The sequence below is a fragment of the Acomys minous genome, assembly GCF_964271855.1.
Source record: "Acomys minous genome assembly, contig: scaffold_26, whole genome shotgun sequence".
NCBI lineage: Eukaryota > Metazoa > Chordata > Mammalia > Rodentia > Muridae > Acomys > Acomys minous.
In genome coordinates, this window is record NW_028182179.1 from 244,036 (window position 1) to 388,214 (window position 144,179).

Here is a 144,179-nt window from a genome sequence, read left to right on the forward strand (position 1 = left end):
GCGCAAATAGGCATGTCTCTGTAGGAAAAAACTCATTTCTGACAAAGTTGCCCAAATGCATCTCAGAAGTGTGCAACTTGTTCCCTGAGTTAGAAAACGTCGAGAAACGTTCGTTTCTGCTAGCGCTGTGCTTCTACACATGTATTTGCTGAACGGTGAAAGCGCACAGTAATGCACTTTTCTCCCAGCAAATACACTGTGTCTAAGGAAATGGGAACACACTGAGGAGACACTTGTGGGAGCTACTGTGACTAAAACTGAGCTTCCCTACGCACAGGGAAGCAAGAGAAATGCTGATTTCATCAAGCCCAGTTACATACTCAGAATCTGTACTACTGCGCAAATAGGCATGTCTCCGTAGGCAAGAAACTCATTTCTGACAAAGTTGCCCAAATGCATCTCGGAAGTGTGCAACTTGTTCCCTGAGTTAGAAAACGTCGAGAAACGTTCGTTTCTGCTAGCGCTGTGCTTCTACACATGTATTTGCTGAACGGTGAAAGCGCACAGTAATGCACTTTTCTCCCAGCAAATACACTGTTTCTAAGGAAATGGGAACACACTGAGGAGACACTTGTGGGAGCTACTGGGACTAAAGCTGAGCTTCCCTACGCACAGGGAAGCAAGAGAAATGCTGATTTCATCAAGCCCAGTTACATACTCAGAATCTGTACTACTGCGCAAATAGGCATGTCTCTGTAGGCAAAAAACTCATTTCTGACAAAGTTGCCCAAATGCATCTCAGAAGTGTGCAACTTGTTCCCTGAGTTAGGAAACGTCGAGAAACGTTCGTTTCTGCTAGCGCTGTGCTTCTACACATGTATTTGCTGAACGGTGAAAGCGCACAGTAATGCACTTTTCTCCCAGCAAATACACTGTTTCTAAGGAAATGGGAACACACTAAGGAGACACTTGTGGGAGCTACTGTGACTAAAACTGAGCTACCCTACGCACAGGGAAGCAAGAGAAATGCTGATTTCATCCAGCCCAGTTACATACTCAGAATCTGTACTACTGCGCAAATAGGCATGAATCTGTAGGCAAAAAACTCATTTCTGACAAAGTTGCCCAAATGCATCTCAGAAGTGTGCAACTTGTTCCCTGAGTTAGAAAACGTCGAGAAACGTTCGTTCCTGCTAGCGCTGTGCTTCTACAAATGTATTTGCTGCACGGTGAAAGCGCACAGTAATGCACTTTTCTCCCAGCAAATACAGTTTCTAAGGAAATGGGAACACACTGAGGAGACACTTGTGGGAGCTACTGTGACTAAAACTGAGCTTCCCTACGCACAGGGAAGCAAGAGAAATGCTGATTTCATCAAGCCCAGTTACATACTCAGAATCTGTACTACTGCGCAAATAGGCATGTCTCTGTAGGAAAAAACTCATTTCTGACAAAGTTGCCCAAATGCATCTCAGAAGTGTGCAACTTGTTCCCTGAGTCGAAAACGTCGAGAAACGATCATATCTGCTAACACTGTGCTTCTACACATGTATTTGCTGAACGGTGAAAGCACACAGTAATGCACTTTTCTCCCAGCAAATACAGTTTCTAAGGAAATGGGAACACACTGAGGAGACACTTGTGGGAGCTCCTGTGACTAAAACTGAGCTTCCCTACGCACAGGGAAGCAAGAGAAATGCTGATTTCATCAAGCCCAGTTACATACTCAGAATCTGTACTACTGCGCAAATAGTCATGTCTCTGTAGGCAAAAAACCCATTTCTGACAAAGCTGCCCAAATGCATCTCAGAAGTGTGCAACTTGTTCCCTGAGTTAGAAAACGTCGAGAAACGGTCGTTTCTGCTAGCGCTGTGCTTCTACACATGTATTTGCTGAACGGTGAAAGCGCACAGTAATGCACTTTTCTCCCAGCAAATACACTGTTTCTTAGGAAATGGGAACACACTGAGGAGACACTTGTGGGAGCTACTGTGACTAAAACTGAGCTTCCCTACGCACAGGGAAGCAAGAGAAATGCTGATTTCATCCAGCCCAGTTACATACTCAGAATCTGTACTACTGCGCAAATAGGCATGTCTCTGTAGGCAAAAAACTCATTTCTGACAAAGTTTTCAAATGCATCTCAGAAGTGTGCAACTTGTTCCCTGAGTTAGAAAACGTCGAGAAACGTTCGTTTCTGCTAGCGCTGTTCTTCTACACATGTATTTGCTGAACGGTGAAAGCACACAGTAATGCACTTTTCTCCCAGCAAATACACTGTTTCTAAGGAAATGGGAACACACTGAGGAGACATTTGTGGGAGCTACTGTGACTAAAACTGAGCTTCCCTACGCACAGGGAAGCAACAGAAATGCTGATTTCATCAAGCCCAGTTACATACTCAGAATCTGTACTACTGCGCAAATAGGCATGTCTCTGTAGGCAAAAAACTCATTTCTGACAAAGTTGCCCAAATGCATCTCAGAAGTGTGCAACTTGTTCCCTGGGTTAGAAAACGTTGAGAAACGTTCGTTTCTGCTAGCGCTGTGCTTCTACACATGTATTTGCTGAACGATGAAAGCACACAGTCATGCACTTTTCTCCCAGCAAATACAGTTTCTAAGGAAATGGGAACACACTGAGGAGACACTTGTGGGAGCTACTGTGACTAAAACTGAGCTTCCCTACGCACAGGGAAGGAAGAGAAATGCTGATTTCATCCAGCCCAGTTACATACTCAGAATCTGTACTACTGCGCAAATAGGCATGTCTCTGTAGGAAAAAACTCATTTCTGACAAAATTGCCCAAATGCATCTCAGAAGTGTGCAACTTGTTCCCTGAGTTAGAAAACGTCGAGAAACGATCATATCTGCTAACACTGTGCTTCTACACATGTATTTGCTGAACGGTGAAAGCGCACAGTAATGCACTTTTCTCCCAGCAAATACAGTTTCTAAGGAAATGGGAACACACTGAGGAGACACTTGTGGGAGCTACTGTGACTAAAACTGAGCTTCCCTACGCACAGGGAAGCAAGAGAAATGCTGATTTCATCCAGCCCAGTTACATACTCAGAATCTGTACTACTGCGCAAATAGGCATGTCTCTGTAGGAAAAAACTCATTTCTGACAAAGTTGCCCAAATGCATCTCAGAAGTGTTCAACTTGTTCCCTGAGTTCGAAAACGTCGAGAAACGGTCATATCTGCTAACACTGTGCTTCTACACATGTATTTGCTGAACGGTGAAAGCGCACAGTAATGCACTTTTCTCCCAGCAAATACACTGTTTCTAAGGAACTGGGAACACACTGAGGAGACACTTGTGGGAGCTACTGTGACTAAAACTGAGCTTCCCTACGCACAGGGAAGCAAGAGAAATGCTGATTTCATCCAGCCCAGTTACATACTCAGAATCTGTACTAATGCGCAAATAGGCATGTCTCCGTAGGCAAAAAACTCATTTCTGACAAAGTTGCCCAAATGCATCTCGGAAGTGTGCAACTTGTTCCCTGAGTTAGAAAACGTCGAGAAACGTTCGTTTCTGCTAGCGCTGTGCTTCTACACATGTATTTGCTGAACGGTGAAAGCGCACAGTAATGCACTTTTCTCCCAGCAAATACACTGTTTCTAAGGAAATGGGAACACACTGAGGAGACACTTGTGGGAGCTACTGTGACTAAAACTGAGCTTCCCTACGCACAGGGAAGCAAGAGAAATGCTGATTTCATCCAGCCCAGTTACATACTCAGAATCTGTACTACTGCGCAAATAGGCATGTCTCTGTAGGCAAAAAACCCATTTCTGACAAAGCTGCCAAAATGCATCTCAGAAGTGTGCAACTTGTTCCCTGAGTTAGAAAACGTCGAGAAACGGTCGTTTCTGCTAGCGCTTTGCTTCTACACATGTATTTGCTGAACGGTGAAAGCGCACAGTAATGCACTTTTCTCCCAGCAAATACACTGTTTCTAAGGAAATGGGAACACACTGAGGAGACACTTGTGGGAGCTACTGTGACTAAAACTGAGCTTCCCTACGCACAGGGAAGCAAGAGAAATGCTGATTTCATCAAGCCCAGTTACATACTCAGAATCTGTACTACTGCGCAAATGGGCATGTCTCTGTAGGCAAAAAACTCATTTCTGACAAAGTTGCCAAATGCATCTCAGAAGTGTGCAACTTGTTCCCTGAGTTAGGAAACGTCGAGAAACGTTCGTTTCTGCTAGCGCTGTGCTTCTACACATGTATTTGCTGAACGGTGAAAGCGCACAGTAATGCACTCTTCTCCCAGCAAATACACTGTTTCTAAGGAAATGGGAACACACTGAGGAGACACTTGTGGGAGCTACCGTGACTAAAACTGAGCTTCCCTACGCACAAGGAAGCAAGAGAAATGCTGATTTCATCAAGTCCAGTTACATACTCAGAATCTGTACTACTGCGCAAATAGGCATGTCTCTGTAGGCAAAAAACTCATTTCTGACAAAGTTGCCCAAATGCATCTCAGAAGTGTGCAACTTGTTCCCTGAGTTAGAAAACGTCGAGAAACGGTCATTTCTGCTAGCGCTATGCTTCTACACATGTATTTGCTGAACGGGGAGAGCGCACAGTAATGCACTTTTCTCCCAGCAAATACACTGTTTCTAAGGAAATGGGAACACACTGAGGAGACACTTGTGGGAGCTACTGTGACTAAAACTGAGCTTCCCTACGCACAGGGAAGCAAGAGAAATGCTGATTTCATCAAGCCCAGTTACATACTCAGAATCTGTACTACTGCGCAAATGGGCATGTCTCCTGTAGGCAAAAAACTCATTTCTGACAAAGTTGCCAAATGCATCTCAGAAGTGTGCAACTTGTTCCCTGAGTTAGGAAACGTCGAGAAACGTTCGTTTCTGCTAGCGCTGTGCTTCTACACATGTATTTGCTGAACGGTGAAAGCGCACAGTAATGCACTCTTCTCCCAGCAAATACACTGTTTCTAAGGAAATGGGAACACACTGAGGAGACACTTGTGGGAGCTACCGTGACTAAAACTGAGCTTCCCTACGCACAAGGAAGCAAGAGAAATGCTGATTTCATCAAGTCCAGTTACATACTCAGAATCTGTACTACTGCGCAAATAGGCATGTCTCTGTAGGCAAAAAACTCATTTCTGACAAAGTTGCCCAAATGCATCTCAGAAGTGTGCAACTTGTTCCCTGAGTTAGAAAACGTCGAGAAACGGTCGTTTCAGCTAGCGCTGTGCTTCTACACATGTATTTGCTGAACGGTGAAAGCTCACAGTAATGCACTTTTCTCCCAGCAAATACACTGTTTCTAAGGAAATGGGAACACACTGAGGAGACACTTGTGGGAGCTACTGTGACTAAAACTGAGCTTCCCTACGCACAGGGAAGCAAGAGAAATGCTGATTTCATCAAGCCCAGTTACATACTCAGAATCTGTACTACTGCGCAAATAGGCATGAATCTGTAGGCAAAAAACTCATTTCTGACAAAGATGCCCAAATGCATCTCAGAAGTGTGCAACTTGTTCCCTGAGTTAGAAAACGTCGAGAAACGTTCGTTTCTGCTAGCACTGTGCTTCTACACATGTATTTGCTGAACGGTGAAAGCGCACAGTAATGCACTTTTCTCCCAGCAAATACACTGTTTCTAAGGAACTGGGAACACACTGAGGAGACACTTGTTGGAGCTACTGTGACTAAAACTGAGCTTCCCTACGCACAGGGAAGCAAGAGAAATGCTGATTTCATCAACCCCAGTTACATACTCAGAATCTGTACTACTGCGCAAATAGGCATGTCTCTGTAGGCAAAAAACTCATTTCTGACAAAGTTGCCCAAATGCATCTCAGAAGTGTGCAACTTGTTCCCTGAGTTAGAAAACGTCGAGAAACGGTCATATCTGCTAACGCTGTGCTTCTACACATGTATTTGCTGAACTGTGAAAGCGCACAGTAATGCACTTTTCTCCCAGCAAATACACTGTTTCTAAGGAAATGGGAACACACTGAGGAGACACTTGTGGGAGCTACTGTGACTAAAACTGAGCTTCCCTACGCACAGGGAAGCAAGAGAAATGCTGATTTCATCCAGCCCAGTTACATACTCAGAATCTGTACTACTGCGCAAATAGGCATGTCTCTGTAGGCAAAAAACTCATTTCTGACAAAGTTGCCCAAATGCACCTCAGAAGTGTGCAACTTGTTCCCTGAGTTAGAAAACGTCGAGAAACGTTCGTTTCTGCTAGCGCTGTGCTTCTACACATGTATTTGCTGAACGGTGAAAGCGCACAGTAATGCACTTTTCTCCCAGCAAATACACTGTTTCTAAAAAACTGGGAACACACTGAGGAGACACTTGTTGGAGCTACTGTGACTAAAACTGAGCTTCCCTACGCACAGGGAAGCAAGAGAAATGCTGATTTCATCAACCCCAGTTACATACTCAGAATCTGTACTACTGCGCAAATAGGCATGTCTCTGTAGGCAAAAAACTCATTTCTGACAAAGTTGCCCAAATGCATCTCAGAAGTGTGCAACTTGTTCCCTGAGTTAGAAAACGTCGAGAAACGGTCATATCTGCTAACGCTGTGCTTCTACACATGTATTTGCTGAACGGTGAAAGCGCACAGTAATGCACTTTTCTCCCAGCAAATACACTGTTTCTAAGGAAATGGGAACACACTGAGGAGACACTTGTGGGAGCTACTGTGACTAAAACTGAGCTTCCCTACGCACAGGGAAGCAAGAGAAATGCTGATTTCATCCAGCCCAGTTACATACTCAGAATCTGTACTACTGCGCAAATAGGCATGTCTCTTTAGGCAAAAAACTCATTTCTGACAAAGTTGCCCAAATGCATCTCAGAAGTGTGCAACTTGTTCCCTGAGTTAGAAAACGTCGAGAAACGGTCGTTTCTGCTAGCGCTGTGCTTCTACACATGTATTTGCTGAACGGTGAAAGCGCACAGTAATGCAGTTTTCTCCCAGCAAATACACTGTTTCTAAGGAAATGGGAACACACTGAGGAGACACTTGTGGGAGCTACTGTGACTAAAACTGAGCTTCCCTACGCACAGGGAAGCAAGAGAAATGCTGATTTCATCCAGCCCAGTTACATACTCAGAATCTCTACTACTGCGCAAATAGGCATGTCTCTGTAGGCCCAAAACCCATTTCTGAGAAAGTTACCCAAATGCATCTCATAAGTGTGCAACTTGTTCCCTGAGTTAGAAAACGTCGAGAAACGGTCATTTCTGCTAGCGCTGTGCTTCTACACATGTATTTGCTGAACGGTGAAAGCGCACAGTAATGCACTTTTCTCCCAGCAAATACACTGTTTCTAAGGAAATGGGAACACACTGAGGAGACACTTGTGGGAGCTACTGTGACTAAAACTGAGCTTCCCTACGCACAGGGAAACAAGAGAAATGCTGATTTCATCAAGCCCAGTTACATACTCAGAATCTGTACTACTGCGCAAATAGGCATGTCTCTGTAGGCAAAAAACTCATTTCTGACAAAGTTGCCCAAATGCATCTCAGAAGTGTGCAACCTGTTCCCTGAGTTAGAAAACGGCGAGAAACGGTCGTTTCTGCTAGCGCTGTGCTTCTACACATGTATTTGCTGAACGGTGAAAGCGCACAGTAATGCACTTTTCTCCCAGCAAATACACTGTTTCTAAGGAAATGGGAACACACTGAGGAGACACTTGTGGGAGCTACTGTGACTAAAACTGGGCTTCCCTACGCACAGGGAAGCAAGAGAAATGCTGATTTCATCCAGCCCAGTTACATACTCAGAATCTGTACTACTGCGCAAATAGGCATGTCTCTGTAGGCAAAAAACTCATTTCTGACAAAGTTGAAAAAATGCATCTCAGAAGTGTGCAACCTGTTCCCTGAGTTAGAAAACGTCGAGAAACGGTCGTTTCTGCTAGCGCTGTGCTTCTACACATGTATTTGCTGAACGGTGAAAGCGCACAGTAATGCACTTTTCTCCCAGCAAATACACTGTTTCTAAGGAAAAGGGAACACACTGAGCAGACACTTGTGGGAGCTACTGGGACTAAAACTGAGCTTCCCTACGCACAGGGAAGCAAGAGAAATGCTGATTTCATCCAGCCCAGTTACATACTCAGAATCTGTACTACTGCGCAAATAGGCATGTCTCTGTAGGCCCAAACCCATTTTTGAGAAAGTTACCCAAATGCATCTCATAAGTGTGCAACTTGTTCCCTGAGTTAGAAAACGTCGAGAAACGTTCGTTTCTGCAAGCGCTGTGCTTCTACAGACGTATTTGCTGAACGGTGAAAGCGCACAGTAATGCACTTTTCTTCCAGCAAATACACTGTTTCTAAGGAAATGGGAACACACTGAGGAGACACTTGTGGGAGCTACTGTGACTAAAACTGAGCTTCCCTACGCACAGGGAAACAAGAGAAATGCTGATTTCATCAAGCCCAGTTACATACTCAGAATCTGTACTACTGCGCAAATAGGCATGTCTCTGTAGGCAAAAAACTCATTTCTGACAAAGTTGCCCAAATGCATCTCAGAAGTGTGCAACCTGTTCCCTGAGTTAGAAAACGGCGAGAAACGGTCGTTTCTGCTAGCGCTGTGCTTCTACACATGTATTTGCCGAACGGTGAAAGCGCACAGTAATGCACTTTTCTCCCAGCAAATACACTGTTTCTAAGGAAATGGGAACACACTGAGGAGACACTTGTGGGAGCTACTGTGACTAAAACTGGGCTTCCCTACGCACAGGGAAGCAAGAGAAATGCTGATTTCATCCAGCCCAGTTACATACTCAGAATCTGTACTACTGCGCAAATAGGCATGTCTCTGTAGGCAAAAAACTCATTTCTGACAAAGTTGAAAAAATGCATCTCAGAAGTGTGCAACCTGTTCCCTGAGTTAGAAAACGTCGAGAAACGGTCGTTTCTGCTAGCGCTGTGCTTCTACACATGTATTTGCTGAACGGTGAAAGCGCACAGTAATGCACTTTTCTCCCAGCAAATACACTGTTTCTAAGGAAAAGGGAACACACTGAGCAGACACTTGTGGGAGCTACTGGGACTAAAACTGAGCTTCCCTACGCACAGGGAAGCAAGAGAAATGCTGATTTCATCCAGCCCAGTTACATACTCAGAATCTGTACTACTGCGCAAATAGGCATGTCTCTGTAGGCCCAAACCCATTTTTGAGAAAGTTACCCAAATGCATCTCATAAGTGTGCAACTTGTTCCCTGAGTTAGAAAACGTCGAGAAACGTTCGTTTCTGCAAGCGCTGTGCTTCTACAGACGTATTTGCTGAACGGTGAAAGCGCACAGTAATGCACTTTTCTTCCAGCAAATACACTGTTTCTAAGGAAATGGGAACACACTGAGGAGACACTTGTGGGAGCTACTGTGACTAAAACTGAGCTTCCCTACGCGCAGGGAAACAAGAGAAATGCTGATTTCATCAAGCCCAGTTACATACTCAGAATCTGTACTACTGCGCAAATAGGCATGTCTCTGTAGGCAAAAAACTCATTTCTGACAAAGTTGCCCAAATGCATCTCAGAAGTGTGCAACTTGTTCCCTGAGTTAGAAAACGTCGAGAAACGGTCGTTTCTGCTAGCGCTGTGCTTCTACACATGTATTTGCTGAACGGTGAAAGCGCACAGTAATGCACTTTTCTCCCAGCAAATACACTGTTTCTAAGGAAATGGGAACACACTGAGGAGACACTTGTGGGAGCTACTGTGACTAAAACTGGGCTTCCCTACGCACAGGGAAGCAAGAGAAATGCTGATTTCATCCAGCCCAGTTACATACTCAGAATCTGTACTACTGCGCAAATAGGCATGTCTCTGTAGGCAAAAAACTCATTTCTGACAAAGTTGAAAAAATGCATCTCAGAAGTGTGCAACCTGTTCCCTGAGTTAGAAAACGTCGAGAAACGGTCGTTTCTGCTAGCGCTGTGCTTCTACACATGTATTTGCTGAACGGTGAAAGAGCACAGTAATGCACTTTTCTCCCAGCAAATACACTGTTTCAAAGGAACTGGGAACACACTGAGGAGACACTTGTAAGAGCTACTGTGACTAAAACTGAGCTTCCCTACGCACAGGGAAGCAAGAGAAATGCTGATTTCCTCAAGCCCAGTTACATACTCAGAATCTGTACTACTGCGCAAATAGACATGTCCCTGTAGGCAAAAAACTCATTTCTGACAAAGTTGCCCAAATGCATCTCAGAAGTGTGCAACCTGTTCCCTGAGATAGAAAACGTCGAGAAACGGTCGTTTCTGCGAGCGCTGTGCTTCTACACATGTATTTGCTGAACGGTGAAAGCGCACAGTAATGCACTTTTCTCCCAGCAAATACACTGTTTCTAAGGAAATGGGAACACACTGAGGAGACACTTCTGGGAGCTACTGTGACTAAACCTGAGCTTCCCTACGCACAGGGAAGCAAGAGAAATGCTGATTTCATCAAGCCCAGTTACATACTCAGAATCTGTACTACTGCGCAAAAAGGCATGTCTCTGTAGGCAAAAAACTCATTTCTGACAAAGTTGCCCAAATGCATCTCAGAAGTGTGCAACTTGTTCCCTGAGTTAGAAAACGTCGAGAAACGTTCGTTTCTGCTAGCGCTGTGCTTCTACACATGTATTTGCTGAACGGTGAAAGCGCACAGTAATGCACTTTTCTCCCAGCAAATACACTGTTTCTAAGGAAATGGGAACACACTGAGGAGACACTTGTGGGATCTACTGTGACTAAAACTGGGCTTCCCTACGCACAGGGAAGCAAGAGATATGCTGATTTCATCCAGCCCAGTTACATACTCAGAATCTGTACTACTGCGCAAATAGGCATGCCTCTGTAGGCAAAAAACTCATTTCTGACTAAGTTGCCCAAATGCATCTCAGAAGTGTGCAACTTGTTCCCTGAGTTAGAAAACGTCGAGAAACGGTCGTTTCTGCTAGCGCTGTGCTTCTACACATGTATTTGCTGAACGGTGAAAGCGCACAGTAATGCACTTTTCTCCCAGCAAATACACTGTTTCTAAGGAAATGGGAACACACTGAGGAGACACTTGTAAGAGCTACTGTGACTAAAACTGAGCTTCCCTACGCACAGGGAAGCAAGAGAAATGCTGATTTCATCAAGCCCAGTTACATACTCAGAATCTGTACTACTGCGCAAATAGGCATGTCTCTGTAGGCAAAAAACTCATTTCTGACAAAGTTGCCCAAATGCATCTCAGAAATGTGGAACTTGTTCTCTGAGTTAGAAAACGTCGAGAAACGGTCGTTTCTACTAGCACTGTGCTTCTACACATGTATTTGCTGAACGGTGAAAGCTCACAGTAATGCACTTTTCTCCCAGCAAATACACTGTTTCTAAGGAAATGGGAACACACTGAGGAGACACTTGTGGGAGCTACTGTGACTAAAACTGAGCTTCCCTACGCACAGGGAAGCAAGAGAAATGCTGATTTCATCAAGCCCAGTTACATACTCAGAATCTGTACTACTGCGCAAATAGGCATGTCTCTGTAGGCAAAAAACTCATTTCTGACCTAGTTGAACAAATGCATCTCAGAAGTGTGCAACCTGTTCCCTGAGTTAGAAAACGTCGAGAAACGGTCGTTTCTGCTAGCGCTGTGCTTCTACACATGTATTTGCTGAATGGTGAAAGCGCACAGTAATGCACTTTTCTCCCAGCAAATACACTGTTTCTAAGGAACTGGGAACACACTGAGGAGACACTTGTGGGAGCTACTGTGACTAAAACTGAGCTTCCCTACGCACAGGGAAGCAAGAGAAATGCTGATTTCATCAAGCCCAGTTACATACTCAGAATCTGTACTACTGCGCAAATAGACATGTCTCTGTAGGCAAAAAACTCATTTCTGACAAGGTTGCACAAATGCATCTCAGAAGTGTGCAACCTGTTCCCTGAGTTAGAAAACGTCGAGAAACGTTCGTTTCTGCTAGCGCTGTGCTTCTACACATGTATTTGCTGAACGGTGAAAGCGCACAGTAATGCCCTTTTCTCCCAGCAAATACACTGTTTCTAAGGAAATGGGAACACACTGAGGAGACACTTGTGGGAGCTACTGTGACTAAAACTGAGCTTCCCTACGCACAGGGAAGCAAGAGAAATGCTGATTTCATCAAGCCCAGTTACATACTCAGAATCTGTACTACTGCGCAAATAGGCATGTCTCTGTAGGCAAAAAACTCATTTCTGACAAAGTTGCCCAAATGCATCTCAGAAGTGTGCAACTTGTTCCCTGAGTTAGAAAAGGTCGAGAAACGTTCGTTTCTGCTAGCGCTGTGCTTCTACACATGTATTTGGTGAACTGTGAAAGGGCACAGTAATGCACTTTTCTCCCAGCAAATACACTGTTTCTAAGGAAATGGGAACACACTGAGGAGACACTTGTGGGAGCTACTGTGACTAAAACTGAGCTTCCCTACGCACAGGGAAGCAAGAGAAATGCTGATTTCATCAAGCCCAGTTACATACTCAGAATCTGTACTACTGCGCAAATAGGCATGTCTCTGTAGGCAAAAAACTCATTTCTGACCTAGTTGAACAAATGCATCTCAGAAGTGTGCAACCTGTTCCCTGAGTTAGAAAACGTCGAGAAACGGTCGTTTCTGCTAGCGCTGTGCTTCTACACATGTATTTGCTGAACGGTGAAAGCGCACAGTAATGCACTTTTCTCCCAGCAAATACACTGTTTCTAAGGAACTGGGAACACACTGAGGAGACACTTGTAAGAGCTACTGTGACTAAAACTGAGCTTCCCTACGCACAGGGAAGCAAGAGAAATGCTGATTTCATCAAGCCCAGTTACATACTCAGAATCTGTACTACTGCGCAAATAGGCATGTCTCTGTAGGCAAAAAACTCATTTCTGACAAAGTTGCCCAAATGCATCTCAGAAGTGTGCAACTTGTTCCCTGAGTTAGAAAACGTCGAGAAACGGTCGTTTCTGCTAGCGCTGTGCTTCTACACATGTATTTGCTGAACGGTGAAAGCGCACAGTATAGCACTTTTCTCCCAGCAAATACACTGTTTCTAAGGAAATGGGAACACACTGAGGAGACACTTGTGGGAGCTACTGTGACTAAAATTGAGCTTCCCTACGCACAGATAAGCAAGAGAAATGCTTATTTCATCAAGCCCAGTTACATACTCAGAATCTGTACTACTGCGCAAATAGACATGTCTCTGTAGGCAAAAAACTCATTTCTGACCTAGTTGAACAAATGCATCTGAGAAGTGTGCAACCTGTTCCCTGAGTTAGAAAACGTCGAGAAACGGTCGTTTCTGCTAGCGCTGTGCTTCTACACATGTATTTGCTGAACGGTGAAAGCGCACATTAATGCACTTTTCTCCCAGCAAATACACTGTTTCTAAGGAAATGGGAACACACTGAGGAGACACTTGTGGGAGCTACTGTGACTAAAATTGAGCTTCCCTTCGCACAGGGAAGCAAGAGAAATGCTGATTTCATCAAGCCCAGTTACATACTCAGAATCTGTACTACTGCGCAAATAGACATGTCTCTGTAGGCAAAAAACTCATTTCTGACAAAGTTGCCCAAATGCATCTCAGAAGTGTGCAACTTGTTCCCTGAGTTAGAAAACGTCGAGAAACGGTCGTTTCTGCTAGCGCTGTGCTTCTACACATGTATTTGCTGAACGGTGAAAGCTCACAGTAATGCACTTTTCTTCCAGCAAATACACTGTTTCTAAGGAAATGGGAACACACTGAGGAGACACTTGTGGGAGCTACTGGGACTAAAACTGAGCTTCCCTACACACAGGGAAGCAAGAGAAATGCTGATTTCATTAAGCCCAGTTACATACTCAGAATCTGTACTACTGCGCAAATAGGCATGTCTCTGTAGGCAAAAAACTCATTTCTGACAAAGTTGCCCAAATGCATCTCAGAAGTGTGCAACTTGTTCCCTGAGTTAGAAAACGTCGAGAAACGGTCGTTTCTGCTAGCGCTGTGCTTCTACACATGTATTTGCTGAACGGTGAAAGCGCACAGTAATGCACTTTTCTCCCAGCAAATACACTGTTTCTAAGGAACTGGGAACACACTGAGGAGACACTTGTGGGAGCTACTGTGACTAAAACTGAGCTTCCCTACGCCCAGGGAAGCAAGAGAAATGCTGATTTCATCAAGCCCAGTTACATACTCAGAATCTGTACTACTGCGCAAATAGGCATGTCTCTGTAGGCAAAAAACTCATTTCTGACAAAGTTGCCCAAATGCACCTCAGAAGTGTGCAACTTGTTCCCTGAGTTATAAAACGTCGAGAAACGGTCGTTTCTGCTAGCGCTGTGCTTCTACACATGTATTTGCTGAACGGTGAAAGCCCACAGTAACGCACTTTTCTCCCAGCAAATACACTGTTTCTAAGGAAATGGGAACACACTGAGGAGACACTTGTGGGAGCTACTGTGACTAAAATTGAGCTTCCCTACGCACAGGGAAGCAAGAGAAATGCTGATTTCATCCAAGCCCAGTTACATACTCAGAATCTGTACTACTGCGCAAATAGACATGTCTCTGTAGGCAAAAAACTCATTTCTGACCTAGTTGAACAAATGCATCTCAGAAGTGTGCAACCTGTTCCCTGAGTTAGAAAAAGTCGAGAAACGGTCGTTTCTGCTAGCGCTGTGCTTCTACACATGTATTTGCTGAACGGTGAAAGCGCACAGTAATGCACTTTTCTCCCAGCAAATACACTGTTTCTAAGTAACTGGGAACATACTGAGGAGACACTTGTAAGAGCTACTGTGACGAAAACTGAGCTTCCCTACGCACAGGGAGGCAAGAGAAATGCTGATTTCATCAAGCCCAGTTACATACTCAGAATCTGTACTACTGCGCAAATAGGCATGTCTCTGTAGGCAAAAAACTCATTTCTGACAAAGTTGCCCAAATGCATCTCAGAAGTGTGCCACTTGTTCCCTGAGTTAGAAAACGTCGAGGAACGGTCGTTTCTGCTAGCGCTGTGCTTCTACACATGTATTTGCTGAACGGTGAAAGCGCACAGTAATGCACTTTTCTCCCAGCAAATACCTGTTTCTAAGGAAATGGGAACACACTGAGGAGACACTTGTGGGAGCTACTGGGACTAAAACTGAACTTCCCTACGCACAGGGAAGCAAGAGAAATGCTGATTTCATCAAGCCCAGTTACATACTCAGAATCTGTACTACTGAGCAAATAGACATGTCTCTGTAGGCAAAAAACTCATTCCTGACAAGGTTGCACAAATGCATCTCAGAAGTGTGCAACCTGTTCCCTGAGTTAGGAAACGTCGAGAAACGTTCGTTTCTGCTAGCGCTGTGCTTCTACACATGTATTTGCTGAACGGTGAAAGCGCACAGTAATGCACTTTTCTCCCAGCAAATACACTGTTTCTAAGGAAATGGGAACACACTGAGGAGACACTTCTGGGAGCTACTGTGACTAAAACTGAGCTTCCCTACGCACAGGGAAGCAAGAGAAATGCTGATTTCATCAAGCCCAGTTACATACTCAGAATCTGTACTACTGCGCAAATAGGCATGTCTCTGTAGGCAAAAAACTCATTTCTGACAAAGTTGCCCAAATGCATCTCAGAAGTGTGCAACTTGTTCCCTGAGTTAGAAAACGTCGAGAAACGTTCGTTTCTGCTAGCGCTGTGCTTCTACACATGTATTTGCTGAACGGTGAAAGCGCACAGTAATGCACTTTTCTCCCAGCAAATACACTGTTTCTAAGGAAATGGGAACACACTGAGGAGACACTTGTGGGAGCTACTGTGACTAAAACTGAGCTTCCCTACACACAGGGAAGCAAGAGAAATGCTGATTTCATCAAGCCCAGTTACATACTCAGAATCTGTACTACTGCACAAATAGGCATGTCTCTTTAGGCAAAAAACTCATTTCTGACAAAGTTGCCCAAATGCATCTCAGAAGTGTGCAACTTGTTCCCTGCGTTAGAAAACGTCGAGAAACGTTCGTTTCTGCTAGCGCTGTGCTTCTACACATGTATTTGCTGAACGGTGAAAGCCTACAGTAATGCACTTTTCACCCAGCAAATACACTGTTTCTAAGGAAATGGGAACACACTGAGGAGACACTTGTGGGAGCTACTGTGACTAAAACTGAGCTTCCCTACGCACAGGGAAGCAAGAGAAATGCTGATTTCATCAAGCCCAGTTACATACTCAGAATCTGTACTACTGCGCAAATAGGCATGTCTCTTTAGGCAAAAAACTCATTTCTGACAAAGTTGCCCAAATGCATCTCAGAAGTGTGCCACTTGTTCCCTGAGTTAGAAAACGTCGAGAAACGGTCGTTTCAGCTAGCGCTGTGCTTCTACACATGTATTTGCTGAACGGTGAAAGCGCACAGTAATGCACTTTTCTCCCAGCAAATACACTGTTTCTAAGGAACTGGGAACACACTGAGGAGACACTTGTGGGAGCTACTGTGACTAAAACTGAGCTTCCCTACGCACAGGGAAGCAAGAGAATACTGATTTCATCAAGCCCAGTTACCTACTCAGAATCTGTACTACTGCGCAAATAGGCATGTCTCTGTAGGCAAAAAACTCATTTCTGACAAAGTTGCCCAAATGCATCTCAGAAGTGTGCAACTTGTTCCCTGAGTTAGAAAACGTCGAGAAACGGTCGTTTCTGCTAGCGCTGTGCTTCTACACATGTATTTGCTGAACGGTGAAAGCGCACAGTAATGCACTTTTCTCCCAGCAAATACACTGTTTCTAAGGAAATGGTAACACACTGAGGAGACATTTGTGGGTGCTACTGTGACTAAAACTGAGCTTCCCTACGCACAGGGAAGCAAGAGATATGCTGATTTCATCAAGCCCAGTTACATACTCAGAATCTGTACTACTGCGCAAATAGGCATGTCTCTGTAGGCAAAAAACTCATTTCTGACAAAGTTGCCCAAATGCATCTCAGAAGTGTGCAACTTGTTCCCTGAGTTAGAAAACGTCGAGAAACGGTCGTTTCTGCTAGCGCTGTGCTTCTACACATGTATTTGCTGAACGGTGAAATCGCACAGTAATGCACTTTTCTCCCAGCAAATACACTGTTTCTAAGGAAATGGGAACACACTGAGGAGACACTTGTGGGAGCTACTGTGACTAAAACTGAGCTTCCCTACGCACAGGGAAGCAAGAGAAATGCTGATTTCATCAAGCCCAGTTACATACTCAGAATCTGTACTACTGCGCAAATAGGCATGTCTCTGTAGGCAAAAAACTCATTTCTGACAAAGTTGCCCAAATGCATCTCAGAAGTGTCCCAATTGTTCCCTCAGTTAGAAAACGTCGAGAAACGGTCGTTTCTGCTAGCGCTGTGCTTCTACACATGTATTTGCTGAACGGTGAAAGCGCACAGTAATGCACTTTTCTCCCAGCAAATACACTGTTTCTAAGGAACTGGGAACACACTGAGGAGACACTTGTAAGAGCTACTGTGACGAAAACTGAGCTTCCCCACGCACAGGGAAGCAAGAGAAATGCTGATTTCATCAAGCCCAGTTACATACTCAGAATCTGTACTACTGCGCAAATAGGCATGTCTCTGTAGGCAAAAAACTCATTTCTGACAAAGTTGCCCAAATGCATCTCAGAAGTGTGCCACTTGTTCCCTGAGTTAGAAAACGTCGAGGAACGGTCATTTCTGCTAGCGCTGTGCTTCTACACATGTATTTGCTGAACGGTGAAAGAGCACAGTAATGCACTTTTCTCCCAGCAAATACACTGTTTCTAAGGAAATGGGAACACACTGAGGAGACACTTGTGGGAACTACTGGGACTAAAACTAAACTTCCCTACGCACAGGAAAGCAAGAGAAATGCTGATTTCATCAAGCCCAGTTACATACTCAGAATCTGTACTACTGCGCAAATAGGCATGTCTCTGTAGGCAAAAAACTCATTTCTGACAAAGTTGCCCAAATGCATCTCAGAAGTGTGCAACTTGTTCCCTGAGTTAGAAAACGTCGAGAAACGGTCGTATCTGCTAGCGCTGTGCTTCCACACATGTATTTGCCGAACAGTGAAAGCGCACAGTAATGCACTTTTCTCCCAGCAAATACACTGTTTCTAAGGAAATGGGAACACACTGAGGAGACACCTGTGGGAGCTACTGTGACTAAAACTGAGCTTCCCTACGCACAGGGAAGCAAGAGAAATGCTGATTTCATCAAGCCCAGTTACATCCTCAGAATCTGTACTACTGCGCAAATAGGCATGTCTCTTTAGGCAAAAAACTCATTTCTGACAAAGTTGCCCAAATGCATCTCAGAAGTGTGCCACTTGTTCCCTGAGTTAGAAAACGTCGAGAAACGGTCGTTTCAGCTAGCGCTGTGCTTCTACACATGTATTTGCTGAACGGTGAAGGCGCACAGTAATGCACTTTTCTCCCAGCAAATACACTGTTTCTAAGGAAATGGTAACACACTGAGGAGACACTTGTGGGTGCTACTGTGACTAAAACTGAGCTTCCCTACGCACAGGGAAGCAAGAGAAATGCTGATTTCATCAAGCCCAGTTACATACTCAGAATCTGTACTACTGCGCAAATAGGCATGTCTCTGTAGGCAAAAAACTCATTTCTGACAAAGTTGCCCAAATGCATCTCAGAAGTGTGCAACTTGTTCCCTGAGTTAGAAAACGTCGAGAAACGGTCGTTTCTGCTAGCGCTGTGCTTCTACACATGTATTTGCTGAACGGTGAATGCGCACAGTAATGCACTTTTCTCCCAGCAAATACACTGTTTCTAAGGAACTGGGAACACACTGAGGAGACACTTGTGAGAGCTACTGTGACTAAAACTGAGCTTCCCTACGCACAGGGAAGCAAGAGAATACTGATTTCATCAAGCCCAGTTACCTACTCAGAATCTGTACTACTGCGCAAATAGGCATGTCTCTGTAGGCAAAAAATTCATTTCTGACAAAGTTGCCCAAATGCATCTCAGAAGTGTGCAACTTGTTCCCTGAGTTAGAAAACGTCGAGAAACGGTCGTTTCTGCTAGCGCTGTGCTTCTACACATGTATTTGCTGAACGGTGAAAGCGCACAGTAATGCACTTTTCTCCCAGCAAATACACTGTTTCTAAGGAAATGGTAACACACTGAGGAGACATTTGTGGGTGCTACTGTGACTAAACCTGAGCTTCCCTACGCACAGGGAAGCAAGAGAAATGCTGATTTCATCAAGCCCAGTTACATACTCAGAATCTGTACTACTGCGCAAATAGGCATGTCTCTGTAGGCAAAAAACTCATTTCTGACAAAGTTGCCCAAATGCATCTCAGAAGTGTGCAACTTGTTCCCTGAGTTAGAAAACGTCGAGAAACGGTCGTTTCTGCTAGCGCTGTGCTTCTACACATGTATTTGCTGAACGGTGAAAGCGCACAGTAATGCACTTTTCTCCCAGCAAATACACTGTTTCTAAGGAAATGGGAACACACTGAGGAGACACTTGTGGGAGCTACTGTGACTAAAACTGAGCTTCCCTACGCACAGGGAAGCAAGAGAAATGCTGATTTCATCAAGCCCAGTTACATACTCAGAATCTGTACTACTGCGCAAATAGGCATGTCTCTGTAGGCAAAAAACTCATTTCTGACAAAGTTGCCCAAATGCATCTCAGAAGTGTCCCAATTGTTCCCTCAGTTAGAAAACGTCGAGAAACGTTCGTTTCAGCTAGCGCTGTGCTTCTACACATGTATTTGCTGAACGGTGAAAGCGCACAGTAATGCACTTTTCTCCCAGCAAATACACTGTTTTAAGGAACTGGGAACACACTGAGGAGACACTTGTGGGAGCTACTGTGACTAAAACTGAGCTTCCCTACGCACAGGGAAGCAAGAGAAATGCTGATTTCATCAAGCCCAGTTACATACTCAGAATCTGTACTACTGTGCAAATAGGCATGTCTCTGTAGGCAAAAAACTCATTTCCGACAAGGTTGCCCAAATGCATCTCAGAAGTGTGCACCTTGTTCCGTGAGTTAGAAAACGTCGAGAAACGGTCGTGTCAGCTAGCGCTGTGCTTCTACACATGTATTTGCTGAACGGTGAAAGCGCACAGTGATGCACTTTTCTCCCAGCAAATACACTGTTTCTAAGGAACTGGGAACACACTGAGGAGACACTTGTGGGAGCTACTGTGACTAAAACTGAGCTTCCCTACGCACAGGGAAGCAAGAGAAATGCTGATTTCATCAAGCCCAGTTACATACTCAGAATCTGTACTACTGCGCAAATAGGCATGTCTCTGTAGGCAAAAAACTCATTTCTGACAAAGTTGCCCAAATGCATCTCAGAAGTGTGCAACTTGTTCCCTGAGTTAGAAAACGTCGAGAAACGTTCCTTTCTGCTAGCGCTGTGCTTCTACACATGTATTTGCTGAACGGTGAAAGCGCACAGTAATGCACTTTTCTCCCAGCAAATACACTGTTTCTAAGGAACTGGGAACACACTGAGGAGACACTTGTGGGAGCTACTGTGACTAAAACTGAGCTTCCCTATGCACAGGGAAGCAAGAGAATGCTGATTTCATCAAGCCCAGTTACCTACTCAGAATCTGTACTACTGCGCAAATAGGCATGTCTCTGTAGGCAAAAAACTCATTTCTGACAAAGTTGCCCAAATGCATCTCAGAAGTGTGCAACTTGTTCCCTGAGTTAGAAAACGTCGAGAAACGTTCGTTACTGCTAGCGCTGTGCTTCTACACATGTATTTGCTGAACGGTGAAAGCGCACAGTAATGCACTTTTCTCCCAGCAAATACACTGCTTCTAAGGAAATGGGAACACACTGAGGAGACACTTGTGGGAGCTACTGGGACTAAAACTGAGCTTCCCTACGCACAGGGAAGCAAGAGAAATGCTGATTTCATCAAGCCCAGTTACATACTCAGAATCTGTACTACTGCGCAAATAGGCATGTCTCTGTAGTCAAAAAACTCATTTCGGACAAAGTTGCCCAAATGCATCTCATAAGTGTGCAACTTGTTCCCTGAGTTAGAAAACGTCGAGACACGGTCGTTTCTGCTAGCGCTTTGCTTCTACAGATGTATTTGCTGAACGGTGAAAGCGCACAGTAATGCACTTTTCTCCCAGCAAATACACTGTTTCTAAGGAAATGGGAACACACTGAGGAGACACTTGTGGGAGCTACTGTGACTAAAATTGAGCTTCCCTACGCACAGGGAAGCAAGAGAAATGCTGATTTCATCAAGCCCAGTTACATACTCAGAATCTGTACTACTGCGCAAATAGGCATGTCTCTGTAGGCAAAAAACTCATTTCTGACAAAGTTGCCCAAATGCATCTCAGAAGTGTGCAACTTGTTCCCTGAGTTAGAAAACGTCGAGAAACAGTCGTTTCTGCTAGCGCTGTGCTTCTACACATGTATTTGCTGAACGGTGAAAGCGCACAGTAATGCACTTTTCTCCCAGCAAATACACTGTTTCCAAGGAAATGGGAACACACTGAGGAGACACTTGTGGGAGCTACTGTGACTAAAACTGAGCTTCCCTACGCACAGGGAAGCAAGAGAAATGCTGATTTCATCAAGCCCAGTTACATACTCAGAATCTGTACTACTGCGCAAATAGGCATGTCTCTGTAGGCAAAAAACTCATTTCTGACAAAGTTGCCCAAATGCATCTCAGAAGTGTGCAACTTGTTCCCTGAGTTAGAAAACGTCGAGAAACGGTCGTTTCTGCTAGCGCTGTGCTTCTACACATGTATTTGCTGAACGGTGAAAGCGCACAGTAATGCACTTTTCTCCCAGCAAATACACTGTTTCTAAGGAACTGGGAACACACTGAGGAGACACTTGTGGGAGCTACTGTGACTAAAACTGAGCTTCCCTACGCACAGGGAAGCAAGAGAAATGCTGATTTCATCAAGCCCAGTTACATACTCAGAATCTGTACTACTGCGCAAATAGGCATGTCTCTGTAGGCAAAAAACTCATTTCCGACAAAGTTGCCCAAATGCATCTCAGATGTGTGCAACGTGTTCCCTGAGTTAGAAAACGTCGAGAAACGTTCGTTTCTGCCAGCGCTGTGCTTCTACACATGTATTTGCTGAACGGTGAAAGCGCACAGTAATGGACTTTTCTCCCAGCAAATACACTGTTTCTAAGGAAATGGGAACACACTGAGGAGACACTTGTGGGAGCTACTGTGACTAAAACTGAGCTTCCCTACGCACAGGGAAGGAAGAGAAATGCTGATTTCATCAAACCGAGTTACATACTCAGAATCTGTACTACTGCGCAAATAGGTATGTCTCTGTAGGCAAAAAACTCATTTCTGACAAAGTTGCCCAAATGCATCTCAGAAGTGTGCAACTTGTTCCCTGAGTTAGAAAACGTCGAGAAACGGTCGTTTCTGCTAGCACTGTGCTTCTACACATGTATTTGCTGAACGGTGAAAGCGCACAGTGATGCACTTTTCTCCCAGCAAATACACTGTTTCTAAGGAACTGGGAACACACTGAGGAGACACTTGTGGGAGCTACTGTGACTAAAACTGAGCTTCCCTACGCACAGGGAAGCAAGAGAAATGCTGATTTCATCAAGCCCAGTTACATACTCAGAATCTGTACTACTGCGCAAATAGACATGTCTCTGTAGGCAAAAAACTCATTTTTGAGAAAGTTGCCCAAATGCATCTCAGAAGTGTGCAACTTGTTCCCTGAGTTAGAAAACGTCGAGAAACGTTCCTTTCTGCTAGCGCTGTGCTTCTACACATGTATTTGCTGAACGGTGAAAGCGCACAGTAATGCACTTTTCTCCCTGCAAATACACTGTTTCTAAGGAAATGGGAACACACTGAGGAGACACTTGTGGGAGCTACTGTGACTAAAACTGAGCTTCCCTACGCACAGGGAAGCAAGAGAAATGCTGATTTCATCAAGCCCAGTTACATACTCAGAATCTGTACTACTGCGCAAATAGGCATGTCTCTGTAGGCAAAAAACTCATTTCTGACAAAGTTGCCCAAATGCATCTCAGAAGTGTGCCACTTGTTCCCTGAGTTAGAAAACGTCGAGGAACGGTCGTTTCTGCTAGCGCTGTGCTTCTACACATGTATTTGTTGAATGATGAAAGCGCACAGTAATGCACTTTTCTCCCAGCAAATACACTGTTTCTAAGGAACTGGGAACACACTGAGGAGACACTTGTGAAAGCCTCTGTGACTAAAACTGAGCTTCCCTACGCACAGGGAAGCAAGAGAATGCTGATTTCATCAAGCCCAGTTACCTACTCAGAATCTGTACTACTGCGCAAATAGGCATGTCTCTGTAGGCCAAAAACTCATTTCTGACAAAGTTGCCCAAATGCATCTCAGAAGTGTGCAACGTGTTCCCTGAGTTAGAAAACGTTGAGAAACGTTCGTTTCTGCTAGCGCTGTGCTTCTACACATGTATTTGCTGAACGGTGAAAGCGCACAGTAATGCACTTTTCTCCCAGCAAATACACTGTTTCCAAGGAAATGGGAACACACTGAGGAGACACTTGTGGGAGCTACTGTGACTAAAACTGAGCTTCCCTACGCACAGGGAAGCAAGAGAAATGCTGATTTCATCAAGCCCAGTTACATACTCAGAATCTGTACTACTGCGCAAATAGGCATGTCTCTGTAGGCAAAAAACTCATTTCTGACAAAGTTGCCCAAATGCATCTCAGAAGTGTGCAACTTGTTCCCTGAGTTAGAAAACGTCGAGAAACGGTCGTTTCTGCTAGCGCTGTGCTTCTACACATGTATTTGCTGAACGGTGGAAGCGCACAGTAATGCACTTTTCTCCCAGCAAATACACTGTTTCTAAGGAAATGGGAACACACTGAGGAGACACTTGTGAGAGCTACTCTGACTAAAACTGAGCTTCCCTACGCACAGGGAAGCAAGAGAAATGCTGATTTCATCAAGCCCAGTTACATACTCAGAATCTGTACTACTGCGCAAATAGGCATGTCTCTGTAGGCAAAAAACTCATTTCTGACAAAGTTGCCCAAATGCATCTCAGAAGTGTGCAACTTGTTCCCTGAGTTAGAAAACGTCGAGAAACGGTCGTTTCAGCTAGCGCTGTGCTTCTACACATGTATTTGCTGAACGGTGAAAGCTCACAGTGATGCACTTTTCTCCCAGCAAATACACTGTTTCTAAGGAAATGGGAACACACTGAGGAGACACTTGTGGGAGCTACTGTGACTAAAACTGAGCTTCCCTACGCACAGGGAAGCAAGAGAAATGCTGATTTCATCAAGCCCAGTTACATACTCAGAATCTGTACTACTGCGCAAATAGGCATGTCTCTGTAGGCCAAAAACTCATTTTTGAGAAAGTTGCCCAAATGCATCTCAGAAGTGTGCAACTTGTTCCCTGAGTTAGAAAACGTCGAGAAACGTTCCTTTCTGCTAGCGCTGTGCTTCTACACATGTATTTGCTGAACGGTGAAAGCGCATAGTAATGCACATTTCTTTCAGCAAATACACTGTTTCTAAGGAACTGGGAACACACTGAGGAGACACTTGTGGGAGCTACTGTGACTAAAACTGAGCTTCCCTACGCACAGGGAAGCAAGAGAAATGCTGATTTCATCAAGCCCAGTTACATACTCAGAATCTGTACTACTGCGCAAATAGGCATGTCTCTGTAGGCAAAAAACTCATTTCTGACAAAGTTGCCCAAATGCATCTCAGAAGTGTGCAACTTGTTCCCTGAGTTAGAAAACGTCGAGAAACGGTCGTTTCTGCTAGCGCTGTGCTTCTACACATGTATTTGCTGAACGGTGAAAGCGCACAGTAATGCACTTTTCTCCCAGCAAATACACTGTTTCTAAGGAAATGGGAACACACTGAGGAGACACTTGTGGGAGCTACTGTGACTAAAACTGAGCTTCCCTACGCACAGGGAAGCAAGAGAAATGCTGTTTTCATCAAGCCCAGTTACATACTCAGAATCTGTACTACTGCGCAAATAGGCATGTCTCTGTAGGCAAAAAACTCATTTCTGACAAAGTTGCCCAAATGCATCTCAGAAGTGTGCAACTTGTTCCCTGAGTTAGAAAACGTCGAGAAACGGTCGTTTCTGCTAGCGTTGTGCTTCTACACATGTATTTGCTGAACGGTGAAAGCGCACAGTAATGCACTTTTCTCCCAGCAAATACCCTGTTTCTAAGGAAATGGGAACACACTGAGGAGACACTTGTGGGAGCTACTGTGACTAAAACTGAGCTTCCCTACGCACAGGGAAGCAAGAGAAATGCTGATTTCATCAAGCCCAGTTACATACTCAGAATCTGTACTACTGCGCAAATAGGCATGTCTCTGTAGGCAAAAAACTCATTTCTGACAAAGTTGCCCAAATGCATCTCAGAAGTGTGCAACTTGTTCCCTGAGTTAGAAAACGTCGAGAAACGGTCGTTTCTGCTAGCGCTGTGCTTCTACACATGTATTTGCTGAACGGTGAAAGCGCACAGTAATGCACTTTTCTCCCAGCAAATACACTGTTTCTAAGGAAATGGGAACACACTGAGGAGACACTTGTGGGAGCTACTGTGACTAAAACTGAGCTTCCCTACGCACAGGGAAGCAAGAGAAATGCTGATTTCATCAAGCCCAGTTACATACTCAGAATCTGTACTACTGCGCAAATAGGTATGTCTCTGTAGGCAAAAAACTCATTTCTGACAAAGTTGCCCAAATGCATCTCAGAAGTGTGCAACTTGTTCCCTGAGTTAGAAAACGTCGAGAAATGGTCGTTTCTTCTAGCGCTGTGCTTCTACACATGTATTAGCTGAACGGTGAAAGCTCACAGTAATGCACTTTTCTCCCAGCAAATACACTGTTTCTAAGGAAATGGGAACACACTGAGGAGACACTTGTGGGAGCTACTGGGACTAAAACTGAGCTTCCCTACGCACAGGGAAGCAAGAGAAATGCTGATTTCATCAAGCCCAGTTACATACTCAGAATCTGTACTACTGCGCAAATAGGCATGTCTCTGTAGGCAAAAAACTCATTTCTGACAAAGTTGCCCAAATGCATCTCAGAAGTGTGCAACTTGTTCCCTGAGTTAGAAAACGTCGAGAAACGGTCGTTTCTCCTAGCGCTGTGCTTCTACACATGTATTTGCTGAACGGTGAAAGCGCACAGTAATGCACTTTTCTCCCAGCAAATACACTGTTTCCAAGGAAATGGGAACACACTGAGGAGACACTTGTGGGAGCTACTGTGACTAAAACTGAGCTTCCCTACGCACAGGGAAGCAAGAGAAATGCTGATTTCATCAAGCCCAGTTACATACTCAGAATCTGTACTACTGCGCAAATAGGCATGTCTCTGTAGGCAAAAAACTCATTTCTGACAAAGTTGCCCAAATGCATCTCAGAAGTGTGCAACTTGTTCCCTGAGTTAGAAAACGTCGAGAAACGGTCGTTTCTGCTAGCGCTGTGCTTCTACACATGTATTTGCTGAACGGTGAAAGCGCACAGTAATGCACTTTTCTCCCAGCAAATACACTGTTTCTAAGGAAATGGGAACACACTGAGGAGACACTTGTGGGAGCTACTGTGACTAAAACTGAGCTTCCCTACGCACAGGGAAGCAAGAGAAATGCTGATTTCATCAAGCCCAGTTACATACTCAGAATCTGTACTACTGCGCAAATAGGCATGTCTCTGTAGGCAAAAAACTCATTTCTGACAAAGTTGCCCAAATGCATCTCAGAAGTGTGCAACTTGTTTCTTGAGTTAGAAAATGTCGAGAAACGGTCGTTTCTGCTAGCGCTGTGCTTCTACACGTGTATTTGCTGAACGGTGAAAGCGCACAGTAATGCACTTTTCTCCCAGCAAATACACTGTTTCTAAGGAAATGGGAACACACTGAGGAGACACTTGTGGGAGCTACTGTGACTAAAACTGAGCTTCCCTACGCACAGGGAAGCAAGAGAAATGCTGATTTCATCAAGCCCAGTTACATACTCAGAATCTGTACTACTGCGCAAATAGGCATGTCTCTGTAGGCCAAAAACTCATTTTTGAGAAAGTTGCCCAAATGCATCTCAGAAGTGTGCAACTTGTTCCCTGAGTTAGAAAACGTCGAGAAACGTTCCTTTCTGCTAGCGCTGTGCTTCTACACATGTATTTGCTGAACGGTGAAAGCGCATAGTAATGCACATTTCTTTCAGCAAATACACTGTTTCTAAGGAACTGGGAACACACTGAGGAGACACTTGTGGGAGCTACTGTGACTAAAACTGAGCTTCCCTACGCACAGGGAAGCAAGAGAAATGCTGATTTCATCAAGCCCAGTTACATACTCAGAATCTGTACTACTGCGCAAATAGGCATGTCTCTGTAGGCAAAAAACTCATTTCTGACAAAGTTGCCCAAATGCATCTCAGAAGTGTGCAACTTGTTCCCTGAGTTAGAAAACGTCGAGAAACGGTCGTTTCTGCTAGCGCTGTGCTTCTACACATGTATTTGCTGAACGGTGAAAGCGCACAGTAATGCACTTTTCTCCCAGCAAATACACTGTTTCTAAGGAAATGGGAACACACTGAGGAGACACTTGTGGGAGCTACTGTGACTAAAACTGAGCTTCCCTACGCACAGGGAAGCAAGAGAAATGCTGTTTTCATCAAGCCCAGTTACATACTCAGAATCTGTACTACTGCGCAAATAGGCATGTCTCTGTAGGCAAAAAACTCATTTCTGACAAAGTTGCCCAAATGCATCTCAGAAGTGTGCAACTTGTTCCCTGAGTTAGAAAACGTCGAGAAACGGTCGTTTCTGCTAGCGTTGTGCTTCTACACATGTATTTGCTGAACGGTGAAAGCGCACAGTAATGCACTTTTCTCCCAGCAAATACCCTGTTTCTAAGGAAATGGGAACACACTGAGGAGACACTTGTGGGAGCTACTGTGACTAAAACTGAGCTTCCCTACGCACAGGGAAGCAAGAGAAATGCTGATTTCATCAAGCCCAGTTACATACTCAGAATCTGTACTACTGCGCAAATAGGCATGTCTCTGTAGGCAAAAAACTCATTTCTGACAAAGTTGCCCAAATGCATCTCAGAAGTGTGCAACTTGTTCCCTGAGTTAGAAAACGTCGAGAAACGGTCGTTTCTGCTAGCGCTGTGCTTCTACACATGTATTTGCTGAACGGTGAAAGCGCACAGTAATGCACTTTTCTCCCAGCAAATACACTGTTTCTAAGGAAATGGGAACACACTGAGGAGACACTTGTGGGAGCTACTGTGACTAAAACTGAGCTTCCCTACGCACAGGGAAGCAAGAGAAATGCTGATTTCATCAAGCCCAGTTACATACTCAGAATCTGTACTACTGCGCAAATAGGTATGTCTCTGTAGGCAAAAAACTCATTTCTGACAAAGTTGCCCAAATGCATCTCAGAAGTGTGCAACTTGTTCCCTGAGTTAGAAAACGTCGAGAAATGGTCGTTTCTTCTAGCGCTGTGCTTCTACACATGTATTAGCTGAACGGTGAAAGCTCACAGTAATGCACTTTTCTCCCAGCAAATACACTGTTTCTAAGGAAATGGGAACACACTGAGGAGACACTTGTGGGAGCTACTGGGACTAAAACTGAGCTTCCCTACGCACAGGGAAGCAAGAGAAATGCTGATTTCATCAAGCCCAGTTACATACTCAGAATCTGTACTACTGCGCAAATAGGCATGTCTCTGTAGGCAAAAAACTCATTTCTGACAAAGTTGCCCAAATGCATCTCAGAAGTGTGCAACTTGTTCCCTGAGTTAGAAAACGTCGAGAAACGGTCGTTTCTGCTAGCGCTGTGCTTCTACACATGTATTTGCTGAACGGTGAAAGCGCACAGTAATGCACTTTTCTCCCAGCAAATACACTGTTTCTAAGGAAATGGGAACACACTGAGGAGACACTTGTGGGAGCTACTGTGACTAAAACTGAGCTTCCCTACGCACAGGGAAGCAAGAGAAATGCTGATTTCATCAAGCCCAGTTACATACTCAGAATCTGTACTACTGCGCAAATAGGCATGTCTCTGTAGGCAAAAAACTCATTTCCGACAAAGTTGCCCAAATGCATCTCAGATGTGTGCAACGTGTTCCCTGAGTTAGAAAACGTCGAGAAACGTTCGTTTCTGCCAGCGCTGTGCTTCTACACATGTATTTGCTGAACGGTGAATGCGCACAGTAATGCACTTTTCTCCCAGCAAATACACTGTTTCTAAGGAAATGGGAACACACTGAGGAGACACTTGTGGGAGCTACTGTGACTAAAACTGAGCTTCCCTACGCACAGGGAAGCAAGAGAAATGCTGATTTCATCAAACCGAGTTACATACTCAGAATCTGTACTACTGCGCAAATAGGTATGTCTCTGTAGGCAAAAAACTCATTTCTGACAAAGTTGCCCAAATGCATCTCATAAGTGTGCAACTTGTTCCCTGAGTTAGAAAACGTCGAGAAACGTTCCTTTCTGCTAGCGCTGTGCTTCTACACATGTATTTGCTGAACGGTGAAAGCGCACAGTGATGCACTTTTCTCCCAGCAAATACACTGTTTCTAAGGAAATGGGAACACACTGAGGAGACACTTGTGGGAGCTACTGTGACTAAAACTGAGCTTCCCTACGCACAGGGAAGCAAGAGAAATGCTGATTTCATCAAGCCCAGTTACATACTCAGAATCTGTACTACTGCGCAAATAGGCATGTCTCTGTAGGCAAAAAACTCATTTCTGACAAAGTTGCCCAAATGCATCTCAGAAGTGTGCCACTTGTTCCCTGAGTTAGAAAACGTCGAGAAACGGTCGTTTCTGCTAGCGCTGTGCTTCTACACATGTATTTGCTGAACGGTGAAAGCGCACAGTGATGCACTTTTCTCCCAGCAAATACACTGTTTCTAAGGAACTGGGAACACACTGAGGAGACACTTGTGGGAGCTACTGTGACTAAAACTGAGCTTCCCTACGCACAGGGAAGCAAGAGAAATGCTGATTTCATCAAGCCCAGTTACATACTCAGAATCTGTACTACTGCGCAAATAGGCATGTCTCTGTAGGCAAAAAACTCATTTTTGAGAAAGTTGCCCAAATGCATCTCAGAAGTGTGCAACTTGTTCCCTGAGTTAGAAAACGTCGAGAAACGTTCCTTTCTGCTAGCGCTGTGCTTCTACACATGTATTTGCTGAACGGTGAAAGCGCACAGTAATGCACTTTTCTCCCAGCAGATACACTGTTTCTAAGGAAATGGGAACACACTGAGGAGACACTTGTGGGAGCTACTGTGACTAAAACTGAGCTTCCCTACGCACAGGGAAGCAAGAGAAATGCTGATTTCATCAAGCCCAGTTACCTACTCAGAATCTGTACTACTGCGCAAATAGGCATGTCTCTGTAGGCAAAAAACTCATTTCTGACAAAGTTGCCCAAATGCATCTCAGAAGTGTGCCACTTGTTCCCTGAGTTAGAAAACGTCGAGGAACGGTCTTTTCTGCTAGCGCTGTGCTTTTACACATGTATTTGTTGAATGATGAAAGCGCACAGTAATGCACTTTTCTCCCAGCAAATACACTGTTTCTAAGGAACTGGGAACACACTGAGGAGACACTTGTGAAAGCCTCTGTGACTAAAACTGAGCTTCCCTACGCACAGGGAAGCAAGAGAATGCTGATTTCATCAAGCCCAGTTACCTACTCAGAATCTGTACTACTGCGCAAATAGGCATGTCTCTGTAGGCAAAAAACTCATTTCTGACGAAGTTGCCCAAATGCATCTCAGATGTGTGCAACGTGTTCCCTGAGTTAGAAAACGTTGAGAAAATTTCGTTTCTGCCAGCGCTGTGCTTCTACACATGTATTTGCTGAACGGTGAAAGCGCACAGTAATGCACTTTTCTCCCAGCAAATACACTGTTTCCAAGGAAATGGGAACACACTGAGGAGACACTTGTGGGAGCTACTGTGACTAAAACTGAGCTTCCCTACGCACAGGGAAGCAAGAGAAATGCTGATTTCATCAAGCCCAGTTACATACTCAGAATCTGTACTACTGCGCAAATAGGCATGTCTCTGTAGGCAAAAAACTCATTTTTGAGAAAGTTGCGCAAATGCATCTCAGAAGTGTGCAACTTGTTCCCTGAGTTAGAAAACATCGAGAAACGTTCCTTTCTGCTAGCGCTGTGCTTCTACAAATGTATTTGCTGAACGGTGAAAGCGCACAGTAATGCACTTTTCTCCCAGCAAATACACTGTTTCTAAGGAACTGGGAACACACTGAGGAGACACTTGTGGGAGCTACTGTGACTAAAACTGAGCTTCCCTACGCACAGGGAAGCAAGAGAAATGCTGATTTCATCAAGGCCAGTTACATACTCAGAATCTGTACTACTGCGCAAATAGGCATGTCTCTGTAGGCAAAAAACTCATTTCTGACAAAGTTGCCCAAATGCATCTCAGAAGTGTGCCACTTGTTCCCTGAGTTAGAAAACGTCGAGGAACGGTCGTTTCTGCTAGCGCTGTGCTTCTACACATGTATTTGTTGAATGATGAATGCGCACAGTAATGCACTTTTCTCCCAGCAAATACACTGTTTCTAAGGAACTGGGAACACACTGAGGAGACACTTGTGAAAGCCTCTGTGACTAAAACTGAGCTTCCCTACGCACAGGGAAGCAAGAGAATGCTGATTTCATCAAGCCCAGTTACCTACTCAGAATCTGTACTACTGCGCAAATAGGCATGTCTCTGTAGGCAAAAAACTCATTTCTGACGAAGTTGCCCAAATGCATCTCAGATGTGTGCAACGTGTTCCCTGAGTTAGAAAACGTTGAGAAACTTTCGTTTCTGCCAGCGCTGTGCTTCTACACATGTATTTGCTGAACGGTGAAAGCGCACAGTAATGGACTTTTCTCCCAGCAAATACACTGTTTCTAAGGAAATAAGAACACACTGAGGAGACACTTGTGGGAGCTACTGTGACTAAAACTGAGCTTCCCTACGCACAGGGAAGCAAGAGAAATGCTGATTTCATCAAGCCCAGTTACATACTCAGAATCTGTACTACTGCGCAAATAGGCATGTCTCTGTAGGCAAAAAACTCATTTCTGACAAAGTTGCCCAAATGCATCTCAGAAGTGTGCAACTTGTTCCCTGAGTTAGAAAACGTCGAGAAACGTTCGTTTCTGCCAGCGCTGTGCTTCTACACATGTATTTGCTGAACGGTGAAAGCGCACAGTAATGGACTTTTCTCCCAGCAAATTCACTGTTTCTAAGGAAATGGGAACACACTGAGGAGACACTTGTGGGAGCTACTGTGACTAAAACTGAGCTTCCCTACGCACAGGGAAGCAAGAGAAATGCTGATTTCATCAAGCCCAGTTACATACTCAGAATCTGTACTACTGCGCAAATAGGCATGTCTCTGTAGGCAAAAAACTCATTTCTGACAAAGTTGCCCAAATGCATCTCAGAAGTGTGCAACTTGTTCCCTGAGTTAGAAAACGTCGAGAAACGGTCGTTTCTGCTAGCGCTGTGCTTCTACACATGTATTTGCTGAACGGTGAAAGCGCACAGTAATGCACTTTTCTCCCAGCAAATACACTGTTTCTAAGGAAATGGGAACACACTGAGGAGACACTTGTGGGAGCTACTGGGACTAAAACTGAACTTCCCTACGCACAGGGAAGCAAGAGAAATGCTGATTTCATCAAGCCCAGTTACATACTCAGAATCTGTACTACTGAGCAAATAGACATGTCTCTGTAGGCAAAAAACTCATTCCTGACAAGGTTGCACAAATGCATCTCAGAAGTGTGCCACTTGTTCCCTGAGTTAGAAAACGTCGAGGAACGGTCGTTTCTGCTAGCGCCGTGCTTCTACACATGTATTTGCTGAACGGTGAAAGCGCACAGTAATGCACTTTTCTCCCAACAAATACACTGTTTCTAAGGAAATGGGAACACACTGAGGAGACACTTGTGGGAGCTATTGTGACTAAAACTTAGCTTCCCTACGCACAGGGAAGCAAGAGAAATGCTGATTTCATCAAGCCCAGTTACATACTCAGAATCTGTACTACTGCGCAAATAGGCATGTCTCTGTAGGCAAAAAACTCATTTTTGAGAAAGTTGCCCAAATGCATCTCAGAAGTGTGCAACTTGTTCCCTGAATTAGAAAACGTCGAGAAACGGTCGTTTCTGCTAGCGCTGTGCTTCTACACATGTATTTGCTGAACGGTGAAAGCGCACAGTAATGCACTTTTCTCCCAGCAAATACACTGTTTCTAAGGAAATGGGAACACACTGAGGAGACACTTGTGGGAGCTACTGTGACTAAAACTGAGCTTCCCTACGCACAGGGAAGCAAGAGAAATGCTGATTTCATCAAGCCCAGTTACATACTCAGAATCTGTACTACTGCGCAAATAGGCATGTCTCTGTAGGCAAAAAACTCATTTCTGACAAAGTTGCCCAAATGCATCTCAGATGTGTGCAACGTGTTCCCTGAGTTAGAAAACGTCGAGAAACATTCGTTTCTGCCAGCGCTGTGCTTCTACACATGTATTTTCTGAACGGTGAAAGCCCACAGTAACGCACTTTTCTCCCAGCAAATACACTGTTTCTAAGGAAATGGGAACACACTGAGGAGACACTTGTGGGAGCTACTGTGACTAAAACTGAGCTTCCCTCCGCACAGGGAAGCAAGAGAAATGCTGATTTCATCAAACCGAGTTACATACTCAGAATCTGTACTACTGCGCAAATAGGTATGTCTCTGTAGGCAAAAAACTCATTTCTGACAAAGTTGCCCAAATGCATCTCATAAGTGTGCAACTTGTTCCCTGAGTTAGAAAACGTCGAGAAACGGTCGTTTCTGCTAGCACTGTGCTTCTACACATGTATTTGCTGAACGGTGAAAGCGCACAGTGATGCACTTTTCTCCCAGCAAATACACTGTTTCTAAGGAAATGGGAACACACTGAGCAGACACTTGTGGGAGCTACTGTGACTAAAACTGAGCTTCCCTACGCACAGGGAAGCAAGAGAAATGCTGATTTCATCAAGCCCAGTTACATACTCAGAATCTGTACTACTGCGCAAATAGGCATGTCTCTGTAGGCAAAAAACTCATTTTTGAGAAAGTTGCCCAAATGCATCTCAGAAGTGTGCAACTTGTTCCCTGAGTTAGAAAACGTCGAGAAACGGTCGTTTCTGCTAGCGCTGTGCTTCTACACATGTATTTGCTGAACGGTGAAAGCGCACAGTAATGCACTTTTCTCCCAGCAAATACACTGTTTCTAAGGAAATGGGAACACACTGAGGAGACACTTGTGGGAGCTACTGTGACTAAAACTGAGCTTCCCTACGCACAGGGAAGCAAGAGAAATGCTGATTTCATCAAGCCCAGTTACATACTCAGAATCTGTACTACTGCGCAAATAGGCATGTCTCTGTAGGCAAAAAACTCATTTCTGACAAAGTTGCCCAAATGCATCTCAGAAGTGTGAAACTTGTTCCCTGAGTTAGAAAACGTCGAGAAACGTTCGTTTCTGCTAGCGCTGTGCTTCTACACATGTATTTGCTGAACGATGAAAGCGCACAGTAATGCACTTTTCTCCCAGCAAATACACTGTTTCTAAGGAACTGGGAACACACTGAGGAGACACTTGTGGGAGCTACTGGGACTAAAACTGAGCTTCCCTACGCACAGGGAAGCAAGAGAAATGCTGATTTCATCAAACCGAGTTACATACTCAGAATCTGTACTACTGCGCAAATAGGTATGTCTCTGTAGGCAAAAAACTCATTTCTGACAAAGTTGCCCAAATGCATCTCATAAGTGTGCAACTTGTTCCCTGAGTTAGAAAACGTCGAGAAACGGTCGTTTCTGCTAGCACTGTGCTTCTACACATGTATTTGCTGAACGGTGAAAGCGCACAGTGATGCACTTTTCTCCCAGCAAATACCCTGTTTCTAAGGAACTGGGAACACACTGAGGAGACACTTGTGGGAGCTACTGTGACTAAAACTGAGCTTCCCTACGCACAGGGAAGCAAGAGAAATGCTGATTTCATCAAGCCCAGTTACATACTCAGAATCTGTACTACTGCGCAAATAGGCATGTCTCTGTAGGCAAAAAACTCATTTTTGAGAAAGTTGCCCAAATGCATCTCAGAAGTGTGCAACTTGTTCCCTGAGTTAGAAAAGGTCGAGAAACGGTCTTTTCTGCTAGCGCTGTGCTTCTACACATGTACTTGCTGAACGGTGAAAGCGCACAGTAATGCACTTTTCTCCCAGCAAATACACTGTTTCTAAGGAAATGGGAACACACTGAGGAGACACTTGTGGGAGCTACTGGGAATAAAACTGAGCTTCCCTACGCACAGGGAAGCAAGAGAAATGCTGATTTCATCAAGCCCAGTTACATACTCAGAATCTGTACTACTGCGCAAATAGGCATGTCTCTGTAGGCAAAAAACTCATTTCTGACAAAGTTGCCCAAATGCATCTCAGACGTGTGCAACTTGTTCCCTGAGTTAGAAAACGTCGAGAAACGGTCGTTTCTGCTAGCGCTGTGCTTCTACACATGTATTTGCTGAACGGTGAAAGCGCACAGTAATGCACTTTTCTCCCAGCAAATACACTGTTTCTAAGGAACTGGGAACACACTGAGGAGACACTTGTGGGAGCTACTGTGACTAAAACTGAGCTTCCCTACGCACAGGGAAGCAAGAGAATGCTGATTTCATCAACCCCAGTTACCTACTCAGAATCTGTACTACTGCGCAAATAGGCATGTCTCTGTAGGCAAAAAACTCATTTCTGACAAAGTTGCCCAAATGCATCTCAGAAGTGTGCAACTTGTTCCCTGAGTTAGAAAACGTCGAGAAACGTTCGTTTCTGCTAGCGCTGTGCTTCTACACATGTATTTCCTGAACGGTGAAAGCGCACAGTAATGCACTTTTCTCCCAGCCAATACACTGTTTCTAAGGAAATGGGAACACACTGAGGAGACACTTGTGGGAGCTACTGTGACTAAAACTGAGCTTCCCTATGCACAGGGAAGCAAGAGAAATGCTGATTTCATCAAGCCCAATTACATACTCAGAATCTGTACTACTGCGCAAATAGGCATGTCTCTGTAGGCAAAAAACTCATTTCTGACAAAGTTGCCCAAATGCATCTCAGAAGTGTGCAACTTGTTCCCTGAGTTAGAAAACGTCGAGAAACGGTCGTTTCTGCTAGCGCTGTGCTTCTACACATGTATTTGCTGAACGGAGAAAGCGCACAGTAATGCACTTTTCTCCCAGCAAATACACTGTTTCTAAGGAAATGGGAACACACTGAGGAGACACTTGTGGGAGCTACTGTGACTAAAACTGAGCTTCCCTAAGCACAGGGAAGCAAGAGAAATGCTGATTTCATCAATCCCAATTACATACTCAGAATCTGTACTACTGCGCAAATAGGCATGTCTCTGTAGGCAAAAAACTCATTTCTGACAAAGTTGCCCAAATGCATCTCATAAGTGAGCAACTTGTTCCCTGAGTTAGAAAACGTCGAGAAACGGTCGTTTCTGCTAGCGCTGTGCTTCTACACATGTATTTGCTGAACGGTGAAAGCGCACAGTAATGCACTTTTCTTCCAGCAAATACACTGTTTCTAAGGAAATGGGAACACACTGAGGAGACACTTGTGGGAGCTACTGTGACTAAAACTGAGCTCCCTACGCACAGGGAAGCAAGAGACATGCTGATTTCATCAAGCCCAGTTACATACTCAGAATCTGTACTACTGCGCAAATAGGCATGTCTCTGTAGGCAAAAAACTCATTTCTGACAAAGTTGCCCAAATGCATCTCAGAAGTGTGCAACTTGTTCCCTGGGTTAGAAAACATCGAGAAACGTTCGTTTCTGCTAGCGCTGTGCTTCTACACATGAATTTGCTGAACGATGAAAGCGCACAGTAAGGCACTTTTCTCCCAGCAAATACACTGTTTCTAAGGAACTGGGAACACACTGAGGACACACTTGTGGGAGCTACTGTGACTAAAACTGAGCTTCCCTACGCACAGGGAAGCAAGAGAAATGCTGATTTCAACCAGCCCAGTTACATACTCAGAATCTGTACTACTGCGCAAATAGGCATGTCTCTTTAGGCAAAAAACTCATTTCTGACAAAGTTGCCCAAATGCATCTCAGAAGTGTGCAACTTGTTCCCTGAGTTAGAAAATGTCGAGAAACGGTCGTTTCTGCTAGCGCTGTGCTTCTACACATGTATTTGCTGAACGGTGAAAGCGCACAGTAATGCACTTTTCTCCCAGCAAATACACTGTTTCTAAGGAAATGGGAACACACTGAGGAGACACTTGTGGGAGCTACTGTGACTAAAACTGAGCTTCCCTAGGCACAGGGAAGCAAGAGAAATGCTGATTTCATCCAGCCCAGTTACATACTCAGAATCTGTACTACTGCGCAAATAGGCATGTCTCTGTAGGCAAAAAACTCATTTCGGACAAAGTTGCCCAAATGCATCTCAGAAGTGTGCAACTTGTTCCCTGAGTTAGAAAACGTCGAGAAACGGTCGTTTCTGCTAGCGCTGTGCTTCTACACATGTATTTGCTGAACGGTGAAAGCGCACAGTAATGCACTTTTCTCCCAGCAAATACGCTGTTTCTAAGGAAATGGGAACACACTGAGGAGACACTTGTGGGAGCTACTGTGACTAAAACTGAGCTTCCCTACGCACAGGGAAGCAAGAGAAATGCTGATTTCATCAAGCCCAGTTACATACTCAGAATCTGTACTACTGCGCAAATAGGCATGTCTCTGTAGGCAAAAAACTCATTTCTGACAAAGTTGCCCAAATGCATCTCAGAAGTGTGCAACTTGTTCCCTGAGTTAGAAAATGTCGAGAAACGTTCGTTTCTGCTAGCGCTGTGCTTCTACACATGTATTTGCTGAACGGTGAAAGCGCACAGTACTGCACTTTTCTCCCAGCAAATACACTGTTTCTAAGGAACTGGGAACACACTGAGGAGACACTTGTGGGAGCTACTGTGACTAAAACTGAGCTTCCCTACGCACAGGGAAGCAAGAGAATGCTGATTTCATCAACCCCAGTTACCTACTCAGAATCTGTACTACTGCGCAAATAGGCATGTCTCTGTAGGCAAAAAACTCATTTCTGACAAAGTTGCCCAAATGCATCTCAGAAGTGTGCAACTTGTTCCCTGAGTTAGAAAACGTCGAGAAACGTTCGTTTCTGCTAGCGCTGTGCTTCTACACATGTATTTCCTGAACGGTGAAAGCGCACAGTAATGCACTTTTCTCCCAGCCAATACACTGTTTCTAAGGAAATGGGAACACACTGAGGAGACACTTGTGGGAGCTACTGTGACTAAAACTGAGCTTCCCTATGCACAGGGAAGCAAGAGAAATGCTGATTTCATCAAGCCCAATTACATACTCAGAATCTGTACTACTGCGCAAATAGGCATGTCTCTGTAGGCAAAAAACTCATTTCTGACAAAGTTGCCCAAAAGCATCTCAGAAGTGTGCAACTTGTTCCCTGAGTTAGAAAACGTCGAGAAATGGTCGTTTCTGCTAGCGCTGTGCTTCTACACATGTATTTGCTGAACGGTGAAAGCGCACAGTAATGCACTTTTCTCCCAGCAAATACACTGTTTCTAAGGAAACGGGAACACACTGAGGAGACACTTGTGGGAGCTACTGTGACTAAAACTGAGCTTCCCTAAGCAGAGGGAGCAAGAGAAATGCTGATTTCATCAATCCCAATTACATACTCAGAATCTGTACTACTGCGCAAATAGGCATGTCTCTGTAGGCAAAAAACTCATTTCTGACAAAGTTGCCCAAATGCATCTCATAAGTGTGCAACTTGTTCCCTGAGTTAGAAAACGTCGAGGAACGGTCGTTTCTGCTAGCGCTGTGCTTCTACACATGTATTTGCTGAACGGTGAAAGCGCACAGTAATGCACTTTTCTCCCAGCAAATACACTGTTTCTAAGGAAATGGGAACACACTGAGGAGACACTTGTGGGAGCTACTGTGACTAAAACTGAGCTCCCTACGCACAGGGAAGCAAGAGACATGCTGATTTCATCAAGCCCAGTTACATACTCAGAATCTGTACTACTGCGCAAATAGGCATGTCTCTGTAGGCAAAAAACTCATTTCGGACAAAGTTGCCCAAATGCATCTCAGAAGTGTGCAACTTGTTCCCTGAGTTAGAAAACGTCGAGAAACGGTCGTTTCTGCTAGCGCTGTGCTTCTACACATGTATTTGCTGAACGGTGAAAGCGCACAGTAATGCACTTTTCTCCCAGCAAATACACTGTTTCTAAGGAAATGAGAACACACTGAGGAGACACTTGTGGGAGCTACTGTGACTAAATCTGAGCTTTCCTACGCACAGGGAAGCAAGAGAAATGCTGATTTCATCAAGCCCAGTTACATACTCAGAATCTGTACTACTGCGCAAATAGGCATGTCTCTGTAGGCAAAAAACTCATTTCTGACAAAGTTGCCCAAATGCATCTTAGATGTGTGCAACGTGTTCCCTGAGTTAGAAAACGTCGAGAAACGTTCGTTTCTGCCAGTGCTGTGCTTCTACACATGTATTTGCTGAACGGTGAAAGCGCACAGTAATGCACTTTTCTCCCAGCAAATACACTGTTTCTAAGGAAATGGGAACACACTGAGGAGACACTTGTGGGAGCTACTGTGACTAAAACTGAGCTTCCCTACGCACAGGGAAGCAAGAGAAATGCTGATTTCATCAAGCCCAGGTACATACTCAGAATCTGTACTACTGCGCAAATAAGCATGTCTCTGTAGGCAAAAAACTCATTTCTGACAAAGTTGCCCAAATGCATCTCAGATGTGTGCAACGTGTTCCCTGAGTTAGAAAACGTCGAGAAACATTCGTTTCTGCTAGCGCTGTGCTTCTACACATGTATTTGCTGAACGGTGAAAGCGCACAGCAATGCACTTTTCTCCCAGCAAATACACTGTTTCTAAGGAAATGGGAACACACTGAGGAGACACTTGTGGGAGCTACTGTGACTAAAACTGAGCTTCCCTACGCACAGGGAAGCAAGAGAAATGCTGATTTCATCCAGCCCAGTTACATACTCAGAATCTGTACTACTGCTCAAATAGGCCTGTCTCTGTAGGCAAAAAACTCATTTCTGACAAAGTTGCCCAAATGCATCTCAGAAGTTGAACTTGTTCCCTGAGTTAGAAAACGTCGAGAAACGGTCGTTTCTGCTAGCGCTGTGCTTCTACACATGTATTTGCTGAACGGTGAAAGCGCACAGTAATGCACTTTTTTCCCAGCAAATACACTGTTTCTTAGGAAATGGGAACACACTGAGGAGACACTTGTGGGAGCTACTGTGACTAAAACTGAGCTTCCCTAGGCACAGGGAAGCAAGAGAAATGCTGATTTCATCCAGCCCAGTTACATACTCAGAATCTGTACTACTGCGCAAATAGGCATGTCTCTGTAGGCAAAAAACTCATTTCGGACAAAGTTGCCCAAATGCATCTCAGAAGTGTGCAACTTGTTCCCTGAGTTAGAAAACGTCGAGAAACGGTCGTTTCTGCTAGCGCTGTGCTTCTACACATGTATTTGCTGAACGGTGAAAGCGCACAGTAATGCACTTTTCTCCCAGCAAATACGCTGTTTCTAAGGAAATGGGAACACACTGAGGAGACACTTGTGGGAGCTACTGTGACTAAAACTGAGCTTCCCTACGCACAGGGAAGCAAGAGAAATGCTGATTTCATCAAGCCCAGTTACATACTCAGAATCTGTACTACTGCGCAAATAGGCATGTCTCTGTAGGCAAAAAACTCATTTCTGACAAAGTTGCCCAAATGCATCTCAGAAGTGTGCAACTTGTTCCCTGAGTTAGAAAATGTCGAGAAACGTTCGTTTCTGCTAGCGCTGTGCTTCTACACATGTATTTGCTGAACGGTGAAAGCGCACAGTACTGCACTTTTCTCCCAGCAAATACACTGTTTCTAAGGAACTGGGAACACACTGAGGAGACACTTGTGGGAGCTACTGTGACTAAAACTGAGCTTCCCTACGCACAGGGAAGCAAGAGAATGCTGATTTCATCAACCCCAGTTACCTACTCAGAATCTGTACTACTGCGCAAATAGGCATGTCTCTGTAGGCAAAAAACTCATTTCTGACAAAGTTGCCCAAATGCATCTCAGAAGTGTGCAACTTGTTCCCTGAGTTAGAAAACGTCGAGAAACGTTCGTTTCTGCTAGCGCTGTGCTTCTACACATGTATTTCCTGAACGGTGAAAGCGCACAGTAATGCACTTTTCTCCCAGCCAATACACTGTTTCTAAGGAAATGGGAACACACTGAGGAGACACTTGTGGGAGCTACTGTGACTAAAACTGAGCTTCCCTATGCACAGGGAAGCAAGAGAAATGCTGATTTCATCAAGCCCAATTACATACTCAGAATCTGTACTACTGCGCAAATAGGCATGTCTCTGTAGGCAAAAAACTCATTTCTGACAAAGTTGCCCAAAAGCATCTCAGAAGTGTGCAACTTGTTCCCTGAGTTAGAAAACGTCGAGAAATGGTCGTTTCTGCTAGCGCTGTGCTTCTACACATGTATTTGCTGAACGGTGAAAGCGCACAGTAATGCACTTTTCTCCCAGCAAATACACTGTTTCTAAGGAAACGGGAACACACTGAGGAGACACTTGTGGGAGCTACTGTGACTAAAACTGAGCTTCCCTAAGCAGAGGGAGCAAGAGAAATGCTGATTTCATCAATCCCAATTACATACTCAGAATCTGTACTACTGCGCAAATAGGCATGTCTCTGTAGGCAAAAAACTCATTTCTGACAAAGTTGCCCAAATGCATCTCATAAGTGTGCAACTTGTTCCCTGAGTTAGAAAACGTCGAGGAACGGTCGTTTCTGCTAGCGCTGTGCTTCTACACATGTATTTGCTGAACGGTGAAAGCGCACAGTAATGCACTTTTCTCCCAGCAAATACACTGTTTCTAAGGAAATGGGAACACACTGAGGAGACACTTGTGGGAGCTACTGTGACTAAAACTGAGCTCCCTACGCACAGGGAAGCAAGAGACATGCTGATTTCATCAAGCCCAGTTACATACTCAGAATCTGTACTACTGCGCAAATAGGCATGTCTCTGTAGGCAAAAAACTCATTTCGGACAAAGTTGCCCAAATGCATCTCAGAAGTGTGCAACTTGTTCCCTGAGTTAGAAAACATCGAGAAATGGTCGTTTCTGCTAGCGCTGTGCTTCTACACATGTATTTGCTGAACGGTGAAAGCGCACAGTAATGCACTTTTCTCCCAGAATATACACTGTTTCTAAGGAAATGGGAACACACTGAGGAGACACTTGTGGGAGCTACTGTGACTAAAACTGAGCTTCCCTACGCACAGGGAAGCAAGAGAAATGCTGATTTCATCAAGCACAGTTACATACTCAGAATCTGTACTACTGCGCAAATAGGCATGTCTCTGTAGGCAAAAAACTCATTTCTGACAAAGTTGCCCAAATGCATCTCAGAAGTGTGCAACTTGTTCCCTGAGTTAGAAAACGTCGAGAAACGGTCGTTTCTGCTAGCGCTGTGCTTCTACACATGTATTTGCTGAACGGTGAAAGCGCACAGTAATGCACTTTTCTCCCAGCAAATACACTGTTTCTAAGGAAATGAGAACACACTGAGGAGACACTTGTGGGAGCTACTGTGACTAAATCTGAGCTTTCCTACGCACAGGGAAGCAAGAGAAATGCTGATTTCATCAAGCCCAGTTACATACTCAGAATCTGTACTACTGCGCAAATAGGCATGTCTCTGTAGGCAAAAAACTCATTTCTGACAAAGTTGCCCAAATGCATCTTAGATGTGTGCAACGTGTTCCCTGAGTTAGAAAACGTCGAGAAACGTTCGTTTCTGCCAGTGCTGTGCTTCTACACATGTATTTGCTGAACGGTGAAAGCGCACAGTAATGCACTTTTCTCCCAGCAAATACACTGTTTCTAAGGAAATGGGAACACACTGAGGAGACACTTGTGGGAGCTACTGTGACTAAAACTGAGCTTCCCTACGCACAGGGAAGCAAGAGAAATGCTGATTTCATCAAGCCCAGGTACATACTCAGAATCTGTACTACTGCGCAAATAAGCATGTCTCTGTAGGCAAAAAACTCATTTCTGACAAAGTTGCCCAAATGCATCTCAGATGTGTGCAACGTGTTCCCTGAGTTAGAAAACGTCGAGAAACATTCGTTTCTGCTAGCGCTGTGCTTCTACACATGTATTTGCTGAACGGTGAAAGCGCACAGCAATGCACTTTTCTCCCAGCAAATACACTGTTTCTAAGGAAATGGGAAAACACTGAGGAGACACTTGTGGGAGCTACTGTGACTAAAACTGAGCTTCCCTACGCACAGGGAAGCAAGAGAAATGCTGATTTCATCCAGCCCAGTTACATACTCAGAATCTGTACTACTGCTCAAATAGGCCTGTCTCTGTAGGCAAAAAACTCATTTCTGACAAAGTTGCCCAAATGCATCTCAGAAGTTGAACTTGTTCCCTGAGTTAGAAAACGTCGAGAAACGGTCGTTTCTGCTAGCGCTGTGCTTCTACACATGTATTTGCTGAACGGTGAAAGCGCACAGTAATGCACTTTTTTCCCAGCAAATACACTGTTTCTTAGGAAATGGGAACACACTGAGGAGACACTTGTGGGAGCTACTGTGACTAAAACTGAGCTTCCCTACGCACAGGGAAGCAAGAGAAATGCTGATTTCATCCAGCCCAGTTATATACTCAGAATCTGTACTACTGCGCAAAAAGGCATGAATCTGTAGGCCCAAAATCCATTTTTGAGAAAGTTACCCAAATGCATCTCATAAGTGTGCAACTTGTTCCCTGAGTTAGAAAACGTCGAGAAACGGTCGTTTCTGCTAGCGCTGTTCTTCTACACATGTATTTGCTGAACGGTGAAAGCGCACAGTAATGCACTTTTCTCCCAGCAAATACACTGTTTCTAAGGAACTGAGAACACACTGAGGAGACACTTGTGGGAGCTACTGTGACTAAAACTGAGCTTCCCTACGCACAGGGAAGCAAGAGAAATGCTGATTTCATCAAGCCCAGTTACATACTCAGAATCTGTACTACTGCGCAAATAGGCATGTCTCTGTAGGCAAAAAACTCATTTCTGACAAAGTTGCCCAAATGCATCTCAGAAGTGTGCAACTTGTTCCCTGAATTAGAAAACATCGAGAAACGTTCGTTTCTGCTAGCGCTGTGCTTCTACACATGTATTTGCTGAACGGTGAAAGCGCACAGTATAGCACTTTTCTCCCAGCAAATACACTGTTTCTAAGGAAATGGGAACACACTGAGGAGACACTTGTGGGAGCTACTGTGACTAAAACTGAGCTTCCCTACGCACAGAGAAGCAAGAGAAATGCTGATTTCATCAAGCCCAGTTACATACTCAGAATCTGTACTACTGCGCAAATAGGCATGTCTCTGTAGGCAAAAAACTCATTTCTGACAAAGTTGCCCAAATGCGTCTCAGAAGTGTGCAACTTGTTCCCTGAGTTAGAAAACGTCGAGAAACGGTCATATCTGCTAACCCTATGCTTCTACACATGTATTTGCTGAACGGTGAAAGCGCACAGTAATGCACTTTTCTCCCAGCAAATACAGTGTTTCTAAGGAAATGGGAACACACTGAGGAGACACTTGTGGGATCTACTGTGACTAAAACTGGGCTTCCCTACGCACAGGGAAGCAAGAGAAATGCTGATTTCATCAAGCCCAGTTACATACTCAGAATCTGTACTACTGCGCAAATAGGCATGTCTCTGTAGGCAAAAAACTCATTTCTGACAAAGTTGCCCAAATGCATCTCAGAAGTGTGCAACTTGTTCCCTGAGTTAGAAAACGTCGAGAAACGGTCGTTTCTGCTAGCGCTGTGCTTCTACACATGTATTTGCTGAACGGTGAAAGCGCACAGTAATGCACTTTTCTCCCAGCAAATACACTGTTTCTAAGGAACTGGGAACACACTGAGGAGACACATGTGGGAGCTACTGTGACTAAAACTGAGCTTCCCTACGCACAGGGAAGCAAGAGAAATGCTGATTTCATCAAGCCCAGTTACATACTCAGAATCTGTACTACTGCGCAAATAGGCATGTCTCAGTAGGCAAAAAACTCATTTCTGACAAAGTTGCCCAAATGCATCTCAGAAGTGTGCAACTTGTTCCCTGAGTTAGAAAACGTCGAGAAACGGTCGTTTCTGCTAGCGCTGTGCTTCTACACATGTATTTGCTGAACGGTGAAAGCGCACAGTAATGCACTTTTCTCCCAGCAAATACACTGTTTCTAAGGAAATGGGAACACACTGAGGAGACACTTGTGGGAGCTACTGTGACTAAAACTGAGCTTCCCTACGCACAGGGAAGCAAGAGAAATGCTGATTTCATCCAGCCAAGTTACATACTCAGAATCTGTACTACTGCGCAAATAGGCATGAATCTGTAGGCAAAAAACTCATTTCTGACAAAGTTGCCCAAATGCATCTCAGAAGTGTGCACCTTGTTCCCTGAGTTAGAAAACGTCGAGAAACGTTCGTTTCTGCTAGCGCTGTGCTTCTACACATGTATTTGCTGAACGGTGAATGCGCACAGTAATGCATTTTTCTCCCAGCAAATACACTGTTTCTAAGGAAATGGGAACACACTGAGGAGACACTTGTGGGAGCTACTGTGACTAAAACTGAGCTTCCCTACGCACAGGGAAGCAAGAGAAATGCTGATTTCATCAAGCCCAGTTACATACTCAGAATCTGTACTACTGCGCAAATAGGCATGTCTCTGTAGGCAAAAAACTCATTTCTGACAAAGTTGCCCAAATGCATCTCAGAAGTGTGCAACTTGTTCCCTGTGTTAGAAAACGTCGAGAAACGGTCATATCTGCTAACGCTGTGCTTCTACACATGTATTTGCTGAACGGTGAAAGCGCACAGTAATGCACTTTTCTCCCAGCAAATACACTGTTTCTAAGGAAATGGGAACACACTGAGGAGACACTTGTCGGAGCTACTGTGACTAAAACTGGGCTTCCCTACGCACAGGGAAGCAAGAGAAATGCTGATTTCATCAAGCCCAGTTACATACTCAGAATCTGTACTACTGCGCAAATAGGCATGTCTCTGTAGGCAAAAAACTCATTTCTGACAAAGTTGCCCAAATGCATCTCAGAAGTGTGCAACTTGTTCCCTGAGTTAGAAAACGTCGAGAAACGTTCGTTTCTGCTAGCGCTGTGCTTCTACACATGTATTTGCTGAACGGTGAAAGCGCACAGAAATGCACTTTTCTCCCAGCAAATACACTGTTTCTAAGGAAATGGGAACACACTGAGGAGACACTTGTGGGAGCTACTGTGACTAAAACTGGGCTTCCCTACGCACAGGGAAGCAAGAGAAATGCTGATTTCATCAAGCCCAGTTACATACTCAGAATCTGTACTACTGCGCAAAAAGGCATGTCTCTGAAGGCAAAAAACTCATTTCTGACAAAGTTGCCCAAATGCATCTCAGAAGTGTGCAACTTGTTCCCTGAGTTAGAAAACGTCGAGAAACGTTCGTTTCTGCTAGCGCTGTGCTTCTACACATGTATTTGCTGAACGGTGAAAGCGCACAGTAATGCACTTTTCTCCCAGCAAATACACTGTTTCTAAGGAAATGGGAACACACTGAGGAGACACTTGTGGGAGCTACTGTGACTAAAACTGAGCTTCCCTACGCACAGGGAAGCAAGAGAAATGCTGATTTCATCAAGCCCAGTTACATACTCAGAATCTGTACTACTGCGCAAATAGACATGTCTCTGTAGGCAAAAAACTCATTTCTGACAAAGTTGAAAAAATGCATCTCAGAAGTGTGCAACCTGTTCCCTGAGTTAGAAAACGTCGAGAAACGGTCGTTTCTGCTAGCTCTGTGCTTCTACACATGTATTTGCTGAACGGTGAAAGCTCACAGTAATGCACTTTTCTCCCAGCAAATACACTGTTTCTAAGGAACTGGGAACACACTGAGGAGACACTTGTGGGAGCTACTGTGACTAAAACTGAGCTTCCCTACGCACAGGGAAGCAAGAGAAATGCTGATTTCATCAAGCCCAGTTACATACTCAGAATCTGTACTACTGCGCAAATAGGCATGTCTCTGTAGGCAAAAAACTCATTTCTGACAAAGTTGCCCAAATGCATCTCAGAAGTGTGCAACTTGTTCCCTGAGTTAGAAAACGTCGAGAAACGGTCGTTTCTGCTAGCGCTGTGCTTCTACACATGTATTTGCTGAACGGTGAAAGCTCACAGTAATGCACTTTTCTCCCAGCAAATACACTGTTTCTAAGGAAATGGGAACACACTGAGGAGACACTTGTGGGAGCTACAGTGACTAAAACTGAGCTTCCCTACGCACAGGGAAGCAAGAGAAATGCTGATTTCATCAAGCCCAGTTACATACTCAGAATCTGTACTACTGCGCAAATAGGCATGTCTCTGTAGGCAAAAAACTCATTTCTGACAAAGTTGCCCAAATGCATCTCAGAAGTGTGCAACTTGTTCCCTGAGTTAGAAAACGTCAAGAAACGTTCGTTTCTGCTAGCGCTGTGCTTCTACACATGTATTTGCTGAACGGTGAAAGCGCACAGTAATGGACTTTTCTCCCAGCAAATACATTGTTTCTAAGGAAATGGGAACACACTGAGGAGACACATGTGGGAGCTACTGTGACTAAAACTGAGCTTCCCTACGCACAGGGAAGCAAGAGAAATGCTGATTTCATCAAGCCCAGTTACATACTCAGAATCTGTACTACTGCGCAAATAGGCATGTCTCTGTAGGCAAAAAACTCATTTCTGACAAAGTTGCCCAAATGCATCTCAGAAGTGTGCAACTTGTTCCCTGAGTTAGAAAACGTCGAGAAACGTTCGTTTCTGCTAGCACTGTTCTTCTACACATGTATTTGCTGAACGGTGAAAGCGCACATTAATGCACTTTTCTCCCAGCAAATACACTGTTTCTAAGGAAATGGGAACACACTGAGGAGACACTTGTGGGAGCTACTGTGACTAAAACTGAGCTTCCCTACGCACAGGGAAGCAAGAGAAATGCTGATTTCATCAAGCCCAGTTACATACTCAGAATCTGTACTACTGCGCAAATAGGCATGTCTCTGTAGGCAAAAAACTCATTTCTGACAAAGTTGCCCAAATGCATCTCAGAAGTGTGCAACTTGTTCCCTGAGTTAGAAAACGTCGAGAAACGGTCGTTTCTGCTAGCGCTGTGCTTCTACACATGTATTTGCTGAACGGTGAAAGCTCACAGTAATGCACTTTTCTCCCAGCAAATACACTGTTTCTAAGGAAATGGGAACACACTGAGGAGACACTTGTGGGAGCTACAGTGACTAAAACTGAGCGTCCCTACGCACAGGGAAGCAAGAGAAATGCTGATTTCATCAAGCCCAGTTACATACTCAGAATCTGTACTACTGCGCAAATAGGCATGTCTCTGTAGGCAAAAAACTCATTTCTGACAAAGTTGCCCAAATGCATCTCAGAAGTGTGCAACTTGTTCCCTGAGTTAGAAAACGTCAAGAAACGTTCGTTTCTGCTAGCGCTGTGCTTCTACACATGTATTTGCTGAACGGTGAAAGCGCACAGTAATGGACTTTTCTCCCAGCAAATACACTGTTTCTAAGGAAATGGGAACACACTGAGGAGACACATGTGGGAGCTACTGTGACTAAAACTGAGCTTCCCTACGCACAGGGAAGCAAGAGAAATGCTGATTTCATCAAGCCCAGTTACATACTCAGAATCTGTACTACTGCGCAAATAGGCATGTCTCAGTAGGCAAAAAACTCATTTCTGACAAAGTTGCCCAAATGCATCTCAGAAGTGTGCAACTTGTTCCCTGAGTTAGAAAACGTCGAGAAACGTTCGTTTCTGCTAGCACTGTTCTTCTACACATGTATTTGCTGAACGGTGAAAGCGCACATTAATGCACTTTTCTCCCAGCAAATACACTGTTTCTAAGGAAATGGGAACACACTGAGGAGACACTTGTGGGAGCTACTGTGACTAAAACTGAGCTTCCCTACGCACAGGGAAGCAAGAGAAATGCTGATTTCATCAAGCCCAGTTACATACTCAGAATCTGTACTACTGCGCATATAGGCATGTCTCTGTAGGCAAAAAACTCATTTCTGACAAAGTTGCCCAAATGCATCTCAGAAGTGTGCAACTTGTTCCCTGAGTTAGAAAACGTCGAGAAACGGTCATATCTGCTAACGCTGTTCTTCTACACATGTATTTGCTGAACGGTGAAAGCGCACAGTAATGCACTTTTCTCCCAGCAAATACACTGTTTCTAAGGAAATGGGAACACACTGAGGAGACACTTGTGGGATCTACTGTGACTAAAACTGTGCTTCCCTACGCACAGGGAAGCAAGAGAAATGCTGATTTCATCAAGCCCAGTTACATACTCAGAATCTGTACTACTGCGCAAATAGGCATGTCTCTGTAGGCAAAAAACTCATTTCTGACAAAGTTGCCCAAATGCATCTCAGAAGTGTGCAACTTGTTCCCTGAGTTAGAAAACGTCCAGAAACGTTCGTTTCTGCTAGCGCTGTGCTTCTACACATGTATTTGCTGAACGGTGAAAGCGCACAGTAATGCACTTTTCTCCCAGCAAATACACTGTTTCTAAGGAAATGGGAACACACTGAGGAGACACTTGTGGGAGCTACTGTGACTAAAACTGGGCTTCCCTACGCACAGGGAAGCAAGAGAAATGCTGATTTCATCAAGCCCAGTTACATACTCAGAATCTGTACTACTGCGCAAAAAGGCATGTCTCTGTAGGCAAAAAACTCATTTTTGAGAAAGTTGCCCAAATGCATCTCAGAAGTGTGCAACTTGTTCCCTGAGTTAGAAAACGTCGAGAAACGTTCGTTTCTGCTAGCGCTGTGCTTCTACACATGTATTTGCTGAACGGTGAAAGCGCACAGTAATGCACTTTTCTCCCAGCAAATACACTGTTTCTAAGGAAATGGGAACACACTGAGGAGACACTTGTGGGAGCTACTGTGACTAAAACTGGGCTTCCCTACGCACAGGGAAGCAAGAGAAATGCTGATTTCATCAAGCCCAGTTACATACTCAGATTCTGTACTACTGCGCAAATAGGCATGTCTCTGTAGGCAAAAAACTCATTTCTGACAAAGTTGCCCAAATGCATCTCAGAAGTGTGCAACTTGTTCCCTGAGTTAGAAAACGTCGAGAAACGTTCGTTTCTGCTAGCGATGTGCTTCTACACATGTATTTGCTGAACGGTGAAAGCGCACAGTATAGCACTTTTCTCCCAGCAAATACACTGTTTCTAAGGAAATGGGAACACACTGAGGACACACTTGTGGGAGCTACTGTGACTAAAACTGGGCTTCCCTACGCACAGGGAAGCAAGAGAAATGCTGATTTCATCAAGCCCAGTTACATACTCAGAATCTGTACTACTGCGCAAATAGGCATGTCTCTGTAGGCAAAAAACTCATTTCTGACAAAGTTGCCCAAATGCATCTCAGAAGTGTGGAACTTGTTCTCTGAGTTAGAAAACGTCGAGAAACGGTCGTTTCTGCTAGCTCTGTGCTTCTACACATGTATTTGCTGAACGGTGGAAGCGCACAGTAATGCACTTTTCTCCCAGCAAATACACTGTTTCCAAGGAACTGGGAACACACTGAGGAGACACTTGTAAGAGCTACTGTGACTAAAACTGAGCTTCCCTACGCACAGGGAAGCAAGAGAAATGCTGATTTCATCAAGCCCAGTTACATACTCAGAATCTGTACTACTGCGCAAATAGGCATGTCTCTGTAGGCAAAAAACTCATTTCTGACAAAGTTGCCCAAATGCATCTCAGAAGTGTGGAACTTGTTCTCTGAGTTAGAAAACGTCGAGAAACGTTCGTTTCTGCTAGCACTGTGCTTCTACACATGTATTTGCTGAACGGTGAAAGCGCACAGTAATGCACTTTTCTCCCAGCAAATACAGTTTCTAAGGAACTGGGAACACACTGAGGAGACACTTGTGGGAGCTACTGTGACTAAAACTGAGCTTCCCTACGCACAGGGAAGCAAGAGAAATGCTGATTTCATCCAGCCCAGTTACATACTCAGAATCTGTACTACTGCGCAAATAGGCATGTCTCTTTAGGCAAAAAACTCATTTCTGACAAAGTTGCCCAAATGCATCTCAGAAGTGTGCAACTTGTTCCCTGAGTTAGAAAACGTCGAGAAACGGTCGTTTCTGCTAGCGCTGTGCTTCTACACATGTATTTGCTGAACGGTGAAAGCGCACATTAATGCACTTTTCTCCCAGCAAATACACTGTTTCTAAGGAAATGGGAACACACTGAGGAGACACATGTGGGAGCTACTGTGACTAAAACTGAGCTTCCCTACGCACAGGGAAGCAAGAGAAATGCTGATTTCATCAAGCCCAGTTACATACTCAGAATCTGTACTACTGCGCAAATAGACATGTCTCTGTAGGCAAAAAACTCATTTCTGAGAAAGTTGATCAAATGCATCTCAGAAGTGTGCAACCTGTTCCCTGAGTTAGAAAACGTCGAGAAACGGTCGTTTCTGCTAGCACTGTGCTTCTACACATGTATTTCCTGAACGGCGAAAGCGCACAGTAATGCACTTTTCTCCCAGCAAATACACAGTTTCGAAGGAACTGGGAACACACTGAGGAGACACTTGTAAGAGCTACTGTGACTAAAACTGAGCTTCCCTACGCACAGGGAAGCAAGAGAAATGCTGATTTCATCAAGCCCAGTTACATACTCAGAATCTGTACTACTGCGCAAATAGGCATGTCTCTGTAGGCAAAAAACTCATTTCTGACAAAGTTGGCCAAATGCATCTCAGAAGTGTGCAACTTGTTCCCTGAGTTAGAAAACGTCGAGAAACGGTCGTTTCTACTAGCGCTGTGCTTCTACACATGTATTTGCTGAACGGTGAAAGCTCACAGTAATGCACTTTTCTCCCAGCAAATACAATGGGAACACAGTGAGGAGACACTTGTGGGAGCTACTGTGACTAAAACTGAGCTTCCCTACGCACAGGGAAGCAAGAGAAATCCTGATTTCATCAAGCCCAGTTACATACTCAGAATCTGTACTACTGCGCAAATAGACATTTCTCTGTAGGCAAAAAACTCCTTTCTGACAAGGTTGCACAAATGCATCTCAGAAGTGTGCAACCTGTTCCCTGAGTTAGAAAACGTCGAGAAACGTTCGTTTCTGCTAGCGCTGTGCTTCTACACATGTATTTGCTGAACGGTGAAAGCGCACAGTAATACACTTTTCTCCCAGCAAATACACTGTTTCTAAGGAAATGGGAACACACTGAGGAGACACTTGTGGGAGCTACTGTGACTAAAACTGGGCTTCCCTATGCACAGGGAAGCAAGAGAAATGCTGATTTCATCAAGCCCAGTTACATACTCAGAATCTGTACTACTGCGCAAATAGGCATGTCTCTGTAGGCAAAAAACTCATTTCTGACAAAGTTGCCCAAATGCATCTCAGAAGTGTGCAACTTGTTCCCTGAGTTAGAAAACGTCGAGAAACGTTCGTTTCTGCTAGCGCTGTGCTTCTACACATGTATTTGCTGAACGGTGAAAGCGCACAGTAACGCACTTTTCTCCCAGCAAATACACTGTTTCTAAGGAAATGGGAACACACTGAGGAGACACTTGTGGGAGCTACTGTGACTAAAACTGAGCTTCCCTACGCACAGGGAAGCAAGAGAAATGCTGATTTCATCAAGCCCAGTTACATACTCAGAATCTGTACTACTGCGCAAATAGACATGTCTCTGTAGGCAAAAAACTCATTTCTGACAAAGTTGAAAAAATGCATCTCAGAAGTGTGCAACCTGTTCCCTAAGTTAGAAAACGTCGAGAAACGGTCGTTTCTGCTAGCTCTGTGCTTCTACACATGTATTTGCTGAACGGTGAAAGCGCACAGTAATGCACTTTTCTCCCAGCAAATACACTGTTTCTAAGGAACTGGGAACACACTGAGGAGACACTTGTAAGAGCTACTGTGACTAAAACTGGGCTTCCCTACGCACAGGGAAGCAAGAGAAATGCTGATTTCATCAAGCACAGTTACATACTCAGAATCTGTACTACTGCGCAAATAGGCATGTCTCTGTAGGCAAAAAACTCATTTCTGACAAAGTTACCCAAATTCATCTCAGAAGTGTGCAACTTGTTCTCTGTGTTAGAAAACGTCGAGAAACGTTCGTTTCTGCTAGCACTGTGCTTCTACACATGTATTTGCTGAACGGTGAAAGCGCACAGTAATGCACTTTTCTCCCAGCAAATGCAGTTTCTAAGGAACTGGGAACACACGGAGAAGACACTTGTGGGAGCTACTGTGACTAAAACTGAGCTTCCCTACGCACAGGGAAGCAAGAGAAATGCTGATTTCATCCAGCCCAGTTACATACTCAGAATCTGTACTACTGCGCAAATAGGCATGTCTCTGTAGGCAAAAAACTCATTTCTGACAAAGTTGCCCAAATGCATCTCAGAAGTGTGCAACTTGTTCCCTGAGTTAGAAAACGTCCAGAAACGTTCGTTTCTGCTAGCGCTGTGCTTCTACACATGTATTTGCCGAACGGTTGAAAGCGCACAGTAATGCACTTTTCTCCCAGCAAATACACTGTTTCTAAGGAAATGGGAACACACTGAGGAGACACATGTGGGAGCTACTGTGACTAAAACTGAGCTTCCCTACGCACAGGGAAGCAAAAGAAATGCTGATTTCATCAAGCCCAGTTACATACTCAGAATCTGTACTACTGCGCAAATAGACATGTCTCTGTAGGCAAAAAACTCATTTCTGACAGAGTTGAACAAATGCATCTCAGAAATGTGCAACCTGTTCCCTGAGTTAGAAAACGTCGAGAAACGGTCGTTTCTGCTAGCGCTGTGCTTCTACACATGTATTTGCTGAACGGTGAAAGCGCACAGTAATGCACTTTTCTCCCAGCAAATACACTGTTTCTAAGGAACTGGGAACACACTGAGGAGACACTTGTAAGAGCTGCTGTGACTAAAACTGAGCTTCCCTACGCACAGGGAAGCAAGAGAAATGCTGATTTCATCAAGCCCAGTTACATACTCAGAATCTGTACTACTGCGCAAATAGGCATGTCTCTGTAGGCAAAAAACTCATTTCTGACAAAGTTGCCCAAATGCATCTCAAAAGTGTGCAACTTGTTCCCTGAGTTAGAAAACTTCGAGAAACGGTCGTTTCTGCTAGCGCTGTGCTTCTACACATGTATTTGCTGAACGGTGAAAGCTCACAGTAATGCACTTTTCTCCCAGCAAATACAATGGGAACACACTGAGGAGACACTTGTGGGAGCTACTGTGACTAAAACTGAGCTTCCCTACGCACAGGGAAGCAAGAGAAATGCTGATTTCATCAAGCCCAGTTACATACTCAGAATCTGTACTACTGCGCAAATAGGCATGTCTCTGTAGGCAAAAAACTCATTTCTGACAAAGTTGCCCAAATGCATCTCAGAAGTGTGCAACTTGTTCCCTGAGTTAGAAAACGTCGAGAAACGGTCGTTTCTGCTAGCGCTGTGCTTCTACACATGTATTTGCTGAACGGTGAAAGCGCACAGTAATGCACTTTTCTCCCAGCAAATACACTGTTTCTAAGGAAATGGGAACACACTGAGGAGACACTTCTGGGAGCTACTGTGACTAAAACTGAGCTTCCCTACGCACAGGGAAGCAAGAGAAATGCTGATTTCATCAAGCCCAGTTACATACTCAGAATCTGTACTACTGCGCAAAAAGGCATGTCTCTGTAGGCAAAAAACTCATTTCTGACAAAGTTGCCCAAATGCACCTCAGAAGTGTGCAACTTGTTCCCTGAGATAGAAAACGTCGAGAAACGGTCGTTTCTGCTAGCGCTGTGCTTCTACACATGTATTTGCTGAACGGTGAAATCCCACATAACGCACTTTTCTCCCAGCAAATACACTGTTTCTAAGGAAATGGGAACACACTGAGGAGACACTTGTGGGAGCTACTGTGACTAAAACTGAGCTTCCCTACGCACAGGGAAGCAAGAGAAATGCTGATTTCATCAAGCCCAGTTACATACTCAGAATCTGTACTACTGCGCAAATAGGCATGTCTCTGTAGGCAAAAAACTCATTTCTGACAAAGTTTCCCAAATGCATCTCAGAAGTGTGCAACTTGTTCCCTGAGTTAGAAAACGTTGAGAAACGGTCGTTTCAGCTAGCGCTGTGCTTCTACACATGAATTTGCTGTACGGTGAAAGCGCACAGTAATGCACTTTTCTCACAGCAAATACACTGTTTCTAAGGAAATGGGAACACAATGAGGAGACACTTGTGGGAGCTATTGGGACTAAACCTGAGCTTCCCTACGCACAGGGAAGCAAGAGAAATGCTGATTTCATCAAGCCCAGTTACATACTTAAAATCTGTACTACTGCGCAAATAGGCATGTCTCTGTAGGCAAAAAACTCATTTCTGACAAAGTTGCCCAAATGCATCTCAGAAGTGTGCAACTTGTTCCCTGAGTTAGAAAATGTTGAGAAACATTCGTTTCTGCTAGCGCTGTGCTTCTACACATGTATTTGCTGAACGGTGAAAGCGCACAGTAATGCACTTTTCTCCCAGCAAATACACTGTTTCTAAGGAAATGGGAACACACTGAGGAGACACTTGTGGGAGCTACTGGGACTAAAACTGAGATTCCCTACGCACAGGGAAGCAAGAGAAATGCTGATTTCATCAAGCCCAGTTACATACTCAGAATCTGTACTACTGCGCAAATAGGCATGTCTCTGTAGGCAAAAAACTCATTTCTGACAAAGTTGCCCAAATGCATCTCAGAAGTGTGCAACTTGTTCCCTGTGTTAGAAAACGTCGAGAAACGTTCGTTTCTGCTAGCGCTGTGCTTCTACACATGTATTTGCTGAACGGTGAAAGCGCACAGTAATGCACTTTTCTCCCAGCAAATACACTGTTTCTAAGGAAATGGGAACACACTGAGGAGACACTTGTGGGAGCTACTGTGACTAAAACTGAGCTTCCCTACGCACAGGGAAGCAAGAGAAATGCTGATTTTATCAAGCCCAGTTACATACTCAGAATCTGTACTACTGCGCAAATAGGCATGTCTCTGTAGGCAAAAAACTCATTTCTGACAAAGTTGCCCAAATGCATCTCAGAAGTGTGCAACTTGTTCCCTGAGTTAGAAAACGTCGAGAAACGTTCGTTTCTGCTAGCGCTGTGCTTCTACACATGTATTTGCTGAACGATGAAAGCACACAGTAATGCACTTTTCTCCCAGCAAATACACAGTTTCGAAGGAAATGGGAACACACTGAGGAGACACTTGTGGGAGCTACTGGGACTAAAACTGAGCTTCCCTACGCACAGGGAAGCAAGAGAAATGCTGATTTCATCATGCCCAGTTACATACTCAGAATCTGTACTACTGCGCAAAAAGGCATGTCTCTGTAGGCAAAAAACTCATTTCTGACAAAGTTGCCCAAATGCATCTCAGAAGTGTGCAACTTGTTCCCTGAGTTAGAAAACGTTGAGAAACGTTCGTTTCTGCTAGCGCTGTGCTTCTACACATGTATTTGCTGAACGGTTAAAGCGCACAGTAATGCACTTTTCTCCCAGCAAATACACTGTTTCTAAGGAAATGGGAACACACTGAGGAAACACTTGTGGGAGCTATTGGGACTAAACCTGAGCTTCCCTACGCACAGGGAAGCAAGAGAAATGCTGATTTCATCAAGCCCAGTTACATACTTAAAATCTGTACTACTGCGCAAATAGGCATGTCTCCGTAGGCAAAAAACTCATTTCTGACAAAGTTGCCCAAGTGCATCTCAGAAGTGTGCAACTTGTTCCCTGAGTTAGAAAACGTCGAGAAACATTCGTTTCTGCTAGCGCTGTGCTTCTACACATGTATTTGCTGAACGGTGAAAGCGCACAGTAATGCACTTTTCTCCCAGCAAATACACTGTTTCTAAGGAAATGGGAACACACTGAGGAGACACTTGTGGGAGCTACTGTGACTAAAACTGAGCTTCCCTACGCACAGGGAAGCAAGAGAAATGCTGATTTCATCAAGCCCAGTTACATACTCAGAATCTGTACTACTGCGCAAATAGGCATGTCTCTGTAGGCAAAAAACTCATTTCTGACAAAGTTGCCCAAATGCATCTCAGAAGTGTGCCACTTGTTCCCTGAGTTAGAAAACGTCGAGAAACGGTCGTTTCTGCTAGCGCTGTGCTTCTACACATGTATTTGCTGAACGGTGAAAGCGCACAGTAACGCACTTTTCTCCCAGCAAATACACTGTTTCTAAGGAAATGGGAACACACTGAGGAGACACTTGTGGGAGCTACTGTGACTAAAACTGAGCTTCCCGACACACAGGGAAGCAAGAGAAATGCTGATTTCATCAAGCCCAGTTACATACTCAGAATCTGTACTACTGCGCAAATAGGCATGTCTCTTTAGGCAAAAAACTCATTTCTGACAAAGTTGCCCAAATGCATCTCAGAAGTGTGCAACTTGTTCCCTGAGTTAGAAAACGTCGAGAAACGTTCGTTTCTGCTAGCGCTGTGCTTCTACACATGTATTTGCTGAACGGTGAAAGCGCACAGTAATGCACTTTTCTCCCAGCAAATACACTGTTTCTAAGGAACTGGGAACACACTGAGGAGACACTTGTGAGAGCTACTGTGACTAAAACTGAGCTTCCCTACGCACAGGGAAGCAAGAGAATGCTGATTTCATCAAGCCCAGTTACCTACTCAGAATCTGTACTACTGCGCAAATAGGCATGTCTCTGTAGGCAAAAAACTCATTTCTGACAAAGTTGCCCAAATGCATCTCTGAAGTGTGCAACTTGTTCCCTGAGTTAGAAAACGTCGAGAAACGTTCGTTTCTGCTAGCGCTGTGCTTCTACACATGTATTTGCTGAACGGTGAAAGCACACAGTAATGCACTTTTCTCCCAGCAAATACAGTTTCTAAGGAAATGGTAACACACTGGGGAGACACTTGTGGGAGCTACTGGGACTAAAACTGAGCTTCACTACGCACAGGGAAGCAAGAGAAATGCTGATTTCATCAAGCCCAGTTACATACTCAGAATCTGTACTACTGCACAAATAGGCATGTCTCTGTAGGCAAAAAACTCATTTCTGACAAAGTTGCCCAAATGCATCTCAGAAGTGTGCAACTTGTTCCCTGAGTTAGAAAACGTCGAGAAACGTACGTTTCTGCTAGCGCTGTGCTTCTACACATGTATTTGCTGAACGGTGAAAGCACACAGTAATGCACTTTTCTCCCAGCAAATAAACTGTTTCTAAGGAAATGGGAACACACTGAGGAGACACTTGTGGGAGCTACTGGGACTAAAACTGAGCTTCCCTACGCACAGGGAAGCAAGAGAAATGCTGATTTCATCAAGCCCAGTTACATACTCAGAATCTGTACTACTGCGCAAATAGGCATGTCTCTGTAGGCAAAAAACTCATTTCGGACAAAGTTGCCCAAATGCATCTCAGAAGTGTGCAACTTGTTCACTGAGTTAGAAAACGTCGAGAAACGGTCGTTTCTGCTAGCGCTGTGCTTCTACACATGTATTTGCTGAACGGTGAAAGCGCACAGTAATGCACTTTTCTCCTAGCAAATACACTGTTTCTAAGGAACTGGGAACACACTGAGGAGACACTTGTGAGACCTACTGTGACTAAAACTGAGCTTCCCTACGCACAGGGAAGCAAGAGAAATGCTGATTTCATCAAGCCCAGTTACATACTTAAAATCTGTACTACTGCGCAAATAGGCATGTCTCCGTAGGCAAAAAACTCATTTCTGACAAAGTTGCCCAAGTGCATCTCAGAAGTGTGCAACTTGTTCCCTGAGTTAGAAAACGTCGAGAAACATTCGTTTCTGCTAGCGCTGTGCTTCTACACATGTATTTGCTGAACGGTGAAAGCGCACAGTAATGCACTTTTCTCCCAGCAAATACACTGTTTCTAAGGAAATGGGAACACACTGAGGAGACACCTGTGGGAGCTACTGTGACTAAAACTGAGCTTCCCTACGCACAGGGAAGCAAGAGAAATGCTGATTTCATCAAGCCCAGTTACATACTCAGAATCTGTACTACTGCGCAAATAGGCATGTCTCTGTAGGCAAAAAACTCATTTCTGACAAAGTTGCCCAAATGCATCTCAGAAGTGTGCCACTTGTTCCCTGAGTTAGAAAACGTCGAGAAACGGTCGTTTCTGCTAGCGCTGTGCTTCTACACATGTATTTGCTGAACGGTGAAAGCGCACAGTAACGCACTTTTCTCCCAGCAAATACACTGTTTCTAAGGAAATGGGAACACACTGAGGAGACACTTGTGGGAGCTACTGTGACTAAAACTGAGCTTCCCGACACACAGGGAAGCAAGAGAAATGCTGATTTCATCAAGCCCAGTTACATACTCAGAATCTGTACTACTGCGCAAATAGGCATGTCTCATTAGGCAAAAAACTCATTTCTGACAAAGTTGCCCAAATGCATCTCAGAAGTGTGCAACTTGTTCCCTGAGTTAGAAAACGTCGAGAAATGTTCGTTTCTGCTAGCGCTGTGCTTCTACACATGTATTTGCTGAACGGTGAAAGCGCACAGTAATGCACTTTTCTCCCAGCAAATACACTGTTTCTAAGGAACTGGGAACACACTGAGGAGACACTTATGAGAGCTACTGTGACTAAAACTGAGCTTCCCTACGCACAGGGAAGCAAGAGAATGCTGATTTCATCAAGCCCAGTTACCTACTCAGAATCTGTACTACTGCGCAAATAGGCATGTCTCTGTAGGCAAAAAACTCATTTCGGACAAAGTTGCCCAAATGCATCTCTGAAGTGTGCAACTTGTTCCCTGAGTTAGAAAACGTCGAGAAACGTTCGTTTCTGCTAGCGCTGTGCTTCTACACATGTATTTGCTGAACGGTGAAAGCACACAGTAATGCACTTTTCTCCCAGCAAATACAGTTTCTAAGGAAATGGTAACACACTGGGGAGACACTTGTAGGAGGTACTGGGACTAAAACTGAGCTTCCCTACGCACAGGGAAGCAAGAGAAATGCTGATTTCATCAAGCCCAGTTACATACTCAGAATCTGTACTACTGCACAAATAGGCATGTCTCTGTAGGCAAAAAACTCATTTCTGACAAAGTTGCCCAAATGCATCTCAGAAGTGTGCAACTTGTTCCCTGAGTTAGAAAACGTCGAGAAACGTTCGTTTCTGCTAGCGCTGTGCTTCTACACATGTATTTGCTGAACGGTGAAAGCACACAGTAATGCACTTTTCTCCCAGCAAATAAACTGTTTCTAAGGAAATGGGAACACACTGAGGAGACACTTGTGGGAGCTACTGGGACTAAAACTGAGCTTCCCTACGCACAGGGAAGCAAGAGAAATGCTGATTTCATCAAGCCCAGTTACATACTCAGAATCTGTACTACTGCGCAAATAGGCATGTCTCTGTAGGCAAAAAACTCATTTCGGACAAAGTGGCCCAAATGCATCTCAGAAGTGTGCAACTTGTTCCCTGAGTTAGAAAACGTCGAGAAACGGTCGTTTCTGCTAGCGCTGTGCTTCTACACATGTATTTGCTGAACGGTGAAAGCGCACAGTAATGCACTTTTCTCCTAGCAAATACACTGTTTCTAAGGAACTGGGAACACACTGAGGAGACACTTGTGAGACCTACTGTGACTAAAACTGAGCTTCCCTACGCACAGGGAAGCAAGAGAATACTGATTTCATCAAGCCCAGTTACCTACTCAGAATCTGTACTACTGCGCAAATAGGCATGTCTCTTTAGGCAAAAAACTCATTTCTGACAAAGTTGCCCAAATACATCTCAGAAGTGTGCAACTTGTTCCCTGAGTTAGAAAACGTCGAGAAACGGTCGTTTCTGCTAGCGCTGTGGTTCTACACATGTATTTGCTGATCGGTGAAAGCGCACAGTAATGCACTTTTCTCCCAGCAAATACACTGTTTCTAAAGAACTGGGAACACACTGAGGAGACACTTGTGGGAGCTACTGTGACTAAAACTGAGCTTCCCTACGCACAGGGAAGCAAGAGAAATGCTGATTTCATCAAGCCCAGTTACATACTCAGAATCTGTACTACTGCGCAAATAGGCAAGTCTCTGTAGGCAAAAAACTCATTTCTGACAAAGTTGCCCAAATGCATCTCAGAAGTGTGTAACTTGTTCCCTGAGTTAGAAAACGTTGAGAAACGTTCGTTTCTGCTAGCGCTGTGCTTCTACACATGTATTTGCTGAACGGTTAAAGCGCACAGTAATGCACTTTTCTCCCAGCAAATACACTGTTTCTAAGGAAATGGGAACACACTGAGGAGACACTTGTGGGCCTATTGGGACTAAACCTGAGCTTCCCTACGCACAGGGAAGCAAGAGAAATGCTGATTTCATCAAGCCCAGTTACATACTTAAAATCTGTACTACTGCGCAAATAGGCATGTCTCTGTAGGCAAAAAACTCATTTCTGACAAAGTTGCCCAAGTGCATCTCAGAAGTGTGCAACTTGTTCCCTGAGTTAGAAAACGTCGAGAAACATTCGTTTCTGCTAGCGCTGTGCTTCTACACATGTATTTGCTGAACGGTGAAAGCGCACAGTAATGCACTTTTCTCCCAGCAAATACACTGTTTCTAAGGAAATGGGAACACACTGAGGAGACACTTGTGGGAGCTACTGTGACTAAAACTGAGCTTCCCTACGCACAGGGAAGCAAGAGAAATGCTGATTTCATCAAGCCCAGTTACATACTCAGAATCTGTACTACTGCGCAAATAGGCATGTCTCTGTAGGCAAAAAACTCATTTCTGACAAAGTTGCCCAAATGCATCTCAGAAGTGTGCCACTTGTTCCCTGAGTTAGAAAACGTCGAGAAACGTTCGTTTCTGCTAGCGCTGTGCTTCTACACATGTATTTGCTGAACGGTGAAAGCGCACAGTAACGCACTTTTCTCCCAGCAAATACACTGTTTCTAAGGAAATGGGAACACACTGAGGAGACACTTGTGGGAGCTACTGTGACTAAAACTGAGCTTCCCGACACACAGGGAAGCAAGAGAAATGCTGATTTCATCAAGCCCAGTTACATACTCAGAATCTGTACTACTGCGCAAATAGGCATGTCTCTTTAGGCAAAAAACTCATTTCTGACAAAGTTGCCCAAATGCATCTCAGAAGTGTGCAACTTGTTCCCTGAGTTAGAAAACGTCGAGAAACGTTCGTTTCTGCTAGCGCTGTGCTTCTACACATGTATTTGCTGAACGGTGAAAGCGCACAGTAATGCACTTTTCTCCCAGCAAATACACTGTTTCTAAGGAACTGGGAACACACTGAGGAGACACTTGTGAGAGCTACTGTGACTAAAACTGAGCTTCCCTACGCACAGGGAAGCAAGAGAATGCTGATTTCATCAAGCCCAGTTACCTACTCAGAATCTGTACTACTGCGCAAATAGGCATGTCTCTGTAGGCAAAAAACTCATTTCTGACAAAGTTGCCCAAATGCATCTCTGAAGTGTGCAACTTGTTCCCTGAGTTAGAAAACGTCGAGAAACGTTCGTTTCTGCTAGCGCTGTGCTTCTACACATGTATTTGCTGAACGGTGAAAGCACACAGTAATGCACTTTTCTCCCAGCAAATACAGTTTCTAAGGAAATGGTAACACACTTGGGAGACACTTGTAGGAGGTACTGGGACTAAAACTGAGCTTCACTACGCACAGGGAAGCAAGAGAAATGCTGATTTCATCAAGCCCAGTTACATACTCAGAATCTGTACTACTGCACAAATAGGCATGTCTCTGTAGGCAAAAAACTCATTTCTGACAAAGTTGCCCAAATGCATCTCAGAAGTGTGCAACTTGTTCCCTGAGTTAGAAAACGTCGAGAAACGGTCGTTTCTGCTAGCGCTGTGCTTCTACACATGTATTTGCTGAACGGTGAAAGCGCACAGTAATGCACTTTTCTCCCAGCAAATACACTGTTTCTAAGGAAATGGGAACACACTGAGGAGACACTTGTGGGAGCTACTGGGACTAAAACTGAGCTTCCCTACGCACAGGGAAGCAAGAGAAATGCTGATTTCATCAAGCCCAGTTACCTACTCAGAATCTGTACTACTGCGCAAATAGGCATGTCTCTTTAGGCAAAAAACTCATTTCTGACAAAGTTGCCCAAATACATCTCAGAAGTGTGCAACTTGTTCCCTGAGTTAGAAAACGTCGAGAAACGGTCGTTTCTGCTAGCGCTGTGGTTCTACACATGTATTTGCTGATCGGTGAAAGCGCACAGTAATGCACTTTTCTCCCAGCAAATACACTGTTTCTAAAGAACTGGGAACACACTGAGGAGACACTTGTGGGAGCTACTGTGACTAAAACTGAGCTTCCCTACGCACAGGGAAGCAAGAGAAATGCTGATTTCATCAAGCCCAGTTACATACTCAGAATCTGTACTACTGCGCAAATAGGCATGTCTCTGTAGGCAAAAAACTCATTTCTGACAAAGTTGCCCAAATGCATCTCAGAAGTGTGCAACTTCTTCCCTGAGTTAGAAAACGTCGAGAAACGTTCGTTTCTGCTAGCGCTGTGCTTCTACACATGTATTTGCTGAACGGTGAAAGCGCACAGTAATGCACTTTTCTCCCAGCAAATACACTGTTTCTAAGGAACTGGGAACACACTGAGGAGACACTTGTGAGAGCTACTGTGACTAAAACTGAGCTTCCCTACGCACAGGGAAGCAAGAGAATGCTGATTTCATCAAGCCCAGTTACCTACTCAGAATCTGTACTACTGCGCAAATAGGCATGTCTCTGTAGGCAAAAAACTCATTTCTGACAAAGTTGCCCAAATGCATCTCTGAAGTGTGCAACTTGTTCCCTGAGTTAGAAAACGTCGAGAAACGTTCGTTTCTGCTAGCGCTGTGCTTCTACACATGTATTTGCTGAACGGTGAAAGCACACAGTAATGCACTTTTCTCCCAGCAAATACAGTTTCTAAGGAAATGGTAACACACTGGGGAGACACTTGTAGGAGGTACTGGGACTAAAACTGAGCTTCACTACGCACAGGGAAGCAAGAGAAATGCTGATTTCATCAAGCCCAGTTACATACTCAGAATCTGTACTACTGCACAAATAGGCATGTCTCTGTAGGCAAAAAACTCATTTCTGACAAAGTTGCCCAAATGCATCTCAGAAGTGTGCAACTTGTTCCCTGAGTTAGAAAACGTCGAGAAACGTTCGTTTCTGCTAGCGCTGTGCTTCTACACATGTATTTGCTGAACGGTGAAAGCGCACAGTAATGCACTTTTCTCCCAGCAAATACACTGTTTCTAAGGAAATGGGAACACACTGAGGAGACACTTGTGGGAGCTACTGGGACTAAAACTGAGCTTCCCTACGCACAGGGAAGCAAGAGAAATGCTGATTTCATCAAGCCCAGTTACCTACTCAGAATCTGTACTACTGCGCAAATAGGCATGTCTCTTTAGGCAAAAAACTCATTTCTGACAAAGTTGCCCAAATACATCTCAGAAGTGTGCAACTTGGTCCCTGAGTTAGAAAACGTCGAGAAACGGTCGTTTCTGCTAGCGCTGTGGTTCTACACATGTATTTGCTGATCGGTGAAAGCGCACAGTAATGCACTTTTCTCCCAGCAAATACACTGTTTCTAAAGAACTGGGAACACACTGAGGAGACACTTGTGGGAGCTACTGTGACTAAAACTGAGCTTCCCTACGCACAGGGAAGCAAGAGAAATGCTGATTTCATCAAGCCCAGTTACATACTCAGAATCTGTACTACTGCGCAAATAGGCATGTCTCTGTAGGCAAAAAACTCATTTCTGACAAAGTTGCCCAAATGCATCTCAGAAGTGTGTAACTTGTTCCCTGAGTTAGAAAACGTTGAGAAACGTTCGTTTCTGCTAGCGCTGTGCTTCTACACATGTATTTGCTGAACGGTGAAAGCGCACAGTAATGCACTTTTCTCCCAGCAAATACACTGTTTCTAAGGAAATGGGAACACACTGAGGAGACACTTGTGGGAGCTATTGGGACTAAACCTGAGCTTCCCTACGCACAGGGAAGCAAGAGAAATGCTGATTTCATCAAGCCCAGTTACATACTCAGAATCTGTACTACTGCGCAAATAGGCATGTCTCTGTAGGCAAAAAACTCATTTCTGACAAAGTTGCCCAAATGCATCTCAGAAGTGTGCAACTTGTTCCCTGAGTTAGAAAACGTCGAGAAACATTCGTTTCTGCTAGCGCTGTGCTTCTACACATGTATTTGCTGAACGGTGAAAGCGCACAGTAATGCACTTTTCTCCCAGCAAATACAATGAGAACACACTGAGGAGACACTTGTGGGAGCTACTGTGACTAAAACTGAGCTTCCCTACGCACAGGGAAGCAAGAGAAATGCTGATTTCATCAAGCCCAGTTACATACTCAGAATCTGTACTACTGCGCAAATAGGCATGTCTCTGTAGGCAAAAAACTCATTTCTGACAAAGTTGAAAAAATGCATCTCAGAAGTGTGCAACCTGTTCCCTGAGTTAGAAAACGTCGAGAAACGGTCGTTTCTTCTAACTCTGTGCTTCTACACATGTATTTGCTGAACGGTGAAAGCGCACAGTAATGCACTTTTCTCCCAGCAAATACACTGTTTCTAAGGAACTGGGAACACACTGAGGAGACACTTGTAAGAGCTACTGTGACTAAAACTGAGCTTCCCTACACACAGGGAAGCAAGAGAAATGCTGATTTCATCAAGCCCAGTTACATACTCAGAATCTGTACTACTGCGCAAATAGGCATGTGTCTGTAGGCAAAAAACTCATTTCTGACAAAGTTGCCCAAATGCATCTCAGAAGTGTGCAACTTGTTCCCTGAGTTAGAAAACGTCGAGAAACGGTCGTTTCTGCTAGCGCTGTGCTTCTACACATGTATTTGATGAACGGTGAAAGCACACAGTAATGCACTTTTCTCCCAGGCAATACACTGTTTCTAAGGAAATGGGAACACACTGAGGAGACACTTGTGGGAGCTACTGTGACTAAAACTGGGCTTCCCTACGCACAGGGAAGCAAGAGAAATGCTGATTTCATCCAGCCCAGTTACATACTCAGAATCTGTACTACTGCGCAAATAGGCATGTCTCTGTAGGCAAAAAACTCATTTCTGACAAAGTTGCCCAAATGCATCTCAGAAGTGTGCAACTTGTTCCCTGAGTTAGAAAACGTCGAGAAACGTTCGCTTCTGCTAGCGCTGTGCTTCTACACATGTATTTGCTGAACGGTGAAAGCGCACAGTAATGCACTTTTCTCCCAGCAAATACACTGTTTCTAAGGAAATGGGAACACACTGAGGAGACACTTGTGGGAGCTATTGGGACTAAACCTGAGCTTCCCTACGCACAGGGAAGCAAGAGAAATGCTGATTTCATCAAGCCCAGTTACATACTCAGAATCTGTACTACTGCGCAAATAGGCATGTCTCTGTAGGCAAAAAACTCATTTCTGACAAAGTTGCCCAAATGCATCTCAGAAGTGTGCAACTTGTTCCCTGAGTTAGAAAACGTCGAGAAACATTCGTTTCTGCTAGCGCTGTGCTTCTACACATGTATTTGCTGAACGGTGAAAGCGCACAGTAATGCACTTTTCTCCCAGCAAATACAATGAGAACACACTGAGGAGACACTTGTGGGAGCTACTGTGACTAAAACTGAGCTTCCCTACGCACAGGGAAGCAAGAGAAATGCTGATTTCATCAAGCCCAGTTACATACTCAGAATCTGTACTACTGCGCAAATAGGCATGTCTCTGTAGGCAAAAAACTCATTTCTGACAAAGTTGAAAAAATGCATCTCAGAAGTGTGCAACCTGTTCCCTGAGTTAGAAAACGTCGAGAAACGGTCGTTTCTTCTAACTCTGTGCTTCTACACATGTATTTGCTGAACGGTGAAAGCGCACAGTAATGCACTTTTCTCCCAGCAAATACACTGTTTCTAAGGAACTGGGAACACACTGAGGAGACACTTGTAAGAGCTACTGTGACTAAAACTGAGCTTCCCTACACACAGGGAAGCAAGAGAAATGCTGATTTCATCAAGCCCAGTTACATACTCAGAATCTGTACTACTGCGCAAATAGGCATGTGTCTGTAGGCAAAAAACTCATTTCTGACAAAGTTGCCCAAATGCATCTCAGAAGTGTGCAACTTGTTCCCTGAGTTAGAAAACGTCGAGAAACGGTCGTTTCTGCTAGCGCTGTGCTTCTACACATGTATTTGATGAACGGTGAAAGCACACAGTAATGCACTTTTCTCCCAGGCAATACACTGTTTCTAAGGAAATGGGAACACACTGAGGAGACACTTGTGGGAGCTACTGTGACTAAAACTGGGCTTCCCTACGCACAGGGAAGCAAGAGAAATGCTGATTTCATCCAGCCCAGTTACATACTCAGAATCTGTACTACTGCGCAAATAGGCATGTCTCTGTAGGCAAAAAACTCATTTCTGACAAAGTTGCCCAAATGCATCTCAGAAGTGTGCAACTTGTTCCCTGAGTTAGAAAACGTCGAGAAACGTTCGCTTCTGCTAGCGCTGTGCTTCTACACATGTATTTGCTGAACGGTGTAGGCGCACAGTATAGCACTTTTCTCCCAGCAAATACACTGTTTCTAAGGAAATGGGAACACACTGAGGAGACACTTGTAAGAGCTACTGTGACTAAAACTGGGCTTCCCTACGCACAGGGAAGCAAGAGAAATGCTGATTTCATCAAGCCCAGTTACATACTCAGAATCTGTACTACTGCGCAAATAGGCATGTCTCTGTAGGCAAAAAACTCATTTCTGACAAAGTTGCCCAAATGCATCTCAGAAGTGTGGAACTTGTTCTCTGAGTTAGAAAACGTCGAGAAACGTTCGTTTCTGCTAGCACTGTGCTTCTACACATGTATTTGCTGAACGGTGAAAGCGCACAGTAATGCACTTTTCTCCCAGAAAATACAGTTTCTAAGGAACTGGGAACACACGGAGAAGACACTTGTGGGAGCTACTGTGACTAAAACTGAGCTTCCCTACGCACAGGGAAGCAAGAGAAATGCTGATTTCATCCAGCCCAGTTACATACTCAGAATCTGTACTACTGCGCAAATAGGCATGTCTCTGTAGGCAAAAAACTCATTTCTGACAAAGTTGCCCAAATGCATCTCAGAAGTGTGCCACTTGTTCCCTGAGTTAGAAAACGTCGAGAAACGTTCATTTCTGCTAGCGCTGTGCTTCTACACATGTATTTGCTGAACGGTGAAAGCGCACAGTAACGCACTTTTCTCCCAGCAAATACACTGTTTCTAAGGAAATGGGAACACACTGAGGAGACACTTGTGGGAGCTACTGTGACTAAAACTGAGCTTCCCGACACACAGGGAAGCAAGAGAAATGCTGATTTCATCAAGCCGAGTTACATACTCAGAATCTGTACTACTGCGCAAATAGGCATGTCTCTTTAGGCAAAAAACTCATTTCTGACAAAGTTGCCCAAATGCATCTCAGAAGTGTGCAACTTGTTCCCTGAGTTAGAAAACGTCGAGAAACGTTTGTTTCTGCTAGCGCTGTGCTTCTACACATGTATTTGCTGAACGGTGAAAGCGCACAGTAATGCACTTTTCTCCCAGCAAATACACTGTTTCTAAGGAAATGGGAACACACTGAAGAGACACTTATGGGAGCTACTGTGACTAAAACTGAGCTTCCCTACACACAGGGAAGCAAGAGAATGCTGATTTCATCAAGCCCAGTTACCTACTCAGAATCTGTACTACTGCGCAAATAGGCATGTCTCTGTATGCAAAAAACTCATTTCTGACAAAGTTGCCCAAATGCATCTCAGAAGTGTGCAACTTGTTCCCTGAGTTAGAAAACGTCGAGAAACGTTCCTTTCTGCTAGCGCTGTGCTTCTACACATGTATTTACTGAACGGTGAAAGCGCACAGTAATGCACTTTTCTCCCAGCAAATACACTGTTTCTAAGGAAATGGTAACACACTGAGGAGACACTTGTGAGACCTACTGTGACTAAAACTGAGCTTCCCTACGCACAGGGAAGTAAGAGAATACTGATTTCATCAAGCCCAGTTACCTACTCAGAATCTGTACTACTGCGCAAATAGGCATGTCTCTTTAGGCAAAAAACTCATTTCTGACAAAGTTGCCCAAATGCATCTCAGAAGTGTCCCACTTGTTCCCTGAGTTAGAAAACGTCGAGAAACGTTCATTTCAGCTAGCGCTGTGCTTCTATACATGTATTTGCTGAACGGTGAAAGCGCACAGTAATGCACTTTTCTCCCAGCAAATACACTGTTTCTAAGGAACTGGGAACACACTGAGGAGACACTTGTGGGAGCTACTGTGACTAAAACTGAGCTTCCCTACACACAGGGAAGCAAGAGAAATGCTGATTTCATCAAGCCCAGTTACATACTCAGAATCTGTACTACTGTGCAAATAGGCATGTCTCTGTAGGCAAAAAACTCATTTCTGACAAAGTTGCCCAAATGCATCTCAGAAGTGTGCCACTTGTTCCCTGAGTTAGAAAACATCGAAAAACGGTCGTTTCAGCTAGCGCTGTGCTTCTACACATGTATTTGCTGAACGGTGAAAGCGCACAGTGATGCACTTTTCTCCCAGCAAATACACTGTTTCTAAGGAACTGGGAACACACTGAGGAGACACTTGTGGGAGCTACTGTGACTAAAACTGAGCTTCCCTACGCACAGGGAAGCAAGAGAAATGCTGATTTCATCAAGCCCAGTTACATACTCAGAATCTGTACTACTGCGCAAATAGGCATGTCTCTGTAAGCAAAAAACTCATTTTTGAGAAAGTTGCCCAAATGCATCTCAGAAGTGTGCAACTTGTTCCCTGAGTTAGAAAACATCGAGAAAAGGTCGTTTCTGCTAGCGCTGTGCTTCTACACATGTATTTGCTGAACGGTGAAAGCGCACAGTAATGCACTTTTCTCCCAGCAAATACACTGTTTCTAAGGAAATGGGAACACACAGAGGAGACACTTGTGGGAGCTACTGTGACTAAAACTGAGCTCCCTACGCACAGGGAAGCAAGAGAAATGCTGATTTCATCAAGCCCAGTTACATACTCAGAATCTGTACTACTGCGCAAATAGGCATGTCTCTGTAGGCAAAAAACTCATTTCTGACAAAGTTGCCCAAATGCATCTCAGAAGTGTGCAACTTGTTCCCTGAGTTAGAAAACATCGAGAAACGTTCGTTTCTGCTAGCGCTGTCCTTCTACACATGAATTTGCTGAACGGTGAAAGCGCACAATAAGGCACTTTTCTCCCAGCAAATACACTGTTTCTAAGGAACTGGGAACACACTGAGGACACACCTGTGGGAGCTACTGTGACTAAAACTGAGCTTCCCTACGCACAGGGAAGCAAGAGAAATGCTGATTTCATCCAGCCCAGTTACATACTCAGAATCTATACTACTGCGCAAATAGGCATGTCTCTGTAGGCAAAAAACTCATTTCTGACAAAGTTGCCCAAATGCATCTCAGAAGTGTGCAACTTGTTCCCTGAGTTAGAAAACGTCGAGAAACATTCGTTTCTTCTAGCGCTGTGCTTCTACACATGTATTTGCTGAACGGTGAAAGCGCACAGTAATGCACTTTTCTCCCAGCAAATACACTGTTTCTAAGGAAATGGGAACACACTGAGGAGACACTTGTGGGAGCTACTGTGACTAAAACTGAGCTTCCCTACGCACAGGGAAGCAAGAGAAATGCTGATTTCATCAAGCCCAGTTACATACTCAGAATCTGTACTACTGCGCAAATAGGCATGTCTCTGTAGGCAAAAAACTCATTTCTGACAAAGTTACCCAAATGCATCTCAGAAGTGTGCAACTTGTTCCCTGAGTTAGAAAACGTCGAGAAACGGTCGTTTCTGCTAGCGCTGTGCTTCTACACATGTATTTGCTGGACGGTGAAAGCGCACAGTAATGCACTTTTCGTCTAGCAAATACACTGTTCCTAAGGAACTGGGAACACACTGAGGAGACACTTGTGAGACCTACTGTGACTAAAACTGAGCTTCCCTACGCACAGGGAAGCAAGAGAATACTGATTTCATCAAGCCCAGTTACCTACTCAGAATCTGTACTACTGCGCAAATAGGCATGTCTCTTTAGGCAAAAAACTCATTTCTTACAAAGTTGCCCAAATGCATCTCAGAAGTGTGCAACTTGTTCCCTGAGTTAGAAAACGTCGAGAAACGGTCGTTTCTGCTAGCGCTGTGCTTCTACACATGTATTTGCTGAACGGTGAATGCGCACAGTAATGCACTTTTCTCCCAGCAAATACACTGTTTCTAAGGAAATGGTAACACACTGAGGAGACACTTGTGGGTGCTACTGTGACTAAAACTGAGCTTCCCTACGCACAGGGAAGCAAGAGAAATGCTGATTTCATCAAGCCCAGTTATATACTCAGAATCTGTACTACTGCGCAAATAGGCATGTCTCTGTAGGCAAAAAACTCATTTCTGACAAAGTTGCCCAAATGCATCTCAGAAGTGTGCAACTTGTTCCCTGAGTTAGAAAACGTCGAGAAACGGTCGTTTCTGCTAGCGCTGTGCTTCTACACATGTATTTGTGGAACGGTGGAAGCGCACAGTAATGCACTTTTCTCCCAGCAAATACACTGTTTCTAAGGAAATGGGAACACACTGAGGAGACACTTGTGGGAGCTACTGGGACTAAAACTGAGCTTCCCTACGCACAGGGAAGCAAGAGAAATGCTGATTTCATCAAGCCCAGTTACATACTCAGAATCTGTACTACTGCGCAAATAGGCATGTCTCTGTAGGCAAAAAACTCATTTCTGACAATGTTGCCCAAATGCATCTCAGAAGTGTCCCACTTGTTCCCTTATTTAGAAAACGTCGAGAAATGTTCGTTTCAGCTAGCGCTGTGCTTCTACACATGTATTTGCTGAACGGTGAAAGCGCACAGTAATGCACTTTTCTCCCAGCAAATACACTGTTTCTAAGGAACTGGGAACACACTGAGGAGACACTTGTGGGAGCTACTGTGACTAAAACTGAGCTTCCCTACGCACAGGGAAGCAAGAGAAATGCTGATTTCATCAAGCCCAGTTACATACTCAGAATCTGTACTACTGCGCAAATAGGCATGTCTCTGTAGGCAAAAAACTCATTTTTGAGAAAGGTGCCCAAATGCATCTCAGAAGTGTGCAACTTGTTACCTGAGTTAGAAAACGTCGAGAAACGGTCGTTTCTGCTAGCGCTGTGCTTCTACACATGTATTTGCTGAACGGTGAAAGCGCACAGTAATGCACTTTTCTCCCAGCAAATACACTGTTTCTAAGGAAATGGGAACACACTGAGGAGACACTTGTTGGAGCTACTGTGACTAAAACTGAGCTTCCCAATGCACAGGGAAGCAAGAGAAATGCTGATTTCATCAAGCCCAGTTACATACTCAGAATCTGTACTACTGCGCAAATAGGCATGTCTCTGTAGGCAAAAAACTCATTTCTGACAAAGTTGCCCAAATGCATCTCAGAAGTGTGCAACTTGTTCCCTGAGTTAGAAAACGTCGAGAAACGGTCGTTTCTGCTAGCGCTGTGCTTCTACACATGTATTTGCTGAACGGTGAAAGCGCACAGTAATGCACTTTTCTCCCAGCAAATACACTGTTTCTAAGGAAATGGGAACACACAGAGGAGACACTTGTGGGAGCTACTGTGACTAAAACTGAGCTCCCTACGCACAGGGAAGCAAGAGAAATGCTGATTTCATCAAGCCCAGTTACATACTCAGAATCTGTACTACTGCGCAAATAGGCATGTCTCTGTAGGCAAAAAACTCATTTCTGACAAAGTTGCCCAAATGCATCTCAGAAGTGTGCAACTTGTTCCCTGAGTTAGAAAACATCGAGAAACGTTCGTTTCTGCTAGCGCTGTCCTTCTACACATGAATTTGCTGAACGGTGAAAGCGCACAATAAGGCACTTTTCTCCCAGCAAATACACTGTTTCTAAGGAACTGGGAACACACTGAGGACACACCTGTGGGAGCTACTGTGACTAAAACTGAGCTTCCCTACGCACAGGGAAGCAAGAGAAATGCTGATTTCATCCAGCCCAGTTACATACTCAGAATCTATACTACTGCGCAAATAGGCATGTCTCTGTAGGCAAAAAACTCATTTCTGACAAAGTTGCCCAAATGCATCTCAGAAGTGTGCAACTTGTTCCCTGAGTTAGAAAACGTCGATAAACATTCGTTTCTTCTAGCGCTGTGCTTCTACACATGTATTTGCTGAACGGTGAAAGCGCACAGTAATGCACTTTTCTCCCAGCAAATACACTGTTTCTAAGGAAATGGGAACACACTGAGGAGACACTTGTGGGAGCTACTGTGACTAAAACTGAGCTTCCCTACGCACAGGGAAGCAAGAGAAATGCTGATTTCATCAAGCCCAGTTACATACTCAGAATCTGTACTACTGCGCAAATAGGCATGTCTCTGTAGGCAAAAAACTCATTTCTGACAAAGTTACCCAAATGCATCTCAGAAGTGTGCAACTTGTTCCCTGAGTTAGAAAACGTCAAGAAACAGTCGTTTCTGCTAGCGCTGTGCTTCTACACATGTATTTGCTGAACGGTGAAAGCGCACAGTAATGCACTTTTCTCCTAGCAAATACACTGTTTCTAAGGAACTGGGAACACACTGAGGAGACACGTGTGAGACCTACTGTGACTAAAACTGAGCTTCCCTACGCACAGGGAAGCAAGAGAATACTGATTTCATCAAGCCCAGTTACCTACTCAGAATCTGTACTACTGCGCAAATAGGCATGTCTCTTTAGGCAAAAAACTCATTTCTGACAAAGTTGCCCAAATGCATCTCAGAAGTGTGCAACTTGTTCCCTGAGTTAGAAAACGTCGAGAAACGGTCGTTTCTGCTAGCGCTGTGCTTCTACACATGTATTTGCTGAACGGTGAAAGCGCACAGTAATGCACTTTTCTCCCAGCAAATACACTGTTTCTAAGGAAATGGTAACACACTGAGGAGACACTTGTGGGTGCTACTGTGACTAAAACTGAGCTTCCCTACGCACAGGGAAGCAAGAGAAATGCTGATTTCATCAAGCCCAGTTATATACTCAGAATCTGTACTACTGCGCAAATAGGCATGTCTCTGTAGGCAAAAAACTCATTTCTGACAAAGTTGCCCAAATGCATCTCAGAAGTGTGCAACTTGTTCCCTGAGTTAGAAAACGTCGAGAAACGGTCGTTTCTGCTAGCGCTGTGCTTCTACACATGTATTTGTGGAACGGTGGAAGCGCACAGTAATGCACTTTTCTCCCAGCAAATACACTGTTTCTAAGGAAATGGGAACACACTGAGGAGACACTTGTGGGAGCTACTGGGACTAAAACTGAGCTTCCCTACGCACAGGGAAGCAAGAGAAATGCTGATTTCATCAAGCCCAGTTACATACTCAGAATCTGTACTACTGCGCAAATAGGCATGTCTCTGTAGGCAAAAAACTCATTTCTGACAATGTTGCCCAAATGCATCTCAGAAGTGTCCCACTTGTTCCCTGAGTTAGAAAACGTCGAGAAATGTTCGTTTCAGCTAACGCTGTGCTTCTACACATGTATTTGCTGAACGGTGAAAGCGCACAGTAATGCACTTTTCTCCCAGCAAATACACTGTTTCTAAGGAACTGGGAACACACTGAGGAGACACTTGTGGGAGCTACTGTGACTAAAACTGAGCTTCCCTACGCACAGGGAAGCAAGAGAAATGCTGATTTCATCAAGCCCAGTTACATACTCAGAATCTGTACTACTGCGCAAATAGGCATGTCTCTGTAGGCAAAAAACTCATTTTTGAGAAAGGTGCCCAAATGCATCTCAGAAGTGTGCAACTTGTTACCTGAGTTAGAAAACGTCGAGAAACGGTCGTTTCTGCTAGCGCTGTGCTTCTACACATGTATTTGCTGAACGGTGAAAGCGCACAGTAATGCACTTTTCTCCCAGCAAATACACTGTTTCTAAGGAAATGGGAACACACTGAGGAGACACTTGTTGGAGCTACTGTGACTAAAACTGAGCTTCCCTATGCACAGGGAAGCAAGAGAAATGCTGATTTCATCAAGCCCAGTTACATACTCAGAATCTGTACTACTGCGCAAATAGGCATGTCTCTGTAGGCAAAAAACTCATTTCTGACAAAGTTGCCCAAATGCATCTCAGAAGTGTGCATCCTGTTCCCTGAGTTAGAAAACGTCGAGAAACGGTCGTTTCTGCTAGCGCTGTGCTTCTACACATGTATTTGCTGAACGGTGAAAGCGCACAGTAATGCACTTTTCTCCCAGCAAATACACTGTTTCTATGGAAGTGGGAACACACTGAGGAGACACTTGTGGGAGCTACTGTGACTAAAACTGAGCTTCCCTACGCACAGGGAAGCAAGAGAAATGCTGATTTCATCAAGCCCAGTTACATACTCAGAATCTGTACTACTGCGCAAATAGGCATGTCTCTTTAGGCAAAAAACTCATTTCTGACAAAGTTGCCCAAATGCATCTCAGAAGTGTGCATCCTGTTCCCTGAGTTAGAAAACGTCGAGAAACGGTCGTTTCTGCTAGCGCTGTGCTTCTACACATGTATTTGCTGAACGGTGAAAGCGCACAGTAATGCACTTTTCTCCCAGCAAATACACTGTTTCTAAGGAAATGGGAACACACTGAGGAGACACTTGTGGGAGCTACTGGGACTAAAACTGAGCTTCCCTACGCACAGGGAAGCAAGAGAAATGCTGATTTCATCAAGCCCAGTTACGTACTCAGAATCTGTACTACTGCGCAAATAGGCATGTCTCTGTAGGCAAAAAACTCATTTCTGACAAAGTTGCCCAAATGCATCTCAGAAGTGTGCAACTTGTTCCCTGAGTTAGAAAACGTCGAGAAACGGTCATTTCTGCTAGCGCTGTGCTTCTACACATGTATTTGCTGAACGGTGAAAGCGCACAGTAATGCACTTTTCTCCCAGCAAATACACTGTTTCTAAGGAAATGGGAACACACTGAGGAGACACTTGTGGGAGCTACTGTGACTAAAACTGAGCTTCCCTACGCACAGGGAAGCAAGAGAAATGCTGATTTCATCCAGCCCAGTTACATACTCAGAATCTGTACTACTGCGCAAATAGGCATGTCTCTGTAGGCAAAAAACTCATTTCTGACAAAGTTGCCCAAATGCACCTCAGAAGTGTGCAACTTGTTCCCTGAGTTAGAAAACGTCGAGAAACTTTCGTTTCTGCTAGCGCTGTGCTTCTACACATGTATTTGCTGAACGGTGAAAGCGCACAGTAATGCACTTTTCTCCCAGCAAATACACTGTTTCTAAGGAACTGGGAACACACTGAGGAGACACTTGTGGGAGCTACTGTGACTAAAACTGAGCGTCCCTATGCACAGGGAAGCAAGAGAAATGCTGATTTCATCAAGCCCAATTACATACTCAGAATCTGTACTACTGCGCAAATAGGCATGTCTCTGTAGGCAAAAAACTCATTTCTGACAAAGTTGCCCAAATGCATCTCAGAAGTGTGCAACTTGTTCCCTGAGTTAGAAAACGTCGAGAAACGGTCATTTCTGCTAGCGCTGTGCTTCTACACATGTATTTGCTGAACGGTGAAAGCGCACAGTAATGCACTTTTCTCCCAGCAAATACACTGTTTCTAAGGAAATGGGAACACACTGAGGAGACACTTGTGGGAGCTACTGTGACTAAAACTGAGCTTCCCTACGCACAGGGAAGCAAGAGAAATGCTGATTTCATCAAGCCCAGTTATATACTCAGAATCTGTACTACTGCGCAAATAGGCATGTCTCTGTAGGCAAAAAACTCATTTCTGACAAAGTTGCCCAAATGCATCTCAGAAGTGTGCAACTTGTTCCCTGAGTTAGAAAACGTCGAGAAACGGTCGTTTCTGCTAGCGCTGTGCTTCTACACATGTATTTGTGGAACGGTGGAAGCGCACAGTAATGCACTTTTCTCCCAGCAAATACACTGTTTCTAAGGAAATGGGAACACACTGAGGAGACACTTGTGGGAGCTACTGGGACTAAAACTGAGCTTCCCTACGCACAGGGAAGCAAGAGAAATGCTGATTTCATCAAGCCCAGTTACATACTCAGAATCTGTACTACTGCGCAAATAGGCATGTCTCTGTAGGCAAAAAACTCATTTCTGACAATGTTGCCCAAATGCATCTCAGAAGTGTCCCACTTGTTCCCTGAGTTAGAAAACGTCGAGAAATGTTCGTTTCAGCTAACGCTGTGCTTCTACACATGTATTTGCTGAACGGTGAAAGCGCACAGTAATGCACTTTTCTCCCAGCAAATACACTGTTTCTAAGGAACTGGGAACACACTGAGGAGACACTTGTGGGAGCTACTGTGACTAAAACTGAGCTTCCCTACGCACAGGGAAGCAAGAGAAATGCTGATTTCATCAAGCCCAGTTACATACTCAGAATCTGTACTACTGCGCAAATAGGCATGTCTCTGTAGGCAAAAAACTCATTTTTGAGAAAGGTGCCCAAATGCATCTCAGAAGTGTGCAACTTGTTACCTGAGTTAGAAAACGTCGAGAAACGGTCGTTTCTGCTAGCGCTGTGCTTCTACACATGTATTTGCTGAACGGTGAAAGCGCACAGTAATGCACTTTTCTCCCAGCAAATACACTGTTTCTAAGGAAATGGGAACACACTGAGGAGACACTTGTTGGAGCTACTGTGACTAAAACTGAGCTTCCCTATGCACAGGGAAGCAAGAGAAATGCTGATTTCATCAAGCCCAGTTACATACTCAGAATCTGTACTACTGCGCAAATAGGCATGTCTCTGTAGGCAAAAAACTCATTTCTGACAAAGTTGCCCAAATGCATCTCAGAAGTGTGCATCCTGTTCCCTGAGTTAGAAAACGTCGAGAAACGGTCGTTTCTGCTAGCGCTGTGCTTCTACACATGTATTTGCTGAACGGTGAAAGCGCACAGTAATGCACTTTTCTCCCAGCAAATACACTGTTTCTATGGAAGTGGGAACACACTGAGGAGACACTTGTGGGAGCTACTGTGACTAAAACTGAGCTTCCCTACGCACAGGGAAGCAAGAGAAATGCTGATTTCATCAAGCCCAGTTACATACTCAGAATCTGTACTACTGCGCAAATAGGCATGTCTCTTTAGGCAAAAAACTCATTTCTGACAAAGTTGCCCAAATGCATCTCAGAAGTGTGCATCCTGTTCCCTGAGTTAGAAAACGTCGAGAAACGGTCGTTTCTGCTAGCGCTGTGCTTCTACACATGTATTTGCTGAACGGTGAAAGCGCACAGTAATGCACTTTTCTCCCAGCAAATACACTGTTTCTAAGGAAATGGGAACACACTGAGGAGACACTTGTGGGAGCTACTGGGACTAAAACTGAGCTTCCCTACGCACAGGGAAGCAAGAGAAATGCTGATTTCATCAAGCCCAGTTACGTACTCAGAATCTGTACTACTGCGCAAATAGGCATGTCTCTGTAGGCAAAAAACTCATTTCTGACAAAGTTGCCCAAATGCATCTCAGAAGTGTGCAACTTGTTCCCTGAGTTAGAAAACGTCGAGAAACGGTCATTTCTGCTAGCGCTGTGCTTCTACACATGTATTTGCTGAACGGTGAAAGCGCACAGTAATGCACTTTTCTCCCAGCAAATACACTGTTTCTAAGGAAATGGGAACACACTGAGGAGACACTTGTGGGAGCTACTGTGACTAAAACTGAGCTTCCCTACGCACAGGGAAGCAAGAGAAATGCTGATTTCATCCAGCCCAGTTACATACTCAGAATCTGTACTACTGCGCAAATAGGCATGTCTCTGTAGGCAAAAAACTCATTTCTGACAAAGTTGCCCAAATGCACCTCAGAAGTGTGCAACTTGTTCCCTGAGTTAGAAAACGTCGAGAAACTTTCGTTTCTGCTAGCGCTGTGCTTCTACACATGTATTTGCTGAACGGTGAAAGCGCACAGTAATGCACTTTTCTCCCAGCAAATACACTGTTTCTAAGGAACTGGGAACACACTGAGGAGACACTTGTGGGAGCTACTGTGACTAAAACTGAGCGTCCCTATGCACAGGGAAGCAAGAGAAATGCTGATTTCATCAAGCCCAATTACATACTCAGAATCTGTACTACTGCGCAAATAGGCATGTCTCTGTAGGCAAAAAACTCATTTCTGACAAAGTTGCCCAAATGCATCTCAGAAGTGTGCAACTTGTTCCCTGAGTTAGAAAACGTCGAGAAACGGTCATTTCTGCTAGCGCTGTGCTTCTACACATGTATTTGCTGAACGGTGAAAGCGCACAGTAATGCACTTTTCTCCCAGCAAATACACTGTTTCTAAGGAAATGGGAACACACTGAGGAGACACTTGTGGGAGCTACTGTGACTAAAACTGAGCTTCCCTACGCACAGGGAAGCAAGAGAAATGCTGATTTCATCAAGCCCAGTTACATACTCAGAATCTGTACTACTGCGCAAATAGGCATGTCTCTGTAGGCAAAAAACTCATTTCTGACAAAGTTGCCCAAATGCATCTCAGAAGTGTGCAATTTGTTCCCTGAGTTAGAAAACGTCGAGAAACGGTCGTTTCTGCTAGCGCTGTGCTTCTACACATGTATTTGCTGAATGATGAAAGCGCACAGTAATGCACTTTTCTCCCAGCAAATACACTGTTTCTAAGGAACTGGGAACATACTGAGGAGACACTTGTGGGAGCTACTGTGACTAAAACTGAGCGTCCCTATGCACAGGGAAGCAAGAGAAATGCTGATTTCATCAAGCCCAATTACATACTCAGAATCTGTACTACTGCGCAAATAGGCATGTCTCTGTAGGCAAAAAACTCATTTCTGACAAAGTTGCCCAAATGCATCTCAGAAGTGTGCAACTTGTTCCCTGAGTTAGAAAACGTCGAGAAACGGTCATTTCTGCTAGCGCTGTGCTTCTACACATGTATTTGGTGAACGGTGAAAGCGCACAGTAATGCACTTTTCTCCCAGCAAATACACTGTTTCTAAGGAAATGGGAACACACTGAGGAGACACTTGTGGGAGCTACTGTGACTAAAACTGAGCTTCCCTACGCACAGGGAAGCAAGAGAAATGCTGATTTCATCAAGCCCAATTACATACTCAGAATCTGTACTACTGCGCAAATAGGCATGTCTCTGTAGGCAAAAAACTCATTTCTGACAAAGTTACCCAAATGCATCTCAGAAGTGTGCAACTTGTTCCCTGAGTTAGAAAACGTCGAGAAACGGTCGTTTCTGCTAGCGCTGTGCTTCTACACATGTATTTGCTGAACGGTGAAAGCGCACAGTAATGCACTTTTCTCCCAGCAAATACACTGTTTCTAAGGAAATGGGAACACACTGAGGAGACACTTGTGGGAGCTACTGTGACTAAAACTGAGCTTCCCTATGCACAGGGAAGCAAGAGAAATGCTGATTTCATCAAGCCCAGTTACATACTCAGAATCTGTACTACTGCGCAAATAGGCATGTCTCAGTAGGCAAAAAACTCATTTCTGACAAAGTTGCCCAAATGCATCTCAGAAGTGTGCAACTTGTTCCCTGAGTTAGAAAACGTCGAGAAACGGTCGTTTCTGCTAGCGCTGTGCTTCTACACATGTATTTGCTGAACGGTGAAAGCGCACAGTAATGCACTTTTCTCCCAGCAAATACACTGTTTCTAAGGAAATGGGAACACACTGAGGAGACACTTGTGGGAGCTACTGTGACTAAAACTGAGCTTCCCTACGCACAGGGAAGCAAGAGAAATGCTGATTTCATCAAGCCGAGTTACATACTCAGAATCTGTACTACTGCGCAAATAGGCATGTCTCTGTAGGCAAAAAACTCATTTCTGACAAAGTTGCCCAAATGCATCTCAGAAGTGTGCAACTTGTTCCCTGAGTTAGAAAACGTCGAGAAACGGTCGTTTCTGCTAGCGCTGTGCTTCTACACATGTATTTGCTGAACGGTGAAAGCGCACAGTAATGCACTTTTCTCCCAGCAAATACACTGTTTCTAAGGAAATGGGAACACACTGAGGAGACACTTGTGGGAGCTACTGTGACTAAAACTGAGCTTCCCTACGCACAGGGAAGCAAGAGAAATGCTGATTTCATCAAGCCCAGTTACATACTCAGAATCTGTACTACTGCGCAAATAGGCATGTCTCTGTAGGCAAAAAACTCATTTCTGACAAAGTTGCCCAAATGCATCTCAGAAGTGTGCAACTTGTTTCCTGAGTTAGAAAACGTCGAGAAACGTTCGTTTCTGCTAGCGCTGTGCTTCTACACATGTATTTGCTGAACGGTGAAAGCGCACAGTAATGCACTTTTCTCCCAGCAAATACACTGTTTCTAAGGAAATGGGAACACACTGAGGAGACACTTGTGGGAGCTACTGTGACTAAAACTGAGCTTCCCTACGCACAGGGAAGCAAGAGAAATGCTGATTTCATCAAGCCCAATTACATACTCAGAATCTGTACTACTGCGCAAATAGGCATGTCTCTGTAGGCAAAAAACTCATTTCTGACAAAGTTGCCCAAATGCATCTCAGAAGTGTGCAACTTGTTCCCTGAGTTAGAAAACGTCGAGAAACGGTCGTTTCTGCTAGCGCTGTGCTTCTACACATGTATTTGCTGAACGGTGAAAGCGCACAGTAATGCACTTTTCTCCCAGCAAATACACTGTTTCTAAGGAAATGGGAACACACTGAGGAGACACTTGTGGGAGCTACTGTGACTAAAACTGAGCTTCCCTACGCACAGGGAAGCAAGAGAAATGCTGATTTCATCAAGCCGAGTTACATACTCAGAATCTGTACTACTGCGCAAATAGGCATGTCTCTGTAGGCAAAAAACTCATTTCTGACAAAGTTGCCCAAATGCATCTCAGAAGTGTGCAACTTGTTCCCTGAGTTAGAAAACGTCGAGAAACGGTCGTTTCTGCTAGCGCTGTGCTTCTACACATGTATTTGCTGAACGGTGAAAGCGCACAGTAATGCACTTTTCTCCCAGCAAATACACTGTTTCTAAGGAAATGGGAACACACTGAGGAGACACTTGTGGGAGCTACTGTGACTAAAACTGAGCTTCCCTACGCACAGGGAAGCAAGAGAAATGCTGATTTCATCAAGCCCAGTTACATACTCAGAATCTGTACTATTGCGCAAATAGGCATGTCTCTGTAGGCAAAAAACTCATTTCTGACAAAGTTGCCCAAATGCATCTCAGAAGTGTGCAACTTGTTCCCTGAGTTAGAAAACGTCGAGAAACGGTCGTTTCTGCTAGCGCTGTGCTTCTACACATGTATTTGCTGAACGGTGAAAGCGCACAGTAATGCACTATTCTCCCAGCAAATACACTGTTTCTAAGGAAATGGGAACACACTGAGGAGACACTTGTGGGAGCTACTGTGACTAAAACTGAGCTTTCCTACGCACAGGGAAGCAAGAGAAATGCTGATTTCATCAAGCCCAGTTACATACTCAGAATCTGTACTACTGCGCAAATAGGCATGTCTCTGTAGGCAAAAAACTCATTTCTGACAAGGTTGCCGAAATGCATCTCAGAAGTGTGCAACTTGTTCCCTGAGTTAGAAAACGTCGAGAAACGGTCGTTTCTGCTAGCGCTGTGCTTCTACACATGTATTTGCTGAATGTTGAAAGCACACAGTAATGCACTTTTCTCCCAGCAAATACACTGTTTCTAAGGAAATGGGAACACACTGAGGAGAAACTTGTGGGAGCTACTGTGACTAAAACTGAGCTTCCCTACTCACAGGGAAGCAAGAGAAATGCTGATTTCATCAAGCCCAGTTACATACTCAGAATCTGTACTACTGCGCAAATAGGCATGTCTCTGTAGGCAAAAAACTCATTTCTGACAAAGTTGCCCAAATGCATCTCAGAAGTGTGCAACTTGTTCCCTGAGTTAGAAAACGTCGAGAAACGTTCGTTTCTGCTAGCGCTGTGCTTCTACACATGTATTTGCTGAACGGTGAAAGCGCACAGTAATGCACTATTCTCCCAGCAAATACACTGTTTCTAAGGAAATGGGAACACACTGAGGAGACACTTGTGGGAGCTACTGTGACTAAAACTGAGCTTTCCTACGCACAGGGAAGCAAGAGAAATGCTGATTTCATCAAGCCCAGTTACATACTCAGAATCTGTACTACTGCGCAAATAGGCATGTCTCTGTAGGCAAAAAACTCATTTCTGACAAGGTTGCCGAAATGCATCTCAGAAGTGTGCAACTTGTTCCCTGAGTTAGAAAACGTCGAGAAACGGTCGTTTCTGCTAGCGCTGTGCTTCTACACATGTATTTGCTGAATGTTGAAAGCACACAGTAATGCACTTTTCTCCCAGCAAATACACTGTTTCTAAGGAAATGGGAACACACTGAGGAGACACTTGTGGGAGCTACTGTGACTAAAACTGAGCTTCCCTACGCACAGGGAAGCAAGAGAAATGCTGATTTCATCCAGCCCAGTTACATACTCAGAATCTGTACTACTGCGCAAATAGGCATGTCTCTGTAGGCAAAAAACTCATTTCTGACAAAGTTGCCCAAATGCATCTCAGAAGTGTGCAACTTGTTCCCTGAGTTAGAAAACGTCGAGAAACGTTCGTTTCTGCTAGCGCTGTGCTTCTACACATGTATTTGCTGAACGGTGAAAGCGCACAGTAATGCACTTTTCTCCCAGCAAATACACTGTTTCTAAGGAAATGGGAACACACTGAGGAGACACTTGTGGGAGCTACTGTGACTAAAACTGAGCTTCCCTACGCACAGGGAAGCAAGAGAAATGCTGATTTCATCAAGCCCAGTTACATACTCAGAATCTGTACTACTGCGCAAATAGGCATGTCTCTGTAGGCAAAAAACTCATTTCTGACAAAGTTGCCCAAATGCATCTCAGAAGTGTGCAACTTGTTCCCTGAGTTAGAAAACGTCGAGAAACGGTCGTTTCTGCTAGCGCTGTGCTTCTACACATGTATTTGCTGAACGGTGAAAGCGCACAGTAATGCACTTTTCTCCCAGCAAATACACTGTTTCTAAGGAAATGGGAACACACTGAGGAGACACTTGTGGGAGCTACTGTGACTAAAACTGAGCTTCCCTACGCACAGGGAAGCAAGAGAAATGCTGATTTCATCAAGCCCAGTTACATACTCAGAATCTGTACTACTGCGCAAATAGGCATGTCTCTGTAGGCAAAAAACTCATTTCTGACAAAGTTGCCCAAATGCATCTCAGAAGTGTGCAACTTGTTCCCTGAGTTAGAAAACGACGAGAAACGGTCGTTTCTGCTAGCGCTGTGCTTCTACACATGTATTTGCTGAACGGTGAAAGCACACAGTAATGCACTATTCTCCCAGCAAATACACTGTTTCTAAGGAAATGGGAACACACTGAGGAGACACTTGTGGGAGCTACTGGGACTAAAACTGAGCTTTCCTACGCACAGGGAAGCAAGAGAAATGCTGATTTCATCAAGCCCAGTTACATACTCAGAATCTGTACTACTGCGCAAATAGGCATGTCTCTGTAGGCAAAAAACTCATTTCTGACAAAGTTGCCCAAATGCATCTCAGAAGTGTGCAACTTGTTCCCTGAGTTAGAAAACGTCGCGAAACGGTCGTTTCTGCTAGCGCTGTGCTTCTACACATGTATTTGCTGAACGGTGAAAGCGCACAGTAATGCACTTTTCTCCCAGCAAATACACTGTATCTAAGGAAATGGGAACACACTGAGGAGACACTTGTGGGAGCTACTGTGACTAAAACTGAGCTTCCCTACGCACAGGGAAGCAAGAGAAATCCTGATTTCATCAAGCCCAGTTACATACTCAGAATCTGTACTACTGCGCAAATAGGCATGTCTCTGTAGGCAAAAAACTCATTTCTGACAAAGTTGCCCAAATGCATCTCAGAAGTGTGCAACTTGTTCCCTGAGTTAGAAAACGTCGAGAAATGCTCGTTTCTGCTAGCGCTGTGCTTCTACACATGTATTTGCTGAACGGTGAAAGCGCACAGTAATGCACTTTTCTCCCAGCAAATACACTGTTTCTAAGGAAATGGGAACACACTGAGGAGACACTTGTGGGAGCTACTGTGACTAAAACTGAGCTTCCCTACGCACAGGGAAGCAAGAGAAATGCTGATTTCATCAAGCCCAGTTACATACTCAGAATCTGTACTACTGCGCAAATAGGCATGTCTCTGTAGGCAAAAAACTCATTTCTGACAAAGTTGCCCAAATGCATCTCAGAAGTGTGCAACTTGTTCCCTGAGTTAGAAAACGTCGAGAAATGGTCGTTTCTGCTAGCGCTGTGCTTCTACACATGTATTTGCTGAACGGTGAAAGCGCACAGTAATGCACTTTTCTCCCAGCAAATACACTGTTTCTAAGGAAATGGGAACACACTGAGGAGACACTTGTGGGAGCTACTGTGACTAAAACTGAGCTTCCCTACGCACAGGGAAGCAAGAGAAATGCTGATTTCATCAAGCCCAGTTACATACTCAGAATCTGTACTACTGCGCAAATAGGCATGTCTCTGTAGGCAAAAAACTCATTTCTGACAAAGTTGCCCAAATGCATCTCAGAAGTGTGCAACTTGTTCCCTGAGTTAGAAAACGTCGAGAAACGGTCGTTTCTGCTAGCGCTGTGCTTCTACACATGTATTTGCTGAACGGTGAAAGCGCAGAGTAATGCACTTTTCTCCCAGCAAATACACTGTTTCTAAGGAAATGGGAACACACTGAGGAGACACTTGTGGGAGCTACTGTGACTAAAACTGAGCTTCCCTACGCACAGGGAAGCAAGAGAAATCCTGATTTCATCAAGCCCAGTTACATACTCGGAATCTGTACTACTGCGCAAATAGGCATGTCTCTGTAGGCAAAAAACTCATTTCTGACAAAGTTGCCCAAATGCATCTCAGAAGTGTGCAACTTGTTCCCTGAGTTAGAAAACGTCGAGAAATGCTCGTTTCTGCTAGCGCTGTGCTTCTACACATGTATTTGCTGAACGGTGAAAGCGCACAGTAATGCACTTTTCTCCCAGCAAATACACTGTTTCTAAGGAAATGGGAACACACTGAGGAGACACTTGTGGGAGCTACTGTGACTAAAACTGAGCTTCCCTACGCACAGGGAAGCAAGAGAAATGCTGATTTCATCAAGCCCAGTTACATACTCAGAATCTGTACTACTGCGCAAATAGGCATGTCTCTTTAGGCAAAAAACTCATTTCTGACAAAGTTGCCCAAATGCATCTCAGAAGTGTGCAACTTGTTCCCTGAGTTAGAAAACGTCGAGAAACGGTCGTTTCTGCTAGCGCTGTGCTTCTACACATGTATTTGCTGAACGGTGAAAGCACACAGTAATGCACTTTTCTCCCAGCAAATACACTGTTTCTAAGGAAATGGGAACACACTGAGGAGACACTTGTGGGAGCTACTGGGACTAAAACTGAGCTTTCCTACACACAGGGAAGCAAGAGAAATGCTGATTTCATCAAGCCCAGTTACATACTCAGAATCTGTACTACTGCGCAAATAGGCATGTCTCTGTAGGCAAAAAACTCATTTCTGACAAAGTTGCCCAAATGCATCTCAGAAGTGTGCAACTTGTTCCCTGAGTTAGAAAACGTCGAGAAACGGTCGTTTCTGCTAGCGCTGTGCTTCTACACATGTATTTGCTGAACGGTGAAAGCGCACAGTAATGCACTTTTCTCCCAGCAAATACAGTTTCTAAGGAAATGGGAACACACTGAGGAGACACTTGTGGGAGCTACTGTGACTAAAACTGAGCTTCCCTACGCACAGGGAAGCAAGAGAAATGCTGATTTCATCAAGCCCAGTTACATACTCAGAATCTGTACTACTGCGCAAATAGGCATGTCTCTGTAGGCAAAAAACTCATTTCTGACAAAGTTGCCCAAATGCATCTCAGAAGTGTGCAACTTGTTCCCTGAGTTAGAAAACGTCGAGAAACGGTCGTTTCTGCTAGCGCTGTGCTTCTACACATGTATTTGCTGAACGGTGAAAGCACACAGTAATGCACTATTCTCCCAGCAAATACACTGTTTCTAAGGAAATGGGAACACACTGAGGAGACACTTGTGGGAGCTACTGGGACTAAAACTGAGCTTTCCTACGCACAGGGAAGCAAGAGAAATGCTGATTTCATCAAGCCCAGTTACATACTCAGAATCTGTACTACTGCGCAAATAGGCATGTCTCTGTAGGCAAAAAACTCATTTCTGACAAAGTTGCCCAAATGCATCTCAGATGTGTGCAACTTGTTCCCTGAGTTAGAAAACGTCGAGAAACGGTCGTTTCTGCTAGCGCTGTGCTTCTACACATGTATTTGCTGAACGGTGAAAGCGCACAGTAATGCACTTTTCTCCCAGCAAATACACTGTTTCTAAGGAAAATGGAACACACTGAGGAGACACTTGTGGGAGCTACTGTGACTAAAACTGAGCTTCCCTACGCACAGGGAAGCAAGAGAAATGCTGATTTCATCAAGCCCAGTTACATACTCAGAATCTGTACTACTGCGCAAATAGGCATGTCTCTGTAGGCAAAAAACTCATTTCTGACAAAGTTGCCCAAATGCATCTCAGAAGTGTGCAACTTGTTCCCTGAGTTAGAAAACGTCGAGTAACGGTCGTTTCTGCTAGCGCTGTGCTTCTACACATGTATTTGCAGAACGGTGAAAGCGAACAGTAATGCACTTTTCTCCCAGCAAATACACTGTTTCTAAGGAAATGGGAACAAACTGAGGAGACACTTGTGGGAGATACTGTGACTAAAACTGAGCTTCCCTACGCACAGGGAAGCAAGAGAAATGGTGATTTCATCAAGCCCAGTTACATACTCAGAATCTGTACTACTGCGCAAATAGGCATGTCTCTGTAGGCAAAAAACTCATTTCTGACAAAGTTGCCCAAATGCATTTCAGAAGTGTGCATCCTGTTCCCTGAGTTAGAAAACGTCGAGAAACGTTCGTTTCTGCTAGCGCTGTGCTTCTACACATGTATTTGCTGAACGGTGAAAGCGCACAGTAATGCACTTTTCTCCCAGCAAATACACTGTTTCTATGGAAGTGGGAACACAGTGAGGAGACACTTGTGGGAGCTACTGTGACTAAAACTGAGCTTCCCTACACACAGGGAAGCAAGAGAAATGCTGATTTCATCAAGCCCAGTTACATACTCAGAATCTGTACTACTGCGCAAATAGGCATGTCTCTGTAGGCAAAAAACTCATTTCTGACAAAGTTGCCCAAATGCATCTCAGAAGTGTGCAACTTGTTCCCTGAGTTAGAAAACGTCGAGAAACGGTCGTTTCTGCTAGCGCTGTGCTTCTACACATGTATTTGCTGAACGGTGAAAGCGCACAGTAATGCACTTTTCTCCCAGCAAATACACTGTTTCTAAGGAAATGGGAACACACTGAGGAGACACTTGTGGGAGCTACTGTGACTAAAACTGAGCTTCCCTACGCACAGGGAAGCAAGAGAAATCCTGATTTCATCAAGCCCAGTTACATACTCAGAATCTGTACTACTGCGCAAATAGGCATGTCTCTGTAGGCAAAAAACTCATTTCTGACAAAGTTGCCCAAATGCATCTCAGAAGTGTGCAACTTGTTCCCTGAGTTAGAAAACGTCGAGAAATGCTCGTTTCTGCTAGCGCTGTGCTTCTACACATGTATTTGCTGAACGGTGAAAGCGCACAGTAATGCACTTTTCTCCCAGCAAATACACTGTTTCTAAGGAAATGGGAACACACTGAGGAGACACTTGTGGGAGCTACTGTGACTAAAACTGAGCTTCCCTACGCACAGGGAAGCAAGAGAAATGCTGATTTCATCAAGCCCAGTTACATACTCAGAATCTGTACTACTGCGCAAATAGGCATGTCTCTGTAGGCAAAAAACTCATTTCTGACAAAGTTGCCCAAATGCATCTCAGAAGTGTGCAACTTGTTCCCTGAGTTAGAAAACGTCGAGAAATGGTCGTTTCTGCTAGCGCTGTGCTTCTACACATGTATTTGCTGAACGGTGAAAGCGCACAGTAATGCACTTTTCTCCCAGCAAATACACTGTTTCTAAGGAAATGGGAACACACTGAGGAGACACTTGTGGGAGCTACTGTGACTAAAACTGAGCTTCCCTACGCACAGGGAAGCAAGAGAAATGCTGATTTCATCAAGCCCAGTTACATACTCAGAATCTGTACTACTGCGCAAATAGGCATGTCTCTGTAGGCAAAAAACTCATTTCTGACAAAGTTGCCCAAATGCATCTCAGAAGTGTGCAACTTGTTCCCTGAGTTAGAAAACGTCGAGAAACGGTCGTTTCTGCTAGCGCTGTGCTTCTACACATGTATTTGCTGAACGGTGAAAGCGCAGAGTAATGCACTTTTCTCCCAGCAAATACACTGTTTCTAAGGAAATGGGAACACACTGAGGAGACACTTGTGGGAGCTACTGTGACTAAAACTGAGCTTCCCTACGCACAGGGAAGCAAGAGAAATCCTGATTTCATCAAGCCCAGTTACATACTCAGAATCTGTACTACTGCGCAAATAGGCATGTCTCTGTAGGCAAAAAACTCATTTCTGACAAAGTTGCCCAAATGCATCTCAGAAGTGTGCAACTTGTTCCCTGAGTTAGAAAACGTCGAGAAATGCTCGTTTCTGCTAGCGCTGTGCTTCTACACATGTATTTGCTGAACGGTGAAAGCGCACAGTAATGCACTTTTCTCCCAGCAAATACACTGTTTCTAAGGAAATGGGAACACACTGAGGAGACACTTGTGGGAGCTACTGTGACTAAAACTGAGCTTCCCTACGCACAGGGAAGCAAGAGAAATGCTGATTTCATCAAGCCCAGTTACATACTCAGAATCTGTACTACTGCGCAAATAGGCATGTCTCTTTAGGCAAAAAACTCATTTCTGACAAAGTTGCCCAAATGCATCTCAGAAGTGTGCAACTTGTTCCCTGAGTTAGAAAACGTCGAGAAACGGTCGTTTCTGCTAGCGCTGTGCTTCTACACATGTATTTGCTGAACGGTGAAAGCACACAGTAATGCACTTTTCTCCCAGCAAATACACTGTTTCTAAGGAAATGGGAACACACTGAGGAGACACTTGTGGGAGCTACTGGGACTAAAACTGAGCTTTCCTACACACAGGGAAGCAAGAGAAATGCTGATTTCATCAAGCCCAGTTACATACTCAGAATCTGTACTACTGCGCAAATAGGCATGTCTCTGTAGGCAAAAAACTCATTTCTGACAAAGTTGCCCAAATGCATCTCAGAAGTGTGCAACTTGTTCCCTGAGTTAGAAAACGTCGAGAAACGGTCGTTTCTGCTAGCGCTGTGCTTCTACACATGTATTTGCTGAACGGTGAAAGCGCACAGTAATGCACTTTTCTCCCAGCAAATACAGTTTCTAAGGAAATGGGAACACACTGAGGAGACACTTGTGGGAGCTACTGTGACTAAAACTGAGCTTCCCTACGCACAGGGAAGCAAGAGAAATGCTGATTTCATCAAGCCCAGTTACATACTCAGAATCTGTACTACTGCGCAAATAGGCATGTCTCTGTAGGCAAAAAACTCATTTCTGACAAAGTTGCCCAAATGCATCTCAGAAGTGTGCAACTTGTTCCCTGAGTTAGAAAACGTCGAGAAACGGTCGTTTCTGCTAGCGCTGTGCTTCTACACATGTATTTGCTGAACGGTGAAAGCACACAGTAATGCACTATTCTCCCAGCAAATACACTGTTTCTAAGGAAATGGGAACACACTGAGGAGACACTTGTGGGAGCTACTGGGACTAAAACTGAGCTTTCCTACGCACAGGGAAGCAAGAGAAATGCTGATTTCATCAAGCCCAGTTACATACTCAGAATCTGTACTACTGCGCAAATAGGCATGTCTCTGTAGGCAAAAAACTCATTTCTGACAAAGTTGCCCAAATGCATCTCAGATGTGTGCAACTTGTTCCCTGAGTTAGAAAACGTCGAGAAACGGTCGTTTCTGCTAGCGCTGTGCTTCTACACATGTATTTGCTGAACGGTGAAAGCGCACAGTAATGCACTTTTCTCCCAGCAAATACACTGTTTCTAAGGAAAATGGAACACACTGAAGAGACACTTGTGGGAGCTACTGTGACTAAAACTGAGCTTCCCTACGCACAGGGAAGCAAGAGAAATGCTGATTTCATCAAGCCCAGTTACATACTCAGAATCTGTACTACTGCGCAAATAGGCATGTCTCTGTAGGCAAAAAACTCATTTCTGACAAAGTTGCCCAAATGCATCTCAGAAGTGTGCAACTTGTTCCCTGAGTTAGAAAACGTCGAGTAACGGTCGTTTCTGCTAGCGCTGTGCTTCTACACATGTATTTGCAGAACGGTGAAAGCGAACAGTAATGCACTTTTCTCCCAGCAAATACACTGTTTCTAAGGAAATGGGAACAAACTGAGGAGACACTTGTGGGAGATACTGTGACTAAAACTGAGCTTCCCTACGCACAGGGAAGCAAGAGAAATGGTGATTTCATCAAGCCCAGTTACATACTCAGAATCTGTACTACTGCGCAAATAGACATGTCTCTGTAGGCAAAAAACTCATTTCTGACAAAGTTGCCCAAATGCATTTCAGAAGTGTGCATCCTGTTCCCTGAGTTAGAAAACGTCGAGAAACGTTCGTTTCTGCTAGCGCTGTGCTTCTACACATGTATTTGCTGAACGGTGAAAGCGCACAGTAATGCACTTTTCTCCCAGCAAATACACTGTTTCTATGGAAGTGGGAACACAGTGAGGAGACACTTGTGGGAGCTACTGTGACTAAAACTGAGCTTCCCTACACACAGGGAAGCAAGAGAAATGCTGATTTCATCAAGCCCAGTTACATACTCAGAATCTGTACTACTGCGCAAATAGGCATGTCTCTGTAGGCAAAAAACTCATTTCTGACAAAGTTGCCCAAATGCATCTCAGAAGTGTGCAACTTGTTCCCTGAGTTAGAAAACGTCGAGAAACGGTCGTTTCTGCTAGCGCTGTGCTTCTACACATGTATTTGCTGAATGTTGAAAGCACACAGTAATGCACTTTTCTCCCAGCAAATACACTGTTTCTAAGGAAATGGGAACACACTGAGGAGACACTTGTGGGAGCTACTGTGACTAAAACTGAGCTTCCCTACGCACAGGGAAGCAAGAGAAATGCTGATTTCATCAAGCCCAGTTACATACTCAGAATCTGTACTACTGTGCAAATAGGCATGTCTCTGTAGGCAAAAAACTCATTTCGGACAAAGTTGCCCAAATGCATCTCAGAAGTGTGCAGCTTGTTCCCTGAGTTAGAAAACGTCGAGAAACGGTCGTTTCTGCTAGCGCTGTGCTTCTACACATGTATTTGCTGAACGGTGAAAGCGCACAGTAATGCACTTTTCTCCCAGCAAATACACTGTTTCTAAGGAAATGGGAACACACTGAGGAGACACTTGTGGGAGCTACTGTGACTAAAACTGAGCTTCCCTACGCACAGGGAAGCAAGAGAAATGCTGATTTCATCAAGCCCAGTTACATACTCAGAATCTGTACTACTGCGCAAATAGGCATGTCTCTGTAGGCAAAAAACTCATTTCTGACAAAGTTGCCCAAATGCATCTCAGAAGTGTGCAACTTGTTCCCTGAGTTAGAAAACGTCGAGAAACGGTCGTTTCTGCTAGCGCTGTGCTTCTACACATGTATTTGCAGAACGGTGAAAGCGCACAGTAATGCACTTTTCTCCCAGCAAATACACTGTTTCTAAGGAAATGGGAACACACTGAGGAGACACTTGTGGTAGCTACTGTGACTAAAACTGAGCTTCCCTACGCACAGGGAAGCAAGAGAAATGCTGATTTCATCAAGCCCAGTTACATACTCAGAATCTGTACTACTGCGCAAATAGGCATGTCTCTGTAGGCAAAAAACTCATTTCTGACAAAGTTGCCCAAATGCATCTCAGATGTGTGCAACTTGTTCCCTGAGTTAGAAAACGTCGAGAAACGGTCGTTTCTGCTAGCGCTGTGCTTCTACACATGTATTTGCTGAACGGTGAAAGCGCACAGTAATGCACTTTTCTCCCAGCAAATACACTGTTTCTAAGGAAAATGGAACACACTGAAGAGACACTTGTGGGAGCTACTGTGACTAAAACTGAGCTTCCCTACGCACAGGGAAGCAAGAGAAATGCTGATTTCATCAAGCCCAGTTACATACTCAGAATCTGTACTACTGCGCAAATAGGCATGTCTCTGTAGGCAAAAAACTCATTTCTGACAAAGTTGCCCAAATGCATCTCAGAAGTGTGCAACTTGTTCCCTGAGTTAGAAAACGTCGAGTAACGGTCGTTTCTGCTAGCGCTGTGCTTCTACACATGTATTTGCAGAACGGTGAAAGCGAACAGTAATGCACTTTTCTCCCAGCAAATACACTGTTTCTAAGGAAATGGGAACAAACTGAGGAGACACTTGTGGGAGATACTGTGACTAAAACTGAGCTTCCCTACGCACAGGGAAGCAAGAGAAATGGTGATTTCATCAAGCCCAGTTACATACTCAGAATCTGTACTACTGCGCAAATAGGCATGTCTCTGTAGGCAAAAAACTCATTTCTGACAAAGTTGCCCAAATGCATTTCAGAAGTGTGCATCCTGTTCCCTGAGTTAGAAAACGTCGAGAAACGTTCGTTTCTGCTAGCGCTGTGCTTCTACACATGTATTTGCTGAACGGTGAAAGCGCACAGTAATGCACTTTTCTCCCAGCAAATACACTGTTTCTATGGAAGTGGGAACACAGTGAGGAGACACTTGTGGGAGCTACTGTGACTAAAACTGAGCTTCCCTACACACAGGGAAGCAAGAGAAATGCTGATTTCATCAAGCCCAGTTACATACTCAGAATCTGTACTACTGCGCAAATAGGCATGTCTCTGTAGGCAAAAAACTCATTTCTGACAAAGTTGCCCAAATGCATCTCAGAAGTGTGCAACTTGTTCCCTGAGTTAGAAAACGTCGAGAAACGGTCGTTTCTGCTAGCGCTGTGCTTCTACACATGTATTTGCTGAATGTTGAAAGCACACAGTAATGCACTTTTCTCCCAGCAAATACACTGTTTCTAAGGAAATGGGAACACACTGAGGAGACACTTGTGGGAGCTACTGTGACTAAAACTGAGCTTCCCTACGCACAGGGAAGCAAGAGAAATGCTGATTTCATCAAGCCCAGTTACATACTCAGAATCTGTACTACTGTGCAAATAGGCATGTCTCTGTAGGCAAAAAACTCATTTCGGACAAAGTTGCCCAAATGCATCTCAGAAGTGTGCAGCTTGTTCCCTGAGTTAGAAAACGTCGAGAAACGGTCGTTTCTGCTAGCGCTGTGCTTCTACACATGTATTTGCTGAACGGTGAAAGCGCACAGTAATGCACTTTTCTCCCAGCAAATACACTGTTTCTAAGGAAATGGGAACACACTGAGGAGACACTTGTGGGAGCTACTGTGACTAAAACTGAGCTTCCCTACGCACAGGGAAGCAAGAGAAATGCTGATTTCATCAAGCCCAGTTACATACTCAGAATCTGTACTACTGCGCAAATAGGCATGTCTCTGTAGGCAAAAAACTCATTTCTGACAAAGTTGCCCAAATGCATCTCAGAAGTGTGCAACTTGTTCCCTGAGTTAGAAAACGTCGAGAAACGGTCGTTTCTGCTAGCGCTGTGCTTCTACACATGTATTTGCAGAACGGTGAAAGCGCACAGTAATGCACTTTTCTCCCAGCAAATACACTGTTTCTAAGGAAATGGGAACACACTGAGGAGACACTTGTGGTAGCTACTGTGACTAAAACTGAGCTTCCCTACGCACAGGGAAGCAAGAGAAATGCTGATTTCATCAAGCCCAGTTACATACTCAGAATCTGTACTACTGCGCAAATAGGCATGTCTCTGTAGGCAAAAAACTCATTTCTGACAAAGTTGCCCAAATGCATCTCAGAAGTGTGCAACTTGTTCCCTGAGTTAGAAAACGTCGAGAAACGGTCGTTTCTGCTAGCGCTGTGCTTCTACACATGTATTTGCAGAACGGTGAAAGCGAACAGTAATGCACTTTTCTCCCAGCAAATACACTGTTTCTAAGGAAATGGGAACACACTGAGGAGACACTTGTGGGAGCTACTGTGACTAAAACTGAGCTTCCCTACACACAGGGAAGCAAGAGAAATGCTGATTTCATCAAGCCCAGTTACATACTCAGAATCTGTACTACTGGGCAAATAGGCATGTCTCTGTAGGCAAAAAACTCATTTCTGACAAAGTTGCCCAAATGCATCTCAGAAGTGTGCAACTTGTTCCCTGAGTTAGAAAACGTCGAGAAACGGTCGTTTCTGCTAGCGCTGTGCTTCTACACATGTATTTGCTGAATGTTGAAAGCACACAGTAATGCACTTTTCTCCCAGCAAATACACTGTTTCTAAGGAAATGGGAACACACTGAGGAGACACTTGTGGGAGCTACTGTGACTAAAACTGAGCTTCCCTACGCACAGGGAAGCAAGAGAAATGCTGATTTCATCAAGCCCAGTTACATACTCAGAATCTGTACTACTGTGCAAATAGGCATGTCTCTGTAGGCAAAAAACTCATTTCTGACAAAGTTGCCCAAATGCATCTCAGAAGTGTGCAACTTGTTCCCTGAGTTAGAAAACGTCGAGAAACGTTCGTTTCTGCTAGCGCTGTGCTTCTACACATGTATTTGCTGAACGGTGAAAGTGCACAGTAATGCACTTTTCTCCCAGCAAATACACTGTTTCTAAGGAAATGGGAACACACTGAGGAGACACTTGTGGGAGCTACTGTGACTAAAACTGAGCTTCCCTACGCACAGGGAAGCAAGAGAAATGCTGATTTCATCAAGCCCAGTTACATACTCAGAATCTGTACTACTGCGCAAATAGGCATGTCTCTGTAGGCAAAAAACTCATTTCTGACAAAGTTGCCCAAATGCATCTCAGAAGTGTGCAACTTGTTCCCTGAGTTAGAAAACGTCGAGAAACGGTCGTTTCTGCTAGCGCTGTGCTTCTACACATGTATTTGCTGAACGGTGAAAGCGCACAGTAATGCACTTTTCTCCCAGCAAATACACTGTTTCTAAGGAAATGGGAACACACTGAGGAGACACTTGTGGGAGCTACTGTGACTAAAACTGAGCTTCCCTACGCACAGGGAAGCAAGAGAAATGCTGATTTCATCAAGCCCAGTTACATACTCAGAATCTGTACTACTGCGCAAATAGGCATGTCTCTGTAGGCAAAAAACTCATTTCTGACAAAGTTGCCCAAATGCATCTCAGAAGTGTGCAACTTGTTCCCTGAGTTAGAAAACGTCGAGAAACGGTCGTTTCTGCTAGCGCTGTGCTTCTACACATGTATTTGCTGAACGGTGAAAGCACACAGTAATGCACTATTATCCCAGCAAATACACTGTTTCTAAGGAAATGGGAACACACTGAGGAGACACTTGTGGGAGCTACTGGGACTAAAACTGAGCTTTCCTACGCACAGGGAAGCAAGAGAAATGCTGATTTCATCAAGCCCAGTTACATACTCAGAATCTGTACTACTGCGCAAATAGGCATGTCTCTGTAGGCAAAAAACTCATTTCTGACAAAGTTGCCCAAATGCATCTCAGAAGTGTGCAACTTGTTCCCTGAGTTAGAAAACGTCGAGAAACGGTCGTTTCTGCTAGCGCTGTGCTTCTACACATGTATTTGCTGAACGGTGAAAGCGCACAGTAATGCACTTTTCTCCCAGCAAATACACTGTTTCTAAGGAAATGGGAACACACTGAGGAGACACTTGTGGGAGCTACTGTGACTAAAACTGAGCTTCCCTACGCACAGGGAAGCAAGAGAAATGCTGATTTCATCAAGCCCAGTTACATACTCAGAATCTGTACTACTGGGCAAATAGGCATGTCTCTGTAGGCAAAAAACTCATTTCTGACAAAGTTGCCCAAATGCATCTCAGAAGTGTGCAACTTGTTCCCTGAGTTAGAAAACGTCAAGAAATGGTCGTTTCTGCTAGCGCTGTGCTTCTACACATGTATTTGCTGAACGGTGAAAGCGCACAGTAATGCACTTTTCTCCCAGCAAATACACTGTTTCTAAGGAAATGGGAACACACTGACGAGACACTTGTGGGAGCTACTGTGACTAAAACTGAGCTTCCCTACGCACAGGGAAGCAAGAGAAATGCTGATTTCATCAAGCCCAGTTACATACTCAGAATCTGTACTACTGCGCAAATAGGCATGTCTCTGTAGGCAAAAAACTCATTTCTGACAAAGTTGCCCAAATGCATCTCAGAAGTGTGCAACTTGTTCCCTGAGTTAGAAAACGTCGAGAAACGGTCGTTTCTGCTAGCGCTGTGCTTCTACACATGTATTTGCTGAACGGTGAAAGCGCAGAGTAATGCACTTTTCTCCCAGCAAATACACTGTTTCTAAGGAAATGGGAACACACTGAGGAGACACTTGTGGGAGCTACTGTGACTAAAACTGAGCTTCCCTACGCACAGGGAAGCAAGAGAAATCCTGATTTCATCAAGCCCAGTTACATACTCAGAATCTGTACTACTGCGCAAATAGGCATGTCTCTGTAGGCAAAAAACTCATTTCTGACAAAGTTGCCCAAATGCATCTCAGAAGTGTGCAACTTGTTCCCTGAGTTAGAAAACGTCGAGAAATGCTCGTTTCTGCTAGCACTGTGCTTCTACACATGTATTTGCTGAACGGTGAAAGCGCACAGTAATGCACTTTTCTCCCAGCAAATACACTGTTTCTAAGGAAATGGGAACACACTGAGGAGACACTTGTGGGAGCTACTGTGACTAAAACTGAGCTTCCCTACGCACAGGGAAGCAAGAGAAATGCTGATTTCATCAAGCCCAGTTACATACTCAGAATCTGTACTACTGCGCAAATAGGCATGTCTCTTTAGGCAAAAAACTCATTTCTGACAAAGTTGCCCAAATGCATCTCAGAAGTGTGCAACTTGTTCCCTGAGTTAGAAAACGTCGAGAAACGGTCGTTTCTGCTAGCGCTGTGCTTCTACACATGTATTTGCTGAACGGTGAAAGCACACAGTAATGCACTTTTCTCCCAGCAAATACACTGTTTCTAAGGAAATGGGAACACACTGAGGAGACACTTGTGGGAGCTACTGGGACTAAAACTGAGCTTTCCTACACACAGGGAAGCAAGAGAAATGCTGATTTCATCAAGCCCAGTTACATACTCAGAATCTGTACTACTGCGCAAATAGGCATGTCTCTGTAGGCAAAAAACTCATTTCTGACAAAGTTGCCCAAATGCATCTCAGAAGTGTGCAACTTGTTCCCTGAGTTAGAAAACGTCGAGAAACGGTCGTTTCTGCTAGCGCTGTGCTTCTACACATGTATTTGCTGAACGGTGAAAGCACACAGTAATGCACTATTCTCCCAGCAAATACACTGTTTCTAAGGAAATGGGAACACACTGAGGAGACACTTGTGGGAGCTACTGGGACTAAAACTGAGCTTTCCTACGCACAGGGAAGCAAGAGAAATGCTGATTTCATCAAGCCCAGTTACATACTCAGAATCTGTACTACTGCGCAAATAGGCATGTCTCTGTAGGCAAAAAACTCATTTCTGACAAAGTTGCCCAAATGCATCTCAGATGTGTGCAACTTGTTCCCTGAGTTAGAAAACGTCGAGAAACGGTCGTTTCTGCTAGCGCTGTGCTTCTACACATGTATTTGCTGAACGGTGAAAGCGCACAGTAATGCACTTTTCTCCCAGCAAATACACTGTTTCTAAGGAAATGGGAACACACTGAGGAGACACTTGTGGGAGCTACTGTGACTAAAACTGAGCTTCCCTACGCACAGGGAAGCAAGAGAAATGCTGATTTCATCAAGCCCAGTTACATACTCAGAATCTGTACTACTGCGCAAATAGGCATGTCTCTGTAGGCAAAAAACTCATTTCTGACAAAGTTGCCCAAATGCATCTCAGAAGTGTGCAACTTGTTCCCTGAGTTAGAAAACGTCGAGAAACGGTCGTTTCTGCTAGCGCTGTGCTTCTACACATGTATTTGCAGAACGGTGAAAGCGAACAGTAATGCACTTTTCTCCCAGCAAATACACTGTTTCTAAGGAAATGGGAACAAACTGAGGAGACACTTGTGGGAGATACTGTGACTAAAACTGAGCTTCCCTACGCACAGGGAAGCAAGAGAAATGGTGATTTCATCAAGCCCAGTTACATACTCAGAATCTGTACTACTGCGCAAATAGGCATGTCTCTGTAGGCAAAAAACTCATTTCTGACAAAGTTGCCCAAATGCATCTCAGAAGTGTGCAACTTGTTCCCTGAGTTAGAAAACGTCAAGAAATGGTCGTTTCTGCTAGCGCTGTGCTTCTACACATGTATTTGCTGAACGGTGAAAGCGCACAGTAATGCACTTTTCTCCCAGCAAATACACTGTTTCTAAGGAAATGGGAACACACTGAGGAGACACTTGTGGGAGCTACTGTGACTAAAACTGAGCTTCCCTACGCACAGGGAAGCAAGAGAAATGCTGATTTCATCAAGCCCAGTTACATACTCAGAATCTGTACTACTGCGCAAATAGGCATGTCTCTGTAGGCAAAAAACTCATTTCTGACAAAGTTGCCCAAATGCATCTCAGAAGTGTGCAACTTGTTCCCTGAGTTAGAAAACGTCGAGAAACGGTCGTTTCTGCTAGCGCTGTGCTTCTACACATGTATTTGCTGAACGGTGAAAGCGCAGAGTAATGCACTTTTCTCCCAGCAAATACACTGTTTCTAAGGAAATGGGAACACACTGAGGAGACACTTGTGGGAGCTACTGTGACTAAAACTGAGCTTCCCTACGCACAGGGAAGCAAGAGAAATCCTGATTTCATCAAGCCCAGTTACATACTCAGAATCTGTACTACTGCGCAAATAGGCATGTCTCTGTAGGCAAAAAACTCATTTCTGACAAAGTTGCCCAAATGCATCTCAGAAGTGTGCAACTTGTTCCCTGAGTTAGAAAACGTCGAGAAATGCTCGTTTCTGCTAGCGCTGTGCTTCTACACATGTATTTGCTGAACGGTGAAAGCGCACAGTAATGCACTTTTCTCCCAGCAAATACACTGTTTCTAAGGAAATGGGAACACACTGAGGAGACACTTGTGGGAGCTACTGTGACTAAAACTGAGCTTCCCTACGCACAGGGAAGCAAGAGAAATGCTGATTTCATCAAGCCCAGTTACATACTCAGAATCTGTACTACTGCGCAAATAGGCATGTCTCTTTAGGCAAAAAACTCATTTCTGACAAAGTTGCCCAAATGCATCTCAGAAGTGTGCAACTTGTTCCCTGAGTTAGAAAACGTCGAGAAACGGTCGTTTCTGCTAGTGCTGTGCTTCTACACATGTATTTGCTGAACGGTGAAAGCACACAGTAATGCACTTTTCTCCCAGCAAATACACTGTTTCTAAGGAAATGGGAACACACTGAGGAGACACTTGTGGGAGCTACTGGGACTAAAACTGAGCTTTCCTACGCACAGGGAAGCAAGAGAAATGCTGATTTCATCAAGCCCAGTTACATACTCAGAATCTGTACTACTGCGCAAATAGGCATGTCTCTGTAGGCAAAAAACTCATTTCTGACAAAGTTGCCCAAATGCATCTCAGAAGTGTGCAACTTGTTCCCTGAGTTAGAAAACGTCGAGAAACGGTCGTTTCTGCTAGCGCTGTGCTTCTACACATGTATTTGCTGAACGGTGAAAGCACACAGTAATGCACTATTCTCCCAGCAAATACACTGTTTCTAAGGAAATGGGAACACACTGAGGAGACACTTGTGGGAGCTACTGGGACTAAAACTGAGCTTTCCTACGCACAGGGAAGCAAGAGAAATGCTGATTTCATCAAGCCCAGTTACATACTCAGAATCTGTACTACTGCGCAAATAGGCATGTCTCTGTAGGCAAAAAACTCATTTCTGACAAAGTTGCCCAAATGCATCTCAGATGTGTGCAACTTGTTCCCTGAGTTAGAAAACGTCGAGAAACGGTCGTTTCTGCTAGCGCTGTGCTTCTACACATGTATTTGCTGAACGGTGAAAGCGCACAGTAATGCACTTTTCTCCCAGCAAATACACTGTTTCTAAGGAAATGGGAACACACTGAGGAGACACTTGTGGGAGCTACTGTGACTAAAACTGAGCTTCCCTACGCACAGGGAAGCAAGAGAAATGCTGATTTCATCAAGCCCAGTTACATACTCAGAATCTGTACTACTGCGCAAATAGGCATGTCTCTGTAGGCAAAAAACTCATTTCTGACAAAGTTGCCCAAATGCATCTCAGAAGTGTGCAACTTGTTCCCTGAGTTAGAAAACGTCGAGAAACGGTCGTTTCTGCTAGCGCTGTGCTTCTACACATGTATTTGCAGAACGGTGAAAGCGAACAGTAATGCACTTTTCTCCCAGCAAATACACTGTTTCTAAGGAAATGGGAACAAACTGAGGAGACACTTGTGGGAGATACTGTGACTAAAACTGAGCTTCCCTACGCACAGGGAAGCAAGAGAAATGGTGATTTCATCAAGCCCAGTTACATACTCAGAATCTGTACTACTGCGCAAATAGGCATGTCTCTGTAGGCAAAAAACTCATTTCTGACAAAGTTGCCCAAATGCATCTCAGAAGTGTGCATCCTGTTCCCTGAGTTAGAAAACGTCGAGAAACGTTCGTTTCTGCTAGCGCTGTGCTTCTACACATGTATTTGCTGAACGGTGAAAGCGCACAGTAATGCACTTTTCTCCCAGCAAATACACTGTTTCTAAGGAAATGGGAACACACTGAGGAGACACTTGTGGGAGCTACTGTGACTACAACTGAGCTTCCCTACGCACAGGGAAGCAAGAGAAATCCTGATTTCATCAAGCCCAGTTACATACTCAGAATCTGTACTACTGCGCAAATAGGCATGTCTCTGTAGGCAAAAAACTCATTTCTGACAAAGTTGCCCAAATGCATCTCAGAAGTGTGCAACTTGTTCCCTGAGTTAGAAAACGTCGAGAAATGTTCGTTTCTGCTAGCGCTGTGCTTCTACACATGTATTTGCTGAACGGTGAAAGCGCACAGTAATGCACTTTTCTCCCAGCAAATACACTGTTTCTAAGGAAATGGGAACACACTGAGGAGACACTTGTGGGAGCTACTGGGACTAAAACTGAGCTTTCCTACACACAGGGAAGCAAGAGAAATGCTGATTTCATCAAGCCCAGTTACATACTCAGAATCTGTACTACTGCGCAAATAGGCATGTCTCTGTAGGCAAAAAACTCATTTCTGACAAAGTTGCCCAAATGCATCTCAGAAGTGTGCAACTTGTTCCCTGAGTTAGAAAACGTCGAGAAACGTTAGTTTCTGCTAGCGCTGTGCTTCTACACATGTATTTGCTGAACGGTGAAAGCGCACAGTAATGCACTTTTCTCCCAGCAAATACAGTTTCTAAGGAAATGGGAACACACTGAGGAGACACTTGTGGGAGCTACTGTGACTAAAACTGAGCTTCCCTACGCACAGGGAAGCAAGAGAAATGCTGATTTCATCAAGCCCAGTTACATACTCAGAATCTGTACTACTGCGCAAATAGGCATGTCTCTGTAGGCAAAAAACTCATTTCTGACAAAGTTGCCCAAATGCATCTCAGAAGTGTGCAACTTGTTCCCTGAGTTAGAAAACGTCGAGAAACGGTCGTTTCTGCTAGCGCTGTGCTTCTACACATGTATTTGCTGAACGGTGAAAGCACACAGTAATGCACTATTCTCCCAGCAAATACACTGTTTCTAAGGAAATGGGAACACACTGAGGAGACACTTGTGGGAGCTACTGGGACTAAAACTGAGCTTTCCTACGCACAGGGAAGCAAGAGAAATGCTGATTTCATCAAGCCCAGTTACATACTCAGAATCTGTACTACTGCGCAAATAGGCATGTCTCTGTAGGCAAAAAACTCATTTCTGACAAAGTTGCCCAAATGCATCTCAGATGTGTGCAACTTGTTCCCTGAGTTAGAAAACGTCGAGAAACGGTCGTTTCTGCTAGCGCTGTGCTTCTACACATGTATTTGCTGAACGGTGAAAGCGCACAGTAATGCACTTTTCTCCCAGCAAATACACTGTTTCTAAGGAAATGGGAACACACTGAGGAGACACTTGTGGGAGCTACTGTGACTAAAACTGAGCTTCCCTACGATCAGGGAAGCAAGAGAAATGCTGATTTCATCAAGCCCAGTTACATACTCAGAATCTGTACTACTGCGCAAATAGGCATGTCTCTGTAGGCAAAAAACTCATTTCTGACAAAGTTGCCCAAATGCATCTCAGAAGTGTGCAACTTGTTCCCTGAGTTAGAAAACGTCGAGAAACGGTCGTTTCTGCTAGCGCTGTGCTTCTACACATGTATTTGCAGAACGGTGAAAGCGAACAGTAATGCACTTTTCTCCCAGCAAATACACTGTTTCTAAGGAAATGGGAACAAACTGAGGAGACACTTGTGGGAGATACTGTGACTAAAACTGAGCTTCCCTACGCACAGGGAAGCAAGAGAAATGGTGATTTCATCAAGCCCAGTTACATACTCAGAATCTGTACTACTGCGCAAATAGGCATGTCTCTGTAGGCAAAAAACTCATTTCTGACAAAGTTGCCCAAATGCATCTCAGAAGTGTGCATCCTGTTCCCTGAGTTAGAAAACGTCGAGAAACGTTCGTTTCTGCTAGCGCTGTGCTTCTACACATGTATTTGCTGAACGGTGAAAGCGCACAGTAATGCACTTTTCTCCCAGCAAATACACTGTTTCTATGGAAGTGGGAACACAGTGAGGAGACACTTGTGGGAACTACTGTGACTAAAACTGAGCTTCCCTACACACAGGGAAGCAAGAGAAATGCTGATTTCATCAAGCCCAGTTACATACTCAGAATCTGTACTACTGGGCAAATAGGCATGTCTCTGTAGGCAAAAAACTCATTTCTGACAAAGTTGCCCAAATGCATCTCAGAAGTGTGCAACTTGTTCCCTGAGTTAGAAAACGTCGAGAAACGGTCGTTTCTGCTAGCGCTGTGCTTCTACACATGTATTTGCTGAATGTTGAAAGCACACAGTAATGCACTTTTCTCCCAGCAAATACACTGTTTCTAAGGAAATGGGAACACACTGAGGAGACACTTGTGGGAGCTACTGTGACTAAAACTGAGCTTCCCTACGCACAGGGAAGCAAGAGAAATGCTGATTTCATCAAGCCCAGTTACATACTCAGAATCTGTACTACTGTGCAAATAGGCATGTCTCTGTAGGCAAAAAACTCATTTCTGACAAAGTTGCCCAAATGCATCTCAGAAGTGTGCAGCTTGTTCCCTGAGTTAGAAAACGTCGAGAAACGGTCGTTTCTGCTAGCGCTGTGCTTCTACACATGTATTTGCTGAACGGTGAAAGCGCACAGTAATGCACTTTTCTCCCAGCAAATACACTGTTTCTAAGGAAATGGGAACACACTGAGGAGACACTTGTGGGAGCTACTGTGACTAAAACTGAGCTTCCCTACGCACAGGGAAGCAAGAGAAATGCTGATTTCATCAAGCCCAGTTACATACTCAGAATCTGTACTACTGCGCAAATAGGCATGTCTCTGTAGGCAAAAAACTCATTTCGGACAAAGTTGCCCAAATGCATCTCAGAAGTGTGCAACTTGTTCCCTGAGTTAGAAAACGTCGAGAAACGGTCGTTTCTGCTAGCGCTGTGCTTCTACACATGTATTTGCTGAACGGTGAAAGCGCACAGTAATGCACTTTTCTCCCAGCAAATACACTGTTTCTAAGGAAATGGGAACACACTGAGGAGACACTTGTGGGAGCTACTGTGACTAAAACTGAGCTTCCCTACGCACAGGGAAGCAAGAGAAATGCTGATTTCATCAAGCCCAGTTACATACTCAGAATCTGTACTACTGCGCAAATAGGCATGTCTCTGTAGGCAAAAAACTCATTTCTGACAAAGTTGCCCAAATGCATCTCAGAAGTGTGCAACTTGTTCCCTGAGTTAGAAAATGTCGAGAAACGGTCGTTTCTGCTAGCGCTGTGCTTCTACACATGTATTTGCAGAACGGTGAAAGCGAACAGTAATGCACTTTTCTCCCAGCAAATACACTGTTTCTAAGGAAATGGGAACAAACTGAGGAGACACTTGTGGGAGATACTGTGACTAAAACTGAGCTTCCCTACGCACAGGGAAGCAAGAGAAATGGTGATTTCATCAAGCCCAGTTACATACTCAGAATCTGTACTACTGCGCAAATAGTCATGTCTCTGTAGGCAAAAAACTCATTTCTGACAAAGTTGCCCAAATGCATCTCAGAAGTGTGCATCCTGTTCCCTGAGTTAGAAAACGTCGAGAAACGGTCGTTTCTGCTAGCGCTGTGCTTCTACACATGTATTTGCTGAACGGTGAAAGCGCACAGTAATGCACTTTTCTCCCAGCAAATACACTGTTTCTATGGAAGTGGGAACACAGTGAGGAGACACTTGTGGGAGCTACTGTGACTAAAACTGAGCTTCCCTACACACAGGGAAGCAAGAGAAATGCTGATTTCATCAAGCCCAGTTACATACTCAGAATCTGTACTACTGGGCAAATAGGCATGTCTCTGTAGGCAAAAAACTCATTTCTGACAAAGTTTCCCAAATGCATCTCAGAAGTGTGCAACTTGTTCCCTGAGTTAGAAAACGTCGAGAAACGGTCGTTTCTGCTAGCGCTGTGCTTCTACACATGTATTTGCTGAATGTTGAAAGCACACAGTAATGCACTTTTCTCCCAGCAAATACACTGTTTCTAAGGAAATGGGAACACACTGAGGAGACACTTGTGGGAGCTACTGTGCCTAAAACTGAGCTTCCCTATGCACAGGGAAGCAAGAGAAATGCTGATTTCATCAAGCCCAGTTACATACTCAGAATCTGTACTACTGCGCAAATAGGCATGTGTCTGGAGGGAAAAAACTCATTTCTGACAACATTGCCCAAATGCATCTCAGACGTGTGCAACTTGTTCCCTGAGTTAGAAAACATCGAGAAATGGTCGTTTCTGCTAGAGCTGTGCTTCTACACATGTATTTGCTGAACGGTGAAAGCGCACAGTAATGCACTTTTCTCCCAGCAAAAACACTGTTTCTATGGAAATGGGAACACACTGAGGAGACACTTGTGGGAGCTACTGTGACTAAAACTGAGCTTCCCTACGCACAGGGAAGCAAGAGAAATGCTGATTTCATCAAGCCCAGTTACATACTCAGAATCTGTACTACTGCGCAAATAGGCATGTCTCTTTAGGCAAAAAACTCATTTCTGACAAAGTTGCCCAAATGCATCTCAGAAGTGTGCAACCTGTTCCCTGAGTTAGAAAACGTCGAGAAACGTTCGTTTCTGCTAGCGCTGTGCTTCTACACATGTATTTGCTGAACGGTGAAAGCGCACAGTAATGCACTTTTCTCCCAGCAAACACACTGTTTCTATGGAAGTGGGAACACACTGAAGAGACACATGTGGGAGCTACTGTGACTAAAACTGAGCTTCCCTACGCACAGGGAAGCAAGAGAAATGCTGATTTCATCAAGCCCAGTGACATACTCAGAATCTGTACTACTGCGCAAATAGGCATGTCTCTTTAGGCAAAAAACTCATTTCTGACAAAGTTGCCCAAATGCATCTCAGAAGTGTACAACTTGTTTCCTGAGTTAAAAAACGTCGAGAAACGGTCGTTTCTGCTAGCGCTGTGCTTCTACACATGTATTTGCTGAACGGTGAAAGCGCACAGTAACGCACTTTTCTCCCAGCAAATACACTGTTTCTACGGAAAAGGGAACACACTGAGGAGACACTTGTGGGAGCTACTGTGACTAAAACTGAGCTTCCCTACGCACAGGGAAGCAAGAGAAATGCTGATTTCATCAAGCCCAGTTACATAGAATCTGTACTACTGCGCAAATAGGCATGTCTCTGTAGGCAAAAAACTCATTTCTGACAAAGTTGCCCAAATGCATCTCAGAAGTGTGCAACTTGTTCCCTGAGTTAGAAAACGTCGAGAAACGGTCGTTTCTGCTAGCGCTGTGCTTCTACACATGTATTTGCTGAACGGTGAAAGCGCACAGTAATGCACTTTTCTCCCAGCAAATACACTGTTTCTAAGGAACTGGGAACACACTGAGGAGACACTTGTGGGAGCTACTGTGATAAAACTGAGCTTTCCTACGCACAGGGAAGCAAGAGAAATGGTGATTTCATCAAGCCCAGTTACATACTCAGAATCTGTACTACTGCGCAAATAGGCATGTCTCTGTAGGCAAAAAACTCATTTCTGACAAAGTTGCCCAAATGCATCTCAGAAGTGTGCAACTTGTTCCCTGAGTTAGAAAACGTCGAGAAACGGTCGTTTCTGCTAGCGCTGTGCTTCTACACATGTATTTGCAGAACGGTGAAAGCACACAGTAATGCACTTTTCTCCCAGCAAATACACTGTTTCTAAGGAACTGGGAACACACTGAGGAGACACTTGTGGGAGCTACTGTGACTAAAACTGAGCTTCCCTACGCACAGGGAAGCAAGAGAAATGCTGATTTCATCAAGCCCAGTTACATACTCAGAATCTGTACTACTGCGCAAATAGGCATGTCTCTGTAGGCAAAAAACTCATTTCTGACAAAGTTGCCCAAATGCATCTCAGAAGTGTGCAACTTGTTCCCTGAGTTAGAAAACGTCGAGAAACGGTCGTTTCTGCTAGCGCTGTGCTTCTACACATGTATTTGCTGAACGGTGAAAGCGCACAGTAATGCACTTTTCATCCAGCAAACACACTGTTTCAAAGGAAATGGGAACACACTGAGGAGACACTTGTGGGAGCTACTGTGACTAAAACTGAGCTTCCCTACGCACAGGGAAGCAAGAGAAATGCTGATTTCATCAAGCCCAGTTACATACTCAGAATCTGTACTACTGCGCAAATAGGCATGTCTCTTTAGGCAAAAAACTCATTTCTGACAAAGTTGCCCAAATGCATCTCAGAAGTGTACAACTTGTTTCCTGAGTTAAAAAACGTCGAGAAACGGTCGTTTCTGCTAGCGCTGTGCTTCTACACATGTATTTGCTGAACGGTGAAAGCGCACAGTAACGCACTTTTCTCCCAGCAAATACACTGTTTCTACGGAAAAGGGAACACACTGAGGAGACACTTGTGGGAGCTACTGTGACTAAAACTGAGCTTCCCTACGCACAGGGAAGCAAGAGAAATGCTGATTTCATCAAGCCCAGTTACATAGAATCTGTACTACTGCGCAAATAGGCATGTCTCTGTAGGCAAAAAACTCATTTCTGACAAAGTTGCCCAAATGCATCTCAGAAGTGTGCAACTTGTTCCCTGAGTTAGAAAACGTCGAGAAACGGTCGTTTCTGCTAGCGCTGTGCTTCTACACATGTATTTGCTGAACGGTGAAAGCGCACAGTAATGCACTTTTCTCCCAGCAAATACACTGTTTCTAAGGAACTGGGAACACACTGAGGAGACACTTGTGGGAGCTACTGTGATAAAACTGAGCTTTCCTACGCACAGGGAAGCAAGAGAAATGGTGATTTCATCAAGCCCAGTTACATACTCAGAATCTGTACTACTGCGCAAATAGGCATGTCTCTGTAGGCAAAAAACTCATTTCTGACAAAGTTGCCCAAATGCATCTCAGAAGTGTGCAACTTGTTCCCTGAGTTAGAAAACGTCGAGAAACGGTCGTTTCTGCTAGCGCTGTGCTTCTACACATGTATTTGCTGAACGGTGAAAGCGCACAGTAATGCACTTTTCTCCCAGCAAATACACTGTTTCTAAGGAACTGGGAACACACTGAGGAGACACTTGTGGGAGCTACTGTGATAAAACTGAGCTTTCCTACGCACAGGGAAGCAAGAGAAATGGTGATTTCATCAAGCCCAGTTACATACTCAGAATCTGTACTACTGCGCAAATAGGCATGTCTCTGTAGGCAAAAAACTCATTTCTGACAAAGTTGCCCAAATGCATCTCAGAAGTGTGCAACTTGTTCCCTGAGTTAGAAAACGTCGAGAAACGGTCGTTTCTGCTAGCGCTGTGCTTCTACACATGTATTTGCAGAACGGTGAAAGCACACAGTAATGCACTTTTCTCCCAGCAAATACACTGTTTCTAAGGAACTGGGAACACACTGAGGAGACACTTGTGGGAGCTACTGTGACTAAAACTGAGCTTCCCTACGCACAGGGAAGCAAGAGAAATGCTGATTTCATCAAGCCCAGTTACATACTCAGAATCTGTACTACTGCGCAAATAGGCATGTCTCTGTAGGCAAAAAACTCATTTCTGACAAAGTTGCCCAAATGCATCTCAGAAGTGTGCAACTTGTTCCCTGAGTTAGAAAACGTCGAGAAACGGTCGTTTCTGCTAGCGCTGTGCTTCTACACATGTATTTGCTGAACGGTGAAAGCGCACAGTAATGCACTTTTCATCCAGCAAACACACTGTTTCAAAGGAAATGGGAACACACTGAGGAGACACTTGTGGGAGCTACTGTGACTAAAACTGAGCTTCCCTACGCACAGGGAAGCAAGAGAAATGCTGATTTCATCAAGCCCAGTTACATACTCAGAATCTGTACTACTGCGCAAATAGTCAGGTCTCTGTAGGCAAAAAACTCATTTCTGACAACATTGCCCAAATGCATCTCAGACGTGTGCAACTTGTTCCCTGAGTTAGAAAACGTCGAGAAACGGTCGTTTCTGCTAGCGCTGTGCTTCTACACATGTATTTGCTGAACGGTGAAAGCGCACAGTAATGCACTTTTCTCCCAGCAAATACACTGTTTCTAAGGAAATGGGAACACACTGAGGAGACACTTGTGGGAGCTACTGTGACTAAAACTGAGCTTCCCTACGCACAGGGAAGCAAGAGAAATGCTGATTTCATCAAGCCCAGTTACATACTCAAATCTGTACTACTGCGCAAATAGTCAGGTTTCTGTAGGCAAAAAACTCATTTCTGACAACATTGCCCAAATGCATCTCAGACGTGTGCAACTTGTTCCCTGAGTTAGAAAACGTCGAGAAACGTTCGTTTCTGCTAGCGCTGTGCTTCTACACATGTATTTGCTGAACGGTGAAAGCGCACAGTAATGCACTTTTCTCCCAGCAAATACACTGTTTCTAAGGAAATGGGAACACACTGAGGAGACACTTGTGGGAGCTACTGTGACTAAAACTGAGCTTTCCTACGCACAGGGAAGCAAGAGAAATGCTGATTTCATCAAGCCCAGTTACATACTCAGAATCTGTACTACTGCGCAAATAGGCATGTCTCTTTAGGCAAAAAACTCATTTCTGACAAAGTTGCCCAAATGCATCTCAGAAGTGTGCAACTTGTTCCCTGAGTTAGAAAACGTCGAGAAACGGTCGTTTCTGCTAGCGCTGTGCTTCTACACATGTATTTCCTGAACGGTGAAAGCGCACAGTAATGCACATTTCTCCCAGCAAATACACTGTTTCTAAGGATATGGGAACACACTGAGGAGACACTTGTGGGAGCTACTGTGACTAAAACTGAGCTTCCCTACGCACAGGGAAGCAAGAGAAATGCTGATTTCATCAAGCCCAGTTACATACTCAGAATCTGTACTACTGCGCAAATAGGCATGTCTCTGTAGGCAAAAAACTCATTTCTGACAAAGTTGCCCAAATGCCTCCCAGAAGTGTGCAACTTGTTCCCTGAGTTAGAAAACGTCGAGAAACGTTCGTTTCTGCTAACGCTGTGCTTCTACACATGTATTTGCTGAACGGTGAAAGCGCACAGTAATGCACTTTTCTCCCAGCAAATACACTGTTTCTAAGGAAATGGGAACACACTGAGGAGACACTTGTGGGAGCTACTGTGACTAAAACTGAGCTTCCCTACGCACAGGGAAGCAAGAGAAATGCTGATTTCATCAAGCCCAGTTACATACTCAGAATCTGTACTACTGCGCAAATAGGCATGTCTCTTTAGGCAAAAAACTCATTTCTGACAAAGTTGCCCAAATGCATCTCAGAAGTGTGCAACTTGTTTCCTGAGTTAGAAAACGTCGAGAAACGTTCGTTTCTGCTAGCGCTGTGCTTCTACACATGTATTTGCTGAACGGTGAAAGCGCACAGTAACGCACTTTTCTCCCAGCAAATACACTGTTTCTAAGGAAAAGGGAACACACAGAGGAGACACTTGTGGGAGCTACTGTGACTAAAACTGAGCTTCCCTACGCACAGGGAAGCAAGAGAAATGCTGATTTCATCAAGCCCAGTTACATACTCAGAATCTGTACTACTGCGCAAATAGGCATGTCTCTTTAGGCAAAAAACTCATTTCTGACAAAGTTGCCCAAATGCACCTCAGAAGTGTGCAACTTGTTCCCTGAGTTAGAAAACGTCGCGAAACGGTCGTTTCTGCTAGCGCTGTGCTTCTACACATGTATTTGCTGAACGGTGAAAGCGCACAGTAATGCACTTTTCATCCAGCAAACACACTGTTTCAAAGGAAATGGGAACACACTGAGGAGACACTTGTGGGAGCTACTGTGACTAAAACTGAGCTTCCCTACGCACAGGGAAGCAAGAGAAATGCTGATTTCATCAAGCCCAGTTACATACTCAGAATCTGTACTACTGCGCAAATAGTCAGGTCTCTGTAGGCAAAAAACTCATTTCTGACAACATTGCCCAAATGCATCTCAGACGTGTGCAACTTGTTCCCTGAGTTAGAAAACGTCGAGAAACGGTCGTTTCTGCTAGCGCTGTGCTTCTACACATGTATTTGCTGAACGGTGAAAGCGCACAGTAACGCACTTTTCTCCCAGCAAATACACTGTTTCTAAGGAAAAGGGAACACACTGAGGAGACACTTGTGGGAGCTACTGTGACTAAAACTGAGCTTCCCTACGCACAGGGAAGCAAGAGAAATGCTGATTTCATCAAGCCCAGTTACATACTCAGAATCTGTACTACTGCGCAAATAGGCATGTCTCTGTAGGCAAAAAACTCATTTCTGACAAAGTTGCCCAAATGCACCTCAGAAGTGTGCAACTTGTTCCCTGAGTTAGAAAACGTCGCGAAACGGTCGTTTCTGCTAGCGCTGTGCTTCTACACATGTATTTGCTGAACGGTGAAAGCCCACAGTAACACACTCTTCTCCCAGCAAATACACTGTTTCTAAGGAAATGGGAACACACTGAGGAGACACTTGTGGGAGCTACTGTGACTAAAACTGAGCTTCCCTACGCACAGGGAAGCAAGAGAAATGCTGATTTCATCAAGCCCAGTTACATACTCAGAATCTGTACTACTGCGCAAATAGGCATGTCTCTGTAGGCAAAAAACTCATTTCTGACAAAGTTGCCCAAATGCATCCCAGAAGTGTGCAACTTGTTCCCTGAGTTAGAAAACGTCGAGAAACGTTCGTTTCTGCTAACGCTGTGCTTCTACACATGTATTTGCTGAACGGTGAAAGCGCACAGTAATGCACTTTTCTCCCAGCAAATACACTGTTTCTAAGGAAATGGGAACACACTGAGGAGACACTTGTGGGAGCTACTGTGACTAAAACTGAGCTTCCCTACGCACAGGGAAGCAAGAGAAATGCTGATTTCATCAAGCCCAGTTACATACTCAGAATCTGTACTACTGCGCAAATAGGCATGTCTCTGTAGGCAAAAAACTCATTTCTGACAAAGTTGCCCAAATGCATCCCAGAAGTGTGCAACTTGTTCCCTGAGTTAGAAAACGTCGAGAAACGTTCGTTTCTGCTAACGCTGTGCTTCTACACATGTATTTGCTGTACGGTGAAAGCGCACAGTAATGCACTTTTCTCCCAGCAAATACACTGTTTCTAAGGAAATGGGAACACACTGAGGAGACACTTGTGGGAGCTACTGTGACTAAAACTGAGCTTCCCTACGCACAGGGAAGCAAGAGAAATGCTGATTTCATCAAGCCCAGTTACATACTCAGAATCTGTACTACTGCGCAAATAGGCATGTCTCTTTAGGCAAAAAACTCATTTCTGACAAAGTTGCCCAAATGCATCTCAGAAGTGTGCCACTTGTTCCCTGAGTTAGAAAACGTCGAGAAACGTTCGTTTCTGCTAGCGCTGTGCTTCTACACATGTATTTGCTGAACGGTGAAAGCGCACAGTAACGCACTTTTCTCCCAGCAAATACACTGTTTCTAAGGAAAAGGGAACACACTGAGGAGACACTTGTGGGAGCTACTGTGACTAAAACTGAGCTTCCCTACGCACAGGGAAGCAAGAGAAATGCTGATTTCATCAAGCCCAGTTACATACTCAGAATCTGTACTACTGCGCAAATAGGCATGTCTCTTTAGGCAAAAAACTCATTTCTGACAAAGTTGCCCAAATGCACCTCAGAAGTGTGCAACTTGTTCCCTGAGTTAGAAAACGTCGAGAAACGGTCGTTTCTGCTAGCGCTGTGCTTCTACACATGTATTTGCTGAACGGTGAAAGCGCACAGTAACGCACTTTTCTCCCAGCAAATACACTGTTTCTAAGGAAATGGGAACACACTGAGGAGACACTTGTGGGAGCTACTGTGACTAAAACTGAGCTTCCCTACGCACAGGGAAGCAAGAGAAATGCTGATTTCATCAAGCCCAGTTACATACTCAGAATCTGTACTACTGCGCAAATAGTCAGGTCTCTGTAGGCAAAAAACTCATTTCTGACAAAGTTGCTCAAATGCATCTCAGAAGTGTGCAACTTGTTCCCTGAGTTAGAAAACGTCGAGAAACGGTCGTTTCAGCTAGCGCTGTGCTTCTACACATGTATTTGCAGAACGGTGAAAGCGCACAGTAATGCACTTTTCTCCCAGCAAATAAACTGTTTCTAAGGAAATGGGATCACACTGAGGAGACACTTGTGGGAGCTACTGTGACTAAAACTGAGCTTCCCTACGCACAGGGAAGCAAGAGAAATGCTGATTTCATCAAGCCCAGTTACATACTCAGAATCTGTACTACTGCGCAAATAGGCATGTCTCTGTAGGCAAAAAACTCATTTCTGACAAAGTTGCCCAAATGCATCCCAGAAGTGTGCAACTTGTTCCCTGAGTTAGAAAACGTCGAGAAACGTTCGTTTCTGCTAACGCTGTGCTTCTACACATGTATTTGCTGAACAGTGAAAGCGCACAGTAATGCACTTTTCTCCCAGCAAATACACTGTTTCTAAGGAAATGGGAACACACTGAGAAGACACTTGTGGGAGCTACTGTGACTAAAACTGAGCTTCCCTACGCACAGGGAAGCAAGAGAAATGCTGATTTCATCAAGCCCAGTTACATACTCAGAATCTGTACTACTGCGCAAATAGGCATGTCTCTGTAGGCAAAAAACTCATTTCTGACAAAGTTGCCCAAATGCATCTCAGAAGTGTGCAACTTGTTTCCTGAGTTAGAAAACGTCGAGAAACGTTCGTTTCTGCTAGCGCTGTGCTTCTACACATGTATTTGCTGAACGGTGAAAGCACACAGTAACGCACTTTTCTCCCAGCAAATACACTGTTTCTAAGGAAAAGGGAACACACTGAGGAGACACTTGTGGGAGCTACTGTGACTAAAACTGAGCTTCCCTACGCACAGGGAAGCAAGAGAAATGCTGATTTCATCAAGCCCAGTTACATACTCAGAATCTGTACTACTGCGCAAATAGGCATGTCTCTTTAGGCAAAAAACTCATTTCTGACAAAGTTTCCCAAATGCACCTCAGAAGTGTGCAACTTGTTCCCTGAGTTAGAAAACGTCGAGAAACGGTCGTTTCTGCTAGCGCTGTGCTTCTACACATGTATTTGCTGAACGGTGAAAGCGCACAGTAATGCACTTTTCTCCCAGCAAATACACTGTTTCTAAGGAAATGGGAACACACTGAGGAGACACTTGTGGGAGCTACTGTGACTAAAACTGAGCTTCCCTAAGCACAGGGAAGCAAGAGAAATGCTGATTTCATCAAGCCCAGTTACATACTCAGAATCTGTACTACTGCGCAAATAGTCATGTCTCTGTAGGCAAAAAACTCATTTCTGACAAAGTTGTCCAAATGCATCTCAGAAGTGTGCAACTTGTTCCCTGAGTTAGAAAACGTCGAGAAACGGTCGTTTCTGCTAGCGCTGTGCTTCTACACATGTATTTGCTGAACGGTGAAAGCGCACAGTAATGCACTTTTCTCCCAGCAAATACACTGTTTCTAAGGAAATGGGAACACACTGAGGAGACACTTGTGGGAGCTACTGTGACTAAAACTGAGCTTCCCTACGCACAGGGAAGCAAGAGAAATGCTGATTTCATCAAGCCCAGTTACATACTCAGAATCTGTACTACTGCGCAAATAGGCATGTCTCTGTAGGCAAAAAACTCATTTCTGACAAAGTTGCCCAAATGCATCTCAGAAGTGTGCAACTTGTTCCCTGAGTTAGAAAACGTCGAGAAACGGTCGTTTCTGCTAGCGCTGTGCTTCTACACATGTATTTGCTGAACGGTGAAAGCGCACAGTAATGCACTTTTCTCCCAGCAAATACACTGTTTCTAAGGAAATGGGAACACACTGAGGAGACACTTGTGGGAGCTACTGTGACTAAAACTGAGCTTTCCTACGCACAGGGAAGCAAGAGAAATGCTGATTTCATCAAGCCCAGTTACATACTCAGAATCTGTACTACTGCGCAAATAGGCATGTCTCTGTAGGCAAAAAACTCATTTCTGACAAAGTTGTCCAAATGCATCTCAGATGTGTGCAACGTGTTCCCTGAGTTAGAAAACGTCGAGAAACGTTCGTTTCTGCCAGCGCTGTGCTTCTACACATGTATTTGCTGAACGGTGAAAGCGCACAGTAATGGACTTTTCTCCCAGCAAATACACAGTTTCTAAGGAAATGGGAACACACTGAGGAGACACTTGTGGGAGCTACTGTGACTAAAACTGAGCTTCCCTACGCACAGGGAAGCAAGAGAAATGCTGATTTCATCAAGCCCAGTTACATACTCAGAATCTGTACTACTGCGCAAATAGGCATGTCTCTGTAGGCAAAAAACTCATTTCTGACAAAGTTGCCCAAATGCATCTCAGAAGTGTGCAACTTGTTCCCTGAGTTAGAAAACGTCGAGAAACGGTCGTTTCTGCTAGCGCTGTGCTTCTACACATGTATTTGCTGAACGGTGAAAGCGCACAGTAATGCACTTTTCTCCCAGCAAATACCCTATTTCTAAGGAAATGGGAACACACTGAGGAGACACTTGTGGGAGCTACTGTGACTAAAACTGAGCTTCCCTACGCACAGGGAAGCAAGAGAAATGCTGATTTCATCAAGTCCAGTTACATACTCAGAATCTGTACTACTGCGCAAATAGGCATGTCTCTGTAGGCAAAAAACTCATTTCTGACAAAGTTGCCCAAATGCATCTCAGAAGTGTGCAACTTGTTCCCTGAGTTAGAAAACGTCGAGAAACGGTCGTTTCTGCTAGCGCTGTGCTTCTACACATGTATTTGCTGAACGGTGAAAGCGCACAGTAATGCACTTTTCTCCCAGCAAATACACTGTTTCTAAGGAAATGGGAACACACTGAGGAGACACTTGTTGGAGCTACTGTGACTAAAACTGAGCTTTCCTACGCACAGGGAAGCAAGAGAAATGCTGATTTCATCAAGCCCAGTTACATACTCAGAATCTGTACTACTGCGCAAATAGGCATGTCTCTGTAGGCAAAAAACTCATTTCTGACAAAGTTGCACAAATGCATCTCAGAAGTGTGCAACTTGTTCCCTGAGTTAGAAAACGTCGAGAAACGTTCGTTTCTGCCAGCGCTGTGCTTCTACACATGTATTTGCTGAACGGTGAAAGCGCACAGTAATGGACTTTTCTCCCAGCAAATACACTGTTTCTAAGGAAATGGGAACACACTGAGGAGACACTTGTGGGAGCTACTGTGACTAAAACTGAGCTTCCCTACGCACAGGGAAGCAAGAGAAATGCTGATTTCATCAAGCCCAGTTACATACTCAGAATCTGTACTACTGCGCAAATAGGCATGTCTCTGTAGGCAAAAAACTCATTTCTGACAAAGTTGCCCAAATGCATCCCAGAAGTGTGCAACTTGTTCCCTGAGTTAGAAAACGTCGAGAAACGGTCGTTTCTGCTAGCGTTGTCCTTCTACACATGTATTTGCTGAACGGTGAAAGCGCACAGTAATGCACTTTTCTCCCAGCAAATACCCTGTTTCTAAGGAAATGGGAACACACTGAGGAGACACTTGTGGGAGCTACTGTGACTAAAACCGAGCTTCCCTACGCACAGGGAAGCAAGAGAAATGCTGATTTCATCAAGCCCAGTTACATACTCAGAATCTGTAGGCAAAAAACTCATTTCTGACAAATTTGCCCAAATGCATCTCAGAAGTGTGCAACTTGTTCCCTGAGTTAGAAAACGTCGAGAAACGGTCGTTTCTGCTAGCGCTGTGCTTCTACACATGTATTTGCTGAACGGTGAAAGCGCACAGTAATGCACTTTTCTCCCAGCAAATACACTGTTTCTAAGGAAATGGGAAGACACTGAGGAGACACTTGTGGGAGCTACTGTGACTGAAACTGAGCTTTCCTACGCACAGGGAAGCAAGAGAAATGGTGATTTCATCAAGCCCAGTTACATACTCAGAATCTGTACTACTGCGCAAATAGGCATGTCTCTGTAGGCAAAAAACTCATTTCTGACAAAGTTGCCCAAATGCATCTCAGAAGTGTGCGTCCTGTTCCCTGAGTTAGAAAACGTCGAGAAACGTTCGTTTCTGCTAGCGCTGTGCTTCTACACATGTATTTGCTGAACGGTGAAAGCGCACAGTAATGCACTTTTCATCCAGCAAATACACTGTTTCTATGGAAGTGGGAACACACTGAGGAGACACTTGTGGGAGCTACTGTGACTAAAACTGAGCTTCCCTACGCACAGGGAAGCAAGAGAAATGCTGATTTCATCAAGCCCAGTTTCATACTCAGAATCTGTACTACTGCGCAAATAGGCATGTCTCTGTAGGCAAAAAACTCATTTCTGACAAAGTTGCCCAAATGCATCTCAGAAGTGTGCAACTTGTTCCCTGAGTTAGAAAACGTCAAGAAACGGTCGTTTCTGCTAGCGCTGTGCTTCTACACATGTATTTGCTGAACGGTGACAGCGCACAGTAATGCACTTTTCATCCAGCAAACACACTGTTTCTAAGGAAATGGGAACACACTGAGGAGACACTTGTGGGAGCTACTGTGACTAAAACTGAGCTTTCCTACGCACAGGGAAGCAAGAGAAATGCTGATTTCTTCAAGCCCAGTTACATACTCAGAATCTGTACTACTGCGCAAATAGGCATGTCTCTGTAGGCAAAAAACTCATTTCTGACAAAGTTGCCCAAATGCATCTCAGAAGTGTGCAACTTGTTCCCTGAGTTAGAAAACGTCGAGAAACGTTCGTTTCTGCCAGCGCTGTGCTTCTACACATGTATTTGCTGAACGGTGAAAGCGCACAGTAATGGACTTTTCTCCCAGCAAATACACTGTTTCTAAGGAAATGGTAACACACTGAGTAGACACTTGTGGGAGCTACTGTTACTAAAACTGAGCTTCCCTACGCACAGGGAAGCAAGAGAAATGCTGATTTCATCAAGCCCAGTTACATACTCAGAATCTGTACTACTGCGCAAATAGGCATGTCTCTGTAGGCAAAAAACTCATTTCTGACAAAGTTGCCCAAATGCATCTCAGAAGTGTGCAACTTGTTCCCTGAGTTAGAAAACGTCGAGAAACGTTCGTTTCTGCTAGCGCTGTGCTTCTACACATGTATTTGCTGAACGGTGAAAGCGCACAGTAATGCACTTTTCTCCCAGCAAATACCCTATTTCTAAGGAAATGGGAACACACTGAGGAGACACTTGTGGGAGCTACTGTGACTAAAACTGAGCTTCCCTACGCACAGGGAAGCAAGAGAAATGCTGATTTCATCAAGTCCAGTTACATACTCAGAATCTGTACTACTGCGCAAATAGGCATGTCTCTGTAGGCAAAAAACTCATTTCTGACAAAGTTGCCCAAATGCATCTCAGAAGTGTGCAACTTGTTCCCTGAGTTAGAAAACGTCGAGAAACGGTCGTTTCTGCTAGCGCTGTGCTTCTACACATGTATTTGCTGAACGGTGAAAGCGCACAGTAATGCACTTTTCTCCCAGCAAATACACTGTTTCTAAGGAAATGGGAACACACTGAGGAGACACTTGTGGGAGCTACTGTGACTAAAACTGAGCTTCCCTACGCACAGGGAAGCAAGAGAAATGCTGATTTCATCAAGCCCAGTTACATACTCAGAATCTGTACTACTGCGCAAATAGGCATGTCTCTGTAGGCAAAAAACTCATTTCTGACAAAGTTGCCCAAATGCATCTCAGAAGTGTGCAACTTGTTCCCTGAGTTAGAAAACGTCGAGAAACGTTCGTTTCTGCCAGCGCTGTGCTTCTACACATGTATTTGCTGAACGGTGAAAGCGCACAGTAATGGATTTTTCTCCCAGCAAATACACTGTTTCTAAGGAAATGGGAACACACTGAGGAGACACTTGTGGGAGCTACTGTGACTAAAACTGAGCTTCCCTACGCACAGAGAAGCAAGAGAAATGCTGATTTCATCAAGCCCAGTTACATACTCAGAATCTGTACTACTGCGCAAATAGGCATGTCTCTGTAGGCAAAAAACTCATTTCTGACAAAGTTGCCCAAATGCATCTCAGAAGTGTGCAACTTGTTCCCTGAGTTAGAAAACGTCGAGAAACGGTCGTTTCTGCTAGCGTTGTGCTTCTACACATGTATTTGCTGAACGGTGAAAGCGCACAGTAATGCACTTTTCTCCCAGCAAATACCCTGTTTCTAAGGAAATGGGAACACACTGAGGAGACACTTGTGGGAGCTACTGTGACTAAAACTGAGCTTCCCTACGCACAGGGAAGCAAGCGAAATGCTGATTTCATCAAGCCCAGTTACATACTCAGAATCTGTACTACTGCGCAAATAGGCATGTCTCTGTAGGCAAAAAACTCATTTCTGACAAAGTTGCCCAAATGCATCTCAGAAGTGTGCAACTTGTTCCCTGAGTTAGAAAACGTCGAGAAACGGTCGTTTCTGCTAGCGCTGTGCTTCTACACATGTATTTGCTGAACGGTGAAAGCGCACAGTAATGCACTTTTCTCCCAGCAAATACACTGTTTCTAAGGAACTGGGAAGACACTGAGGAGACACTTGTGGGAGCTACTGTGACTGAAACTGAGCTTTCCTACGCACAGGGAAGCAAGAGAAATGCTGATTTCATCAAGCCCAGTTACATACTCAGAATCTGTACTACTGCGCAAATAGGCATGTCTCTGTAGGCAAAAAACTCATTTCTGACAAAGTTGCCCAAATGCATCTCAGAAGTGTGCAACTTGTTCCCTGAGTTAGAAAACGTCGAGAAACGTTCGTTTCTGCTAGCGCTGTGCTTCTACACATGTATTTGCTGAACGGTGAAAGCGCACAGTAATGCACTTTTCTCCCAGCAAATACCCTATTTCTAAGGAAATGGGAACACACTGAGGAGACACTTGTGGGAGCTACTGTGACTAAAACTGAGCTTCCCTACGCACAGGGAAGCAAGAGAAATGCTGATTTCATCAAGTCCAGTTACATACTCAGAATCTGTACTACTGCGCAAATAGGCATGTCTCTGTAGGCAAAAAACTCATTTCTGACAAAGTTGCCCAAATGCATCTCAGAAGTGTGCAACTTGTTCCCTGAGTTAGAAAACGTCGAGAAACGGTCGTTTCTGCTAGCGCTGTGCTTCTACACATGTATTTGCTGAACGGTGAAAGCGCACAGTAATGCACTTTTCTCCCAGCAAATACACTGTTTCAAAGGAAATGGGAACACACTGAGGAGACACTTGTGGGAGCTACTGTGACTAAAACTGAGCTTCCCTACGCACAGGGAAGCAAGAGAAATGCTGATTTCATCAAGCCCAGTTACATACTCAGAATCTGTACTACTGCGCAAATAGGCATGTCTCTGTAGGCAAAAAACTCATTTCTGACAAAGTTGCCCAAATGCATCTCAGAAGTGTGCAACTTGTTCCCTGAGTTAGAAAACGTCGAGAAACGTTCGTTTCTGCCAGCGCTGTGCTTCTACACATGTATTTGCTGAACGGTGAAAGCGCACAGTAATGGATTTTTCTCCCAGCAAATACACTGTTTCTAAGGAAATGGGAACACACTGAGGAGACACTTGTGGGAGCTACTGTGACTAAAACTGAGCTTCCCTACGCACAGAGAAGCAAGAGAAATGCTGATTTCATCAAGCCCAGTTACATACTCAGAATCTGTACTACTGCGCAAATAGGCATGTCTCTGTAGGCAAAAAACTCATTTCTGACAAAGTTGCCCAAATGCATCTCAGAAGTGTGCAACTTGTTCCCTGAGTTAGAAAACGTCGAGAAACGGTCGTTTCTGCTAGCGTTGTGCTTCTACACATGTATTTGCTGAACGGTGAAAGCGCACAGTAATGCACTTTTCTCCCAGCAAATACCCTGTTTCTAAGGAAATGGGAACACACTGAGGAGACACTTGTGGGAGCTACTGTGACTAAAACTGAGCTTCCCTACGCACAGGGAAGCAAGAGAAATGCTGATTTCATCAAGCCCAGTTACATACTCAGAATCTGTACTACTGCGCAAATAGGCATGTCTCTGTAGGCAAAAAACTCATTTCTGACAAAGTTGCCCAAATGCATCTCAGAAGTGTGCAACTTGTTCCCTGAGTTAGAAAACGTCGAGAAACGGTCGTTTCTGCTAGCGTTGTGCTTCTACACATGTATTTGCTGAACGGTGAAAGCGCACAGTAATGCACTTTTCTCCCAGCAAATACCCTGTTTCTAAGGAAATGGGAACACACTGAGGAGACACTTGTGGGAGCTACTGTGACTAAAACTGAGCTTCCCTACGCACAGGGAAGCAAGAGAAATGCTGATTTCATCAAGCCCAGTTACATACTCAGAATCTGTACTACTGCGCAAATAGGCATGTCTCTGTAGGCAAAAAACTCATTTCTGACAAAGTTGCCCAAATGCATCTCAGAAGTGTGCAACTTGTTCCCTGAGTTAGAAAACGTCGAGAAACGGTCGTTTCTGCTAGCGCTGTGCTTCTACACATGTATTTGCTGAACGGTGAAAGCGCACAGTAATGCACTTTTCATCCAGCAAATACACTGTTTCTATGGAAGTGGGAACACACTGAGGAGACACTTGTGGGAGCTACTGTGACTAAAACTGAGCTTCCCTACGCACAGGGAAGCAAGAGAAATGCTGATTTCATCAAGCCCAGTTACATACTCAGAATCTGTACTACTGCGCAAATAGGCATGTCTCTGTAGGCAAAAAACTCATTTCTGACAAAGTTGCCCAAATGCATCTCAGAAGTGTGCAACTTGTTCCCTGAGTTAGAAAACGTCGAGAAACGGTCGTTTCTGCTAGCGCTGTGCTTCTACACATGTATTTGCTGAACGGTGACAGCGCAGAGTAATGCACTTTTCTCCCAGCAAACACACTGTTTCTAAGGAAATGGGAACACACTGAGGAGACACTTGTGGGAGCTACTGTGACTAAAACTGAGCTTCCCTACGCACAGAGAAGCAAGAGAAATGCTGATTTCATCAAGCCCAGTTACATACTCAGAATCTGTACTACTGCGCAAATAGGCATGTCTCTGTAGGCAAAAAACTCATTTCTGACAAAGTTGCCCAAATGCATCTCAGAAGTGTGCAACTTGTTCCCTGAGTTAGAAAACGTCGAGAAACGGTCGTTTCTGCTAGCGTTGTGCTTCTACACATGTATTTGCTGAACGGTGAAAGCGCACAGTAATGCACTTTTCTCCCAGCAAATACCCTGTTTCTAAGGAAATGGGAACACACTGAGGAGACACTTGTGGGAGCTACTGTGACTAAAACTGAGCTTCCCTACGCACAGGGAAGCAAGCGAAATGCTGATTTCATCAAGCCCAGTTACATACTCAGAATCTGTACTACTGCGCAAATAGGCATGTCTCTGTAGGCAAAAAACTCATTTCTGACAAAGTTGCCCAAATGCATCTCAGAAGTGTGCAACTTGTTCCCTGAGTTAGAAAACGTCGAGAAACGGTCGTTTCTGCTAGCGCTGTGCTTCTACACATGTATTTGCTGAACGGTGAAAGCGCACAGTAATGCACTTTTCTCCCAGCAAATACACTGTTTCTAAGGAACTGGGAAGACACTGAGGAGACACTTGTGGGAGCTACTGTGACTGAAACTGAGCTTTCCTACGCACAGGGAAGCAAGAGAAATGCTGATTTCATCAAGCCCAGTTACATACTCAGAATCTGTACTACTGCGCAAATAGGCATGTCTCTGTAGGCAAAAAACTCATTTCTGACAAAGTTGCCCAAATGCATCTCAGAAGTGTGCAACTTGTTCCCTGAGTTAGAAAACGTCGAGAAACGTTCGTTTCTGCTAGCGCTGTGCTTCTACACATGTATTTGCTGAACGGTGAAAGCGCACAGTAATGCACTTTTCTCCCAGCAAATACCCTATTTCTAAGGAAATGGGAACACACTGAGGAGACACTTGTGGGAGCTACTGTGACTAAAACTGAGCTTCCCTACGCACAGGGAAGCAAGAGAAATGCTGATTTCATCAAGTCCAGTTACATACTCAGAATCTGTACTACTGCGCAAATAGGCATGTCTCTGTAGGCAAAAAACTCATTTCTGACAAAGTTGCCCAAATGCATCTCAGAAGTGTGCAACTTGTTCCCTGAGTTAGAAAACGTCGAGAAACGGTCGTTTCTGCTAGCGCTGTGCTTCTACACATGTATTTGCTGAACGGTGAAAGCGCACAGTAATGCACTTTTCTCCCAGCAAATACACTGTTTCAAAGGAAATGGGAACACACTGAGGAGACACTTGTGGGAGCTACTGTGACTAAAACTGAGCTTCCCTACGCACAGGGAAGCAAGAGAAATGCTGATTTCATCAAGCCCAGTTACATACTCAGAATCTGTACTACTGCGCAAATAGGCATGTCTCTGTAGGCAAAAAACTCATTTCTGACAAAGTTGCCCAAATGCATCTCAGAAGTGTGCAACTTGTTCCCTGAGTTAGAAAACGTCGAGAAACGTTCGTTTCTGCCAGCGCTGTGCTTCTACACATGTATTTGCTGAACGGTGAAAGCGCACAGTAATGGATTTTTCTCCCAGCAAATACACTGTTTCTAAGGAAATGGGAACACACTGAGGAGACACTTGTGGGAGCTACTGTGACTAAAACTGAGCTTCCCTACGCACAGAGAAGCAAGAGAAATGCTGATTTCATCAAGCCCAGTTACATACTCAGAATCTGTACTACTGCGCAAATAGGCATGTCTCTGTAGGCAAAAAACTCATTTCTGACAAAGTTGCCCAAATGCATCTCAGAAGTGTGCAACTTGTTCCCTGAGTTAGAAAACGTCGAGAAACGGTCGTTTCTGCTAGCGTTGTGCTTCTACACATGTATTTGCTGAACGGTGAAAGCGCACAGTAATGCACTTTTCTCCCAGCAAATACCCTGTTTCTAAGGAAATGGGAACACACTGAGGAGACACTTGTGGGAGCTACTGTGACTAAAACTGAGCTTCCCTACGCACAGGGAAGCAAGAGAAATGCTGATTTCATCAAGCCCAGTTACATACTCAGAATCTGTACTACTGCGCAAATAGGCATGTCTCTGTAGGCAAAAAACTCATTTCTGACAAAGTTGCCCAAATGCATCTCAGAAGTGTGCAACTTGTTCCCTGAGTTAGAAAACGTCGAGAAACGGTCGTTTCTGCTAGCGTTGTGCTTCTACACATGTATTTGCTGAACGGTGAAAGCGCACAGTAATGCACTTTTCTCCCAGCAAATACCCTGTTTCTAAGGAAATGGGAACACACTGAGGAGACACTTGTGGGAGCTACTGTGACTAAAACTGAGCTTCCCTACGCACAGGGAAGCAAGAGAAATGCTGATTTCATCAAGCCCAGTTACATACTCAGAATCTGTACTACTGCGCAAATAGGCATGTCTCTGTAGGCAAAAAACTCATTTCTGACAAAGTTGCCCAAATGCATCTCAGAAGTGTGCAACTTGTTCCCTGAGTTAGAAAACGTCGAGAAACGGTCGTTTCTGCTAGCGCTGTGCTTCTACACATGTATTTGCTGAACGGTGAAAGCGCACAGTAATGCACTTTTCATCCAGCAAATACACTGTTTCTATGGAAGTGGGAACACACTGAGGAGACACTTGTGGGAGCTACTGTGACTAAAACTGAGCTTCCCTACGCACAGGGAAGCAAGAGAAATGCTGATTTCATCAAGCCCAGTTTCATACTCAGAATCTGTACTACTGCGCAAATAGGCATGTCTCTGTAGGCAAAAAACTCATTTCTGACAAAGTTGCCCAAATGCATCTCAGAAGTGTGCAACTTGTTCCCTGAGTTAGAAAACGTCAAGAAACGGTCGTTTCTGCTAGCGCTGTGCTTCTACACATGTATTTGCTGAACGGTGACAGCGCAGAGTAATGCACTTTTCATCCAGCAAACCCACTGTTTCTAAGGAAATGGGAACACACTGAGGAGACACTTGTGGGAGCTACTGTGACTAAAACTGAGCTTCCCTACGCACAGGGAAGCAAGAGAAATGCTGATTTCATCAAGCCCAGTTACATACTCAGAATCTGTACTACTGCGCAAATAGGCATGTCTCTGTAGGCAAAAAACTCATTTCTGACAAAGTTGCCCAAATGCATCTCAGAAGTGTGCAACTTGTTCCCTGAGTTAGAAAACGTCGAGAAACGTTCGTTTCTGCCAACGCTGTGCTTCTACACATGTATTTGCTGAACGGTGAAAGCGCACAGTAATGGATTTTTCTCCCAGCAAATACACTGTTTCTAAGGAAATGGGAACACACTGAGGAGACACTTGTGGGAGCTACTGTGACTAAAACTGAGCTTCCCTACGCACAGAGAAGCAAGAGAAATGCTGATTTCATCAAGCCCAGTTACATACTCAGAATCTGTACTACTGCGCAAATAGGCATGTCTCTGTAGGCAAAAAACTCATTTCTGACAAAGTTGCCCAAATGCATCTCAGAAGTGTGCAACTTGTTCCCTGAGTTAGAAAACGTCGAGAAACGGTCGTTTCTGCTAGCGCTGTGCTTCTACACATGTATTTGCTGAACGGTGAAAGCGCACAGTAATGCACTTTTCTCCCAGCAAATACACTGTTTCTAAGGAACTGGGAAGACACTGAGGAGACACTTGTGGGAGCTACTGTGACTGAAACTGAGCTTTCCTACGCACAGGGAAGCAAGAGAAATGGTGATTTCATCAAGCCCAGTTACATACTCAGAATCTGTACTACTGCGCAAATAGGCATGTCTCTGTAGGCAAAAAACTCATTTCTGACAAAGTTGCCCAAATGCATCTCAGAAGTGTGCGTCCTGTTCCCTGAGTTAGAAAACGTCGAGAAACGTTCGTTTCTGCTAGCGCTGTGCTTCTACACATGTATTTGCTGAACGGTGAAAGCGCACAGTAATGCACTTTTCATCCAGCAAATACACTGTTTCTATGGAAGTGGGAACACACTGAGGAGACACTTGTGGGAGCTACTGTGACTAAAACTGAGCTTCCCTACGCACAGGGAAGCAAGAGAAATGCTGATTTCATCAAGCCCAGTTTCATACTCAGAATCTGTACTACTGCGCAAATAGGCATGTCTCTGTAGGCAAAAAACTCATTTCTGACAAAGTTGCCCAAATGCATCTCAGAAGTGTGCAACTTGTTCCCTGAGTTAGAAAACGTCGAGAAACGGTCGTTTCTGCTAGCGCTGTGCTTCTACACATGTATTTGCTGAACGGTGACAGCGCAGAGTAATGCACTTTTCATCCAGAAAACACACTGTTTCTAAGGAAATGGGAACACACTGAGGAGACACTTGTGGGAGCTACTGTGACTAAAACTGAGCTTTCCTACGCACAGGGAAGCAAGAGAAATGCTGATTTCATCAAGCCCAGTTACATACTCAGAATCTGTACTACTGCGCAAATAGGCATGTCTCTGTAGGCAAAAAACTCATTTCTGACAAAGTTGCCCAAATGCATCCCAGAAGTGTGCAACTTATTTCCTGAGTTAGAAAACGTCGAGAAACGTTCCTTTCTGCTAGCGCTGTGCTTCTACACATGTATTTGCTGAACGGTGAAAGCGCACAGTAACGCACTTTTCTCCCAGCAAATACACTGTTTCTAAGGAAAAGGGAACACACTGAGGAGACACTTGTGGGAGCTACTGTGACTAAAACTGAGCTTCCCTACGCACAGGGAAGCAAGAGAAATGCTGATTTCATCAAGCCCAGTTACATACTCAGAATCTGTACTACTGCGCAAATAGGCATGTCTCTTTAGGCAAAAAACTCATTTCTGACAAAGTTGCCCAAATGCACCTCAGAAGTGTGCAACTTGTTCCCTGAGTTAGAAAACGTCGAGAAACGGTCGTTTCTGCTAGCGCTGTGCTTCTACACATGTATTTGCTGAACGGTGAAAGCGCACAGTCATGCACTTTTCTCCCAGCAAATACACTGTTTCTAAGGAAATGGGAACACACTGAGGAGACACTTGTGGGAGCTACTGTGACTAAAACTGAGCTTCCCTAAGCACAGGGAAGCAAGAGAAATGCTGATTTCATCAAGCCCAGTTACATACTCAGAATCTGTACTACTGCGCAAATAGGCATGTCTCTGTAGGCAAAAAACTCATTTCTGACAAAGTTGTCCAAATGCATCTCAGAAGTGTGCAACTTGTTCCCTGAGTTAGAAAACGTCGAGAAACGGTCGTTTCTGCTAGCGCTGTGCTTCTACACATGTATTTGCTGAACGGTGAAAGCGCACAGTAATGCACTTTTCTCCCAGCAAATACACTGTTTCTAAGGAAATGGGAACACACTGAGGAGACACTTGTGGGAGCTACTGTGACTAAAACTGAGCTTCCCTACGCACAGGGAAGCAAGAGAAATGCTGATTTCATCAAGCCCAGTTACATACTCAGAATCTGTACTACTGCACAAATAGGCATGTCTCTGTAGGCAAAAAACTCATTTCTGACAAAGTTGCCCAAATGCATCTCAGAAGTGTGCAACTTGTTCCCTGAGTTAGAAAACGTCGAGAAACGGTCGTTTCTGCTAACGCTGTGCTTCTACACATGTATTTTCTGAACAGTGAAAGCGCACAGTAATACACTTTTCTCCCAGCAAATACACTGTTTCTAAGGAAATGGGAACACACTGAGGAGACACTTGTGGGAGCTACTGTGACTAAAACTGAGCTTCCCTACGCACAGGGAAGCAAGAGAAATGCTGATTTCATCAAGCCCAGTTACATACTCAGAATCTGTACTACTGCGCAAATAGGCATGTCTCTGTAGGCAAAAAACTCATTTCTGACAAAGTTGCCCAAATGCATCTCAGAAGTGTGCAACTTGTTCCCTGAGTTAGAAAACGTCGAGAAACGTTCGTTTCTGCCAGCGCTGTGCTTCTACACATGTATTTGCTGAACGGTGAAAGCGCACAGTAATGGACTTTTCTCCCAGCAAATACACTGTTTCTAAGGAAATGGGAACACACTGAGGAGACACTTGTGGGAGCTACTGTGACTAAAACTGAGCTTCCCTACGCACAGGGAAGCAAGAGAAATGCTGATTTCATCAAGCCCAGTTACATACTCAGAATCTGTACTACTGCGCAAATAGGCATGTCTCTGTAGGCAAAAAACTCATTTCTGACAAAGTTGCCCAAATGCATCTCAGAAGTGTGCAACTTGTTCCCTGAGTTAGAAAACATCGAGAAACGGTCGTTTCTGCTAGCGTTGTGCTTCTACACATGTATTTGCTGAACGGTGAAAGCGCACAGTAATGCACTTTTCTCCCAGCAAATACCCTGTTTCTAAGGAAATGAGAACACACTGAGGAGACACTTGTGGGAGCTACTGTGACTAAAACTGAGCTTCCCTACGCACAGGGAAGCAAGAGAAATGCTGATTTCATCAAGCCCAGTTACATACTCAGAATCTGTAGGCAAAAAACTCATTTCTGACAAATTTGCCCAAATGCATCTCAGAAGTGTGCAACTTGTTCCCTGAGTTAGAAAACGTCGAGAAACGGTCGTTTCTGCTAGCGCTGTGCTTCTACACATGTATTTGCTGAACGGTGAAAGCGCACAGTAATGCACTTTTCTCCCAGCAAATACACTGTTTCTAAGGAAATGGGAAGACACTGAGGACACACTTGTGGGAGCTACTGTGACTGAAACTGAGCTTTCCTACGCACAGGGAAGCAAGAGAAATGCTGATTTCATCAAGCCCAGTTACATACTCAGAATCTGTACTACTGCGCAAATAGGCATGTCTCTGTAGGCAAAAACTCATTTCTGACAAAGTTGCCCAAATGCATCTCAGAAGTGTGCGTCCTGTTCCCTGAGCTAGAAAACGTCGAGAAACGTTCGTTTCTGCTAGCGCTGTGCTTCTACACATGTATTTGCTGAACGGTGAAAGCGCACAGTAATGCACTTTTCATCCAGCAAATACACTGTTTCTATGGAAGTGGGAACACACTGAGGAGACACTTGTGGGAGCTACTGTGACTAAAACTGAGAATCCCTACGCACAGGGAAGCAAGAGAAATGCTGATTTCATCCAGCCCAGTTACATACTCAGAATCTGTACTACTGCGCAAATAGGCATGTCTCTGTAGGCAAAAAACTCATTTCTGACAAAGTTGCCCAAATGCATCTCAGAAGTGTGCAACTTGTTCCCTGAGTTAGAAAACGTCAAGAAACGGTCGTTTCTGCTAGCGCTGTGCTTCTACACATGTATTTGCTGAACGGTGACAGCGCACAGTAATGCACTTTTCATCCAGCAAACACACTGTTTCTAAGGAAATGGGAACACACTGAGGAGACACTTGTGGGAGCTACTGTGACTAAAACTGAGCTTTCTTACGCACAGGGAAGCAAGAGAAATGCTGATTTCATCAAGCCCAGTTACATACTCAGAATCTGTACTACTGCGCAAATAGGCATGTCTCTGTAGGCAAAAAACTCATTTCTGACAAAGTTGCCCAAATGCATCTCAGAAGTGTGCAACTTCTTCCCTGAGTTAGAAAACGTCGAGAAACGTTCGTTTCTGCCAGCGCTGTGCTTCTACACATGTATTTGCTGAACGGTGAAAGCGCACAGTAATGGATTTTTCTCACAGCAAATACACTGTTTCTAAGGAAATGGGAACACACTGAGGAGACACTTGTGGGAGCTACTGTGACTAAAACTGAGCTTCCCTACGCACAGAGAAGCAAGAGAAATGCTGATTTCATCAAGCCCAGTTACATACTCAGAATCTGTACTACTGCGCAAATAGGCATGTCTCTGTAGGCAAAAAACTCATTTCTGACAAAGTTGCCCAAATGCATCTCAGAAGTGTGCAACTTGTTCCCTGAGTTAGAAAACGTCGAGAAACGGTCGTTTCTGCTAGCGTTGTGCTTCTACACATGTATTTGCTGAACGGTGAAAGCGCACAGTAATGCACTTTTCTCCCAACAAATACCATGTTTCTAAGGAAATGGGAACACACTGAGGAGACACTTGTGGGAGCTACTGTGACTAAAACTGAGCTTCCCTACGCACAGGGAAGCAAGAGAAATGCTGATTTCATCAAGCCCAGTTACATACTCAGAATCTGTACTACTGCGCAAATAGGCATGTCTCTGTAGGCAAAAAACTCATTTCTGACAAAGTTGTCCAAATGCATCTCAGAAGTGTGCAACTTGTTCCCTGAGTTAGAAAACGTCGAGAAACGGTCGTTTCTGCTAGCGCTGTGCTTCTACACATGTATTTGCTGAACGGTGAAAGCGCACAGTAATGCACTTTTCTCCCAGCAAATACACTGTTTCTAAGGAAATGGGAACACACTGAGGAGACACTTGTGGGAGCTACTGTGACTAAAACTGAGCTTCCCTACGCACAGGGAAGCAAGAGAAATGCTGATTTCATCAAGCCCAGTTACATACTCAGAATCTGTACTACTGCGCAAATAGGCATGTCTCTGTAGGCAAAAAACTCATTTCTGCCAAAGTTGCCCAAATGCATCTCAGAAGTGTGCAACTTGTTCCCTGAGTTAGAAAACGTCGAGAAACGTTCGTTTCTGCTAACGCTGTGCTTCTACACATGTATTTGCTGAACAGTGAAAGCGCACAGTAATGCACTTTTCTCCCAGCAAATACACTGTTTCTAAGGAAATGGGAACACACTGAGGAGACACTTGTGGGAGCTACTGTGACTAAAACTGAGCTTCCCTACGCACAGGGAAGCAAGAGAAATGCTGATTTCATCAAGCCCAGTTACATACTCAGAATCTGTACTACTGCGCAAATAGGCATGTCTCTGTAGGCAAAAAACTCATTTCTGACAAAGTTGGCCAAATGCATCTCAGAAGTGTGCAACTTGTTCCCTGAGTTAGAAAACGTCGAGAAACGGTCGTTTCTGCTAGCGTTGTGCTTCTACACATGTATTTGCTGAACGGTGAAAGCGCACAGTAATGCACTTTTCTCCCAGCAAATACCCTGTTTCTAAGGAAATGAGAACACACTGAGGAGACACTTGTGGGAGCTACTGTGACTAAAACTGAGCTTCCCTACGCACAGGGAAGCAAGAGAAATGCTGATTTCATCAAGCCCAGTTACATACTCAGAATCTGTAGGCAAAAAACTCATTTCTGACAAATTTGCCCAAATGCATCTCAGAAGTGTGCAACTTGTTCCCTGAGTTAGAAAACGTCGAGAAACGGTCGTTTCTGCTAGCGCTGTGCTTCTACACATGTATTTGCTGAACGGTGAAAGCGCACAGTAATGCACTTTTCTCCCAGCAAATACACTGTTTCTAAGGAAATGGGAAGACACTGAGGACACACTTGTGGGAGCTACTGTGACTGAAACTGAGCTTTCCTACGCACAGGGAAGCAAGAGAAATGCTGATTTCATCAAGCCCAGTTACATACTCAGAATCTGTACTACTGCGCAAATAGGCATGTCTCTGTAGGCAAAAACTCATTTCTGACAAAGTTGACCAAATGCATCTCAGAAGTTTGCGTCCTGTTCCCTGAGTTAGAAAACGTCGAGAAACGTTCGTTTCTGCTAGCGCTGTGCTTCTACACATGTATTTGCTGAACGGTGAAAGCGCACAGTAATGCACTTTTCATCCAGCAAATACACTGTTTCTATGGAAGTGGGAACACACTGAGGAGACACTTGTGGGAGCTACTGTGACTAAAACTGAGAATCCCTACGCACAGGGAAGCAAGAGAAATGCTGATTTCATCCAGCCCAGTTACGTACTCAGAATCTGTACTACTGCGCAAATAGGCATGTCTCTGTAGGCAAAAAACTCATTTCTGACAAAGTTGCCCAAATGCATCTCAGAAGTGTGCAACTTGTTCCCTGAGTTAGAAAACGTCAAGAAACGGTCGTTTCTGCTAGCGCTGTGCTTCTACACATGTATTTGCTGAACGGTGACAGCGCACAGTAATGCACTTTTCATCCAGCAAACACACTGTTTCTAAGGAAATGGGAACACACTGAGGAGACACTTGTGGGAGCTACTGTGACTAAAACTGAGCTTTCTTACGCACAGGGAAGCAAGAGAAATGCTGATTTCATCAAGCCCAGTTACATACTCAGAATCTGTACTACTGCGCAAATAGGCATGTCTCTGTAGGCAAAAAACTCATTTCTGACAAAGTTGCCCAAATGCATCTCAGAAGTGTGCAACTTCTTCCCTGAGTTAGAAAACGTCGAGAAACGTTCGTTTCTGCCAGCGCTGTGCTTCTACACATGTATTTGCTGAACGGTGAAAGCGCACAGTAATGGATTTTTCTCCCAGCAAATACACTGTTTCTAAGGAAATGGGAACACACTGAGGAGACACTTGTGGGAGCTACTGTGACTAAAACTGAGCTTCCCTACGCACAGAGAAGCAAGAGAAATGCTGATTTCATCAAGCCCAGTTACATACTCAGAATCTGTACTACTGCGCAAATAGGCATGTCTCTGTAGGCAAAAAACTCATTTCTGACAAAGTTGCCCAAATGCATCTCAGAAGTGTGCAACTTGTTCCCTGAGTTAGAAAACGTCGAGAAACGGTCGTTTCTGCTAGCGTTGTGCTTCTACACATGTATTTGCTGAACGGTGAAAGCGCACAGTAATGCACTTTTCTCCCAACAAATACCCTGTTTCTAAGGAAATGGGAACACACTGAGGAGACACTTGTGGGAGCTACTGTGACTAAAACTGAGCTTCCTTATGCTCAGGGAAGCAAGAGAAATGCTGATTTCATCAAGCCCAGTTACATACTCAGAATCTGTACTACTGCGCAAATAGGCATGTCTCTGTAGGCAAAAAACTCATTTCTGACAAAGTTGCCCAAATGCATCTCAGAAGTGTGCAACTTGTTCCCTGAGTTAGAAAACGTCGAGAAACGGTCGTTTCTGCTAGCGCTGTGCTTCTACACATGTATTTGCTGAACGGTGAAAGCACACAGTAATGCACTTTTCTCCCAGCAAATACACTGTTTCTAAGGAACTGGGAAGACACTGAGGAGACACTTGTGGGAGCTACTGTGACTGAAACTGAGCTTTCCTACGCACAGGGAAGCAAGAGAAATGGTGATTTCATCAAGCCCAGTTACATACTCAGAATCTGTACTACTGCGCAAATAGGCATGTCTCTGTAGGCAAAAAACTCATTTCTGACAAAGTTGCCCAAATGCATCTCAGAAGTGTGCGTCCTGTTCCCTGAGTTAGAAAACGTCGAGAAACGTTCGTTTCTGCTAGCGCTGTGCTTCTACACATGTATTTGCTGAACGGTGAAAGCGCACAGTAATGCACTTTTCATCCAGCAAATACACTGTTTCTATGGAAGTGGGAACACACTGAGGAGACACTTGTGGGAGCTACTGTGACTAAAACTGAGCTTCCCTACGCACAGGGAAGCAAGAGAAATGCTGATTTCATCAAGCCCAGTTTCATACTCAGAATCTGTACTACTGCGCAAATAGGCATGTCTCTGTAGGCAAAAAACTCATTTCTGACAAAGTTGCCCAAATGCATCTCAGAAGTGTGCAACTTGTTCCCTGAGTTAGAAAACGTCGAGAAACGGTCGTTTCTGCTAGCGCTGTGCTTCTACACATGTATTTGCTGAACGGTGACAGCGCAGAGTAATGCACTTTTCTCCCAGCAAACACACTGTTTCTAAGGAAATGGGAACACACTGAGGAGACACTTGTGGGAGCTACTGTGACTAAAACTGAGCTTTCCTACGCACAGGGAAGCAAGAGAAATGCTGATTTCATCAAGCCCAGTTACATACTCAGAATCTGTACTACTGCGCAAATAGGCATGTCTCTGTAGGCAAAAAACTCATTTCTGACAAAGTTGCCCAAATGCATCTCAGAAGTGTGCAACTTGTTCCCTGAGTTAGAAAACGTCGAGAAACGGTCGTTTCTGCTAGCGCTGTGCTTCTACACATGTATTTGCTGAACGGTGAAAGCGCACAGTAATGCACTTTTCTCCCAGCAAATACCCTGTTTCTAAGGAAATGGGAACACACTGAGGAGACACTTGTGGGAGCTACTGTGACTAAAACTGAGCTTCCCTACGCACAGGGAAGCAAGAGAAATGCTGATTTCATCAAGCCCAGTTACATACTCAGAATCTGTACTACTGCGCAAATAGGCATGTCTCTGTAGGCAAAAAACTCATTTCTGACAAAGTTGCCCAAATGCATCTCAGAAGTGTGCAACTTGTTCCCTGAGTTAGAAAACGTCGAGAAACGGTCGTTTCTGCTAGCGCTGTGCTTCTACACATGTATTTGCTGAACGGTGAAAGCCCACAGTAATGCACTTTTCTCCCAGCAAATACACTGTTTCTAAGGAACTGGGAAGACACTGAGGAGACACTTGTGGGAGCTACTGTGACTGAAACTGAGCTTTCCTACGCACAGGGAAGCAAGAGAAATGCTGATTTCATCAAGCCCAGTTACATACTCAGAATCTGTACTACTGCGCAAATAGGCATGTCTCTGTAGGCAAAAAACTCATTTCTGACAAAGTTGCCCAAATGCATCTCAGAAGTGTGCGTCCTGTTCCCTGAGTTAGAAAACGTCGAGAAACGTTCGTTTCTGCTAGCGCTGTGCTTCTACACATGTATTTGCTGAATGGTGAAAGCGCACAGTAATGCACTTTTCATCCAGCAAATACACTGTTTCTATGGAAGTGGGAACACACTGAGGAGACACTTGTGGGAGCTACTGTGACTAAAACTGAGCTTCCCTACGCACAGGGAAGCAAGAGAAATGCTGATTTCATCAAGCCCAGTTTCATACTCAGAATCTGTACTACTGCGCAAATAGGCATGTCTCTGTAGGCAAAAAACTCATTTCTGACAAAGTTGCCCAAATGCATCTCAGAAGTGTGCAACTTGTTCCCTGAGTTAGAAAACGTCGAGAAACGGTCGTTTCTGCTAGCGCTGTGCTTCTACACATGTATTTGCTGAACGGTGACAGCGCACAGTAATGCACTTTTCATCCAGCAAACACACTGTTTCTAAGGAAATGGGAACACACTGAGGAGACACTTGTGGGAGCTACTGTGACTAAAACTGAGCTTCCCTACGCACAGGGAAGCAAGAGAAATGCTGATTTCATCAAGCCCAGTTACATACTCAGAATCTGTACTACTGCGCAAATAGGCATGTCTCTGTAGGCAAAAAACTCATTTCTGCCAAAGTTGCCCAAATGCATCTCAGAAGTGTGCAACTTGTTCCCTGAGTTAGAAAACGTCGAGAAACGGTCGTTTCTGCTAGCGTTGTGCTTCTACACATGTATTTGCTGAACGGTGAAAGAGCACAGTAATGCACTTTTCTCCCAGCAAATACCCTGTTTCTAAGGAAATGGGAACACACTGAGGAGACACTTGTGGGAGCTACTGTGACTAAAACTGAGCTTCCCTACGCACAGGGAAGCAAGAGAAATGCTGATTTCATCAAGCCCAGTTACATACTCAGAATCTGTACTACTGCGCAAATAGGCATGTCTCTGTAGGCAAAAAACTCATTTCTGACAAATTTGCCCAAATGCATCTCAGAAGTGTGCAACTTGTTCCCTGAGTTAGAAAACGTCGAGAAACGGTCGTTTCTGCTAGCGCTGTGCTTCTACACATGTATTTGCTGAACGGTGAAAGCGCACAGTAATGCACTTTTCTCCCAGCAAATACACTGTTTCTAAGGAACTGGGAAGACACTGAGGAGACACTTGTGGGAGCTACTGTGACTGAAACTGAGCTTTCCTACGCACAGGGAAGCAAGAGAAATGGTGATTTCATCAAGCCCAGTTACATACTCAGAATCTGTACTACTGCGCAAATAGGCATGTCTCTGTAGGCAAAAAACTCATTTCTGACAAAGTTGCCCAAATGCATCTCAGAAGTGTGCGTCCTGTTCCCTGAGTTAAAAAACGTCGAGAAACGTTCGTTTCTGCTAGCGCTGTGCTTCTACACATGTATTTGCTGAACGGTGAAAGCGCACAGTAATGGACTTTTCATCCAGCAAATACACTGTTTCTATGGAAGTGGGAACACACTGAGGAGACACTTGTGGGAGCTACTGTGACTAAAACTGAGCTTCCCTACGCACAGGGAAGCAAGAGAAATGCTGATTTCATCAAGCCCAGTTTCATACTCAGAATCTGTACTACTGCACAAATAGGCATGTCTCTGTAGGCAAAAAACTCATTTCTGACAAAGTTGCCCAAATGCATCTCAGAAGTGTGCAACTTCTTCCCTGAGTTAGAAAACGTCGAGAAACGGTCGTTTCTGCTAGCGCTGTGCTTCTACACATGTATTTGCTGAACGGTGACAGCGCACAGTAATGCACTTTTCATCCAGCAAACACACAGTTTCTAAGGAAATGGGAACACACTGAGGAGACACTTGTGGGAGCTACTGTGACTAAAACTGAGCTTCCCTACGCACAGGGAAGCAAGAGAAATGCTGATTTCATCAAGCCCAGTTACATACTCAGAATCTGTACTACTGCGCAAATAGGCATGTCTCTGTAGGCAAAAAACTCATTTCTGACAAAGTTGCCCAAATGCACCTCAGAAGTGTGCAACTTGTTCCCTGAGTTAGAAAACGTCGAGAAACGGTCGTTTCTGCTAGCGCTGTGCTTCTACACATGTATTTGCTGAACGGTGAAAGCGCACAGTAATGCACTTTTCTCCCAGCAAATACACTGTTTCTAAGGAAATGGGAACACACTGAGGAGACACTTGTGGGAGCTACTGTGACTAAAACTGAGCTTCCCTACGCACAGGGAAGCAAGAGAAATGCTGATTTCATCAAGCCCAGTTACATACTCAGAATCTGTACTACTGCGCAAATAGGCATGTCTCTGTAGGCAAAAAACTCATTTCTGACAAAGTTGCCCAAATGCATCTCAGAAGTGTGCGTCCTGTTCCCTGAGTTAGAAAACGTCGAGAAACGTTCGTTTCTGCTAGCGCTGTGCTTCTACACATGTATTTGCTGAACGGTGACAGCGCACAGTAATGCACTTTTCATCCAGCAAATACACTGTTTCTATGGAAGTGGAAACACATTGAGGAGACACTTGTGGGAGCTACTGTGACTAAAACTGAGCTTCCCTACGCACAGGGAAGCAAGAGAAATGCTGATTTCATCAAGCCCAGTTACATACTCAGAATCTGTACTACTGCGCAAATAGGCACGTCTCTTTAGGCAAAAAACTCATTTCTGACAAAGTTGCCCAAATGCACCTCAGAAGTGTGCAACTTGTTCCCTGAGTTAGAAAACGTCGAGAAACGGTCGTTTCTGCTAGCGCTGTGCTTCTACACATGTATTTGCTGAACGGTGAAAGCGCACAGTAATGCACTTTTCATCCAGCAAACACACTGTTTCTAAGGAAATGGGAACACACTGAGGAGACACTTGTGGGAGCTACTGTGACTAAAACTGAGCTTCCCTACGCACAGGGAAGCAAGAGAAATGCTGATTTCATCAAGCCCAGTTACATACTCAGAATCTGTACTACTGCGCAAATAGGCATGTCTCTGTAGGCAAAAAACTCATTTCTGACAAAGTTGCCCAAATGCATCCCAGAAGTGTGCAACTTGTTCCCTGAGTTAGAAAACGTCGAGAAACGGTCGTTTCTGCTAGCGCTGTGCTTCTACACATGTATTTGCTGAACGGTGAAAGCGCACAGTAATGCACTTTTCATCCAGCAAACACACTGTTTCAAAGGAAATGGGAACACACTGAGGAGACACTTGTGGGAGCTACTGTGACTAAAACTGAGCTTCCCTACGCACAGGGAAGCAAGAGAAATGCTGATTTCATCAAGCCCAGTTACATACTCAGAATCTGTACTACTGCGCAAATAGGCATGTCTCTGTAGGCAAAAAACTCATTTCTGACAAAGTTGCCCAAATGCATCTCAGAAGTGTGCAACTTGTTTCCTGAGTTAGAAAACGTCGACAAACGTTCGTTTCTGCTAGCGCTGTACTTCTACACATGTATTTGCTGAACGGTGAAAGCGCACCGTAACGCACTTTTCTCCCAGCAAATACACTGTTTCTACGGAAAAGGGAACACACTGAGGAGACACTTGTGGGAGCTACTGTGACTAAAACTGAGCTTCCCTACGCACAGGGAAGCAAGAGAAATGCTGATTTCATCAAGCCTAGTTACATACTCAGAATCTGTACTACTGCGCAAATAGGCATGTCTCTGTAGGCAAAAAACTCATTTCTGACAAAGTTGCCCAAATGCATCTCAGAAGTGTGCAACTTGTTCCCTGAGTTAGAAAACGTCGAGAAACGGTCGTTTCTGCTAGCGCTGTGCTTCTACACATGTATTTGCTGAACGGTGAAAGCGCACAGTAATGCACTTTTCTCCCAGCAAATACACTGTTTCTAAGGAACTGGGAACACACTGAGGAGACACTTGTGGGAGCTACTGTGACTAAAACTGAGCTTCCCTACGCACAGGGAAGCAAGAGAAATGCTGATTTCATCAAGCCCAGTTACATACTCAGAATCTGTACTACTGCGCAAATAGGCATGTCTCTGTAGGCAAAAAACTCATTTCTGACAAAGTTGCCCAAATGCATCTCAGAAGTGTGCGTCCTGTTCCCTGAGTTAGAAAACGTCGAGAAACGTTCGTTTCTGCTAGCGCTGTGTTTCTACACATGTATTTGCTGAACGGTGAAAGCACACAGTAATGCACTTTTCATCCAGCAAATACACTGTTTCTATGGAAGTGGGAACACACTGAGGAGACACTTGTGGGAGCTACTGTGACTAAAACTGAGCTTCCCTACGCACAGGGAAGCAAGAGAAATTCTGATTTCATCAAGCCCAGTTTCATACTCAGAATCTGTACTACTGCGCAAATAGGCATGTCTCTGTAGGCAAAAAACTCATTTCTGACAAAGTTGCCCAAATGCATCTCAGAAGTGTACAACTTGTTCCCTGAGTTAGAAAACGTCGAGAAACGGTCGTTTCTGCTAGCGCTGTGCTTCTACACATGTATTTGCTGAACGGTGAAAGCGCACAGTAATGCACTTTTCTCCCACCAAATACACTGTTTCTAAGGAACTGGGAACACACTGAGGAGACACTTGTGGGAGCTACTGTGACTAAAACTGAGCTTCCCTACGCACAGGGAAGCAAGAGAAATGCTGATTTCATCAAGCCCAGTTACATACTCAGAATCTGTACTACTGCGCAAATAGGCATGTCTCTGTAGGCAAAAAACTCATTTCTGACAAAGTTGCCCAAATGCATCTCAGAAGTGTGCAACTTGTTCCCTGAGTTAGAAAACGTCGAGAAACGGTCGTTTCTGCTAGCGCTGTGCTTCTACACATGTATTTGCTGAACGGTGAAAGCGCACAGTAATGCACTTTTCATCCAGCAAACACACTGTTTCAAAGGAAATGGGAACACACTGAGGAGACACTTGTGGGAGCTACTGTGACTAAAACTGAGCTTCCCTACGCACAGGGAAGCAAGAGAAATGCTGATTTCATCAAGCCCAGTTACATACTCAGAATCTGTACTACTGCGCAAATAGTCAGGTCTCTGTAGGCAAATCACTCATTTCTGACAAAGTTGCTCAAATGCATCTCAGAAGTGTGCAACTTGTTCCCTGAGTTAGAAAACGTCGAGAAACGGTCGTTTCAGCTAGCGCTGTGCTTCTACACATGTATTTGCAGAACGGTGAAAGCGCACAGTAATGCACTTTTCTCCCAGCAAATAAACTGTTTCTAAGGAAATGGGAACACACTGAGGAGACACTTGTGGGAGCTACTGTGACTAAAACTGAGCTTCCCTACGCACAGGGAAGCAAGAGAAATGCTGATTTCATCAAGCCCAGTTACATACTCAGAATCTGTACTACTGCGCAAATAGGCATGTCTCTTTAGGCAAAAAACTCATTTCTGACAAAGTTGCCCAAATGCATCTCAGAAGTGTGCCACTTGTTCCCTGAGTTAGAAAACGTCGAGAAACGTTCGTTTCTGCTAGCGCTGTGCTTCTACACATGTATTTGCTGAACGGTGAAAGCGCACAGTAACGCACTTTTCTCCCAGCAAATACACTGTTTCTACGGAAAGGGAACACACTGAGGAGACACTTGTGGGAGCTACTGTGACTAAAACTGAGCTTCCCTACGCACAGGGAAGCAAGAGAAATGCTGATTTCATCAAGCCCAGTTACATACTCAGAATCTGTACTACTGCGCAAATAGGCATGTCTCTGTAGGCAAAAAACTCATTTCTGACAAAGTTGCCCAAATGCATCTCAGAAGTGTGCAACTTGTTCCCTGAGTTAGAAAACGTCGAGAAACGGTCGTTTCTGCTAGCGCTGTGCTTCTACACATGTATTTGCTGAACGGTGAAAGCGCACAGTAATGCACTTTTCTCCCAGCAAATACACTGTTTCTAAGGAACTGGGAACACACTGAGGAGACACTTGTGGGAGCTACTGTGACTAAAACTGAGCTTCCCTACGCACAGGGAAGCAAGAGAAATGCTGATTTCATCAAGCCCAGTTACATACTCAGAATCTGTACTACTGCGCAAATAGGCATGTCTCTGTAGGCAAAAAACTCATTTCTGACAAAGTTGCCCAAATGCATCTCAGAAGTGTGCGTCCTGTTCCCTGAGTTAGAAAACGTCGAGAAACGTTCGTTTCTGCTAGCGCTGTGTTTCTACACATGTATTTGCTGAACGGTGAAAGCGCACAGTAATGCACTTTTCATCCAGCAAATACACTGTTTCTATGGAAGTGGGAACACACTGAGGAGACACTTGTGGGAGCTACTGTGACTAAAACTGAGCTTCCCTACGCACAGGGAAGCAAGAGAAATTCTGATTTCATCAAGCCCAGTTTCATACTCAGAATCTGTACTACTGCGCAAATAGGCATGTCTCTGTAGGCAAAAAACTCATTTCTGACAAAGTTGCCCAAATGCATCTCAGAAGTGTACAACTTGTTCCCTGAGTTAGAAAACGTCGAGAAACGGTCGTTTCTGCTAGCGCTGTGCTTCTACACATGTATTTGCAGAACGGTGAAAGCGCACAGTAATGCACTTTTCTCCCACCAAATACACTGTTTCTAAGGAACTGGGAACACACTGAGGAGACACTTGTGGGAGCTACTGTGACTAAAACTGAGCTTCCCTACGCACAGGGAAGCAAGAGAAATGCTGATTTCATCAAGCCCAGTTACATACTCAGAATCTGTACTACTGCGCAAATAGGCATGTCTCTGTAGGCAAAAAACTCATTTCTGACAAAGTTGCCCAAATGCATCTCAGAAGTGTGCAACTTGTTCCCTGAGTTAGAAAACGTCGAGAAACGGTCGTTTCTGCTAGCGCTGTGCTTCTACACATGTATTTGCTGAACGGTGAAAGCGCACAGTAATGCACTTTTCATCCAGCAAACACACTGTTTCAAAGGAAATGGGAACACACTGAGGAGACACTTGTGGGAGCTACTGTGACTAAAACTGAGCTTCCCTACGCACAGGGAAGCAAGAGAAATGCTGATTTCATCAAGCCCAGTTACATACTCAGAATCTGTACTACTGCGCAAATAGTCAGGTCTCTGTAGGCAAATCACTCATTTCTGACAAAGTTGCTCAAATGCATCTCAGAAGTGTGCAACTTGTTCCCTGAGTTAGAAAACGTCGAGAAACGGTCGTTTCAGCTAGCGCTGTGCTTCTACACATGTATTTGCAGAACGGTGAAAGCGCACAGTAATGCACTTTTCTCCCAGCAAATAAACTGTTTCTAAGGAAATGGGAACACACTGAGGAGACACTTGTGGGAGCTACTGTGACTAAAACTGAGCTTCCCTACGCACAGGGAAGCAAGAGAAATGCTGATTTCATCAAGCCCAGTTACATACTCAGAATCTGTACTACTGCGCAAATAGGCATGTCTCTTTAGGCAAAAAACTCATTTCTGACAAAGTTGCCCAAATGCATCTCAGAAGTGTGCCACTTGTTCCCTGAGTTAGAAAACGTCGAGAAACGTTCGTTTCTGCTAGCGCTGTGCTTCTACACATGTATTTGCTGAACGGTGAAAGCGCAGAGTAACGCACTTTTCTCCCAGCAAATACACTGTTTCTAAGGAAAACGGAACACACTGAGGAGACACTTGTGGGAGCTACTGTGACTAAAACTGAGCTTCCCTACGCACAGGGAAGCAAGAGAAATGCTGATTTCATCAAGCCCAGTTACATACTCAGAATCTGTACTACTGCGCAAATAGGCATGTCTCTTTAGGCAAAAAACTCATTTCTGACAACGTTGCCCAAATGCACCTCAGAAGTGTGCAACTTGTTCCCTGAGTTAGAAAACGTCGAGAAACGGTCGTTTCTGCTAGCGCTGTGCTTCTACACATGTATTTGCTGAACGGTGAAAGCGCACAGTAACGCACTTTTCTCCCAGCAAATACACTGTTTCTAAGGAAATGGGAACACACTGAGGAGACACTTGTGGGAGCTACTGTGACTAAAACTGAGCTTCCCTACGCACAGGGAAGCAAGAGAAATGCTGATTTCATCAAGCCCAGTTACATACTCAGAATCTGTACTACTGCGCAAATAGGCATGTCTCTTTAGGCAAAAAACTCATTTGTGACAAAGTTGCCCAAATGCACCTCAGAAGTGTGCA